This window comes from Mustela nivalis, assembly GCF_964662115.1.
Source record: "Mustela nivalis genome assembly, chromosome: 10".
Taxonomy (NCBI): Eukaryota; Metazoa; Chordata; class Mammalia; order Carnivora; family Mustelidae; genus Mustela; species Mustela nivalis.
The window spans coordinates 13,583,199-13,724,572 of record NC_139029.1 but is presented as its reverse complement, the minus strand read 5'-3'; the positions used below and the strand labels follow the sequence as shown (position 1 = coordinate 13,724,572).

Sequence of the window (141,374 nt, the reverse complement as noted above, 5' to 3'; positions counted from 1 at the left end):
TGACTTACCTGCCTAGGACGGGCTGTGCATGCCTGGATGGGGTAGGTGAGGGAGGCCCCACAGCAACTGGGTCCTCGGAAGAGCTGGGCTGATTGTACTCTGGAGCCTGGGGCAGATCTGGGCTGCCCCCAGTGGCAGAGGCTGTCGCCAGGACCTCTCCCTTACAACCTCCAGGGGAGGAGGTTTTGGAGGAGAGGGTGTTCCCTTGGGACCTGGAAGGACCCAGCCTGGATTTCCATCCCAGCCCCCTCCTTCCTCCTGCATGGCATCACCTTGGGTAAGTCACATCACCTCTCCAAGCTGCAGTTTTGCTTTTTTTCTTTCTGTAAAACAGTTGTGAGAATAGCACAGAGTTAAGTACAGGCACTCAAGTGGGAGCTTTCCTTTGACCTTAGTAGGTCAGTTAGTCAACAAATTAATGTTTGTTGGGCACCTACTAAGTGCTAGGAACTCTGCTAGGCATTGGGGATAACTGGGAACAAGGTCGACACAGGGCTGATCACCATGAAGCTTTCAGTCTAGCAGGGATGAGATTATTATACATAATTGCAAATTCTTAAGTCATTATAAATATGTGTAATGTGTTGCAAAAGAAAAGTTCTGCATGCCGTGGGAATGAGGATCAGGGAGCCTGACCCCGTCTGACATTCAAGCTGAGCTTCCTTTAGAGCTCAGTCACAAGGGAGACAAGAGGGAAGGGTTCCAGGCAGAAGGAGCAGCAGGTGCAAAGGCCCGGAAGGGAGGAGGTACGGGATGCATTCCAGGCTGTCCCGTGTGGAGGGGGGTGAGAGGGAATGGGGTATGAGATGAATTGGAGAGTGGGAAGGGCTGAGCACCTGGAGAAGATGAGTGCAAGTACGGCAAAGTAGAAAACCTGTTGGCCCTTTTGTGACAGAGGAGGTGGGCGTTTTCAGAGGGATGTCAATGTATCTGAACAGGAGAGCGGATTTTTTTTTCTTGCCTAACACTCTTATAACATCTAAAAATAAAATAGGCATGGAGAGGACATCTCGGTGATGGCATCGCCACACTGGATCTCAGATGTGGATAAGAGGGGAGGCCCGAGGGGACGCCCAAGCGGACCAGGAGGCTAAGCTAGCCCCGTGGCATCCGGGGGACGACTGAGGGTCAGGTCCCTGGGCTCTAGGATGCTGTCCCTGGAGGGTCTTTGCATTATGGGCTGACTCCCTGCCCATCTGTGATAGGAAGAGAGCTAGTCTTGACTGTGTCCCAGCTAGCCTGTGAAAAGCAACCGTGAACTCCTTGCCAGTAGGAGGTTTGCAGGTGCCATAGTCAAGGTTTGCCCCATTGCCCCCAGTCCTGAGCAACCACAAATCTACTTTCTCTCTATGTTTCTCTACTCTGGACATTTCATATCAATAGGTCTTATAGCATGTGGCCTTTTGTGGCTGGCTTCTTTCACTTAGTGTATGTTTTTCAGGGTTCATCTGTATTGTAGCAGGTGTCAGTCCTTTCTTCCCTTTCATAGCTGAATAATGTTCCATTGGATAGATAGACCACATTTTGTTTATCCACGAATCAAATGATGGACAGTTGGGTCCTTTCTACCTTTTAGCTCTTATGAATAATGCCTCCATGAATATTTATTTGTGTGCAAATTTTGTGTGTGGACCTAAGTTTTCATTTCTGTTGAGTGTATCATACGTAGGAATGGAATTGATGGGTCATAAGATAATTTGATGTTTAAACAGTTGAGAACGGCCAGACTCTCTGCTAGGGCCGCCGTACCATTTTGCATTCCAATTAGCAATGTGTGAAATTTCCAATTTTTCCACAGCCTTGTCAGCACTTGTCACTATCTGACTCTTTGATTATAGCCATTCCAGTGGGCGTAACATGGTAGCACATTGAAGTTTCAATTTGCATTTCCATGATGGCTAATACTGTTGATTATATTTTCAAGTGTTTTTGGACATTTGTATATCTTCTTTGGAGAAATGATTATTCAGATTCTTTGTCCATTTTTAATTATGATTGTTTGTTTTTTTGTTACTGAGTTGGACGAGTTCTTTAGATCATCTAAATACAAATCCCTCATCAGATTTATGATTTGTAAACACTTTTCTCGCATTTTGTGTGTTTTCTTTCCACTGTGTTGCTAGTATCCTTTGAAATACAAATTTTTAAAATTTAGATGAGCTCCAGTTTACCTGCTTTTTGTTGTTGTTGCTTATAGCTTCAGTATCACATCTGAGAATATATTGCTAAATCCAAGGTTTTATTTCACCATAAAGATTTCACCCTTTCTTCTAAGAGTTTTATTGTTTCAAATATTACATTTAGATCTTTGATCCATTTTGAGTTATTTTTTTGGCATGGTGGGAGGTAAGGGTCAGATTTCATTCTTATGCATGAGGCTATCCAGTTGTCCCTATGTTTGTTGATGGGATGGTTATTTTCCCATCGAATGGTCTTGGCACTCTTGTCAAAAATCAAGTAGCCGTAGGTTTTTGGGTTTATTTCTGAACTCTCAATTCCATTCTGTTGATCTGTATGTCTATCCTTATGTCAGTACCACACTGGTTTGATTACTGTAGCTTTGCAGTAAGTTTTGAAATTGGAAAGTATGATTCTTCCAACTCTATTCATTTTAAAGATAGCTTTGACTTTTTGAGGCCGCTTGCAATGATATGTGAATTTTAGGACCAATTCTTCCAATTCTATAAGAAATGCCATTGAGATTTTTATAAGCGTTGCACTGAGTCTGCAAATCAGTTTGGGAGATATCGCCATCTTAATAATATTAAATTTTTTTGAGAAAGAGAGAATGGGAGGGGGAGAGAGAGAGGTAGAGAAAGAATCTTTTTTTCTTTTTTAAAGATTTCACTTATTAATTTGACAGAGAGATACATAGGGAGAGAGGGAACACAAGTAGGGGGAGTGGGAGAGGGAGAAGCAGGGTTCCTATTGATCAGGGAGCCTGATGTGGGGCTCAATCCCAGGACCCTGGGATCATGACCCAAGCCAAAGTCAGACACCCAGGAACTGAGCCACCCAGGAGCCCTGAGAGAGAATCTTAAGCATAGAGCCTGATGAGGGGCTTGATCTCATGATCCTGAGGTCATGACGTGAGCTAAAGTCAAGAGTTGGATATTTAATCAACTGAGCCACCTGGGTGTCCCAATAATATTAATTTTTATGATCCATAAACATAGGATGTCTTGTGTTTAATTTGGGTCTTTAATTTTTTTCTCTTCTTTTAACGATTTTATTTATTTGAGAGATAGAGACAGAGCACGAGAGAGAGAGAGAGAGAGAGAGAGAGAGAGTAAGCAGGGGTGGGGTGGGGGGGAAGGCAGAGGGAGAGGAGCAGACTCCCTGCTGAGCAGAGAGACTGACACAGGGCTTGATCCTAGGATGTCAGGATCATGACCTGACCTGAAGGCTTAATCAACTGAACCACCCAAGTGCCCCTTTTCTTTTCTTTTTAAGCTTTTTTTAAAAAAGTTTTTATTTATTTAAATAATCTCTGCACCCAATGTGGGGTTTGACATGATCCAGGACCAAGAGTCACACATAAGGTGTTGTGGTTTTCAAAGTAGAAGTTTTGCACTGCTTTTGTCAAATTTATTCCTAAGTATTTGATTTTTTTTGATACTAGCTAAATGGAGCCATTTTCTTAATTTCATTTTCTTTGCAATTAGGTAAAAATACAATTGGTTTTTGTATATTGCTCTTATATCCTGCAACCTTGCTCAATTTGTTAGTTTTCAATGAGATGCTTAGAACTTTCTATATATATGATCATATCATTTGTAAATAGAGGAATTTTACTTTTCTTTCTTTTGTCTAAGTGCCCTGGCTAGCCCTCCAATACAATGTTGAATAGAAGAGGTGAGAGTGGATATCCTTGTCTTGTTCCCTATTAAATTTAATTAATTAATTAATTTGGGTGGTGTGGGGCAGAAGGAGAGAGAGAATCTTAATCAGACTCCACACTCAGTGTGGAGCCCAATGTCGGGCTTGATCTCATGACCCTGAGGTCATGACCTGAGCTGAAATCAAGACTCATACACAACCGGCTGAGCTACCCAGGTGCCCCTGTGTTGTTCCCAAATTCAGAAGAGCAATCCAGTATTTCACCATTAAGTATGATGTTAGTTGTGGATTTTTCAATGATGCCCTTCATCGAGTTGAAAGAGTTTCCTTCTATTCCTGGTTTGTTGAGTGTTTTTTTTTTTTAAATCATGAAAGGGTATTGGATTTTGTCAAATGTCTTTTCTGTGTTTATTGAGGTAATCATGTGACATTACAAAATCCCGTTTATATGGTGTATCACATTGATTGATTTTCAGATGTTAAACCAACCTTGCATTCCTGGGCTACATCCCACTGGGTCATGGTGCATAATTCTTTTCATATATTGCTGGATTAGGTTTGCTAGCTTTTATGGAGAATTTTGCATTTATATTCATAACAGATATTTGTGTGTAATCTTTTCTTGTGATGTCTTTTTCTGGTTTTGGTATGAGAGTAATAATGGGATTGTCTTTATTTCTCCTTCCTTTTTGAAAGATGGTTTTTCTGGGTTCTTGGTTGGCAGAATTTTTCTGTAAGCATTTTGAATATGTTTTGCTGCTGCTTTGTGGCCCCAGTGTTTCTGGTGAGAGGTCAGCTCTTAATTTTATTGAGTTCCCTTATAAGTGATAATTTTTCTCTTGCTATTTTGGAGATTTCCTTCTTATCTTTGGCTTTCAGCAGTTTTGCTGCTTTATGTTCATCCTTCTTGGAATTTTTTGAAGTTCTTAAATCTATAGATTAAAGTTTTTCATAATTTGGGACATTTTTAGTCATTATTTGATTTTTTTCCCTGCTCATTTCTTTATCTCTTCTCTTTTTGATGTTCCCATTATGCATGCGTTAGTGAGCTTAATAGGGTTCCCCACTTCCCCAAAGTTAATTTTCTTTTGTGCTTTTTTCTGTCTGTTCTTTGGCTTGCATAATCTCTACCAATCTATCTTCAAGTTTGCTAATTATTTCTTCTGCCAGTTCCAATCAACTGGTGAGCCCCTGTAGTGAAATTTTCATTTCAATTATTGTACTTTTCAGCTCCAGAATTTCCATTAAAACATAACTTCTGTCTCTTTTTTAATGTTCTGTATTTGATGAGACATTGTCATCATACCTTCTTTTACTTCTTTAAGCATGACTTTCTCTAGTTATTTGAAAATATTTATAATAGCTACTTAGAATTCTTTGTTAAATCTGACATCTGGTTACTCTCACAGGCAATTTGTTGCTTGCTTTTTTTCTTGTGTGTGGGCCAAAATTTCTCATTTCTATGCATAATTTGTAAATTTTTTTTGTTGGAAATTGAATGTCTTAAATAATATATGATAGCAATTCTGGTCTTCTCTGAGGATATAGTTTTTGAGATCGTTGCTTGAGATTTGTTCTGACCCTAAGAGGAATCTTCCTATCTGTCTCCTTCCCTGGTTCTCTCTAATACACTGATCAGTTTAGGATTTCACTTAAATGTCAAACGAACCCCTGGTCTCCTCTTAATTGTTTTTCACTGCAATATTTATTGGTTTTGAGAGTGTCCTTAAGCTTCAACTTCCCCAGCCTGTGTTGCAAATGAATTCAGCGCTTTTGAGACAAGTTTTGGACTTCTCTATTTATGGTTTCTCTCTCTCCATGGGCAAGGTATCTGAGTGAGGGCTCTGGAACTGGGTGTGGGGACAGTGGCACCTTCTCTCTGAGTGATGTTCTGCCTTTAGGAGATGGGTAGTTGATGGAGTGGGGGCTGGATGTGGCCTTTGGTCTTCTCAGTTTGCTTCTCCTGGCATGGAAACTCTGCCTTATGAATGAGCCAGTATGAAGGTGTTTGGGACCCCAGCATGCCATACACAAAGGAGAGCCTCCATCCCACTGTGGGTGTTGGAAAGAAGAAGGGAGCCCCCATCTTTCAGTTGTACTCACCTAGACTTAACATGTACAATACTAAGCTGAGGCAGGATGAGATATACTGATATCCTCCCCTTCCTGGGAAGATACTGCAGGCCTCCAACTGGGAACTGGTGGGGAGAGAGCCCTTGGCTATTGGCTCTGCCCATCTAGAGTGGAGTTTCCATAATGCTGATCTAAGAAGGAAGAGGGAGGAAGTGGATCATAGTTCAAATGCTGCAGACTCTTGCTGTTCTTATAGAGCTTTATTAGGTTTTCTTGAATGAATGTTTCTTCATTTGCTGTATGCCCTTAGGAACATTTCCACAGACTTTAAATGGTTGTTTTAAAATAATTTTCAGCAGTTTCACTGGGAAACAAATCTGCAGAGCTCCTCACATTGCCATGTCAGAAGTGGAACTCTAGCTATCTGGCTGTACACTAAGGAAGTTGAGGATTTGGCTCTCTTTGCTCCCTCCCCCATTACCTTGCTCTTTCCGTTCTACTAGCCTCCCAATAATGCAATGACTTTCCCCCTTTTCTGTGCAAGTTTTTGGCCAATAATGTGAGTCTCCTCTCAAGACATGTGCATGCATCCATTTCCTATCAGTTTCATCTCCCTGATAAGTCTTCCAGAGCCCCTAACCTTCTTCTTGTTGAGCTGGTTGCTTTCTGCACTTGGTGCACAGTTGTTATCCCAGGATCCTTTGCTACCAGCCAAATGGATTCCTCTGACTCTCTCTTGTGTTGGGTCTTTAGCTTCTTGTATTGCCTGTCTTCTTTTCTCTTGGTTTGTTCCTTTGTTTTAGGGGAACATATCTACCACTAGCCCCCGGAAAAAGATCCATGAGATGTTAATTTTTTGAGACTTGGCACATCTGAAAATGTCTTTATTCTATCCCCATCCTTGATTGGCTGTTAGTCTAGGTATAGAATTGCAGGTTGGAAATTATTTTCCTACAAAACATTTGAAGGTTTTGCTCTATTGGCTATTCCAGAAGAAGGAAGTTGTTCTCATTCCTTACTTTTTCAGTCTGGAATCTTAGTGAATCTTCTCTTAGGGTCCCAAGATAGTGACATTTCATGATGATGTACCTTGGTGTGGGTCTATTTTTATGTATTGTGCTGGGGCCTCTCTGAGTCCTTGAGATTTAGAAAGCTATCTTTTGGATCTGTGAAATCTTCTTAATCTATTTTATTGACAATTCCTGTCCCTCCTACACATTTTTCTATTCTTCCTAGAATTGTTATTATTTGAAGATGGAACTCCTGGACAAGTCTTCCAATTTTCTTTTATTTTCTCCCCCCCCCCTTTTTTTTCTTATCTGTCACTTTGGAAAAGCTGAACCTTATTTTCCAATTTTTTCCTTTTCCTTTTTTGCTGTTATATTTTTAATTTTTAAAAGCTTTTTTAAAATTTTGTGCTCTGTGTTTCTTAAAAAAAAATGAGAATCCTATTTTAATTTCACCTCTGCATGTCTTATGATACTAAGACATGTTTTTTTATGTTGGTGTTTTCTGTTTGTTTTATTTTTATCTTTCAGGTTGAAGGCATTCTTCTGATGTCTGGCAAACCTTTGTTATCTATGCATATTTATAAATAGTAAAGTAGGAGCTCATTGGAAGCTCTGTGTAGGTGGGTAGGTCTTGTGGGCTGTGGGTTTCTTCATAGGGTGATCTGTCAGAGCTATTTGGTTGGAAGACCTCCACTGTTGGTATTTCTAGGGTTTCTCGGGGTCTTTTCTTCTTGGTTCATCATGTTTCCCAGAAAAAGCTCTTCCCGTTGTCTGCCCAGAGGGTGTAAGTCTGGCTGCGGGTGTTCTGAGAGCAGAGTGATGGGAGGTGGTTAAGGTCTTGACATCCAGCTTCTTCACGGATTCTCCCTGTTGTCAGTGGAGGACCATCCTGGGCAGTGTGCCTGGTGTCCCCGAATCTACAGGTGTCTGTGGGCTGGGGTGATAACAGCTTCTTAATCAGCCTTTCAAAGAATCTTCTTTATTTAAATTGCTCTTTACTCCAACTTCCAGAGGTATCTGAAATGGTCAATCTCTGAGTCTTTGGAGGATGCCCCCCGCCCTGATTCCTTTTCCTCAATTGTCCATTTATTTTCTAGCTCTTAAACTTTTGTTGCTGTTGTTTCTTCCCCCATTTTTTCCCATCCTGTGGGCTCAAAACTTTCAAACGTTTAAAGAAGCCCTTTTACTATTGTTTTAGTACCTGAGAGGTGAGGGGAACCAAGGTGATTGTGTGTGTTCAACCTGCCCTCTTTATATGAACATCCTCATGTCTCACTGCCTTCCCCAACCCAGTACATGGGGGCTCCATACTTCCTGTGGCTGAGGTCAAAACTCTGCAGCCATCTTGGCTTCTCCCTTTTCCCTACAACTCACATCCAGGCTCTCAGCAAATCTCTTGAGCTCTGCTTCCCATGCATATCCAGAATTCACCGCCTCCACTGCTACCATCCAAAGCCAGACCACATTGACTCTCACCTGGGTGCTTGCAGGAACTTCCATGCTGGCCTCTTTCTGTCTTTGTGTTCCCTACTGTCAGTTAGCACAGTAGCCTGTTCTTGCCATATTCTGTCACTGTTCTTCCTGAAGCTCTCCTGAGTTACTCTTTCACCGTGCATAAGAGCCCAGATCCCAACAAAGGCCAACAGAAGCCTGTGTGATCAAGCCCTGCACACCTTCCAAGCCACACTGGCCACCTAGTCATCTCCCAACCTGCAAGCCTGCTCATGTTCTGGCTGTTATTTTCACCTGGAGCATTCTCTTTGCACATACCTGTGGGGCTCATACCCTTCTCGTCTTTCTTATTCCACTTCATCTTTCTCTGTAGCAACTCCCGAGGCTAGACATATTTAGTTATCCTATGGAAGCAGATGCTTCCATCCTCTACTGTGGATGGTTTTGAGGGAGGGATTTGGGCTCATTTTGTTCCCTGCTGTATCCCCAGCACCTAGGACAGTGCTTAGCATCTAGTAAGTGCTCAGCAAGTCTGTGTTGCCTGCATGCATTCATGAAGGAGTGAATGCTTGCTCAGTTCTGCCTCTGTTTCTGGGACTCACCTTGTTCCAGGCAAAGTTGTTAAGGAGCTCTGGGTCTATAGCTCTTCCATCCATCCATCCATCCATCCATCCATCCATCCATCCCTTTATCCATCCATGCATTATCATTGTCCTTGTGAGTGTTAATATTTTACAGGCAGAAAGTGGCAGAGGGTGTTTTGGCTCCAGCCTGGCTCCAAGAGCCTTGGCTCCTGGCCATGCTGTTCATAAGGCTGGAGGAATAAGACTAAAACCCAGTTTCTTGTCTTGGGGAAAGAAGTTGGAGTGGTGCCTACCCCTAGGTTGCCCATGCCCATAAACTTCTCCCTGCCTATTGTTCAGGCCCTTGTGGGAATCCTGCAAGATCCAGCTCCATTGATGTCCCTTCAAGGAAGCCCCCAGGACTGCCCAGGACAGAGGTAGCTGCTCCTTGCCTGCTTTGTCAGAGCTGGTTACACCTGCTGTCAGGGGGAGTGTCCGATTTCTTATAAATGGCTGCTACTCTCTGTCCACCCTCATCTGCAAGCTCTTCCAGGACAGACTGAGTCTTGCTCTGCTCAGTGTCCCATGAAGCTTGCAGCCTGGGGGGCGCAAAAGGAGCAGCTGAATGGAATGAAGGATGCGGACTAGGGGTGTGGTCAGAATGGGCACCTGGACAGGAAGTCAAGGTCTGCCCCTCACTAGCTGGGGAAGTTTCGCAACTGTCTGGACCTCAATCCTTTTTTTCCTACAGAATAGGGGGAAAAAGAGTTCCCAGTTCCACGAGGATTCAATGAGTTAATGAAATCACTTTGCAGGGCCTGGCATGGAGTAGGCGTGGGATAGAAATTGCTGTTCTTATGAGCCAAGCATCGCTGGCCCCCGCTCATTGGCTTTGCACATCCAACAGCAGATGCTTCCACCTGACTCCTTCCTGGTGCCCAGGGCAGCTTGGCTGAGTTCCTGGTCCCCCCTAGGTTGGCCCTTTGCCACTTAGGGATTGGCCCGTTTGCATGTGGTGCTGGCTTCTGAACAGCCTGGCCCTGGCACTTGGAGTCCTTACCTGCTGGCCATACTGGAGACAGTCATCACTGGGATAACTGGTGTGGCACCAAGGTGGGGGGCAGCAGAGGCAGACTGGAGCCTGGGGTGCCCATTGGACCGGAGCTGGTGCGGCAGCGAAGGCAGGCAGGGATGCTGGGGTGTGTGTGGAAGGGAAAGGAGGAGGGCGTCTTTGCTTATGTTGTGTTTTTAAAAAGCCAAAAAGAGTTTTTCTCTAATCAAGGCCTGCAGATTTCAAATACCAGTCTTCTCTGGCATGTTAGTCCGACTAAGCTAGGATCCCTAAATGTTGAGGGGGAGACCCTACAATTCCTTTCTTGAAGCCTTGAGATATGGGACTGGGGGCCAGGCACGGGCACTCTGACCGAATAGATGTTTCCATAGTCCTTCTCTCCTTTGATGCACTGAATTGTGAAAGGCCCGACTTCCCTTCAGGAAGATGTCAGGGTCAGGTCTGGTCAAGTTCGTACCCCTTTTGTGTCAGGCGCAATGTGTACTGTATCAGAATGATTATCAGTGTTCTTCTTCTTCTTCTTCTTCTTCTTTTTTTTTTTTTTAAAGATTTTATTTATTTATTTGACAGAGAGAGATCACATGCAGGCAGAGAGGCAGGCAGAGAGAGTGAGAGGGAAGCAGGCTTCCTGCTGAGCAGAGAGCCCGATGTGGGACTCGATCCCAGGACCCTGAGATCATGACCTGAGCCGAAGGCAGTGGCTTAACCACTGAGACACCAAGGCACCCATCAGTGTTCTCTTTAAATGAGCATTCACACCAGGCCTGACGTAGGTTCTACTACTCTGTCCTCTTTGGGATGAGGAAGTGGGTTTGGAGAGGGTAGGCGGCCCAGCTTGGTCCTGGTCTCACACCTCCCCGCTGGAGGCAGCAAGGCTGAGATCCGACCCCTCTGTGGCCTGCCCCCTTGTTTTTTCTGCCCTTTGCCATAGGGGGCAAAAACTTGGTTGAACCCCTGGCAGTAAAGTGTGCAGTGGGGGGCAGATGTATCACCAGGGAGGGTTGGAGCGACTACCCTCTGCCAGCTGCAGCATTCGTCAGGGACAGGACAGGAAAGGGTGATCTGGGGCTGACACTTGGGCTGATTGGGTTCAGGCTGGAGATCAACCAGGGACGCAGATGTCCTGGTGGGGACTCAAGCTGCCCAGGTTGTTCTCAGCCTCCTCTTTGGATGGAATAGATTGTGCTCTCCAAGGCGAGGGCTTCTCCAGCCTCTGTTGGAGCCTTTCCCACAGTGGGGAAGCACCCTTTGCAGGGGTGAATAACCCAGATTGTTAGGGAACCTCTCCTCCCCAGGCTTCCCTTCCTTGCTTGGCCCTCATTTCTCCCTGGGGGGTTCTGCAGAATTAAGGGGGGTCGGCCTGATGCCCCTCTCCATATTTGTTGAACAAATAATATAAAGATGCCAGTCTGGTCCTTGGGGAGTTTCATACGAGCTCAGATTTCCACCCCCTCCCCGAGTTTGCCCTGCTGTTAGCACCATACTTGACTGTGGTGTATTTTGTCAAAGTGAAGAGACCAATTTGGGTACATGATGATTCACCCAAACCCAGACTTCCTCAGGGCTTCACCCATTTTTCCACTGATGTCCTTTTCCTATTCCAGGAATGTGTGCAGTGTGCGGCTGGCCTGTGTCCTTCACGTCCTCCGGTCTGTGATACTCTCAGCCTTTCCTTGCTTTCTGTGACCTTGAAAGGGTTGAAGAGTAATGGCCAGGTCTCTTGGAAAACGCTGTTTCATTTGGGTTCGTCTGATGTTTTCTCATGATGAGACTGAGGTTATGGGGTTTGGGGAAGTGTACCACAGAGGCCAAGTGGCCTCCTCATCCCATCACATTGGGGGTGCACGGCATCACTGGTGACATGAACCTTGACCATCAGGTGAAGGTGACATTTGCCAGGGCTCCCCACTGTGAGGGGAAGGGGCTGACATTGAAGTGCCTGATGTGTACCGAACACGATCATGGGTGTTAGCTCATTTAATCCTCATGCCTCCCCAGGAGGGACACTTGCTTACCATGTCCATCTTAAGATGGAGAAAGGGAGACACTGAGGTAAAGTCATCTAGGCAAGGTTCCCCTTGATCCCAGCAACCTGACGAGAAAGCCCATGTTTTACCTACCCCTCAGCACGTCTCACCTGGTCTAGGTGTCTCCACTGGCTGCCTGCTGTGGGGATTCCTGCAATGGCCTCTTCTTGTTTCCCCTCTGAGTTCATCTCCTACCCCATATTCCTTGGCCACTCTGTTCCAGCCACACTGGCCTTTCCATTTCAGGAATATGCCAGGCACACTCCTACCCCAGGGCCTTTGCACATGCTTTTCTTTTGTTCAGAATGCTCTGTGTTACCCAGCTGGTTTGGCTGGCCTTTACTGAAATGTTGTCTTATTGGCGATGCCTTCCCTGGTCATATTTAATTTTTTTTTTGAGTTTTCATTTATTTATTTTTGTGGTGCAAAAAACTGGTTTTATTGAAACATGGGGACAGGACTCATGGGCAGAAAGAGCTGCCTTCCCTGGTCATATTTAAAGGCATCCCCCACCTCCCAGCACTCTGTAGCCTCCCCTTTAATGTTTCTATAGTATCTACTAGCATCTGGTCTTCTCTTTCTTTTACTTATCGATTGGTTGATTATCCGTCTCCCTCAACTAGAACATAAGTCCCATGAAGAGATGTTTTGGTCTATCTTGCTCATCGCTGTGTCTGCGGTGCCTGGAATAGTGCCTGGCCAAGAGGAGGTGCTCTGTGAACATCTGTACATGAACGCCCAAGCTTGCTGGCACCCAGGACTCCTCCATCATCTTATCCTTGATGAGAACGTCCGAAGAAAGAATCATGTTCCACGTGGGCAGAGTCTTCCTGCAGGCTGCCATTGATTCATGTACCAGGACCCCTTGAACTGGGTCTGTTTGAAGCAGACCAGACTGTTTCTGGTTCTACTTAACCATCCAGTCCCTCAGCCCTTACATGGGCAGCTTCTTCTGAAAAGAAAGGGGGTAGGTCTGATTTGTTTGCTCTTGTAAACAAAATATATTTAATGCTTTGCCTTGTACACACTAAGTGCCCAATAGTTGTTTGGGTTTGTTTTTTTTGTTGTTTTGTTTTTTCAACAAACATTGAAAAGAGCCAGCAGCAGTGACTCGGTCTCCTTTAAAGTGACGTATAAACTATCTTTTTCTCTTATGGTGCAATTCCCATAGACCTTTTCTAAGGGCAACATGGACAGGAGAGGGTAACCTTGGCCTTGGGAATCTGCATTTAACAAAGTTTCATACATACCTACACAGGCTTGGGTGATCACGAAGGGAAATAGCATCTGTTTCCAGATCAATATCCTAGTGCTCTGATTGGTCTGAAAGGAAACCAGGTGATATTCTCCGGGGCGAGCCGTAAAAATATTGTACAATGGGATGTATTTGTACACAAATAGTTTACTATGATCAGAGGCTCAGGGGAAGCTGGTGTGAGGCTATGAGCGGGGAGTGCAAATACAGAGAGGCCTCCCCTTGCTCTCAGAGGAAAACTGGAGCTCTAGCATCTTTGTTTGATGCCAACTGGAGGCCAGAGCTTTCCCCGGACAACTCTCCCTTCATCCTCGTACTGGCCATCCCTCCTCTTCTGCAGCCGAGGACATGGAGACACCTGGTGCCCAGGTAATGTGCCAGAGGCTGCAGAGCTGGTCAGGGCAAGAGTGGGGACAGGACCCCTGCCTGTCTGGCTTCTCTGGCTTCTCCCACCATCTCCCCACCTGCCTCGCCTTTGCGGCCCGCTGTCCTGTGCGATGGAGGTCATCCAGCCCCAAGCCAGTGGGATGGACTCGGTGACTTCTCAGACACTTCCCATGGGTCCTTCCTTCACCAGAGTCCCTTCCAGGTCTCTGACCCCTGCGCAAGGTGTGGGCGGCCCTGAGGAGGGGGATGGGGAGCCCTCTGCCCAGGCACCTGCTCTACAGGCAGGGGCGAGGGGGCCCGGGGAAGAGGGTGAGGAGAAGCTGTCAGCCTCCACTCTGGAAATAAAAAGCCTTTTAATTTCATCGTCTGCTCGTCTGGTGTTTCCTCTGTGAGGCTGTCTGTGCCAGGAGGCCCTTGGCCACAGGACGCATGTTTGACAAATCCAATAAAGCCTTTATTTGGCCGGCTGCTTGCTCCCCGGAGCTCCCCAGCCTGGGAGACGTTACCTCATTCATGCTTCTCACCTGTGGTGCGGGGCAGGGACCCCGAGCAGGCTCAAGGGAGAGGCGGAGGCCAGGGAGGTCCATGCTGCCCACAAGGGGTGACAGACGGTGCCTGGGGCCGTGTCCTGCGACCTGAGTGTTGGCCTCAGCCTGGCCACCAGTTCTCTGCTGGACAATGCCTGGACATGCTGGGCCTTAGTTTTTCTCCTATGAAGCAGCAGGATTAGACGAGGTCAATGGGTTTGATGTTTTTTTTTGAGCAGTGAAACCCACTTTCCCCAAATGGAATGGGCTATGGAGGTCTCACCTCGGTTGGCTCTGGCTCTTGGTCACTATTGCCCTGAACTTTTTCTCTTTTTTAAGATGGCGGGCTTGTTTCTGCCTCAGGACCTTTACACCGGCTTTTCTTTTCACGTGAATATCCTGCTCCTAGAATGATCTGTACATAGGTGGCCCTTGTCCATTCAGGAGTCCGCTTGGATGTCGCTTCCTCCGAGCACCTTCTCTGACCCGCCTGGTTAAGGACGCTCTGCCCTCCACCACCCTTTGTGGCCTCCCTCCTCCCACAGTCTTTGAAGCTCCTCCCCGCCCCCCAGTCGGATGCCACGGAACCCAGCTTGGAAACCACTAGGACTTATCTCTACGGCCCCTTGCAGCTCTGACAGTCCACAGCCAGCTCTGTCTGGCCCACTGCCAAGCAGGGCTGCGGCTTTAGAGAACCCTGGGGGGCATCTCCAGTCACCTCCAAGGAGGGGCCCTTAAACCAGTTTGCAGGTTTAGAGAGGTGCAAAGAGCTTTTGAGGAGGGAAAAGAGAAGAGAAGCAGAGGCCTGGGAGCTCGGCCTGGGCCTTCTCTAACAATAGCGAGCCAGCCGGCTTGGCAGAGGTCACGGCTTGGCAGAGGTCACGGCAGGAGTCGGGACTGTAAATGGGAGATGCGGAGGTGCAGATGCGATGCGAGATGCGGGGTGCGTCCAGGCCTCAGGGGGCCCAGCCGATGTGAGGTGTGCGGGTGGCGCTTTGGGCTCTGAGCAGGATGGTAGGATGGTCAGGCCCTTGGGAGAGAGCAGCAGAACGGAGAGGGGAGACGTGGAGGCTGGGAGGCAGGGAGAAGGGAAGGCTGAGAGCCTGTAGGGCCTGGGCTGTGGAGGAGGGGCGGAGTGAGGGGTGGGCTCAGGGAAGGGGAACGGAGGATGGAGATGACCAGCGGCAGTGAACAGTGTGGTTGGAGAGGAAGAGGGAACTGACTGAAATAGACAGGAGCTTCCAGCAGCTTGCAGAGAGGATGCTCTGGTTTACCCATCGCTCTGGGAGACTGTGTTGGCAGGTGGTCGGGGAGGGCTGGCTGTGGACTCCTCTCACCCACCCCCCAACCTCTCTCACCCTCCCCACTCCCACCCCAGGCCAGGAGGGAAAGGCTTCATAACTCAGCTGCCCCCCATCTCAGGCTGCCTGGGCCACCCTCCAGCTTGGTTCCTCCTGGAAGGGCCAGGGTTAATGTGCTGATGGACACCCAGGGGCCTTAGTGAGAGTAGGGGTGACTCCACATCGATTCATCCCCACTGTGGAGAACAGAGTACACCGTGGAAAGTGCTACGAGCACCGGGCTGGGGGAGCTGCCCTTGACCCTGAGGCCTGGCTGGCAGGTGCCCACACGTCTGGGGCAGGGTGCGCTTCCTGGGTATGAGGACAAGGTCAATTTTCTCAAACCCTAGGCTCATCCCTGGATCCTCTTCTTTCTCCAGCACGAGACCTGAGTGCTCCATAGTCCTTGAGGTTCAGACAGAAAACCTGCCCCTGGGAAGAATCGACTCAAGAGGGAGATGAGAATGGAAGGGTATGTCTGTCTAGGGGTGTGTTTTAGAGTTTGGTGGAGCTGCCTGCAGAGTGTGCCCTGACTGCCAGAAATGAGGGGGATTCTTTGGATAGTTAGAATGTGTTCTGGGCCGTGGGAAAAGTATTCTGGAATTTGAGGACAGATTTTGGAATTCTAGGCTTGTTCTGGAACTCTGGGCTCCAGTTCAGAATCTCAGGGATGGTTGAGAAGCCTACGGTGTATTCCGGAATTCCAAGGCAGATTTCTGAGTCCTGGGGGGCCCACTGGCGTCCTGGGCAAGTTCCTCATTATTCACCTGCTAGACCTGTCTTATCTGCTGCGATCTGCGGGGACACATGGTTGCAGGGAGGTGGTTGCTATGACGACCGCAACCGTGGGGTGTATCAACTCCTAGAATTTACTCTAAGCCTGTGACATTTTAGCTGGTGGAGAAGCGCAGTTAGCTCCCAAGAGTCTGATGAGCAGGGATTCCTGCCAACCCTTCCTGTGTGCCCCCCTTCCCCCCAACCTCAGATAACCTCCCACTAGGGCTCATGGATCTGGCTGCCCAACACTCCCTTGGGCAAATGAATATTCAAAGGCAGCCAAAAAGTGTATTCAAATCCTATAAACTTCCGCCTGCCTTGATCCATTTAAATGCATCAGTATCTTCTGTTTTGCCCCATTTATCTGCCAGGAAAACGAAGGGTGATTCCAGGAGCCCAGAATAAGTGCTTTTTCCCAAGTTGCTTTAACCTCCTAAGTGGGGTAAGAGAGGGCTGGGGCTGGGCTCCTCACTCCTCCCTCTCCTCACCCTCAGACAAAGTCTCACAGGGTCCTAAAATCCTGGAATGCATCTGCTGAAACTGGGGTCTAGGGAGGGGAGGTGATAGCAGGAAGGAGCAGAGGCTGGCTGAACCCTGTCTCCCCTCCCCGGGGCTGTCAGGCTCAGCCCCTGCAGCCAGCGCCCCTCACCCCCACCCTGAACTCTGTTTTTGTCTCCAGAATCACAGACTGTCATGTGTGGAAGACCTTTGAGAATCACCTGGGCTCTACAGATGGGGAAACTGAGGCCCAGAGACATTCCTTCAGATGGTGGCAGGAAAGGGACCTGAATTTCAGGCTTCCAGTTCCCAGCCCAGAGCTCTTGCTGTCATATTTACCTCTACCTCATATAATTCATTCATCTGTCTGTCTGTCCATCCCTCCCTCCATCCATCCTGCATCCATCCCTTCAGCCACTCAGAAAGATATTAAGTACCTGCTGAATGCCCTGTACCATCATGGGATGAACAAGACAGAAAGCTCATGGTTGGGTCAGCTGGTCCCTACCCCCCGCCCCCCGCCATCCATCTCCCCCTCAACCAAGCAGATGTTCTCCCATTGAGATCAACACATGTCTATCTCTGCCTCCACCCCGCAGTGCCAACACCCTAAGCTCCTAGTTTCTGCCTTTTTGCTCATCATGTCCCCCTGTCTGGAATGCCACGGTAACTCACAATTTATCCAAACCCTACTCCTCCTCGTCCATGAAAAACTCCCCCCATCCTCCACAAAGAATTTCCTTGCCACCAAGGCCATCGGAGCCCTCCTTTCTCCCATGACCTTTGGAGTAGGAACAGCACAGATGAGCCTCCATTTTCTGCTTTTTGATTTTGTCCTACAACGCTCCTGGGGAACAGACCCCACGTTATTTGATTGCTCATTGCGCCGTCAATAGATGACATTATTACATTTGGGCAGTGCCGTGATGCAAAGAAAATGCCACGGGATGTGGAGTCAGACAGGGGGTCAAGTCTTAGCTTTACAGATGAAATACTGTGTGGCCTGGAGCAGGTTGCTGAACCTCTCTGAACTGTAGAAGTGTGCAATGCAGTTCTACAAGCTGATGCCTTTGAATAAAGTGCTGAATAAACAGAAATCTTCCTCATTTCAGGATCTGTTTCCCTCTGTGCTGCTTGGGCTTGTAGGCTTGACTAATTATCAGTTGCTTGAGGCACAGATATCCCCCCTCCCCTATTCCTCACACCCCAGGAGGTGGGGAGGCTTCACTTCAGGGCAATTTCCCAAGAGGGGTCTTGCTAGGCAAGCTTTTCTTTTAACTCTCTTCTCTCCGAGTAAGACCCAAGGCAGTGGTAGGGATGGGTGGAATTCTTTTCTTCCTGGAAGACAGGCTTCCTGATTGGTTGAGGTGGGGGGGGGGGTCTGGACAGGTGTTTGAAGATTTCCCAAGAGGATGTGGCTTCCTCGGGGACAGTCTCCTGGCTGGGAAAACAGAAGCACTTGGTGGCTTGGCTCCCCCACTCTGGGTTCCTCATTTTCATCTTCACCAGGTTCTCTTCCCTGATGGTGGCTTTAACACTCTGGGTGTGGGGGGGACCTGTGGGAGGAGGCTTATGCCCTGAGCACCTGTTTCCCTCACCCCCCAATCCATCTGTGATTTCCAGAGCTAAGATTTGTTCGCATCACAGTGGTTCCAGGAGAAAAACTCAAAACCCATCTATGTAATACATATCAACCTCCACTGTGCAACTGCGTGTGCCTGCTGTCCGTGCAGGCCCTGGGGGTGCACACGAGAAGGCAGGTGTTCACAAGGGGATGGGCCATGCTGGACCTCGCATGGGCATGCCTCCCTGCAGGCGTGCAGCTGTTGTCTGCAACCCGAGCCTTTGTGCTTGGCTATCTTTCACACGCCTGGTGGGTGTCCCTTCAGGTCTACCTAAAGGGGTAGATATATACATGCACCGGCACACTGGTACACAGTGTGCACAGGCCTGCACACCCTCATGCGCCTATCTGTGTAAAAATGCAGACCTGTTTTGTGTCCGTGTGCTAGAGATAATCACAACAGCTGACAGTGAACACGCTAGGTGCCAGGTGCCGTGAATGGGGGGGGAGGGGGTGTAGACTCGCTGAGCCCTTCCAACACACACATATGTAGGTCTGTATTATTATCCCCATTTCACAGATGTGGAAACTGAGGCTCAGGGAGTTTCCATCCCTTGTCCAAGTTCCCATAGCTAGGAGGGACGGGCTGTGGGCCCAGGCTGTCTGCTCTGCGGTCCGTGCCTGGAACCACTGCACTAACGTGTTAATACAAGGTGCTGAGGAATGAAGTCAGACCTTTGCTTGGGCCTTTCTTTCCTTCCCTAGAGTGTGAAGGTGGGCTCCTGGTGAGTTGTGCATGCCTGCTCCAGGCTGCCCCCTTGGGAGCTGCCAGGGGTACTGCATTGTCTTCTGGGGGCCGCTCCGCTGTGGCTCCTGAGCCAGGCTCTCTGGGCAGACCACATTCCGCTGTGCTTTCTTTTCTCAGGTCTCCCAGGTCCCAAGTCCCAGCTGAGCCCCACCAGGCAGCACGAGGCAAACCAAGCTGCTCCTGCGGTCCTGGCTCTTCCCCCTTCCCCCCACAGTCGTGCAGTTCTTAGGGCCCCACCATACTCCTGTTCCTGCCCTCCTCTCCTCTTGTGGAGATGACTCTTGAGGACAGATGCTGTGACCGACCCTCCTGGACCAGTCTGATGGGGTTGCCCCCCAGCCCCCCCCCCCCCCACCGCAATGTTGAGCACCTGCAGTGTGGCTTGGGATCTCCCCGAGTCCTACTTCGGGCCCTGCTGCTTCTCCGCTGTGACCTCAGGCAAGTTTGTTAGCCTTTCTGAGCCTCAGCGTCCTCATCTGTGAAGGGAGAATAGTGACCCCTGCTGCAAGAGTTCATGGGAAGATTATTTGGGTCATACATGGGAAGGGCGGGAACTGCACCTGGCATTCGGCTACGCCGTCCCTGGGGCTGTGGCAATTGTCACCACCCCTGGGAGGGTAGGGAGCTCTCTAAAGGCAGGGACCATGACCTCTTCTGTCCCAGGGCCTGGCTTGGTCCCTGGTGCCTCCTTGATGTGGCTTGGCTGTGATTGGATGTCTGAGTGAGGGAGTCCGGTCCTTGCCCGGTGGGACCAGTTGTTCCCTTGTGTGGGATAAACCCACCTCTCTGTCTTAGGGGGGTGGGGTGAGGCCGCTAGCTCAGCGCCAGGGATGCAAAGTAGGACAGGCCTCCCTAGGGGGGTTGCCGTGGCAACAGGGAAAGTTCTGCTCAGAGGCAGCCGCACACAGGGTTGGCTGGGAGGGTTGCTTGCCTGGAGTAAGGAGACAGGCTACCAAAATGGCTTTTGGGCCTCAGCGACTCATCTGTAAAATGGGGGCTGAGCTTCTAGCTCATGATGAGGGTCAGAGGTAAGGGGTCGTGGATGCTGGATGCTGTTGGAACCTGCAGAGGGGCTGCCCAATCTTGGCTGCTTTACGACTGTCTTCCCTGGCAGCACGGAAGTGTCCCAAGGGGACGGACATTGTTTTATTCGCTGCTTACACCCCTGGCACCCAAAACAGTGCCTGACACATGGGAGCTGCTCATTAGTGGCTGCTAACCAAAGAACTAGATAAGAAGATGGGGACAGGTCAAGGTCCTGGCCCAACCCCGGAACATCTAGAATTCTACCAGGTCCTGATTCTGAGCTGTTAGAGACCAACATTAGAGACCTCCTCGACACCATCTCTGACCTACTGCAGACCCCCACGGACCCCTAAGGGTCACCTCACCCCCAAGTGGGAACTCTGAGCACAGGCAGGGGACTAGGGTCCCCCTGGCTTTGGGAGAATTGTCCCAGCCTGGGATTCTCAGAGTTGGCTGAGGACAGGAGTTTGGGGTGGCAGTGAGGGGTGCGGGGCATGGGAGGGAATCATGGTGGATATAAAGAATACAGGTTCCCAGGCCCCTGCCCAGCCCTACTCAATCCGACTCCGGGGTGTGGCCGGTGTTTCGGGGTGTGACAAGTCCCCCTGGGGCTTCTGGTGAGTGGCCAGGTGTGGGGACTTCTGCTCAGGACAGAGCCTCCTGTAGTTAGAGGGGCTTTGCGGGGTGTCCCCCGCCCATCCGGGATCTGGTGCTTCTTCTACCCTTGGGGAGCCTGAGGCCCAGAGAGGAGCATGAGTAGGCCCAGGCCCAGCTCCGGCAGTCCTTCGCCCTGTGACGTAGGCAGTCTGCCAGGGCTCTCTACTTGTACTTTTGTCAACACCCCTGGCGTCTACCCGGCCTGGCTGACTGAGCGCTGACTGCATGGCTTCCACCTGTGCCTCCTGGTCAAGACACAGAGCGGCCGGAGAGAAGCAGATGCTGAGACTGTATTGGCTCTCGTTTTGGGCTTCTTGGGCAAGTGCCCTAACCTTTCTGACCTGAGAAATGGGCATCCTGTGGCCTTGGCAGCTGGGCTGGCTTAAATCTCTGGTTAGGAGTTTGAACCTTGCAGCCGGGGTGCACAGATTTGAATCCCGACTCCGCGGAGGTGGACGGCTGTGGGACCCCCGCACGTGACTTCACCTCTCTGGGCCTTAGCATCCTCCTCTGTGCGAGGAGGGGGATGAATCCCAGCTTCCCAGAGGAATCCGTGGCGAGGATTCAGTGTGAGGGTGCCCCGAGAAGCACGAAGCAAGGAATGTTCTTTGAGAGAAAGGCAGAAAGGGGGCGACTCACGTGTACAGCCTGGTCCGCCCCAGCGAGCGAGAAAGGCCAGAGAACAGACCCGGGGCTTCGCCTGTATGGAAGGGCAGCCCGGAGCGGAGGCAGTAGAGGGGAGAGGTGTTTGTTTGAACACAGCCAGAGATGCTGAGAGGCCCCTGGTGTCTGTCCATTAGCTAGTTCCTGCTGAGCCGGAGGGAGCGGGAGGCTGGGGAAGTGTTGAGCTGCGCAGCTGTGCCGGCTCTCTCTGCTGAAAAGCAGTTTCTAACTCGTTGTCTTAATGTGTCCTCACCATAGCCCCGGTAATGCTTAGCCCAGGGATGGGGCTTGCTTCAGAGGGGCCATGAGAGCCCAGAGAGGTCAGCTGGCTTGGCCAAGGTCACGGGCAGCACGGCAGTGGCAGAGACAGGGAATGGGGAGGGTGACCGTGTTTCTGAAGGAGAGGACAGCCCTGGGGGTCATCACTCCCGGCTGCTGTCTTGCTCACTTGCTGTCGACCGCTGTGCTCTGGAGCTCCACGTCCGTGTTTGAGTCCTGGGTCTGCCACCAAATGGGTGCCTTGTCTCTTGTAAGCCTGGGTTCTTCCTCTGTCAGATCGGAGGAACAACGGGACCGACCCCACAGAGCTGTTTCGGGGAGTAGCCCAGTCTCGGCAGAGCGTGTGCCTGGCTCGCAGGGGCTCGCTCGCTTGTGCATAGCTCTGCTGCTCCCAGGTGAGATGTCACCTGTCTGGGTCTCAGTTTTTTCGTCTGCCAAATGGGCATTTATTTCGTGCCAGGCATTATGTGAGTCGGGACGTCGTTTAATCTGAACGGTAACCAAGGAGGCCAATTTCTTTTAGTCCCGTTTCTCAGATAAGGAAACCAAGATGCAGAGAAGTGAATTGATGTGTGGTAATTTGGCTGATGACCGAGATAATCCAACGCGAACGCAGACCTGAGATCCTAGAGCTCATGGCCCCTCAAAGTGTCCGCCTTAGGTTTCCCTCCGGGGAGTTCTTCAGGCTGATATGCTTGCCTGGGGCTGTGGAGTCTGGGGGCAAGAGCCTGCGTGGAGGCTGGAGCAGTAGGATGCAGCCCCGGTTTGGTACCCAGCCCCACACCCCCACTGCCAGGGACTGCCCTCTGCACTGAGCCTGGGTATGGGGCTTGGGTCCTCTCTGGGCCTTCCCACTCCCCGGAGCTGGGAGGAGGTTGGCAGGCCCCAGACCGTGGAGGGAAGGCCATCAGCTGGTGCTGAAGCCCGAGTGCTGGTAATGACCCGATTTTCACACGGAGGCACTCAGCCTCTCCCCACGCTAGAACCCGCTCCTGGAGCTCCCATTCTGGAATAAAGCGGCTGCAGATTGTATAACTCGGAACAGGTTATGTAAGGGTGTAGCAGGCCCTGGTGGGATTGGGGAAGGAGCAGTGCTCTCAGCCCTTGCTCCTGAACCCCCAGCTGAAGTCTGGGGGGGAAGGGTGCGGCAGGGGGGTGCGGGACCAGGCTCCTGCTCCCACAGCTGCTCAGCTGCCTGCCTGGGGCTGAGACCTCCCGCTGGGACCTGGCAGGGGAGGGCAAGGCCATGGTGTGGAGGGGGGCAGCACCCGTCAGGGCTGCGGGAAGCCTGGGTTGGATTCCCACTCTGTCATGAACTGGACAGATCCTTTCCCCTCTCCAGGCCTCAGTTTCCTTTTCTGGAACGCTGAGAAGGAGTGGCTTGGGGAAGCTCCAGGGGCCCTCACAGTTCCAAGGGTGCTACGTCCCTTTCACCTTGGGGGCAAGGCCCAGATTTCTAGGGTCTGGCGTTCCCGTGGTTGTCCATGGGGGCCGTCTCCCTCCGGGCCCTGACTTGCCTGTGTGTCTCTAGGGAGGGGCGCTCTACTCTCAGCCACCCGCCGGTGCCAGACGTGTCTGGACTTTTGGGGTGTTCCGGAGGTGGGCAAGAGAGCGGAAGCCGGGCATTCTGTCCCTTCTCTCTCTTTGGCCCCCTGACTGAGTCCTTGTAGAGAGCGGCCACAACACAGATGCAACAGTCACAATGAAGAGAGCTACCACCGCTCGGCCAGGCCTGGGCCTGGTTAGCTCTCCCGAGAGACCCGTGAAGTATGTACGCACTTTTATTACCACTGTTTTACAGATGGGGCTGAGGCTCCGAGGGGACAAGGGACCTACCCCAGCTCACACCGCCAGTCAGTGGCCACACCGGGAGTTAACTGCGGGTCCGTGAGACGTTCGAGCCCATGACCCTGTGAGTCTGCACCAAGCGGGCCTGCTTCTCTCGGGACACCAGAGAGCTGGGTATGGCCAGATGGCGTAAACAGCCCCGTTCTGTGGTCTAGGCTCTGAGGAATGTCCGTCCCCCTCACTAGCCACCCCCGGGCCTCTCTGGACTCCCCACCCCTCTTTGTTCCCTTTGTGCCACCCACGGTGGCCACCGCGGCATCTGTGAAGTGGGCAAGCGCAGGCTGCGTGGGCGGTCAGCACGGAGGGTGCGCGGGCACTTGTATTTTTAAACCCCGGCTCTGGCCAGCCTCCGAAGTCAATCGAGATGGGGCTGGGGGTGTGGTTTCCTCTGGGCACTGCGGACTCTCAGTGAGAGGGCTGGGGGGCATCACTGGCATCGGGAGGTACCCGGCTGGTAAGTGGGGGCTGTTCCCTGTCAGGGAGACAACCATGAGCGTTTACCAAGTGCTAGACTGGTCATTTTCATATGTTATTCTACTCAACCTTGTGACGACCCAGTTTTCGGATGAGGAAGTGGGAGGGTCAGAATGGTTACGTGGCATGTCCAAGGTCACTCAGCTGCTACGTGGCAGAACCTGGGTCTGTCTTCAGAACTCAGGTACTGAGCCAGTCTCAGAGGTCCCCCTGCCCCAGGAGGAAGGGTCAGGTTGCTGAAGGAAAGACAAATAGTGGGAGGAAGAGCATTGCAGAGAGGGATGGGGGTACATACAAGCCAGCGTTTTCAGCCCTCTTCTCTCACCTCTGTCCAGGCCTCTCTCCAGATGCCTTCTTGCCCACCCCTGCCTAACCCCCTCTCCACACCACTGCTGCCAGCACTGGTCTTCGGAAGACACAAACCTGATCTTCCCGCTCCCCAGCTGGAATGTTCATGGCTCTCCCCATCTCCAGGGAAAATAAAAATCGCCTCAGGTGGCATTCAAAGCCTTTTCCCTTTCATAAGCTGCCGCCTTCCCTCCTCTCCAGGGTCGCTCGACTCTGGCCACATGGTTTTCTGGACACGTTTTCTATTCCTCCCTCATGCCTTTGCTCCCTCAGACACTCACTCTATCCTCACACTTCGGTTCCTCCCTTGAAACCAGCCCAAAGTCACTTCTGTTGAAGCTTTCCATGCCTGTTCCTGGAGGAACAACAGTCCCTCTTGATGCTCCTATGGCCCTGAGAGTGGTTCTTGTCACCTAGTTTTGTGGTTAACTGTTCATGCAATGCTCTCCCCAACTCACACCACGTGAAGGTCCCTGGGAGAGTGGGGGAAAGAACTGTGTGAGCCACTCCGGTGTCCCCAGCCTCAAGGCTGAGCGGATGAATCAAGAGCAGATCAGGAAGCTACAGAGAATGGAAGATCAGAAAAAGTTCTTTCTGCATAGAGGCCACGTCTTGGGTTCTGGAATAACTTTGTCTGCCTCCCATTCACTAAGGATGGCTCAGCTCAGGTTGAGAGCTAATGTCCCAGCATTGGACAGACCTGGAATTGCAATGTATGGTCCTGGGTGAGTCACTGAACCTTTCTAAGCTTCTGTTTTTCATCTGTGAAATGGGCAAACAGTATGGTTCAATTGAGGATTCAGTATGATAGTGTCCAGGAAAGTTCTAGAGCAGAGCATAATCTGGAATAAGGTAGGTGCTACAGATCTCTTCTCTCTTCCTGCTATCATCACAACATCATCATCAGCACCTCCATCGTTACAACCAACATCACCATCACTTTGACCCCAACTCATCATCACCTTCATTCCAACATCATTACCACCACTGCCACCATCGTACTCATCACCATTGTCATCACCATCACCATCTTTACCATCATTCTTCAGATCTCTCTTTTTGCCCAGATACCTGCCCCTGTACTAGAGATTCTGCAAGTAGGAAGTGCCAGCCATGTGCCAAGAATTGAGCTAAGTGCCTTCCTTTCATCATTCCATTTAATTTCCACCCTGAAATAGAAACACAAGGAAAATCTCTTCCCTTCCATGGAGGATCTTCACGTGCACCACATGGGTTGCTACAATGATCCCCATTTTGCAGAGAGATAAGCTGAGGCTCAGAGAAGCAAAACAACTTGCCAGGATCATCCACAGCTAGTAAGCAGAAGAGTCTGGTTCAACTTTGGTCAGCTCTTTTAGCAACACCAAGCTGCTTGGGCTTCCAATGCACTTGCCCTCAGGGTTTTCCACATTTGCTTCCTGCTGCTAGTGCTCCCCGCAGAGGGTATTAATTTTCAGCTCTTTTTTGAGTTCCCCTGGCCCAGAGCAGAGAAACAGCTGCATTTACCACTGAGAGATTTACTCAAAATTTAAGAAAACAAAATTGGGCACAAGCAAAGATGCCAGGAAGCTGGGTGAAGATTTGCAGATTCAGAAGTCAAGGTCTCGGACTTGCTTGCTCACTCTGGACACGCATCATCATTACTCTGGACTTGTAGACCTTGTGGGGGGTCTTCCTTCCTGAGGATCCAGTGCAAAGGAGCCACTCCAGAGAAAATCTACCCTCACCCTGATCTCATTTCCACTCCCCTTCTCATCCTTGTCCTTTCTGGAGAAACGTAATTGACATCTCTGAAGTTGGAATAAAAATTCCCATGTTGGCTTTTTTTAGGGTGAGTCTGGTAAAATTCAAAGGAGAGAACTGTAGGTTCATTCATTCTTCAAATCTGTATTGAACACCAACCATGTACCACAGTGTGCTGGGTGTGAGGACCTGGCCATGACTCAAACACAGCCCCTGCCCCAGAGGAGCCCCTCCTGGATCACTGTCTCTAGTTGTAGCTGAGACTTTCTCACTGCCCTGCCATTGTTCTGTGAGGGCCCATGGGCAGGAACCCTTCTTCTATCCCACAGAAATGGGCACAGAAAGGCTAACAGAGGATGTTTGTAGAATGGAGCCAAACTGAACCTGGTGGGAATCAACCTCACCTTGTGATTCTGACCTGACTCTTCCTGTAGGTCCACCCAACGTCTCTGGGTGGAGGGACTCTCACTGGGGTTGGATTGGGGGAGGTCTAAGTGGGATGGGGGAGGGAGGCAAGGGGTTGAACATTTTGTATAAATGTGTAAATCCAAACTTCTGTGTGAGAACATGTAGGTCTTTTGTTTCTTCTGCTGACCCTGGTCAGGTGCCTGGAGTGAGTAAGAGGTTGGTTTATTATTCTATGCCTAACTGAGTACCTAGTACATAGTAGGTGCTCAATAATTAATTGTGGATTGGATGAATGAGTGTTTATCTGTATTATCTCACTTATTTCACTAGATGCTGCTGACTGGAGGCTCCTCATTGATGAAGAAACATTGGAGGGTTATTCCCCAGGGTCTTTGGGTAAGTGGCTTGTAGGAAACCCTCAAGGCAGTAGTGCATATGTGTTCATGCTTAGAGGGGTAGGCCAACTGAGAGAGTAGAGGAGCTCAGGGAGTCAACAGTTCATGTACTCATTGGCCCATCCATTCTCCTACCTATCCAGGGTTGGGGCCAGATATTTCAGGTTTTTAGGACCAGAGACATGGGCCCATCAGAGGTGAGGAGAGTGTTGGAATTTCATCCATTCATCCGTATACCCATCTACCCATCTATCCATATACCCACATACCCGTTCCTCCATTTACCCACCCATCTGTCCATCCACTCACCAACCCATCCATCTATCCACCATCTCTCCATTCATTCATCCATCCATCCATCCATCCATCCATCCATCCATCCATCCATCCATGAAGGGTTGGAGCCAGATTTTTCATTGCTGTTGAATGCCAGCTTAGGACTTTAGACTGAAACCAACTTTTGTGACAGCTGTCAAGGAGGGGAGGTTAATTTGCATGAATAGCCCAAGTGCATGCTAAAAGCTAATTAAGGCTTAAGCAGGGATAGTCTGCAGACTCTGGAGTAAGTGGGATCTAAGCATTTCAGGAGGAGACCTCTCCACAGCCTCATGCCGGTTTTAGAGAGAGATGGGAAGCAGATGGGACATAGAGACTCTCATGAGCAAAACACCTGGGGTATGTACTTACTGACCAGTTTATACTAACTCTAGAGTATAGGAAAGCAGATGGAATGATGTGAATTGGCTGTTCTTGAATGTTCTTAAAAGGGAGAGCAGCTAGTTAGGCTTTCTGGCATCCCTGTTGGGTTCAGGACTGGGGAACAAACACTTTTTGAATGGACAAATAATCTGGGTAGGGTTGACTTTCAAAAGCACCTGTCTTGGAGTAGAGACCACAAGTATCTCTTCAGGGTCAAAGCCAAGACTGGGCCTGTGAGAGTGGTCAGGCCTCTTGGAGGAACTGTCACCTTATACTTTCTCTCTGCCGCCATGTTCCCCTCTCCCCATACGTTGTGCTTGATTTCTGTCCACACTCAGCATCTGAGACACAGTAGATGCCAATAATGTTTACAGGATGAGTGAGCAGACAAATGTACCTATTAGTCAACAAATATTTGTTGAGTGCCTCCCGTGAGTCAGCCACTGTCCTAGGAGCTGGGGGCACAACCATAGACAGAACAGATGCCCCATCATCATGGATCTCAGTTTAACGATCAGAGGGTTTAAAAGACAGAGGTGAGTTGTTTGTCTTATAGGGTAGGTGCTGCCACTGTTTTGTTTCTTGAGTCTGTGCTGGGTCGTGCTTGTAGGGGCCAGTGGATGATGGTTGACTTGGAGCCTAGGCTCAGTGGTGTTTCTGGGGGGGGGGGGAGGCGAAGATAGGGCAGCACCTAACGAGGAATGCAGAGTGGTGGAAAATCCCAAGTGCTGTTTATTGAGCACTTGTTAAGTACCAGCCTATAAGGAGTCTCTGACGTCTCCGCCATAGGGGGTAGGCTCTTTTATTTGCTCTGCTTTCCAGAAGAGGACCTGAGACCCCTGAAGCTGCTGTGCCTCACCTAAGGCCGCATGGGGAGAGGGCGAGAGGTCAGGATTTGAATCCAGGACTGCTTGGTTCCCATGCCCAATTTCCTAACCACTTGACTTGACTGCCAGGGAGGAGGGAGGGCGTAGTGAGAGGGCTAGGCAGGAGAGTTCTGGAGAGGTAGTTTGGATGTTGTCTAGGCCCTAATCCCTCTTGTCCTTGACTGTGAGGCTGTCACAGGGGGACTTCAGGCAGACCTCCCAAGCCGGGCTCCTTGCTGCCTGCCCACAGAGAAGGCCATTCTGCAATGCAGATTGTGTCTGCCCAGAGCTAATATGGATCCTATACGTTTATACAAATCACTGAATACAAATTACAGATTGTTGTAATTTCTAAACACTGCCCTGTCACTTGGAGCTGCAGGGGGAGGCTCTGAACCGCAGCGGACACTGTCAACAGCTGTCAGCCCTGCTGGGCACGCTGCAGCTCTGGGAGGGTAGAGTAAGTTGGCGCTGTGGCTGCTCCCACCTCCATGGTGGCGGGAGGGAGGACCTGGTTCTGCAGCAACATCGTAGGTTGACCCGGGCCTGGCTTTTGGTCCCCATTTGCACGGATTCTCCCCACGCCTGGAGGCCCATGCAGAGTCAAGAGATGCTTTTTGTGATAAAGCAGTGTGCACAGGCAGCTCTCACTGAGCCCTTTCTGTAGCCCACACACTTCATTCTCACTACAGTACTGGAAAGTAGGTATAGATCATGCTATTTTATGAAGGTGGAAACAGGTTCAGAGAGATTAAGCAACTCTCTTGAGGTCATGATGCTCGTCATTGTTGGAGATGGTCACAAATCTAACTTCGATGGATTGAAACGTCTGGCTCCTCGCTGTGATGTGGCCTTGTCCTTGAGCTGCCTCCTCTCTCTGAGACCCCTCAAGGGGAGCTTACTCGGGGCAGCAGCCCACAGCAGTGGGCACAGAGAGGATGCACGGGGGGGCTAACTTACCGTGTGTGCAAAGGGCTTGGAGCCTGTGTCCATCTGTGGTCACATACGTGTCTTGTGTGAACATCCTCCAGATGTCCCATGTGCCTGTGTGCTCCAAGTGGTGGTGTGGCTTCCGTCCATGTTTGCATCCTCACGTGTATTTGCAGACGTGGGGCTGGGGGCTTTTGTGCCCTTGTCACAAGCGTCAACATAAATGTTGTGTTCACGCTACAACATGCACGAAATGGGTATCTAATTCTCATCAGGTGCTTGTTGTTCCAGGCACGAGCTGAAGTGCTTAACTGGTCTCACTAATTTTGTCCTCACAACAATGCAGCGAGGCAGGTGCTATTGTCCCCAAATCACAGATGAAGAAACTGAGGCACGGGGGGGGGGGTACCAAGTTGTCCAAACATGTCACGTGATTACAGAAACTGTGTTTATCCTTGAGGCTCTCCTCCCATTTTGGGTCTCCATGGCTTAGGTCTGGTTCCCTCTGTCTCCCAAACAGGAGGATTGGCCATGGGATCCACGTGTGGCAAATCAGAGCCACCATGATTGGTTCAAGTGGCTGAGCCAAGGGGCTCAGGTGACGGCACTTCTGTGTTCCTGGAAGCGTGGTCTGCAGGCGGCAGTGCCCATTCGTGGACCCAGCCCACACCTCCGGGCTCTCAGGTATCTGTTTTCCCAAGCCACCACCTGGGTGAGGGCTGGAGGTCCAGCTCCGCCATCATGAGCCACGGACCAGCTACAGAACTTTCGGTAGATCCATCTCGTCTGTGGAACGGCAGTAAGAGCAGTCCTGGCATTTCTGAGGACGAAGGGGTTTATACGTATGAAGTGGGGGTGCTTATGTGGCTTAGTCGTTAAGCATCTGCCTTTGGCTCAGGGCATGATCCCAGGGTTCTGGGATCGAGCCCCGCATTGGGCTCCCTGCTCAGCAGGAAGCCTGCTTCTCCCTCTCTCACTCCCGTGCTTGTGTTCCCTCTCTCGCTTTGTCTCCCTCTGTCAAATAAATAAATAAAATCATTAAAAAAAAAAATATATATATATATAATACCAAGTGTCTAGAGCCATCCCTGGCATGTGACCAGTGGCTGGAGGGCTCATTGCCACCCTGCCATTACTCAGGGACAGGCATGGGACCCAGTATCGCCCTGAGAGCTTTTGGGGGCGCCATCAGGAAATCTCTTCTGAGAGAGGAAGTTAGCCTGTGGCCGCTGCTGTGACCAGGCTCCTCCTCAGGGAAGAGCTTGCCTGAGAGGAAAAAGAAGAAGACAGGGGAGGGGAGTCCTTCGGGGATGTTGCCTGGTCCACACTTGAATTTACTGTGCTCTCGATTTCATACATTTAGTTTATTTAATACATTTTAATACATTTAGTTTTGCCTTTAACTGCTGTGAGCTGGGCTCCTGTCGCTTATGTGTGAAGGACTCCCGCCAAGTGCCTTCCCTAACCCAGACATTTTGTAAAGTGGCCACTGAAGTGAGCCCACGACTGGGCCGAGAGTTGGGGCAGTTCCTGAATTTCTGACCTCAGCCTGGCACCTCTTCTGGGCTGTCTCACGGCCACAGAGCGCCGCCGGGCCTCCTCGCCTGGCCTGCGTGGTGGCTGTCTCCGGCCGGCAGTCCTCAGGCAGCCCCGCGTGCTGAAGGCCCAGGGCGTTGCGAGGCCAGCGGCGCTTTTGCCTGAGTCCGAGCTCCACGTCACCCTCGTCCCACACCTGGGCCCTGAAGCCATGAGGGGGCTTTTTGATGAGGCCCCTTTTCCTTTCAGAGGTCAAGCAGATCTCTCCTCTGTGGATGCTGCAAGGCCCTAGGCCCCAAGCTGGGAGAGGGGCTGAGGTCAGAGACAGAGGGACCTGGTGGGCAGTGGCCGTGTCCCTCTCTTTCCTTCCTTATGTAAGGTATGTGCCGGTGCCGGCCAATCGGGGGCCATTTTCTGCCTTAGCTTCCCCAACGTGCAGTATTCTGGTTTCCTGCTTTTTCCTCAGCCCACTCAGGCTCTCTCTGTTTTCTGTCATCCCCCCTGGCTTTCTGTCCATCTCACCCAGGCCCCCCTCCCCCAACCCCTTCCCAGATCCCTTCAAGTCCTACCTTCTCATCGCCCCCACCTCCCTCGGCTTCCCCCCATGCCGTCTGACCACTCCTGGGTCCCGCGGCCTCCCCAGCTCACCCCCACTCACCCCCGGGTCCCTGTGACTTGGGCCCTTCCCTCTTCCCAGGCCTCTCCTGCGGTCTCCATCCTGTCTGGAGCTCCCTCTTCCTCTCCCTGCCTCAGGCAGCGCCCCACACCTGTCTCCCTCCTCCCTCCCTCTGCTCCAGGTGGCCCACTGCCAGTTGGGTACCAGTTGGGTTGCCATGGGAACCACTGAGCCGCTTAGAAAGCTGCCATAGATCTAATCACAGGCTGTGAGGTTTCAAGGAACAGCTCACTTTCTGGACGGAGGACGGGAGGACCCGCACCGACAGCTGATTAGGCTGATGCTCGGATGGGGCGAAGGGGGAGCCATGGAAGGTGTCAGCCCAGGCAGGGCCAGGTCTCAGTGGCCCCTTGGGGCAGGAGGCCAGACCCACCCAGCCCACAGTTTCCTGCCTCACTGGCGCTCTCAGACCTTCTAGGATTTTCCTGAAGAGATCAGTGAGGCTCCCTTTCTTCTCTCCCTCTTCCCCATCACTCACTTTCAGTCATTCACTCAGCACATTGCCCCCCACTTTAGGTCGTGTCCTCCCGAGGCCGTCCCGTGCAGTGGGAGAGACAGATCCTTATGCAGCGAGCTTCCCCGGGGAGGGGGAGGGCTATGTGCTGCTGGGGACAGTGAGGGGCAGGGGAAGATGTTTCACAGGGGATCCTAGAGCTGAGTGTCGAGGGACAGAAAGGCATCAGCTAGGCGGAAGCTGAGGACCCTTTTGGACCTGCAAGTTCTGTTTCTGAAGGTGGGCCCTGGGCTGTGTTTTGCAGGACACCAGAGTGAAGCCACGAGGAACCACTATGGACTCCAAAGGGTGCTCCCTTTGGAGCACAGACCCTTCTTACAGCTGTGCTAAGGATGGGTGGGCAGGGGACGACCCCACTCCTAGAAAAACAGCCCGAAGTTCCCAGCACCCAAGTCCCCCAGGGCTGACGGGAGGCCAGGAGTGGGGATTATCTGGGGGAAATGCTCCCACCTGCTAATGCCCCCACTCACTTGTGTGGCCCAAAGGCTTGCGTCAGAGTTTTATGGCCTTTATGGCCAGAAGGGCTGGCCAGCTTGGTCTGATCTCAGATGGCTCCCCCTGGTACCAGGCTTTTGGTTTCTCTCATCCAAGCCAGAGACTGTGTTTGCACATAATTTGCATACATTTGCATGTGGTGTCGGCAGGGCCCAGCATAACATGGGAAAAACACATTTTTCTCGCCAGGGTGATTGCAGCCTGGATTAGAGCCCAGGTGTGCAGAAACCAGGCCTATAAAATTCTTCCCTTCTTTGGCCCTCTTAGGCAGTCTTCCCCACACCTCCTCCCCATCCCCCCACTCTGGAGCTTGGACTCCCAAGTCAGCAGGTGGCAAGGGTGTCGCATTCAGGAAGCCTGGATTCTCCTGGTCCTGGCTCAGCTGTGTACTTGCTCTGTGACTTGAGAAGTCATTTTTCCTCTCATTGTCTCCACCTGACTTTGTAGAAGTCTAGGGTTTGCAGAAGGTCAGGGAGTAGAGGGTGTGCACCCGAAGAAGTAAGTCATTCATTTACGCATGCATTCATTCATTTGATTTTATTCATTGTGTGCTCACAATATACCAGTGCCCTCTGTTCTGGAATCAATAAAACCAGCCACGAGGCCTGCCTCTGGGGAGTCCCAGTGAGACTGGCATTAATCAAATGACCACACAAATCGATGTACAATTGCAACTGTGATAAATGCCCCATAGAGACGTGTGGTGCTTTGTGGGAACCCAGAATTAGTCTGAAAAGTCACAGAAGACTTCCTGGAGGAAGAGTCTTCCAACTGAGATGTTAGATATACGATGCTAGTTAGGTAAAGAGAGGCTAGAAGAGCCTTCCAGGAAGAAAAGAAAACATGTGCAAAGGCCCTGGGTGGGAAGGAGCAGAGCAAGTGTGCAGAAGGGAGAGGAAGGTGCGTTATCTGAGTGAGGGGGTGTAAGAATAGATAAGAAGGTGGGGCCAGCCAATTTGGGGTCTTTTTGACCCATTAGGGAAAATTGTCTTTAAAGCAGTGGTGCCAGGGAGTCTGGGTGGCTCAGTGGGTTAAGTCTCTGCCTTCGGCTCAGGTCATGATCTCAGGGTCCTGGGTTCGAGCCCTGCCTTGGGCTTGAATAAAGCAATGGTGCCAAAAAAAAAAAAAAAAAAAAAAAAAAGAAGCAGTGGTGCCTTTATTCCTTTTTTTTTTTTTTTAAATATTTATTTATTTATTTGATAGAGACACAGTAAGAGAGGGGATTCAAGCAGGGTGAGTGAGAGAGGGAGTAGCAAGCTTCCTACTGAGCAGGGAGCCTGATGCCAGACTCCATCCCAGGAACCCGGGATCATGACCTGAGCTGAAGCCAGTTGCTTAATGACTGAGGCACCCAGGTCCCCCCCTGGTGCCTTTATTCTAAGAGCAGTGGGAACCATCAAGCCAGGAAGTGACATAAGCAGGTTTGCATTTTGCAAGGCTGGACTGTGGTGTGATGAATGGGTGGCGTGAGCACAGGATCCCCAGGTTACCAGACAGGAGGGGCATATTGTCCTGAGAGAAGGCTAGGGCTTGGCTTAGGTCACAAGGATGGAGATGCAGAGGAGGGGAGGCTGTGAGACCTTGGGGCGGCAGCACAGGCTTGTGACAGTTGAGGAGGAGACCAGTAGGGGGAGGGATGCTGGCAATGACCTCTGGCTATCTGGACTGCTTTGGAGCCATGGACTGAAGTGGTAAACATGGGGCTGCAGGTGGGGAGCAGGCTTGGGGATGAAGAGCAGGAGCTGAGCGGGGGTCAGGTAGAGTGTGCATCACTTCTGAGGGATCTTCATGGCAGTTGGTAGAAGCATGTGGAGCTCCGGGAAGGGGTGGAGAGAGGTGTGGTGTCCTCCCAGGCCCCAGCCTCAGGTTAAGGGGATGCATCAAGGTTTCCTCTGCATCCAGCGCCTTCCAGAAGCAACCAGCCTCATCTGTCCTTAGTACTGCAGACTGATTTCTAATTCAAGGTAGACAGAACATTGGGGAATGTGATAAGTGTCTTCCCATGTTACCTGTGTTAAACCTGCGCCCTCCCTATATGGGGAAGGTATTTTCTGAACCCCAAACCAGCACCCACAGAGGATTTCCAGGATAGTTCTAGGAGGGCTGCACGTTCTGGAAGACATGTTGGATGCAGAAACTTTAGGATCTTGGGGATGTTTGATGATGTGTGGGGACAAGAGAACAGAATATTTGAAATCAGGACAATCAGAACATTGAGGCTCTGTACTTTCCATGCTCTCTAGGAATGGGGGAAACCAAAAGGGAAGGAAGTGGAGAGAAAGTAAAGATTTATTATTTAGGAACTACTGGATGTCAGCTCTTAGTCTAGTCTGCCTGCCTGCCCACCTGCCTTGCTTCCTCCTCCTTCTCTCCCTTCCTCCCTTCCTTTCTTCCTTCTTTCTTAATACTGTCCTGCTTCTTACAAAAGTGAGGTAGGTATAAATCAGCCCATTTTATAGGTGAGAAAACCGAGTCTCAGAAAAGTTGGAGCACCTGCCCCAAGTTGCACAGATAGCATGGGTTGGAGGTGGAATTCTAGCCCAGGCTTGTGCTCTTTCTACCACATGAGCTGTATTTGAAAGTGGAATTTTAATCGGTGCCCGAGAAGGATTTGGCTTTCTTAAGGACCAGGTGCCTGGAGGTCAAGAAGTCACTCCTGGCTCTTGTACTGCCCAGCAGGCCTGCAGAGCTCAGCACAGGCTGAGACTCCCAATAGTTCAGCTCTCAGTCCAGTGTCTGCATCAGACCCCTACCCCTCACTTAGCAATCTCAACTCCCCCTTCCCCTGTAGGAACTTTCCATCTAGCTCCTGGTTCTTCTCTTTGTCCCCTGAGAATGCCACATGTGTTCTCACCTGCATGTGTGGTTCCCTCTGTGGCTACTTCTAGAATGCCTTGATCTGCTCACACCCCGCCTGCCTTCTGCATCCCAGCTCTTGGCATACTCCTCCTCTTCCTTCATGGCCCATCTCAGGGGTCTCCTCTGAACCCCTGCCTGGTCCTCCAGGGAGCATTGGCCCCCTATCTCCTGGACCAGGAGGGTGCCCAAGAGTCCCAAGGCCAGGCTCCAATTCTGATTCCTCCACTTAGGAACTGTGTGACTTAGGGCAAATGACTTACCCTATGTGGCCATGGGGCTGCTCCTCTGTAAGGTGGGGATCCTAATGGTTCCACCTTCACAGGCTCATGGTAAGATTAATTAAATATGACAGAAGTAAAATGCTTTGTCCAGTGCCAGGCACATAGCGAGCCTTGTGTGAGTGATGGCCATTGTATCCGTTGGAGCCTGCTTTTTTGTGAGTATTTGTTTATTCATCTGTCTTTCTCCCAAGCTGGGAGCTCCTTGAGAACAGAGCCTTCTTTTATTTGAGTATTCCCAGTACATGCCACAGGCCTGATACAAGCTAGGTATTTAGTGCTTTTGTTGAATGAATGGACTGATGACAGCATCGCTATTCTATGTATTGTGCTTCCTTTCTCCATACCTAGATTTTCAGGGTAACAGCTGGGTTTCATACTCAGTGGTACCCCTTTGTAGAGCCCAGCCTGTACACAGCACACGGTAGATGCTCAACAAATGTCTGTGGTTTATTTCCATAGGTAGCCCTTTCCCAGACAAATGGAATTCGGCTCCCGACCCACCGGCGTCAGCCGCCCTCTAGGGTGTAATGGATACAGATTCCTTATTGCCCGTGTGTCTTGCCTTCCCTGCTGAGCACTGTGTTAAATGGCTGTTCGGTAGCTCAAGTGCGCAAATATTACTTTCAAAATTATTACATTCACCTTTTGTTGGCAGAACATGCCATATGAAACATCCCAACCTCTTACTGAGTGTGGGTGTGTACTTTCTGCTACGGCCTCCGTGGCAGTACCTAAGGCCAGAAGGACTTGTCGGGGTTTCAAGTGCCTTGCTTTGCCAAGTATTGTCTGGACTCAAAGGACCAGAGGGCGGTGATTCTGGACTAACCTGAGCTGACCTAGGCAGGGCTGTCATCACCATCACAGTATCATTATCTTTATCATCAGCACCACCATCAGCACCATTACTGTTTTCACCACTGCCAATGCCACTGCCACCACCACCAATATCACCATCAATATTATCACCATTGCCACCAACATCACCGCCACCACCATCACCACCGTCATCATCATCACCATCAACATTATCACCATTGCCACCAACATCACCACCACCACCACCACTACCACCATCACCAACATCATTACCAACATCACGACCACCATCACCACCACCACCACCACTATAATCACCTCCACCATCACCATTACCACCATCATCCTCACCACCGACATCACCAACATCATGACCACCATCACCACCATCACAAGCACCATCATTGCCACAACCATCATCACCACCACCATCACCACCACTATCACTACCATCACTACCACCATCATCACCACCACTACCACCATCCTTACCAACAACATCACCACCATCACCACCGTTACATCACTGTCGTCACCACTATCACTACCAGCATCATCACCATCACCACCATTATCACCATCACCACCAGCATCACCACCAATATCATCACCATCATCATCACAACTTTATCACTGTCAACACCACCACACCACCATCACCACCATCCTCACCACCATTATCACCATCATTACCATCTTACTACCATAATTAATACTATTAATTATTAACATTTTTGAGAGCTTTCTCTGTGGTGACATAGAGCTTAGCATCTTACATGCATAATTTTATTTAATTCTCAGAATGACCTCATAGGTATGTATATTGTTTAGTTTCTTCCTTCAGGTAAGAAAACCGAAGCTCAGAGAGGTTAAGCACACAGCCAGTAGGCTATGAAGCCATAAAAAATAAAAAAAAAACTCATCTAAGCAGACAATGAGTTTCCATTAGCACACATGGTATGGTGCCCCCCATTACCAGGGACACAAAAATGTGTGCGCTTCTTGACCGTGGGTGCCTTTACAGCCCTCTGAGGGAGATTAGATGCATATGTGTCTTAGGCAGACTGAGGGTGATGGGAAAGAAATGTTATGTGTGATTCAGACCCACACCTAGAGGCACTCTTATACCATATACATTTTGATAAAAGCTGACCTGGGCTTTTTGGTCACTTAAGAGACTTCTTGTCTTTATGACTGCCCCAGGAAGTCTCCAGGGAAGACTTGGCTCTTTCTAATTCCATGCCTTAAAGCCTTGGACCAATTCCTTTTGCTGTTTTAGATGTACCTGAACCCTGGGTTGGTTTCCAGCTGGAAGGGAGTCTAGCAGCCTCTCATGGATGGGGAAATGAAAACTCAGAGAGGGGAAGAAACTTCCTGAAGGCTCAGAGTATATTTCCTTTTTGTCAACTCCCTGACAGCACAGACATTCTGTGAGGACTGTATGGATTCTATGTTTATCAAGAATGAAAGGTGATGAAAGGCACCCACACTAAGACTGTCTTTCCTCATTGCTGGTTTATAGTAAATGGAGGAGGAAGGACCTCCAAGTCCCTTCCAAGGGGACCTCAAGACTGGCTGGTTGGGCCTGGAGTGGGGAACTGAGAGCTCTTTGTCCATCAGTCCTTCAGGGGTTTGTATGTCCCATGGCTGGCCAGGGAATTCTTCCCCTAGAGAAGGAAGGTTCCAGAGTACATGGTATGGTCTTTAGATCCCTCCATGAGAAAGATGACCAGCAGCATTTCAGTCTGGGCTTCTGGCCTAGAGTAGCAGACTGTCTGTCCCCTTTTCCTGAGAGGCTAGAGCAGCCCAGAGGCAGAGTTGGAGGGATTTAAAGATGTTTGGTCTGAGCAAAGATTATAACCCCCACTTTTGGCATTCTCTCAAGAGACTAGAGAAAGCCTTCAACTTGCCTTCTTATGATTTCTGGGTATAAGACAAATGTTCCTCTGACTGTGACTCATGCTTGATGTTGATTTCAGGGAAGAGGTGAAATGGTCTGGTTTGAGGGGGGCAACGCTTGATTCTTTGGTTTGCTCATACAACAGATTCTTGTACCTCCCATGAAGTGCCAGGCATTGTGCGGGACCAGTGGTGAGGACAAAGTAGAAGTGGTCCTTGCTCTTGTGGAGAAGACAGACATGACTCCAATAGTTTTACAAACAGAAACCTTATTACAAATACTTTAATCTCTACCCAGAAGAGATGGGGACGGTTAAGAGAAGTTATTAACAGGGAACTGGAATTGGTTTTAGGAGTCGAGGCTTCCTCGAAGAAGTAATGACCATTATTTTTCATACCAGGAAACTGAGGCATGGGAAGATTGAGTAGAATCTGATATATACAGCTGGTAAGTAGCGGTATGGAGATTTGAACCCAGGCCCTCTGGCTCTGTAATCCTGATTCTCAGCCATTTTACTCCCAATGTTTCTGGCAGATGAGAGAATTTAATGAGGCAGAGATGGGGTGTGCTTGGGGATAGGGGTGAGTTCCAGGCAGATGGAATAGAGCTGCATGGAAAATGCTGGGTGGTAGGAAGAATGCAGAGTGTTCAAGGAGCCAGATGAGGGCCAGTGCAGCTGGCATGAGTGGTCCAGTGGTAGATGGGCCGATTGCATGGGTCCTACGAGGAGCATTAGGGTTTAGGTCAGGATCCTGGCAGAATGAGCTCTACAGGGCAAGCACTCTGTCTGTTTCCACCCATGAGTACCCACTCTGAGCACACTGCCTGGCACGTGGTAGGAGGTGGTGAATGGCTAACTCAAGAGGGAGAGAACTCCCCTCTCTGCAGATCTCACCCTGGTTGGCTTCTTCAGTTCCCACTTTCTGTCAAAATCCCCAGCAATCTTATTAAAAATATAAATCCTGGGGCTGCAGCCCTGGAAAATTCACTTCAGTAATTCTTGGTTGAGTCTAGGGATCTCTATTTCCAATAAACTGCCCAGGTGGTCTGAACCGGCTGTCCCCTAGGGACTCCCGGAAGCCAATAGTTTGGTTTTCAATCAGCCACATGAAGGTGGGATGTTGCCCTACGACACTTGCTGGGGAACACACCTCACTGTCTCCCATCACAGGGTTTATCTACAGCCTTCTGGAGAGAAGCACTCTTGGTAGGAGGTCTTCTGATGGTGGGGCAGTCGGGGCAATTGTCTTCCTTTGGGAATACAGACATCGGTTCCTGGACTGAGCCTGACCACCTGAGACCCCTGGACTGGATCATTGTTGACCTCGAGTTTCATGTATTCCTAAAAGTCTGCCAGGAACCAGAAGAGAGAGAAGTTAGTCAACCAACCAACCAACCAACGAACTAGTCAATCTAGATGAGATAGGAAGAAGATGGTGGGATGGAGACAGGGAAGAATGTGAACTAGGAGAGGAGATGGAGAGAGATGGAGTATGGATGCAAAGGGAGAGGAGAAAGAGAAAATGGACAGAGACAGAGCGGGGAGAGAAGGCACCAGGGAGAGGGGAGATGAGGTAGTTCTGTGGGGACAGTCCTGAGCAGTGCCAGTTCCAAGAATCCCACAGTGGGGCACTAGCTTTCCCAGACATTCTTGGAGGGGCTCTGAGGGGTCACCAGGAGATGTGAACACAGCTTGCAGGTGTTGAGGGAGGTGATGGGAGATCTCTGAGCCCTCAGGGCCTTTGCATATGCTCTTCCCTCTGCACAATGTCTCTCCTGGTCTTTACATGACTGGCTCCTTCTTGCCATTCATCCACAATCACCTGTCTCAGGTAGCTTCCCAGTCATTTGCAATTCTGTGACCCAGTTTTATACTTTTTGGCACTCCACTCTTGGCAGCCCCAAACACGTACAGTCTATTGAAAGAGGGACCTTGTCATTCTTAGTCTTGAGTATTCTACTCTCATCCCTATGTCTTACTCGGTGCCCGGCATACATAGGCACTGTGTGCCTATTTGCTGAACAAAATCAATGAGTGAATGAACGAATGAATGAATGAAATGCAGCTAAAGCACTGGTGCTTAATTGGTGTTATTTCATGTAGGTTTTATGAATACTTACTTTCCCTGGTACTGGGGGGATATCACAGTCAGCCTCCTGCACATGAGGAAACCTAGGTTCTCAGAGGTGAGGTCCCATAGCTGGGACCCAGGCCAAGGACTCTGCCCCCAGAGTCCTCAGTCTTTCCATTTCCCCAGGTTGCCCTACCGTTTGCTGAGCTAAAAAGGAGTCCCAGGCAATGAGGAAGTAGGAGTTGCTATTTGCATTTAGAGGGAGGTGGTGGTTCAGGGTCAGTCACCGGCTCCTGGCTGGTGGTACTCAGCACTGCCACCCACAGGCCTTTGGTGGTAATGACCTCCCTACGAGTTCTGGTTCTCACCACCTGCAACCCTGTGATTTCAGGAGGCCCAGGGCAGGGCTGGGAGACTGCTGTGTTGTCCACCCACTGCCCCCAGCAGCTGGATCCTATAGAAGCCAGGGACAGATGCCCAGTGTGAATAAGGTGCTGGGGTGTCGGGGAGAGCGCTGTCGTCAGAACCGTTTGGGCTCGCTCACCAGCCAGACCTCTCCTGGAGAGATGGGAAAGGGGCCAGGGGAAAGGCCTGTCCTGATTTCTTCCTGGTGGTGCAGGGCAGCTTGAGGCCTCATGCTCACAGGACAGAGGCTCCTTGCCTTTGTGGGCAGCAGAGAAGTACCACGTGTGTCCTGAGCTTGCAGGGATGGGCCTTATGGGTCCCCTGTCGGGAGTGGCCTGCACCTCTGAGAACCATTGAAATGAGGCTTATCACGGTCAAGGAGCAAGGTGATGGCCTTTAGATCTACCCAGGTATGGATTCAAGTCCTAGCTTTGCCACTTACTGGTGGTGTGATGTTAGGCAAGTCATGCAACTCTCTGAGCCTCAGTTTCCTCTCTGTACAGGGAGAGCACTTAGCAAAGTGCCTGGTCACAGGAAATCAAGAGGCACCATCTTCTCAGCATCTGGCCACACCGTGACACTCTGACTTTGGCCCACTGTTGGCCTCTGGGCCCGCAGTCCTTGCCTTGCCCTCCCTTGTGCCCTGGACGAAGGCCTCATCCTTCTGCATGGGGAACACCTCCTCAGGGAAGCCTTCCCAGGTACCCCAGAGGGCTGGTTAGCCCTGGTTTCTCTGGCGGGAGCTCTGGAGTCTCTGGGGTGAGGGGGTTATGAAGGTCAGTGTGTGTGCCCTGAGGACCTAAGCTGTGTCTCTTTCATCCATGTCCCCAGTGCCCAGCACAGGACTCAGCACAGAGTGGGAGAGCAGAAGGGAGGACACTTGAACAAATAGATGGAGAAGAATTAAAAATAGGAATGAATTAATGAGGAGGAAAAGAAGGAGGGGGAAACACGAACACAGAAGGAGAGGAAGGGAGGAGGAAAGGACATGGGAAAGACGAGAGATGAGGGAGAGAGAAGGCAGATGGGGAAGATGGGTTTCAGGGCTGTGCCCCCAGGCCCCCACCCCCTGCTCAGCACTGACACCTCGGAGCCTGTCCCTTCTCCCTTGCCTGTCACTCCACAGAGAGCTTCCCTTGCTTCTGGCTCCCACGAAATATTCACGGTTCTCTTGCCTGCTCTGCTCCATCTCTCCCTGACTCTTAGGCGCCAGAAATGGTGGAATTATCAGAGGTAAAACATGTCTGTCACCAGGCCCGGTGAGTGGGGCTGCTGCCACCGGCTGATTCATCCAAAGATGCTCCTATCCCCCGGGGCAGGGCTTTAGGGTACACAGGCTGACTCAGGCCTGACTGTGTCTCCCCCAGAGGACTCAGGGAAGGTGACAAAGACTATGGAAAGGAGCAGCCCCTGGGGCTGGAGTGTCCTTGGCTGGGGTGGGGGGCTCAGAGTGCTGGAAGGGGCGTGGGAAGAGTGTGCACAGTGAGCTGGGCATCCTGGAGGAATCCTTTGGGCAACTCTTTGAGCATGATATGGGGCTACTGGGCTCTTGGCATGGGATTGTGCTTGGGGCAGGGGACAGACTCACCAAAAGGAGCTGGACCCGGGCTGAGAGAGCAGGAGAGAGTTACAACTGTAGGCTAAGGGACAGAGGCCAAGAATCTGAAAAGGGGCTGAGGACTGAGCCAGCCCAGGTGTATGATGATGGCCACAGGGAGTCCAGCTACTAGATGCTGTTTACTGGGTACCCACTCTGCCAGGCTGTGCTGGGTATTCTAGAGGCCCTTTCTTATCTTATCTTCAAACTAGACATCATCCCCATCCCTGTTCGAGGAAACCACAGCACAGACAGGTTAAGGAAATCATCAAGCCCATGAGGACAAAATGTCAGAGTCAAGATTCGAACCAAGGACTGTCAAACCCTGTTGCCTACCTGTCAAGGCTCACTTAAAAAAATGATGAATTAATCTTCCTAGAATATAATAATACATGCTAGCTGTAAAGATTTGGAAAGTAAGGTTCAAAAAAGAAGACAATTTATCCTGAGCCAAGGTTTTATTTTTTTTTCCTATGCTCTAAAAACAAAAACAAAACCAAAAAAAAACCATACAGCACAGACCACTTGGCAGCTTGTTTTTCCTACTTAGCATCAGAGCATAAGCAATTTCCTAGGTGAGAAATAAGTCCCAGTAACTATAATTGTTAATGATTGTCGCAGTATTCTGGTTGGGGACATGTGCCCCAACTTCCATGTAGCCACTCCTTCATAGCCAAAACACGGACTCCCAAGTTTTCCATGTTATAAGCAACATGGATGCACTTCTTTGAGCTCAAGCTTCCTCCTGACTTCAGGTGATTGCCTGAGCCTAGATCTCTGGAAGGGAAATGATTAGACCAAAGGAGGGGCTGCTTCCAGGGGCAGGTAGATGGGAAAGGGACTGGGGTTCCAGGCAGTCTGGCCCAGGGAGGGTGGTTTCTTTCCAAGGGAGGCCAACTCCTGAAGGAGGCTGGCTTCCTTTGGACTAAGGTGTTCCTGATTTCCGGCCGTGGGAGGGAGACCTAAAACAGAGGTTTTGCTGATACTCCTCTGACCGTTTCTCCATTCTCTCCGTGGAGCTGGTGGGTAGTTGTTTGGGTGGTTGCGGGGGGATCTTCATGTAGTCACTTAGCTCCTGGTGGCATCCAGCAATTCAGGGATTTGGGAGATCATCTCATCCAGCTCTCCCCACATTCACACAAGCATGTGTGTGTGTGACAGGTGGGGTCCCAGTAAGGACAGGTAACTTGGGGGTCCCTCTGCCTGATAGCAACTTCACCGTGGCCAGAGGTGAGCCCAGGCTGTTGTTCTTCCCATGATGCTAGATGTTTCTTATTTTGTGATTCCAGGCCATGTAATTCTACACCCTGAACCTAATGAATAAGAACCGCTGGTATCATGGTTACCATGGCAACATTAACCCAAATGTTTTCCCAGACGGGCTGGGAGTAGGGTTTGGGCTGGGAGAGACCTAAGGCTGGGTGGGGGCTGACCTGGATGGGGCCAGAGTCCACTGGTATCTCAGGCCTGTGGGATGACATCACCCTGATGCCTTCAAGGAAGCCCCAGGGCTGGGCCTGGAGCAGGGACTGTCACCAATGATGTTCCAGTTTGGTGTTGATGTTACCCATGGCAAGAGAAGCAGGACCCATGTTTCAATTCTTTTTTTAAAAAAACAGAATATGAGAAACACAGCTGAGTCCTAGAGCAGATGAGCCACAGAAGCAGGGAAGGGCCGCTGGAGAGAAACCGTGTCAGGCCCATTTGAAATTCCAGGGAGGGACAGGAGTGTTGGTGAGTGACAGGTGTCGGTTTGTCCTGGAGAAACAATGCAGAAAAGTGTCCTGAGAGAGAGAGCTAGACCCAGAATGGGGTTCCAGGGATGGAGGGGATCCCAAGACACAGTCCTGGGGATCCCAAGGCAGGCAGGACCAGCTCCAAATCCTGCCCCCCCCACCCCGTGTCCCCAGAGCCCTTATGCATGGCGGGAGGGGGACTCACCTGGGCTGAGGCTACAGAGAAGGGAGGTGCCCTCACGGAGGAGGATGGGGGTAAGTGAGGCCCTGAGAGGAAGGTAGGGCAGGGTCTGGGGACTGAGGGGAGGTGGTTCACAACTTCCCACCATCCCGAGTTCTTCCTCTGCTCCCCTCTTCCCTGCTCCCTGCTCTGTTCCCTCTTCCCCAGCCTATCCCCCACCCCCCCACACCCTTGCTTTCTTCCTTCTCTCTCCCCCTTCCTTCTTCTTCCCCTGCCCCTTTCTCTCCTCTCCTTCCGTTCTCTCCTGTCTCCTGTTCCACCACCAGGTGACTGGAAATGCAACAGTTCTCAGCCCCCTCCGAGAGCAAGGCCAACCTGAACTTTACACATACACACACAGACACACAAAAGTTTAACCATACAGGCTCTTCTTGCCTCCCAGTCATCACCCAGGCCTGCCACGGTTTGCTCAGGGAATGTAAACAGCAGTCCAAAACAAACAAATGTGGAAAGGAAAATCTATTGCTAAAATCCAAGGCTAAATAGACTTGCACGTGGGACAGCATTTCCCAGACTGTGGCCTGTGAACTCCAGGTCCTCAAGGTGGGAGCTGCGGTCCAGGGACGCAGCTAAAGTGCAGCCTCTGGAGCACACCAGCCATGTGACTGGGTAAGTATGTAATCCCATCTGTGCCTCAGTTTCTCTTTCTGCAAAAATGGTCATAGTAAGAGTATCTGCTTCATAGATTGTTGTGAAGTTAAGTGCCCTAAAATGGGAAGATCTTAGAATAGCTCCTGGCATGTGAGAAGGGCTATATATGTGGTGTGTGTATTTATAAAACCATTAGCTGTTCCTATAGGTGTTCCATGGAAGGACGTTTGAGAAACACTGAGTACCTCTTGCTCACCATCTTGGAAATAACACACAATAGTGCATTAGAGGGCCCAGAAGTCCTACAGCAGAGAGGCCGCCTTGACCTTGTTTACCTTTGTGATTCTCAAACTTGTTTTTTCTATCGTATTTCTCCTTCCTTCTTTGGAACCACGAAACACCTGTCCTTTGGAACACGCCCACTTTGGAGGGTCACAGTTTGAGAAACACTGGTTTGGGATTATTCACTGTTTGGAGATCATGATGAGTGAGGTCGAGGTAGAAAGCATTATCTGAGTCAACAAAAAGATCTAGGGCCAAACCTCAGCCTTATTCTGTCAGCCACAGAGCCCAGGCAATGATGCTGTCAGGCCCAGAGAGAGAAGGTGGCTTGCCCAAGGGAGAGACTCAAGACTAATGCACAGGACTCCCAGTCCAGGACTCTTCCACTTCCCTCTTGCTTCTCCCTCATTGCCAAGTAAAAGCAGGAAGTCCTTTACTGGGGTGGGGGGCAACCCTCATCTTTGAGACTGGTGTGAGTCTCCACCCTGCTCCACATTGACTTTTCATGTCCTGCAAAGCTTGGGTCACCGCGGCCATGAAGAGCATATGCTTTCCTCCCAACCACAAAGGAAGGGGTAAGAAGTTCCCACTCTTCTCTCCCCATGGAAAAGAGTAAGAGTAAAATTGCTTAACTCCCCACATGGGCATAGTGATTGCCACTTTTGCAAGCTCCTGTGCATGTGCCCCTGTCCCTGGTGCTGAACCGTGTCTGGCATTTGGGGTTGTGGTCTCTGGGCCCCAGACCCGGCTGGAAATACCGCTGCATCTCCTGGGGAGAGTCCACCAATACTGTGATTCCCAGGTCCTGCACCTTATTTGCTCCATCAGGATCTCCTGGGGCCAGGGGTCAGCCTCCTCATGTTTGGAAATCTTCCGAGGGGTGGTTGGGGACCCCACAGCCTTAGGGAGCATTTGTGTGTCCCAGCCCTAGTCTGCTTCTCCATGGATCAGTGTTTTTCAGTGATGTTATTTTCTGAAAGTAGTTTGTAATTTTGATACTCTCACAGAAAAAAAAATTTTTATATGTTTTCTATTAATGGGACAGATTTTATGGGTGGTTGGCTCTTCTATCTTGTTTACAGCATAGCCATTTTTTCCCACACTTGGAGCTTGAGGTGCATACTGCCTCCCGATTCCATATGAAGTCCACTCCATTCTTTCCTTCGGCCTGCAGGCCTGGCAGTTTAGGGTGCTAGAGCAGTTTTAATTATGTTTCTGTGTTCTCTGTCTCCACATTGCAATGCTCCAGGAATCAGTGAGATGTCTCTATTGTGGTATTTTCTCTTTTAGATGCTTCTCTTTCCTTCTGGGACCCTGAGGACGGTCCTTAGTAGAGAAATGGTTGCATTAGACATTCTACCAAGAAAGATGCCAGCAGGATGGGGCGAGACAGCTTCCCCAGCCTCTAACGACCCCCACGGGCTCTAATGCTGTGGGGAGGGTGGATCTGACCCTTTAAGCCCTCATTACTTCTTATCTAACTTCCAGATGCCAGAGAAGCTGGCTTTGAGGCTGTGAGGAGGTATAGAGTAGTGATCACAATTAAAGGCTCAGAGTCAGACTTGGGTTCAAAGTCTGGTTCTGCTTTTGCTAGCCATGTGATCTTGGACAAGTTGCTTTCACTCCCTGGGCCTCAGTTGCTGAATGTGTGAAATGAGGACAGCTCTAACCATGCCTTAGCAGGGTTGGTGTAGAGATATGGGAGAAAATGGACATCAAGGTGTCATCCTTTAAGTAACCTCAAGTTATTCTAATCATACAAATGAATCTACCCAGATGATGGCAGCAAACTTAAGGAGGACATTTGCATGTTAATGTGATATTCTTCGTGGACTGCACACTTCCACTTCTCTCCCCTTCCCCTGGAAATTGAGTTCTAAGCATGATGTTTTGGGGCATCTGGTGGCTCAGTGGGTTAAAGCCTCTGCCTTCAGCTCAGGTCATGGTCCCAGGGTCCTGGGATTGAGTCCCGCATCGGACTCTCTGCTCAGCGGGAACCTTCCCCCCAACCTCTGCCTGCCTCTCTGCCTGCCTCTCTGCCTGCCTTTGATCTATGTCTGTCAAGTAAATAAATAAAATCTTAAAAAAAAAAAGAAAGTAGATGTTTGGGTTGTGGAAGGGTAGAGTTGTGTGTCCGGTCAGGGTATTGGTCACTGATCCTCTCTAAAGCATCTTCTTGAGCTAACTCTAAAGGGAAGTCCAGTCCAGAGGAAGAAAGGAAGCTGTCCCGGGGGTTGGAGAAGGTCACTGAGATTTCCCAGGCCGTGGGTGTTGAAGCCTTGGGCCACTGTGGGCCTAGAGCAGCTCAGGTCTTAGGGTTGGGTGGAGGGGAGAGAATCCAGAGTCACAAACTGGGGGCCCCTTTACCTCATTTGCATAGATGAGAACATGGAGGCCCAAGGGCATCCAACGACTTGCTCAGGGCCACAGGGTTAGTTGGCAGCAGAACCAATGGAAAGAAACTGATGTCCTTTTCATTGTACCACATGATCTCCTGGGCAGGTGCAGAGTCCAGCCACTGCTTCTGTCTAGAGTAAAAACGACTAGAGTCCTGGGGACCTGGGTTAGTTTCTGGGAGGGTGAATTGGACTGGTTCTGTGTGGCCTCAGGGAGAAGGAGCAGAGCTTACATGCTGGGAATATAGACTTTGGCATCAGAGAGACTGAAATGTGAACCCAGACTCTGCTCTTCTCCATTGCTCTGAGCTTGACCTCTGTGAGGGTCCATTTCTTCATCTGGGCGGTGGGACTAATAGGACCCCCTATGTTAGTAGTGCTGTGAGCCAATAAATCAGTCCGTGGCAATGCATGTGATGGTGCACTTTACTCCTTTTCCAAATGGTACTTTAGTTCTCTGTTTGTGCATATGCTAAGATGTTCAATGAGAGCACAGAGGTTATGGTACGGGCAGAAGTAGCTGAAATTGTATATGTGGATATCCAATGATGGAAGGAGCTGTCTCATCGTCGCAGGTGAGCAAGCCCCTGGTGGGAATGCCACTGAGAGGACTCAGGCACCTGCTGGAGAAACGAACCACTGCCTCTGATGTTCTGGGAAGCCCACTCTCCCCCTTCTCCATTCCCTGGCTCCTGCTCACCAGGGACCTCTGTTTTCCAAAGCAGCAAGCAGCCTGCATGGTAATTACTTTTGGACTTATTAAGCATAATTATCCCCTAATCGCATACAACCAGTAATTACTGTGGCTGTTACTAGGGGCCTGCCCATGCAGCACCACCCGCGGCCCCAGGGTCCAACACCCAGCTGGGGCTGGAGGGGGTGCTGGTGCTCCCTGCCCTAGGGTTGGGGGGGGCTGACCTGAGATGGGACTGCTGCACCCCCACCAGGTGCTCCTCCAGCCTGGACACCGGCTGGCGAAGAATGGCTCACACATGACAGTCCCAGGGCCACTCCAGCTCTAGTCCAGCTACACGCTCCCCATCCGGTTAATGCTTGCCCGAGCAGCCCTATATCTGCCTGGGCTGTTCCCTCCTCTTTTATTCTGTCATTCCTCTTCCTTGCCTCCAACCAACCATCCGCTCCTCTTCCCTTCCTTCAATTATTTTTGAGACTTTTTTATGCTCCTACCCTATTCTAGGTACTAAAGATACAGCGGTGTTGTGGCGGTGGGAGGGCGGTTGGACAAAAGCCATGCTTTCTTGGAACTCAGTGTCCATTTGGGAGAGAGAGAGATAAAGAATAAATGGGTAAGTTATGCTCTTAGAAGAGGTTGAGCACTGTGAAGAAATAGAAGGCAGACTGATAGGCAGGATGTAGAGGAGGGAGAGGTTAGAGAAATTCATAGTTCTAATGGGACCGCCAGAGTTGGCTAATGGGGAATGGTACACTTGAACAAAGACTTGAAGGAGGTGATGGGTTAACCTCTGATGGTATGTGGGGAGAGAATGTTCCAGGAAGAGGCAGCAGCGAGTGTGAGTGTGAGCAAGTGGGGGGTGGGGGAGGTAGGGGATCAGCACTGGGAGGGAGCCGGGGAGGGAAGGTTGCTGAGGTCTGGTGAGCCATTTAAGGCTGGCAGTGTTCCTCTGAATGAAACATCTGAGCAGAGGAGTGGCCTTATCTGACTCGGGTTTTTGTGTGGCTACTCTGTCCACAGAGAGAGAGAGAGAGAGAGACCATGGGGGCAGGGTTGGGGAGAGCCCCGGGGGGCGGGGCAGTTGCAACAATCAGATGGTGGGGGCTTGGCCAGGGAGCAGGGAAGAGTGGAAGAATTCCAGAAATATTTTCAAGGTGGAGAGGACAAGATTCCCTCATAGGCGGGGAGAGAGGTATCCAGGATGACACCCAGGTTTTTGGATTCAGCAGCTGGAAGGAGGGAGTTGCCACTTAGCAAATGGGAAAGCCAAGGGTGACTCAGGTTTCTGAGGAGGGCAGGTGCTCCCTTGTGTTAAGGTCTTGGCCATGGGAGAGGGGTGCTAGTCTGGGGTTCAGAGGAGACAAGTATGGCTGGGGCGGTGCCCGTGGAAGCCCCCTCCCCCACCTGTGCACGGATGACATTTAAAACATCTAGATTAAATGCACTCTTCTAGTGAGTAAGTGGGGACAGATAGGAAGAGGCCTGTGTCTGAGCCTGGGGTCCCCCAGGATTAAGAGACTAGGGAGGTAAGGAGGAGAATCCAAGGAAGGAAGCCAGCCGGTCAGCAGGAGGGAGGGAGCTCTCCCCTCTCTATCCTGGGGCACCAGATTCTTTTTCCTCTCCTCTCCGTCCACACTCCCCTCTTGGGGTTTATCCCTGTCCCTCCCTGCCCCCACGCTCACTTTCTCTCTCCCCAGGGCTTTTTGTGTCTCCCTCCTCTTCTCTCTCCCTTGGCCTCCCTTCCTGAGCTTCGGCTTCCACCCCTCCCTGCTCAGCGCCGCAGGGTCTGAGGCCCTGGGGTGCGGGGATCTCCTGCAGCCGAGGTTCCAGCCAATCTCCCGAGGTCTTGGAAGCCGCTTGTGGGCCAAAAGGCGCGCCTCCTGCCCGCCTAATGCGTTCCAATATTTATTTACATGCGGGTCAGACTACTATTTATTAAGGTGTCGCTTTCAGCTGTGCGTGGGCTAATCGTTCTTAATGTGCCCCGTCCCGGTTCCCACGGCGACGTCTTCCTGGCCGCAGAGTCGGCGCCGCTTGGAGAGGGGAAACTGAGGCCGGAACGCGCTGGCGGGGGTGGGGGGGGAGGGAGGGTGCCGGGAGTGCTGCTGACCGCTGGGTGCGGGCGCGGAGAGAGGCCAGCGCGCAGAGGGTGCTGGGAGTGCGCAGTCGGGAGGTGGGGAGGCGGGAGCGCGGGTCCGGGGTCGCGAAGCTCTCGCCTGGAGCGGGATGCCAGTCTTGGAGCGGGTGGGGAACTATGAGCACAAGGAACTCAGCTTCCCCGAGCAGGGAAGACGGGGGTGCTGGGGGGTGGGTGTCTTCGAGCAGGTGGGGGATCCCGAGAGCGGGAGGCCGGGCAGGGGGACTCAGGTGGAGGTCTAGGAAAGATTGGGGATCTCAGGGGGGAGGGGCGGGGCAGGGGACCCAGATGGGGGTGTCTTGGAGCGGGTGGTGGGGGAGGACCCCGAGCGCAAGGCCTGGTGGAAGTGAGTTTTGGACTCCGGACGCTTGGGCCTCCGCGCGGCTCGCCTGGCCGTGGGCGGACAGACGGACGACCGCGGGGCCCCGGGAGGGGGCCGTCGCCTCCCCCAACCCCAGCGCGTAGGCTGGGGCTTCGCCTCGCCCGATTCTCCCGACGTCAGCAGCAGCCGCCGGAGCCGGAGGGAGCGGTTTAATTGGAAGGATTTTGGGTTAAGGACAGATGTGGCTTCGCCGGGTTTGGAGGCAGGGCGCGCGGGGGCGGGAGGGTGGCTGGACGGAGTGGGGAGGGGGGCGGGGAAAATAGACCAAGAGACACCCCGGCTGGGCGCCCCTGGAGAGAGGAGACAAAGGCAGTTGTGGGCGACAGTTGGGAGCGAGAAGCAGATAAAGAGGGACCTCGGCAAATACAGCTGGGGAAGAACAGAGGCGGCGTGGAGGCTGCAGGAGACAGCCGGGAGAGGGCGCTGGCGAGCTGGTTTCTGCCCGCGGGCTGCCTCCCTGGCCTGGGAGCACCCACCTCTCCGTATTAGCGCAGCCCTTCCCAGGCGGCCGTCCTCCTCGCGGGAGGGGCTAGCCTGGGGACACTGATTCATTTTATTACTGGTGATGTCGGTACAGTGTCTGCCCACTCCCAGGCCTTGTTGGTGTTACCCTGAACGTTCTCTCCTGGTTGGGAATTGCAGCTTGAGAAAACCCAGGGAGGGGCGCCTGGGTGGCTCAGTGGGTTAAGCCTCCGCCTTCAGCCCAGGTCGTGATCTCACATCGGGCTGGAATGGAGCCCACATCGGGCTGTCTGCTCAGCAGGGAGCCTGCTTTCCCCCCACCTCTGCCTGACTTGCTGCCTGCTTGTTATCTTTCTCTCTCTCTGTCAAATAAATAAATAAAATCTTTAAGAAAAACAAAAAGCAACCAGGGAATTGAGCCCAGCCCCCCAGCTCCCCAGGCATCCCCGCCCCAGAGCCCTCAGTAAAAACTGACCTCAGGCTGGCAGCTTAGCAGCCCTGTCGGTCCCCCTCTGAGCTGCATGGGGCCAAGCACATTTCTTCCTTTGAACAGCGCTGAGGGGGGTGGGGGATGGTGACAGGCCAACGCTGGATGGAGTAGCCCAGAAGCTTGTGTTTTCCACCACTCAGGGCCAAACACTCCCTGATAGTGGTTGTAATTTCATCAAGCCTCTGGTCTTGAGGGACAGTGTTGTGGTGGCTGTGGAACTTTCTGGAATGGTATCCGGTGGATCCGTGGGATCGGTGGTGCTCTGCAGGTTCCCCAGACTCCCAGAGCTCATGTCTCCACCCGTGGACCAGCTGTGGCCATGCATGCCGGGGCCTTGTGGCCCAAGGGAAGAGTCCTTGTCTTCAGGAGAGTGGATACAACCTCATGGGCATCCCCACCTATGGATGTTCTGGAATGTTCTGAAGTCTGGAACCAAGATGGGAAAATCACTGCCTGGAAGTTATCCACCCTCATTTGCCAGATGGGGCACCTGAGACCCAGAGTCTGTGTCCTGGAAAGACCTGGGCCTTCACGGCAGGGCAGCTGGGGGAGAGGGTAGGTGAGCTGTGGAAGGTACCTGTCCCCTTTTCCTTATTTCAGCATCAGGGCGGCTGGGTTTTTATCACAAAGTGGGGAGGGTGGCAACGTTCATTTTCTGTGTGCCCAGCCTTCTGCTCCCCCTAGAGCACCTAGTGCTCTCTCCTGCCCTAGGACTTGACTCTGCCGCTTCAGGGTCTAGCTTGTGAGAACGTCCTTACCCACACACCTGTGTCCCCAGGAGCCTTTCTGAAGACCTTCTCTTAGAGTAGCCATAATGTAGGCTCTTGAGACCCAACAAGGGTAGGCCTGGGGGAACCTGAGTGGTCCAGGCCACATCCCTCCTTGGGACTCAATATCTCCATCTGTATTATGGGGCAAAGTGGGCATTTGGAGGATTCTGAGCACCCGTTCAAGCCCTGACAGCTCAAGACTGGCCACAGTAGGAGAAGCAGCTGGGACCTGGGTCACATGGGCCAGGGCCATCTGCTGCTTCGCTTCCTTGGGGCCGGAGTGGCGGGGGTGATGGGGACAAACAGCAGAGAAGAGGCAAAGCTCTGTGGACGTGTTATGCAGGAGGAGGACTTGTTACCCATTCCAGTCCTGTGCCTGGAGACTCCTGGTCCTCTGCTGCCTTCTGGGGAGGGATGGGAAGTATGCAGCTGTGCTTGCCTTCTGGGGGGTGGGGTGGAGAGGAGGGGACTTAGGGGGCAAGAGGGACAGCGAGCCTGTGGTCCCAGCAGCTGAGCTCAGTAGCGCAGGAGAACAGGAAAAACTTGTAGCAAATGCTCCCTGCTCCTGCATGGCCCAGCATCCAGGAGATGTGGGGTGAGGGAACCAGTGGGGCAGTGAGAACTGGCCCTCAGGTTGCCGGACGTGGGTTTGGATCCTACCCCACCAGTTTCTGGCTGGGGGACCTTGAGCAGATTAATGAGTATCTGTGACCTGGAGTGTTCTCACTGGAAACACCAAAAGGGTACTTCATAGAGTTGTGAGGAGCCCATGAGAGACATTGCTGGAACGATCTTAGAATATGGCTGACATTTAGGACTCCCCAATTTAAAACTTCTGATCCTTTTTATTAAAGAGAGGAGACTGGCTCACCCTCTAAGCGAGCACTTCAGCTTATATGTATGGAGCATCTACAAGCCCAGTATCTGCTCTCAGATTGCTTGTAGTCTGATGGGGAGACACACAACCCTGAAATACCACACCTGGAAAGTGCTGGTAACAGCTGTAACCTGGAGTACAAAGGAGTGTGGGAGAGGTCCAGCCGGCCCTGAGGGTACAGGTCAAGGAAGACTTCCTGGAGGAGGTGGGCTGCCCACTGGGCTCTTGATAAATGTCCAACTTGGTGGAGAAAACATGGCAAGGACATGAACGTCTTGCTTGGGGGACACTTGGAATCCAGTCTCTGCTCCTCTGTCATCTGTCCAAAGGTCATCTCTGTCTACCCTCGGAGAGCATCCTCCCCTCCTTGACGCTCCATTTCTCCTGATATTGCTTTATTTTTCTGCCTTGCCACTTTTTGCCTTAATGTACATTTCCTTGATTTTGTGTTTCTTGTCTGTCTCTCTCCATTAGACCATCAGCCCTATGAGTGCAGCCTTGTGGGTGCACTTGTGCCCCCCACCCCTCAAATTCCTATGTTGAACTCTGAACCCCTAGTACTCAGAAGGTGATCATATTCGGAAATACGATCTTTCCAGAGGTAATAAAATTAAAACGAGGTCGTTGTGGTGGGCCCTGATGCAATATGACTGGGGTCCTTGGATAAAGGGTGAATTTGGAGACAGTTGCGTCCCAGAGCAAAGGCCATGTGAAAACTGGGGTTGGCTGCCACAAGCCACGAAAGCCCCAGCAGCTGGGAGAGAGGCATGAACCAGACCCGTTCCCCGCAGTGCTCAGAAGGAACCAGCCCTGCCCACACCTTGATCTTGGACTTCTAGCCTCCAAAACAAGAGACGTGACATTTCCCGATTTGTGGTCCTTTACTGTGCAGCCAGCCCTAGCCTGTCGCCCAGGGGAAGGCTGTTGTGTTATTGCGTGACCCAGTCACTAGGGGGCACCAGCCACAGTTCTCGAATAGACTGCCCTTGTTTTTGACATGCGGTGATGAGGGACAGACACATCCTGGGTTGCAGCCCGTATGGAATGGGGGGAACCTGCAGCATCTGGGCCGGTGTGTGGTGCAAACAGGGGGTTTGCTGTCTTCAATCCTTCTCGAGGCTCGCCTGCCTGCTTTCTATTCTTTCCCGGAGTGGCGATCTTTCCTCTGATCCAACCCATCTTTCTCCCTCCCGGTGGAAAGCTCAGGGGACTTGGGAGCATCACAGATGTCCCCGTGGGGGCATGGGGGAACGCTGTCTTCAGACTGTTACTGTCTGCCCACAGAGTCCTGAGACAGGTGTCCCCAGAACTGTGCAAGAGTTGCCTCAGAGAGCACAGTCTGATGGAGGAGACAGACCCTATTTGGAAAACCCGTGGTCAGATGGAGGAGATAAGGTCTGTGCCCCTGAGGAGCCTCCGATCTGATGAGGGCTACATAGTCCTGCCCTGGGAGAGACCAGCAGGTATGGTGGGGAGCTCCCAGTCTGATGGGGGAGACAGAACACACAAACATTTACACTAGTAAATATCCCATAGGAAGCTGCTGCCTGGAGGCGGCCTGGGAAGGCTTCCTGAAGGAGGTGGGCTCTCACTGAGTCTGGAGAAGGAGGGGTACTCATAGGGTGACCAGGAGGAGGAGTGGGCAGAGCAGGGAAGGCCCAAGTGGTCACCTCCTTTCCAGTTCCAGGGGAGCGAGCCCAGTGCCTGGACTCACGGGTGAGTACGTGGCCGGCACAGCCTTTCAGTGGGCTTCCTAGCCATCACGAATCACCCATTTTTAGCAGGGAAAAAAGGCTGTTGACAGGGGACAGGAATAGCTTCTGAAGCCTCCCTTCATCCCTGCCGCGGCGCTCCTCTTTCCCCAAATGTCTCTGCAGGCCCAGACCTGGAAGGCAGTGCACGCCCACAGCGCCCTCTGCCGGAAGGCATCAGAACGGCACCGCAGGCTCTGGGCGCCGAGGCCTTTGTGCAAACAGTCCCAGTTCTGGCTCTCTGGAAGCCCCATTCAGAAGCCAGGAATGAAGGATAGGCAGGAACTGGTTCAGTGCCTGGGATGGTCCATATATGCATCCTGAAAGATCTTGGAGCTTAAGAGGAGTGTAGGGGGTGGTCGGTTCTACTTGGAGTGGCTAAGGGAGCCATCATAGACAACTCCCCTTGCCCATTCCAGATCTTACTGGAGAGCAGGAGCTCTGAGTATCCAGGACCCACCTACCCCCAGGCCAGAAGAGGACCTCCTCCCAACAGATGACCTATGTCTCATTATATCAAAGCGGATGTGTCCCTCTCTTTCTCCAACCCTGGATCTGGAGTGGCTAGACTTCATGTGGGTAGTCTGGATGCTTCCAGAAGGGCTTCACCATTGGGAGACTCTAAGTGAGGCTCAGATGAGAAGGAGGGTAGTTGCTGCTGGATGGCAGAACAAGAGAGCTTGGCAGAGCTAGGCTAGGACTCAACATACTGTTTTCTCCCCATTTTGGACAAGGAAGCTCAGGTTCCCAGGAGGCCAGCAGTGCCTTGGAGGGAACTGGTAACCACAGGATAGAAGACCCAGGAGACCCAAGACCTGACCCACTGGGCTCCCTTCATTCTCTCCTTCCGCAGAGTTCCTGGAGAGAATCCAAGGGTCGAGGGTCTGCTTTCCTGAGTATGTATTTCATAGCACAAGGGGCTAGGAGATCCTTATTGCCACCCCACCAGGACACACACACACACACACACACACACACACACACACACGGTGGTTTTTACAGAATGCACAACTGGAGAAGAAAACAAAGCAGCAGGTTTCTTATAAAGATGGAGGTTGTGCCTGTTCATAGGTCAGTGAGGTGTTAAAGGAGTTTTCGGTCTCCCAGCAGCCTAGAGCTGCGGTGGGAGGTCAGAGAAAAGGCTTGTCTAGCTCAGCAAAGGCCCATTACCTAGCTGAGAGTCATCCACGAGGGCCAGGCCAGTATGCAGTATTTCTGTTGGCCTCGTCAGTTGCAGCCTGTTGGAGCCTCAAACGGTTGCTATTAGGGCAGTTTGCACATCAGAGCGATGATTTGGGTCTATTGCGAATTCCTATTTTAGTTGCCTGTTCTCCCTGAAGGCTGCAGAGGGATGACCCACAGTGTGATGAAATAAGGTAAGATGCTAAAGGATTTCCAAATGACTTAGGTTTGCTTCTGGGGGCAGTTTGTGTGGGTTTTAAGACAAAATGACAGCTGGTGATGATTTTCAAATAAATATATTTTGTGACCACTAATTGCTTTGGAGGGAAATCTGAAATGTGGGAGGCAGCCGTGCAGAGCTGTGGTGACAGGTGCTGTCTGGGTGCAGGCGTGCCCCCACAGCTCGTTCAGGTCCGGGAGCTCCTGGACTGGACACCTGCCTGTACCTGTACTTCTCTGACTGGTGGTTTTCTCTACTGCAGAAGTGAGCCCGGCCGGGACGCCGGTGGTGGGCCGGAAGTGCTAAGGAGTGAATGGCATTTCTTGGGAGAGACCCACAACCAGTGGCGGAGTGGAGCTGGAACACACTGGAGATGTGTGTCTACTCTCGTTTCCAGAGGGATCAAAGTCCACACTCACAGCCGTAACCTTCCCTTTACTGGTGTCCTTTGTGTTGCCCTTTTACTTCACTTGCCTTAGGGTGTTTCTGGGGATCACACAAATACATTCTCTGCACTGAATCCTTATCTCAAGCTCTGCTTCTGGGGGAACCACCATGACCAGCTTGTTCTGATTTTCCTGGGATTGTTCCAATTTTAAAAAGTCAAAGTCCCATATCCCAAGACTGTCCCGCACCTCAGCACCAGACAGACAGGGATGATGGGTCACCAGAGGGGGGAGTCCCAAACCAAGACAGATGTGAGCACACTGAGCAAGGCAAACAGACCACTGAACCACTAGTTTGAAAGCCAAGTAGACACAAGTATCATTTTGTCAAAATGAGAACAAAAGAGCAGACACAAGTATCATGTTGTCATATCAGTTTCATTAGTTGTTACGAGCTAAAAACACTTCTAAGAGAACAGTAGCCACCAATGACAAATAAGCCATTCCTTTGAAACCAGACATGGTCATACAGCCCCTGGGTGTGGTTTGCTAATTGTTGGTGGATAGAAGACAGCTGCCATCCAGGACTCCCGCAGGGTCCATGGGACTGGCCACTGGAAAAAGGCAGCGGGTATTCTAAGAACAGCAAGTGTCACAGGCACTGGAGGGACATTATAGGTGAGCAGGCAAGGGAACAGGGCAGCATGTTGTAGGCACTTAAGGCTCCGAGGGGGACAAGCACCGGCCATGCCGCTTGAGCCAAAGCCACCAGGACAAATAGTGAAACTATACTGGGTGTGTCGCTACGTTCGACTGCATGGAGCCAAGGTGCTTTGCCATGGGAAGCAGCTGTAAGCTCAAGGCAGCTGGCCACAAGCCAAGGTTTGCAGCATGAACAGGAGGAATCCCACTTTGTCAGGTGATCTGGGAGGCAGTTTGGAGGTCAACTTCAACGGGGGGGGGGGGGGTGGTGGTGGTAAACACGCAGGTCAGGGAGCTCCATGGTAGGGAGTGCTAGGGAGCCTGGCTGGGAGATGCTGCCAAGGTCCTGACTTTAGGGACCTGTCTCTGCAGAACAGATGTTCCAGCTGTGAAATACCACATATATCCCCTGCCCTGCTTATTTTTATATGACGCTGGGGGACATGCTCCCGTTGAGGGATGCACCCATGGTGGTGGTGGTGGGGGGGTTGATCTCCCTCGTCCCTGCTAGATTGGTGGAAAAAAAACCTTGCAAATACCATGGCAGTGAACACACAGCCCATTCCTGGGGTAGAAAAGCCCTTATCTCTCCCTTTGCAGGAAGGATGCAGAAGCATTTGTGTCTGGGGACCACTTGGGAGAGGTTCCAAGATGCACATAGTGAAAAGCAGCCTTTGTACCCTACACGAGCAGGTCCTTGTGTGGTGGGTTCTGGCAGAGCCGGTGAACAGTGGAGGCTGCACACAGATCCAGGGAGACTCCTTTCCTCATTTCCTTTCAGTGGGGGTCCCTGCCAAGGGAGAGAGGAGGTTCCCCTCCTAGCGAGCAGGTGCACCTCCCTCCAACCCACAGCAGGTAGTTTGAGAACTCGAGACTCTCTATTCCTTCGGTCACAGCAGCAGAGGACAGAGGACATCGTTTGTTCTGTCCGCGGGCAGGGGACAGATGGAGAAAACGCTTATTTTCAAATCCAGGGCAAATCTGCCTAAGGGTGGGGTCCAGTTTCCCGGGATCTGGAGATGATCTCAGCAGAGGGGGGGGGGCCCAGAGGGATGATGCTGCCCTGTGTGTGGCGGGAGGTTGGCCCCTTGGGACACTTTGTGGCAGACTCTCCCCCCTACCCCAAACCCCGGGACAAGGAAGCCTACCGCAGGTGCTCTGGCCAGGGTCCCACGCTGCTGCTGGGAACCACTCTATCACACCACCCGTGTCCGAAAGCTCAGGGGCTGGCCTCTAGTGCCAGGGATGCCCGGACAGCTCAGTCTGAAGCCACCCTGACATATGGCAGGTTCAAAGGTTGGGGAAGCAGCAGGCGAAGACATGCCCTCCCCGGCATGCCAGGGAGGGGGTTAATGGTGCGTGGAGCAAACTCGCTTCTGATGCTTCTCACCAAGCTCGGAAAGGACAGGAACCCCCAGCCGATGTGGTGCTCACTCTGCTGCCCCGGGACGCCTGGCATGCAGGAGGCTCTCAAAAAAGGCTCTTTGAATGTCAGCGCCTGAAGATCCCTCAGGGAGATCTAGACCAGCGTTTTCCCAGCTGAATAACCCTGGGGAGAGCAGCCTTCTGAATCACCTCATGGGAGACTGACAATACACATTTACATATTCATGACTCCGAGTCTGTCTTGACCTAAAGAAATCTGTTTTCCTTGGGTTTCCCCAACATATTTGCCTGCCTGACCGTTTCTCATGAATTGCTAATTCACATATCAACCAAAGAATAGTGTTGGAAATGCTGATTGAATAAGCCTCTTCATTCTACAGAAGATGAAACCGGGCCCAGAGAAAGCAAGCAACTTGCCAGAAGCCACACAGCATACTGATGGGAGTTCGGACAAGCACTGAGATTTCCCAGCTCTCCTCAGTGTTCTTGCCCCTGGAGGCCCGCCTCTGTTGGAGGGGACCACTGGGCAGGAAGGATGCAGATCAGGGTACTCATTCATTCAGGCAGGGCATAAACGTTTCCTTGCATCACCTAGAAAGCAAGGGCTAGTTGAACAAAAAATCCAGATTAATCCAAGTTAATCCCAATTGCCGGAGCAATGTGTCCCTCTTTGATAATTTCTGGAATCACCTTAGCTTCAATGCCTGCGCTAATTACCTAAGGTTATTTTTTCCTTAAGCCTTTTTCTCTTTGATCTCAGCAGGACCGGTGTGGAGAAAACCCCTCCTGGGAAACTTCATAGCACAGGGGGAGGGTAGAGAAGGGCCCCCAACCCACAGGACACCATATCCTATCCAGGCTGCCTCTTCTCTACGCCTGAAGGGAATTCTGTTGGAGCCCCTCTCCACCTCTGCCCCTGAGAAAGAATGGTCATTTCTCAAGGCTTCGTGAGGCTGGGACGTGTGCCAGAGCCCACAGCACCCCCCACAGGTCACTTTGCTCTGTGGGGACCTCCAGATCTCCCTGGAGAGGGACTGGCTTTGTGCCAGGGCCCTGGAGCCCGAAGGGACCACTTGGTGAAGCGATGTTAAGGCCTTGGAGAGGGCATGTGAGGGTTCAGCCTGGGGTCCCAGACAGCTCGGCTTCCAGAGGAGTCTTCAGGGCAGAGGTGACTGGGCCCCCAGGGTGTCCGAGGCTGCGCCCATCACCCAGGGTCCAGGTGAGCTTGAGGGGGGGAGGAAGTTCCCGGGCGGTGTCTGCTGGACCATTCAAGTGTCCTTCATTTCTTTGAATAAAGCCCCTTCCCAGCTAAAGCTGCTTGTCCCAAACGCACAGCCAGGCTCTGTCTGGTTCTCTGTTGCAAAGAGGGCCCCCGGGATCCCAAAATAGAGCTGACGCAGGGCCCCCTCGTGCCCCTCAGCACCGGCGGAGTTCGCCTTGCACAATTCCTGAAACTGTGCAAATTATTTAAGTTGTCGCCTGGTTTCTCCACCGGCTTCTGTGACCATGTCTATTCTGTTCGGACTATTTAAGCACAGACTGAAGCTTGGTTTTAATACCTCAGCGGCAGGTGTCCCTCCTGGGCCTCCCTACCTCCTCCTCTTAGACTGGAGGTCACCGACCGTCTGCCAACTGACGTACACTAGGGCTTCCAAGCCCCGGGAAAAGGCCCCCGAGTGACTCTTTGTAGCACGTTGGGAAGGGGGATTCTCCCGTGGGTTTGTGAGTGGGATTTCAGGGTGCTGGACCGTCACCACGGACACAAGGCAGTGGGCAGCGGTGGTCTCCCGTGCTTGGACGTGAGCTTGCAGGTCTGGTTATTGGCAGTCTTTGGGTTCACTCATCCACCCTTTTATTGGGGGGGGGTGTTGCCCATGGGACCCTCTTCCAGAGAAAACTGGGGTTTAAGCTGTATTTTCTCTCTCCCCACCCCACAGCTGCCTGGGCATTCTTTGGAGCTTCTAGAGATCTCGTCCAACCTCCCTTACCTCATGCACTTATTTTACAGGTGGGGAAACTGAGGCCCAGACAGGGGATAGGAGCTGGCTTACAATCGCACAGCTAGGTGGTAGCAAAGTTGGGATTGAACTCAGGCCTCCTGACTGCCAGTCCAGGGCTCTTTCTAGCAATCAGTATATTAGCTACAGCTGCAAAAGCTCCCCCCCTGCCAGGCCCGCACCGTCCCCTCCCTCTCCGCTCTTCCCACCCCTACTACACGTAATTCGGGTTATAGCAAAGCATGTTGAATTCCAGGTTCTCGTCCCAGTGCCGCAGGAGCACAAACAGCTGGCGGGCCGCTGCCTTGAGGGTGCCCCGTGTGCGGCCCTCGGGTACCTCCTGCTGCTCCAGCCATGAGTTCGCTTTGGCGGCCACCAGCTCCCACTCCACAAAGTAGGAGGCCGAGCTGTGCTCCAGCCACGCCAGCGCCACCACGGTGGCCCACAGCTTCCCCGTGTGTTCTACTATAGCCCAGGGCTCCCAGCCTGGCTTGCCCTCTGCCAGGGGCTCCGGGGAGAAGCTGTCGCAGGAGGGGAGCCGCACGGAGGGGCTGGTGCACCCCTGGGGACTCGGGGTCTTAGACTCTGGCTGGCGGGCGGTGAGGGACACTCGGTGACAGGTGAAGGGTGAGGTCCACTTGAGCTTCTCCATGGGGATGTGGACGGCCTCGCAGAAGGCTTGGTTGAGCAGGAAGGCTCCGGAGGCCAGCTGCAGAGACACCTGTGTGTGGGGCAGCCCCTCAGTGGGCCTCAAACTTTTTAGACTGTGGAGCACCAGGCCGTGCAAAAGCCTGGGTCCACACAGCCCGCCCATTCATCCCCCCAGATGCCCCTCCCACCTTGGAGATCTGCAGGGTACTCCAGCCAACCGAGCATCTCCGAGCATCTCCGAGCTTACCCCATGGGCACCTCAGGCTGGTCAGGCCCAACCCAAGCTCTTTACTCCACACCTGCCTCTTGTCCTGTGTAGGGGGGCCCTGCTCTGGCTTTGGGGTCATCCATTGCCGTTCGGCAGACTCAGGGCAGCTCACCTCCCTGACCCTCCCTCCACACTGATCAGTTTCCAAGTACCAACGGGTATACTTTCTACTCTGCTCAGCAACCCGACAGCTGCCTCCACTCCCCTCCCCTGCCCGCCCGCTTCTCCTCTTTCCTGCCTTGGAGGGGTTCTAGTAAGGCACAAACCATGGAGCTCTTTGGAAGCCATCAGCTCAGTGACTTCAAGTTTCTCTTAGAATCCGCGATTTCCAGAGCACTGGCTCATCCTCTCCCTGCCCCCAGCCCCCAGTGCTCTGGTCACCAAGCTCTCTCCTCCCCACACTGCCGGCCACGACTCCTCACCCTCTGGTCTCGCTCGGTCTGACCACTGCCTGGAGTCTGTGTCCCTCCGCAGCCACCACACCTCAACGCACCAAACCCGACCTCTGAGTTCACAGCACCCAAGCATCAGGAATGTCTGGTTCCTTGTCCGTGCCCCCACTAGACACTGAGAGCCATGAGCTCAGGGACTCTGTGCATCCAGTTCAGGGTCGTCTCCCAGGGTCTAGCATCATGCCAGGCTCCACAAACACTTAAGCACAAAGCTCTGTGGCCCAGGTGCCTTGGAAATTCAATGTGACACTATGCCTCGGGCGTATAGGGACTCGGACTGTGTGGGGCAGCTCACACCATGGCCCCTCCCCCAGCACCCTCTGATCCCCAAGCCTCACTGGGCCTCCCATGCGGTGGGGCCAGGCCCCCTTGCTCTTCAATGCAGAGGACCCCCCCCTCCACCAGCTTTCCTGCTCCAGACTTGGGCTTCTCACCCTGCCACAGCATGCCGGGCTGTCTACAGCGTCACTTGCTAAACACAGTGTGTGTTCCTGCGGTGTTAATTTTACTTGCTTGTGAGCTATTTCAAGGCTTATTTTTATGTATTGGAAAATAAACACACATAGATGGTGGAGTAGAACGCAAAATTCCTGTGAATTTTTAAAGCCAAGAGAGCAGATTGCAAAGAATATTCGTGATGCTGGCGCTGGCTTCTAGCAGCACTCTTAGGCCCCCCGGTTCTTGCCCGGCTGCCTACTTGGGGGGGAAGGTCTCAGTCTTCTTCCCTTTGGGAAGGGGGACAGGTGGGCAGGAGGCTCCCAGGAAGGCCCCTCAGGGAGTGTTAGAGGCTGAGGTCTGGGGTCTGGGGCACTCACCAGTGGGATGTAGTCGAAACTCTGGGTCCCTGGGCTTGACTCTGGAGCCTTGGTCAGCGGTTTGTTCAGGAAGCCCTTGGCTGCCCGAGTCAGCAGCCTGGACTTGCTCAGACTCAGCCTGTGTGGGCGGAAGCGGGGAAGAGTGGCCAGAGCTGTCCCCTGGTGTCCCCGGTCATTCCACCCCACCCAGTGCCCGCTCAGCTGCCCCCAAAAGTCAGGGCCAGAAGGGACATGAAAGATGGCTTCCTCCAACTTCCTCATTTGGTAGCTGGGGAAACTGAGGCCCAGGGAGGGGAGCTTGTGCTTCCTGAGTCACTCAGTGAGTTAGCGGCAGCCTAGATGACGAATAGGTGAGGGTTCTTTCTGGGGCCCTCTTCCAAGAGCATGCTCTCGTTCAGCCCAGTGGCCAGAGCAGCTTAGGCTAGCTCTCCCGGGGGATTTGCACCTGCACAGAGACCACAGCGGTGGAGGCGGGGGGGCTTCCACAGTGTGAAGACCAGAAGGCGGTGTATCTGGGTAAGGGGGCCTTCTCAATACCCTTCAGATTGTTCATTTTTGTCTAAATGTCAGGTTGGACCTGCTTTCCGCCTTCCAAGCAGGAACGGCCCTGGGGAAGCAGGTGGTGGCACAGCCTACCTCGAGGGGAGACCCCACGTACCTGGATCCAAAGAGAGAGTCTGAGGTCTTGAAGGAAGAAAGGGTATTGGTGGCCAGACTGCGCAGGGGACCTGGAGAGCCATAGAACGACAGTTGGGGCATGACAGACGACCCTGTCCACAGGCTTCCTGCCCTGGAGTGGGGGGGAACGGAGGCCCAGAGAGGAGCAGGGGCCTGCCTCCATCCCTGGGGGATCCGAGCTAACCGTTAGACTACAGGATTGCTTTTGGTCCAGGTGGTGTGGGGAAGGATGAAATACGTATGTCCACGTGTAAGAAATAGGCCTCTGAGTTTCCATGGCCAGTGGCTGTTGGTGTCTTCTGGAAGGTTACCCGTGGGGGACAGTGATGGCTTCACATCAGCCCCTCCCCCATCCCTGAGAGGGGGACATTGAGTTTCCTTCCCTGGCACATTGTGGAGGCTTCTGAGCAGGGTTAGGTGGTAGAATGGTCTCTCAGCTGGGAATCGGGAAGTCCGATTCCAGGCCTGGTGTTGTTACTAACTTGCTGTGTGACCTTGGACAAGTCCCTTGACTTCTCTGAGTCTTAGTTTCCACATCTTTAGATTGAGGGTACTCCTCTATTAATCTCACGCAGGGGTGTTTTGAGGAATAAATGAACCACTGAGGACTTTGTTGAGCTAAGACACTCTCTTGGCCAGTGGGTCAGTCACTGTCCCTACCTTAACTAAGGACAGAGTCAGCTGACCACCTACTCACCTTCGGAAGCAATGTACTTCTCGCGGCCCGGGGACGTGGTCTCACCAAAGGGTGCAGTGGGGCTTTCTTCCTCATCTACAACAGATGATGAAGCCAGTGAGGCCTGAGCTCCTCTGGCCCTCCCTCTCTCACTTATCCCCCCAAGGAGAGTGAAGGTCCAAATCCACACTATGTGTGGGGTGGGCTGGCAGAGCCTGCTTGCGTGCACCTTTGTCTTCCAGAGATAACACCCCTGGTCTACCCTAAGAGTCCCACGCTTGCTCGCTCTCTCTCTCTCTCAAAATAAATAAATAAATTTATTAATTTAAAGAAAAGAAGGGATTTGTGATTTTGAGGGAAGCCATGGGCCACCAAGAACTAAGCTATGGAGAAATGAAAAGGTAAACAGAAACTTCCTCTGGACGCGAAGCCCAGCTTGCCTCAGGACTTACAGCTGCCCCCACCCCTTCCACCGCCACTGCAGCCCCATCCCCAGTTTGGGAGGCCCTGAGGGACCAAAGAGCTGGCAGAGCTTTTTAATTCTGGAGTTACACATTCTTCTACCCCTCACACACTGTTCCTTTTTCACCCCATCAATGTCTGTGAGAACTTTCGAGTTCCTCAGGTAAAAACTTAGTACGATCTGGGTGTCTGGCCTCGTGGCCAGGTGGGACTTCTGATGTACTTCCCATGCACAGGAGGAGGCCGAGATCCTCACTGAATGTGAGAGGGCGTGAAGGAAGCAGGGGTTAGGACCTGTGCAGCAGTTAGGCTGTCTTTGGAGGGACCAAAAGACATGCATGCATTCAGGACACAGAGAGTTAAAACTATTCCTGTGAATGAGTGCCAGGTCACAAAAGGGTCAACTCATGGACACTTAAGGACCTGACAAAATCAGGCAAAGGCAGAAAGGAAGCTTTGGGAATCCTGAAAGCAGCAGATGGTGGGACCCAGGCAGATGAAGCTGCTTCTCTGTTCCTCGCTTCCCCCCTTGCTTATTAGGTTTCCTGGCCTTTGGTGCCTGAGAGGACTCAAGAGATTGCAGCTGAGAACAGCCCCGGGGCTGGGCCGACTTTGAAAGGGGGGGCGGGGGGATGGTGCGGGCACGTGGGCTCCCGGCAGCTCTCTCAGCAAAGCTGTGTTAATGGTGATGGTGGCACACTGAGTCTTGTCTGGGAGGCCTGGCCTCACCTGGGCTCTGCAAGGGGACCCAGAGCGCAGACTCAGAGCCTGGCTTCTGGGAGCCTTGGACACCAGGGTGCCTCCCAGGCTTAGGCATAGAACACACATGAGGCAGCTCTTACTTAGGTTCTGGAATTTGCCATCTCCTGCTGCCGAGTCTTCCCCGAGCAGGGTCTGCGACCGTCCGAAGCCAGCAGCCAGGCCTCTCCTCTGTCGGGTCAGGACCTGAGAGTTGACCATCCGCCATGCGGCACCTTCACAAGGATAAGGAGAGGGGGTCAGTTGGGGACAACTGTGTTCGTCTTTGCCTTTCCCCCGTGAACTTTGGAGCCAGAATGACCTGGGTTTGAACTTCAGTCCCATCTCTTAGTAGCTGGGGGGGGGGGGTGCTAGCCCCTCTGTGCCTCAGTTTCCTCATCTGGAAAAGGAGGATAATAACCTTGCCAGGTGCGTGCTATTGCCAAGACGATGCTCAGGAAGCAGTAATGTTTTCTAGTTAGTTAAAAGGCTGGTTTTCTTAGAACATCCCATTTTTCATTCTCTCCTAATTTGTGGTCTCAGAGACCAAGGTTCCCCTTCCCCTCCCACAGGGCAAGCCCCTGGAGTCACAGGGCCTCAAACACCACGTGGATAAAGAGAAATGAAGCTATAGCACCCTTAAGTGAGTTTTTGGGAGCTCCACTCTTGGAGAACAAAAGTCTGTAAACTAACTATTCCTTAAAAAAAATGGGGAGTTTGGGGCGCCTTGGTGGCTCAGTGGATTAAGCCTCTGCCTTCGGCTCAAGTCATGATCTCAGGGTCCTGGGATCAAGCCCCGTATCGGGCTCTCTGCTCAGTGGGGAGCCTGCTTCCCCCTCTCTCTCTGCTTGCCTCTCTGCCTACTTGTGATCTCTCTCTCTGTCAAATAAATAAATAAAATCTTTAAAAAAAATAAAAAATAAAATAAATGAGGAGTTCTACGGGGAGGTAAGTTTGGAAGAAGCTGCAAACTAGAGTCCCTTCTCTGAGCCTCGTGATGTATGTTAACATACTAAAGGCTCTGACAAGTTCTGCAATCAAGAAAACTGTTGAACTTTATTTAATCCAGTGCTTCCTAAATGTATTTCCTAAACTGGGACTTCCTAGTTTGCGCAGAATGGCCGTGCTCAAGACATGCACTTAGGGTCCTGGTTTCGTGAACTACACTTTGGGAAGTACTGATCCAGGTCTTAGGGGGCTGTGGGACTTAGGTTAAGACATGGACCAGCTCTCTGAACCTTCCAGGCTGTGTGTGCTACAGACGCTAGGGGGATGGTCTGAGACGGGCAGGGAGGGAGAGAATGTCATTTGGGTTGACAAAGCCCAGTGAATGAAAATATGCCTAGTGCAGCAACAGTCTGGGCCGCTGGCCAGAGCCCGAAATGAGAGCAACCCAAGGAGGGAACAGGTCATCGATGGTTTTGGTGCCATAGATAAAAAGCAGCAGGAGAGGAGGGAGACGGGAACAAGGAGAAGCACATTTTGTTTTTAAACATTCTTTCAGGAGATCTGCTAAAAAAAAACAAAAAAGAAAGAAAAAGAAAGGGAAAAAAAGGAGCTGCAGAGGGTAGGAAAATGTAATTCAGGAAAGAAAAAGTACATATAGTTTATGTACCTATGAAAAGTATCTCACCAAAAAAAAAAAAAAAAAAAAAAAACCTAAAAAAATCCCCAGAGAGAGATTCTTCCCTTGCCTAGGAGCCTGGCAGCATTTAGAAAGACAAGCAGCGCACAGTGTTGGTGCAAAGCCGACCCCCTGAACAACCTTTGTAGTCAGGTCACTTTGAAAAACTTTAAAACTCATCCCAGTTTTAAACAGGCAGGACTTTTGATCTGCAATCTTACTTCAGAGAGTTAATTAGCCCCAAGGAGATAACCTGACAGGGGCATAAAGATGTTCTTTGGGGGCGCCTGAGTGGGTTAAGCCTCTGCCTTTGGCTTGGGTCATGATCTCAGGGTCCTGGGATCAGCCCCGTATTGGGCTCTCTGCTCAGCAGGGAGCCTGCTCCTCCCCCCCTCCGCCCCACCGCCCCTCTCTGCCTGCCTCTGCCTACTTGTGATCTCTGTCTGTCAAATAAATAAAATCTTAAAAAAAAAAGATGTTCTTTGCACCATAATTTACAATAATCAAGAGGGGAGTAAAATGAAGGTCTAGTATCTGGGGGGCTCATGGAAAAGGTTCTGATAAACGTTAAGTGGTAATTGAGAGGATCAGGAGGGAGTACAGACTCTGCAGCCAGGCCACGGGATTCCAAGCCTAGCTTTGCCTCTCAGTGCTGTGTGACCTTGGGCAGGGAGCTTAGCTCCCTCTGCTTCTATCTTCTCACCTGTAAAATAGGGGTAATAATAGCATCTACTTTGCAGAGCTGTGTTGAGGATTAAGACATTCGATGTAGATAAAGTGCTTTGGAATCCTGTCTAATTGATGAACATAGAAAACCCTGTAGCTATTGAAGTGGTGATAGACATTCACCTTCGTGGAAAGATTTTTTTCCACACCCACATTTGGTAGAACACAGCACCTATCAGTATAATCCAACTCAGGAAAAATTATCTGTCTTTTGACTTCATAGAGAGAAGTCTGGAAAGATGGTCACGCCAAGGAGGTAAGGAGGTACTCATTTCTGGATGACTGTCAAGTCCAGGCATTTTTATTTATTTTATGTCTTTCTGTATTTTAGAATTTTCTATGGAGAGCGCACACATTGTCCCAATTGGAAGAATACAGTCAAGTCCTATTCCTTTGGTGGGAAAAAGGGAGTGGGGGTGGTTTCGTTGTCCTTTGCAGAATAGTGGGTAGGGGTTCACGTACCCACCACCCTGTGGTGACTGAACCATTGGCCAGGGGCCTTTTTGCTTCTGGGCCATTCTTTGTACCCCTCTCTGCGGGTCTGCGCTCCTTTGTGTCCCAGTTCCCCTCTGCCAGCCAAGGGGGGCTGCTTGGCCCTCAGAAGAGCCCATCTGCCTTACCAGAGTTGGGGTACCCCACCACGGTGGGCAGGTACCGGCTCTTGCTCACGTCCACAGGCATGAAGACTGTATACTTGCTGATGACGTTGCAGGCTTTGCTGGTGTGCACAGCGTTCGCCTGATAACGGCGGCTGGACCCTGCGGAGGGAGAGGCTGGGGGTCAGTGTGTGGACCCAGAAAGTCCCAGCTGACCCAGGAATTCTGGAAGCTAAAAGAAGGACTAGACCAGTGGTCTCTGTCTTTGGGATTCCAGAAGCCCTTCAAATCAAAGGGTTTGTGCACTTGCCAGTTAAGAACATTAACCCCCGCCCCCAAGATTATTAACCTCCATCATCATTTCATAAAATGAGGACATTTTAATGTAAAAGAGCTAAGACATCTAGGACAAAAAGATAGTTACACCCCTTAAATAACTTGAGTGTTATTTAAAAAAAAAATCCTCTAGGGGTACCTGGTGGCTCAGTCAGTGGCCTGAGTGTGCCACCCTCAATCTTGGGGTTGTGAGTTCGAGCCCCAGGTTGGGTGTAGAAATTACTTAAAAATAAAAGCTAAAAGCAAAAAAGCAAAACCCCCAAACCCTCTCTGTCACCCGTATTGTCTATTTTAATTTTGCAGCTATCCGATAAAAACTATGCTGCAGGATTTCACAGGTCCCCTGGCAGGGTGGGGACCACTGGTCTGGCCCATTGGGACAATCTTGTAGAGAAGATTGAAAACCAGAGAGGGATAGCAGAAAACACAGGGTCACACAGCGAGTTAGTAATGGCCCTGGGATCAGAACTCTCAGAATGCTCTGACCTCCAAACCCAAGTTCTTCCCACAAAACAGGTGAGCAGTCTCCAGAGGGTTGTGTGTTCTCTGTATCTATACCCATCTATTCTCAGTGTGCACCATCGTGATCCCAGGAATCACGGTCTTAGGAAATTTTGCCCCAATTCCTGAACTCCGTTAGTTCCCCGCCATCCCTGTTACAGGATTTCTTGGAACCCTGTATTTCTTAATAGGACAATCAGGCCAAATGCAATCAATTAATTATGCGCGCAATTATTTGATTCATGTTGGCTTCCCCGCTAGTGCGTGCGTTAAGGATTGGAATTGTGGTGGTCACTGCACTGTTCAGCCTCGAGCCTGGCCCCGAAATGATCCAAAATCAATAAATGGCGTTGAGGAATGAGTGAGCTGACCAACTAGGTCTAGTGGGTTCTGTAATAAGGTGTGGTCCCAGGGGAGCAGGTCAGGGGCGATCCGGCTGGCCCCGTTGTTCTGTCTCTGGAGGCCTACGGGGGGCGCTGCAAGGAGACGCCCTGGGAAGTGAGAAGGAATGGGTACTGCAGCAGCCGGGGAAAAGGAAAGAGAGGAGAGGACAGGACAGATCAACGGATCACCAGATCTCCAGATCCCCGGATCACCGGAAGGGATGGGAGGGGTGAAGGAACCCAGGGCTAGCCGGGAGGCATCTGGGGGCTGGGTGACCGGGCGGGGCGAGGGGTGGCGGTGATCAAGGAAGGGATGGAACCCTAGGCTCAGTGTGTGTGTGTGTGTGTGTGGTGGGGGGCAGGGGAGGTGGAGGTTGGGGCTGGTTGTGCTGGGACCGTGGGGAGTCACCGGGAGGCAATGGTGCGTGGTGGGCGGGCGGTGGAGAGGGGGGGCGAAGAGATGGAGCACTAGACAGTGGCGGGCTGTGGGAAGAAGGAAGTTGCTGAAGCCTGGGGAGGAGAGCAGATCACCCTTGGGTGGGCCAGGAGGAGGGTGGGGCCTTCCGCGGGACCTTATGGAGGGGGTAGGGCCCGGGGTGGGGAGGAGGAGAGAGGATCACGGTGGGGGCTGTAAGATGGGGCGTTGGGCGGGGCTGCGAGGAGGGGGCGGGGCCCTGAAGTGGGGAGGGGTATGGGGCGGGGCTTCGAGGAGGGGCTCCCGGAGGCGGTCAGGAGCCCGCTGGCAGCGGAGCTCACCTGGCTCGATCTCGCCTTCGCGCTGCGCCAGCTGCTCGAAGTCGCGGATGATGGCGCGGGCCGCCAGGTGGTGGAAGGTCTCGCTCCACAGGTCGGCGTCGTGTGCCCCTCCCCGCTCCGGGCCGGGGGGCCCCAGCTCAAAGGTCACTTCCCACTGCAAACGTTGACTGTCCCGCAAGCCCTTGACCACGGCCTTGCCCAGCACCGGGCCTGGAGTGGGGGGCCTGCCCGAATTGATCCGCTCCTCGGACTCTGAAGGGGGCTCCCAGTCCGAGGACGTCTCAGTCTCGAAGGCGGAAGGGTGATGGGATGGTTCTGCGGGCAGAGGGACAACCAAGCGGTGCTCTGAGCTGGGGCACAGAGGGTCAACCCTCAGGGACGTCATTCCTCCCCAGGGCGCAGACATCGCGAAGCAAGTACAGTCTTCTTCCCCCTACCCTCCACCTCGAGGAACACACGACTTCTTCCCTAGGGCAGCTGGATGGTATGGACCTGTCCCCAACATGGGGCAGACCCACCTCCAGGAATCCAGTACCCGAGGTGGCCAGATAGGGTGGGGTGGGGACACTTGGGCAGTGAAGAGTGCAGCCACAGGGACATCTGGGAGCCTCACAGCCAACCCAAGGGCCAGGTTGGTCCAGGAAGATCAGGATTTGTGAGGTTCTCTGGCATAGACGGGCCTTTCCACCCCCCTCCCCGCCAAGGGCACAGACAAAGGCGTTTGCCCTCAGTCCTATCATATGAAGCTGGGCTACAGTCAAGAATTCGTCCCTGTCCCCGATCAGGTCCTAAACCCTGTAGGCACTTACCCAGGTCCCCAGGGCTACGTCTGTCTGAGGCAAGCTTCAGGCTAGACCCAAGATCTTGCTCTTTCATGGGGCTCCAGGTCTGGGTCTCCTGGCTGGAGGGCAGGCTGGGTTGGCAGCCTTGGGGCAGCAGAGAGGGCCTTCGGGCCCCTGGGCCCCGGAGTTTGGGGCCCTGGCTCAGGTCCAGACCACTGTTCAGCAAGGGCTAGGAGTGCAAGAGGGAGGGGTGGAAGCTGAGATCCTGGTGGCTGCCCCTTCCCTCCACCCCTAGCCACAGCTCTTTCTCAGGGCACCCCAGGTCCTATAGTACTGCAGGCCACATAACCTACTCTCCACTACCCATGAGAACCATCAACACAGATAATCCCAAAGCATGGATACAGCCCAAACCATGGAAAACTGTGAAAAATCACATACCAGGGATAATATTCTAAACCCACTCTTTTTTTTTCCATAAAGTTTAAAACTTTGTGTGTGTGTTGGAAGGAGGCTAAAATTATCAGCCTTTTCCTTATGTCTTCTCATATGTCATGCTTAAAAGGTCTTTCCCACTCAAAAAAAAATTCTAGAATTTTTATGATTTATTTTTGTTTGCTTAAATCTTTGACTCACATGAAATTTATTTTAGTGTAAAGAAATAGGAACAAACCTTTTCCTTGGTTTTCTCAGTAGTACAGATCTCAACACCACTTCTTAAATATGGTTCATTCATTAAGTTTCTAAGGTTTATCAATCTCCCACCTGTATCCTGTCAAAGCTCACATGTACATTGGTTTTATTTCTGGACCTTCTCTTCTGTATTGTGGATTTAATCTGTCTGTTCTTGTGCTGGTACAAAAAACGCCAAAAGGCCTGGGATAAACTGGGAAATATAGCTGCAACACGCATGACAAAGATCATTTTCAAGAAAAAGGTCTTATAAATCACTGGGGCAGGGAGGCAGAGGGAGACTATGGATTCAGGGTATCTATAGGCAATACACGGAAAAAGTATCCAATAAACCCATGAAAAAAATGCTCTGCCTCATGAACATTGCTCTAAAATAAAATAAGTTATATGATTTTTTTCCATCTTCCAGATTGGCAGATATTTAAACATTTGATGACGCCTACTGTGGCCAACTGGGAGACAGGGTTTCTCTTGTGGACCGTTGATGGGAGTATGAACTTGAGGCACACCTGTGGGAGGACACGTTAGCTGTGTGCTGTCTAGCAACATTAAATATGCACAAGCTCTTTTGACCCAATGATTCCATTTTTAGAGGTTCTGTGGAAATGCACAGGAAGTGAATATCTATGTGCATGTTTGTAGATTCGTTGCAGCATTGTTTGTAAAAGTGAATCTTTGGACATTCTCAAAATGCACATCTAATGGGGGTGACAAATGAGTTATGGAAGATACATGCAATGGAATGCCACACAACAAACACTGAAATGAAAGAGTCAGATTTCTTCATACCAGGGTGGGAAGATGTCCAAGATCAAACATATCTTAAAAAAGTAAATTGCAACCGTTCTGTATTTTGACTGTGGAGATAGTTACAGAACTATGCGTATGTCAAAACTCACAGAACTGTTCACCAAAAAGAGGAATTTTACTGAATACCAAAGAGAGAGAGAGAGAGAGAGAATTAAAAAGACATTAAAAGAGTAAATTAAAGATTTGCGTTTGGATTTTGGAGATATCCAATGATAATTGGATATAATTGGAGATTTGCAATGGGATTATGCAAAACACATATGTGTGTTTTGTGTGTGTGTGTGTGTGTGTGTGTGTGTGTAGTATTTTTGGAAGGAAACATTGAAAATCAGAGGGTTTGGGCACAGGGAAGGGATAATTTTTTTACTTTATACCTGCCTGAACTGTTTGAGGGTTTTCATTGCAAACTCTGAGTAAGTAATACATACTTACTTACATAATTAAAGAATATTAAATTAATTAAAAATGAATTTTGTGCCTCCGGGAGCACATATGTTTGGTAGGGGGAAGGGGGTGGGGCAGGGGCAAAAGGCACTTGCAGGGTGAAACAGAAAAAGTGCCTCTCAGGTTTTTAGGTCAACAGTTAATCATGGAGGTTTTCTCATCTCTATTAGGTATTTACTGGGAAGAGGATTGTGTCTCTCCATTAGATAGGGGCTCCTTAGGGCAAGGGCTGGGCTCCTCCTTCCTGTCTCCTCTGGGCCTGAGGTCCTAGAGATGGTACAAGGGTGTGGGAGAAGAAAGGGACTGGTCACTGGTTGGATGGCCTTGGTAGGAGCTGGTATTCAGCCAGATCCTGGGTTCCAAGGGGTACTTAATCCCTGTCTCCCATCAGAGGCTGGGATTCCCCTCACCCCTGCCCTACCATCATCAACACACTGAGAAACAGACGCTGCTACAGTTTCCATAGCAACGGATTAGTCTAAGATTCAGCCTTTCACCCAGCCAGAGGCTTCAGGGAGGGTGTATGTGTGTGCTCATGTGTGTGTGCGTGTGCTGGCATGTGTGTGTGCGTGTACAGGGGAGAATTAGATTGGAGAAGAAGCTGAGCAAGGATGGGCCAGGAGCAAGCAGTAAAGAACAGATGCTAAACTGCCCAGACCTCTCACCAAGGAGAGTTGCATTTAAAGGACACCTAGTGTATACCAGGGGCTGCACCAGGCATTTCCTCTCCTATCAGCCATTGCCTGCAAGTCTTCCACTTAGAGTCAATGCCTGCTGATGGCAGTTAGCTCAATCCGCTGTACAAACGACTCTCCCCATTTCCTAGATGGAAAAGTTGGGGCTCAGAGAGGGTAAGCAACATGTGTTTGAGGAGCAGAGTCCACCTGACTCCAAGGTCAGCGTCTTCTAGCTGCATCAAGTGATTCCTGGTTAAGCACAGAGAAGGGCTCGCAGGGACAAGGTGGCAATATCTCTCCCCTTGGGAACTAGAGGAGCTTATGGAAAGGCAGGGAGGAATGGCGATGGTGGGTGGAAGGGGGAGAGCGAAGGGCTGCTTTTATTGGACCGTCACTTACAATGACAAAGCTACATGAAACCCATTCTTAAGAAAGTGGATAAAGTATGCAGATAATAACAAACACCAATTTGGTTTAGGGCTGTGTTTCTCCATCTGGTGGTTTTACCCTCTTCCCTAGGGACATTTGGTAATGAGTGCAGACTGGTTTGGTTATCATGGATGAAGGTGGTATTCAGCTGATCGAAGCCAGGGATGCTGTCAAACATTCTGCAAGACATAGCCCCTTCGAATGAGTGTCAATGGGGCTGCTCCTGGCCAGCTGGGAAGTACTGTGTGTGGAGAATGGGTGATGTCACTGAATACTGGATACCATTATTATAAAGAGGCTCAAGCGGATCAAGATCCAGAAAAATGAGGAAGAAGACACTCATTTTGCAGTATAAATAGTGGACCTTGTGGCTGAAGCAGGAGACAGCTCTCTCCCCAGCTATGGTCTCCCCAACTCCAACCCGCCCTGCTCAGGTACCTGCAGATCAATCTGCCACCAAGGGTCATCTGTGATGCTCTGGTTGGTGAGGTCCTGCAGCTTGGCTTTCCGAAGTGGGTATCTCTTGGCAGGCACTGTGGGGTCGCTTGCTGTGGGAGCCCTTGGGGAGGGCTTGTGGTGGGTGATCTGGTTGGTGCTGTATGCCCGCCGTCGCTGGGAGAAGTCTAGAGCTGGGTAGGGTGGTGACAAGGGGAGCCAGCAGGGTGGGGAAGAGTGGAGAAAGAGAGAGAGGCCTGCATGCTCCTTTCCTGCTTGGAAAATTCTTGCATTACCCACTGTCTGCCTGATGAAATATTTGTAGATGTCTCACCAACCCTGGCATTCAAAGCCTTACGTAAACTGGGGTCCTAATCCATCTACCCAGCTACTGTCCTTTCTGCTCCTTTTTCAGTGTACCCTGTGCTTCAAATGTAAGAGATGAGTAATCAATTGCGATATGTTTTCTAGGTGTCACATTTCTACATCTTTGCTCAGCCAGTTTCTGCGGCCTGGAATCTCCTCTCCCTTCCCACGTCTAAGAAGCAGTGCCCTCATTATGTCTCTGTTGATATCGTCTAACAATGTGTCTTTTCTTGGGACCTCCCACAGCTTATTAAACTTCACTCTGGTCCCTGTCACTCTGCTTCTATCAATATTAGAGCCAATTGTATCTCTTCCCCTAGGCAGAGAACTTCTGAAAGACAAGAATTCATGTTTGCATCATCTTTGTTTCCCATGCTGTGTTTGGTACTTAGCCTTAGTAGGTGATCAACAAATGCCCTATGAATGGAAATTAACACCATAAAGAGTGCAAACAGCTCTAGACCTGTCTGTACCTTCCTTCTTGCTGGGTTTCATGAGCTTAGCCAAGTTGCTTAACACGCCCAAGACTCAGTTTCATCATCTGTAAAATTGGTGAACTAGGACCCATCTTCACAGGTGCTAACTATTCAGTGAGATGGGTTCTATAAAGTGCTCAGCACAGAGTAAGTGCTCAGTAAAATGTAGCAATCATGGCCTCCCTGGGAAAAGGAGTGAAGACAAGGAGCAGCAGACTAACCAGGATTAGTGGTGGCATCTCCAGTGGTTGGCTGGGCATCTTTGGGTTGTCTGAGGTTGAAGTGTGACCCCATGCTCTTGGCAGAGTTTCTGGCGTCTGGGCTGGGCCCCTCATCCTGGGATTGGTAGAAGACAGAGCTACTGGACCCCTGGGAGTGAAGCATGCTGTATCGTCTCCTCTTGTCCTGGAAGGAGGCAGAGAAAAGAGGGCTGGGAGTAGATGTCAGAAAGAGCATTTGAAGGGGAGGTAGGGGTAGGACAGGAGGTGGGAGACATTCTATCTTTGAGGATCTGGAATAACAGGAAAGTTTTTTCTTGCTTGAGTCATTTGGGCAGACTTCCATTTAAGAGATGGTGAATGGAACTGACTCTTCATAACATTTATATTGTTTATATTTTTAATTATCTTCTTTATTTAAAAGAATTTTTAGTGTATTCTAAATGCCACTGCTGTCTCCAAGTAGGTAACCAAAATTAACAAAATGAACCATCTGTTCCTTCCCTTCCATTCTCCATGATATAAACACACATATATATAAAACATAAGGGCTTTGGGGGTAATTTTTATTTTACAAGAAGTGGATTATATTGCCTGCATTTATCAGTATCTTGGATTTTGCACTTAAAACATTTTGGAAGTCCTGTATATCAGCCATTCTTTTAAACCTTTGACTGTACAATATTCAACCACTCCTTATTTTTAAACCTTTGCTTTGGGATCCATTGTTTTTGCACCATAAAAAATTGCTACAGTGAATCCTTTGACATAAATCCATTGCATCACTTTTATTTCTAGGTGTTAGTTTCTTAGGACAGATTTCTGGGCTGAAAAGTTATGTATTTCTAATTTCATTAGTTATTTCTAGATTGCTTTCCAAAGGAGGGAAAGTCATACTTAAACCACAATAGGCAAGGATACCCTTCCCCAAGAGCTGTGTGGTATAAGGAGAAAACTTGGCCAGTTTTATGGGTAAGGAAAGGAGAAGGCTTTTATTTGATGGTTCCTTCCAGTGGTAGAGTCTGTTGACGATCGGATGCCTCCCAGACCTCCAAGAAGGGTCTAGATTGTTCAAAGACTGACCAACATTCTCTTTAGCATCTTCTCCCTGCTTTTGAACTCCCCGCTCTCCATAACACATTAACCATTACCCCGACCGTGATTCTTAGGAGAGTGTATAACATTCTAAAAGCTGGAAATATCACACACCCATTCTCACTTCTCTTGCAAGATTGAAAACACCTTTAATACAGAGCCCACCCTGGGGAGGGGGTGCCCAGTTGAGATGGCCGTGTGCCATCCCGTTCGCCATATTCCTCATCACCCCTCTTGCCTCTCTATGGACTCCGTGATAACGGCTATCCTTCATGGTGTTTTCTACTTTTATTTTTAGAAGTTCATTTTATTCATTTTATACCTGCCAGTCCCTTTAGGCAATGAGTTGGTGACTCCTGCTTGAAAATGAGGCAAGATGACAAATCCTTCAAGCAGAAGTGGAGAGACTCGCTAAAGAGGAGGGATGGGGGAACTTCAGGCAATCCCCCACATGAATTCCACCTTCCTTTGAGAAGTTCCTCACTTTTATCTCACTTCTGTCACCACATACAAGAGAATGATTCGTGTGAGTAAAACACAAACTCATCTGAGGAGACGTGACCTGAATAGAGCTTTTAGGGAAAGAAACCTAAGTGCGGTTGTTCTGAACGGAGTTGTTTGTCAAAAATCAATTTGGGGAGATTATGTCAAATGTGGGGACCTGGGCCTTATGCTCAAAGACTTTTATTCAGTAGACCTGGGTTGGAGCTTGGGTTCCGCATCTTTTTTTTTTTTTTTTTGGTAAGTATTTTTTAAATGAAATTAAAATGTATTTAAATTCAATTAACATATAGCATTAGTTTCAGAGGCAGAGTTCAGAAACCCTGCATTTTACTTTATCTTTTAAAAAAATTTATGTATTTATTTGAGAGAGAGAGTGAGTGAGAGAGCAAGCTGGGGGTGGGATAGGAAGGGAAGAGAGAATCCTGAGGCAGACTTCCTGCTTATTATAGAGCGCCTTGTGGGATTCAGTCTCGGGACACTGAGATTAAAAGCTGAGCTAAAATCAGGAGGTGGCCACTTACCCAACAGAACCAGCCAGGCACCCCTTGGGCTCTGCATTTTAGACATGTTCTCCCAATTTTTCTGCTACAGGGGATCTTAAGAACCACGTGTTGTGAGGATAACATTGACCCAAGCAGTGCCATCCTGACTGCGTGCCTACAGTCAGGCAACCAAACCCCACAACTGTAAGCCTAGACCCAATTACTTTCTAGAGGCTACCAATAGCCTTTCCAGCTAAGGGTGGCTTTGTGGGCATGGTACCGGAGCCCCACTGTTACGGAATGTCTAAGATACTTACAGATCTGGGATGGGAGATGTATAAGGAGGCATCACACACAATGCCATATCCCACCAGCCGCTCTCCGGGGAAGAGGGAGCTGGTGCTCACAGGTGAGATCAGGACCTCGGTGGTCTCAGGGAAGACCCACTCCACAGTTACATCACTCAGGACTGGGGCCATGGCCTTCTTCAGAGATTTGATCATCTGTTGGGCAGGGTCAGAACACAGGTTGTTGAGCAAGGACGTGCACAGAGGAAGAGTACAAAGACCATAGGGATATGAGCATGAAGGGGTGTGAGCAGAGAAGACGACACACTAGGTCTTGTCCAGCAGTGAATATGCCTCTAGCTTTTTAGACTACTAGAATGTCAGAGTTGGAGCAGATCTTTTTTCTCTAAGCTTAGCATTTTATAAGGAGGAGATCTAAGACCTAAAGAAAGGTTGTGACTAGCGTGGGACCCACAGAAAATTTGTGTCAGAGCATGGGACTGGAGAGTGATCTTGAGCAAATTAATTTGCCTTGCTGGGCCTCTGTTTCCTTTTCTGGTAAAGTGAGTAATTTTCAACTCTCAGTGTAGTTGGAAGAATTAGCTGAGATACTGGATTTGAAGTCGCTACCTCATGATAGGTGTTCAATAAATGACAGCTGTGGTTAAGCATCACCTAGGCTGATTTCTTCAGATATACTGCAAAGTTGGGGGAAAATGATTTGGGAATTGTGAGAGCCATAAGGGTGCACTCCCACATCTCCTTGAGGAAGACTATGATCTTTTGCTGCAAGGAATGCAGTTAGGTGATAGTCTCCAGATGCAATGCCCCAGCATTCAAGCCAAGACCACACCTCCCTGTGGAAACCCTTCCACAATGACTGAGCTGCCCAGGTATTGGTGCAGGCATTTCAGCCTGATTTGACTGCCTAAAGGGTAATCTTTGCTCCCGAGGTCCCTGTTGGGTTGGCTGAGACCTTGCCAGACTTGCAGTGTGAAGCTCTCCCTGCTCAGTCCTGCTTCCCTCCTTGCCTTTCACAGGTATGCATGGGTATTACAGGCTGAAGAATTCTCCTTCCTGCTTCTTCCTCTTTTTTCTTTCACAGATATTATCCCCCAGTGAACTTCTTGTAGTTATGAACTTCTTAAATCCTGCTCTGTCTGTGGTTCTCTGGTTCCTGGAGGATCTGGACTGACCCAAGGATTTTCAAAGAGTTGGGTTATTTGTGCCAACTGTGCAGAAAATGGAGACAAGACTATAATTTCCTTGATTTCTGGGTCCTTTAAATGCTTCTGAGCCACCATTTGTCATCATCAGGAATGTGGCCAGAAATGACCCCAAACACAACTCCATAACCACAGACGCAGTGACTCGGAAGCCCCAGTCCTGCCCATCCGGTGGCTGGAGCATGTGATCCAGTGGCTGGAGACCTGTGGGCATAGTGTCCTCTACTGACTCCAGTACGGTGATCCTGGGGACTATCTACTCTGTGGCCTCTACCTCTCTGATTGTCACTGGGGTGTATAATGGCCTAGTGGGGAGCTCAGACTTGGGTGAAATGAAATCCCAACCAATGAGTTGCTATATGGCCAGTCTGGGCTTCTGAGGTACTGGCACCAGAACACAGTGAGCTCCTTTTGCCTACCTTGGGTTGGAGCCGTTCCCCCTCCACCAGAAACTCAGCACTGCCCTTGGATACAGTTGCCAGCCCTCTCACCAGTCTGTGGCAGACGTTGGGTCCAATTCCAAAGCTATAGCACCTGGGAGAAGGGAAAGAAAGAGGAGGCTACTTCCCATCCTCTGTGTCCTCTTTGTCCCTTTTGTGGGGAAAGGGACCAAGCATGAGTGAGGAGAGCAATCTCAGAGCTGATCCTAGCATCAGGCAGAGGCTGAAGAATAAGGCAGAGAGCCATCAGTAGGCACCAACATTCACAATAGCCCATTAAATCTCACCCCAGGACAGAGTCAAAGGAGCAGGAAGGACATCGTCCCCCCTAGGCTGCCCTTTGGGAGCTATACGCAGAGGTGAGGTGCTATCGCATCCCATCTGAACTCTTGAGGGAAAGAGGCAAACTTTGAAGTCAGTTACACCAGCCTCTCTGGAAACAAAGCACCGTAGGAACTGGAATTCTCTCCTTTCCTTCTGGCATCCTCCATAATGCCCCAGTTCTGGCACCCCCCCAGCCCAGGACAGCCCAGGATAACCAAGGCCTAGACCTTCAGGCTGTGCCCACCTGGTGGAGAAGGCATGGTTTCGCAGCAGTTCTAGCACCTTGCCGGTGTTGTTGACAGCACCATCGGTGATCAGGAAGAGAAGCCGTGGGTGGCCTCGGCGCACTGGCTGACGGATGATCCACTTGAGCGGGGAAAGAATGTTGGTGCCCCCCATGTCAGCACGCATTCTCTGGATGTTATCACAGGCCATGGCCACGCTCTCCTGCAGGGAAGGGCCATGGAGAGGGAAGATAGTCCTCAGGATCACCGTATGACACCGAAACTATAAGTCCTTGGAGGATGAGTACTTTGTTTCCCTAGATCTTAGCCGAGTCTCATTGAATTGACTCGTTCCCGATTTCATCTCTGTCCCATGCACAGGAAGAAGGATAGCCACTCATTAGGTGTGATTCTGCCCAATAGCAACCCCTACGAATGCCCTAAGTGCTGTTGTCCATGGTTTGTTAACTTACTACTGTCCTTTCTTTGTTCCTCATTAAAAATATAAATACCCGTGGAAAAGGTAGAATGACAAGCCCTGACTGCTTAGCACAAATGAGGTGTCCTTTTCTGATGAGCGAGGCAGGTGGTCTGTAATGGTAAGACCATTACACTAGAAATCTTAAGACTCAAATTCTAGCCCTGCCTGTGGTGCTAAATCCCTAGATTTAGCACCCAATGTTGGCTTCAGATTCCCTTCTTCCTGGATCAGCATTGCGGAACCCAACTGCCCAAGGACTCCTGGCACTAGACGGATATCAGATGTTCTGCTCCTGAGTCATGAAGATGCTCTTCCAACATCTATGCTTGGGTTAATGGCATATATCAAAAGTCTTGAAATGGATATTTACCTTCTGAGCCAATAAGACCAAGGAGTTATCCCAAGGGAATCATTAAGGATGGGTGTGGAGTCTTCGCTACAAAGATGACTGAATAGAAAAATATGGAAACAACTAGCAAGCTCAAGTAGGGATTTAGTTCAATACATCTCAATTTATCTGTGTAGTGAAATACTAGGCAGCCATTGAAGTTATTGTGTAGATTAATATTACTTAGATAGAAATATGCTTATGATAGACTGTTGTGTTGGAAGGTTACAGAATGGTATGGCAGATCTAATACTGTCTTTATTAAAAATGCATGTAAACACACAGAATAAAGTCTGGAAGGATTTATACGGAGCTCTTAATGGTGGTCTTTCCTTTTTTTTCCTGATGTGATCATGGGAGACCTTTTAATTTTTCTTTTTGATTATCTGGTTTTAAAAATTGGGGGATAATAAATATATATTATTCTAGTATTTTAAAAACCTCTGAAGTTATTTTTCATGGAAACATGTTCTTCCTTTCTCCCTCCCTTCCCTTACATTCTTTCTTCCTGTTCCTAGACCTGGACAGGATAGGCTCCAGTTTTGAATGTGCTGCTAGGGCCTCCATCCTCTTGTTCTAAATTGTCATTGGAGCCTTGTGAGTTCTATTCTTAGCCCCCCTCCCCACCTACTCACTCCATAACCCCTTACCATTCACTCCTTTAGCTCAAACTTGCGTGAGTGTCTCGTTCTCTTGAAATAGAAGCAGGATATATCCCCTCTCTACCCCTTCCCTCTGCCCTCTCTCCGAGCACACCCATAATTTTCCCCCCAATGGTCCTTATTATAAAGAGGAGGGATGTCAGAAGATGAGATGTCAGCTAATGGCCTACCCAGAGAGAACCTCTTGAGTTCTCTGCCGTGGGCATCACTGAGTTTCTACAAGGCAAGGGGTGGGGTGACAGCTGAGGCAGTCCTCAGTGTTACCCACGCTTTCTTTTTCTTCTTTCCCTCTGCTCCTCACCACCCACCCATTCTGGACCAAGCCCTGCCCTTGCCTTACCTCACTGTAGGTCTGACTGGACGGGAAGAGAGTCTTAAATGTGGATCCAAACCCAATGACATTGAAGAGACAGGCTGGCATGAGGCTCTTAAGAGCTACCAGCATGGCATCCTGGCAGACAAGAAAGGGATTTTCAGAGTTTGGGAAGGAGCTACTGGTATTGCCACCACCCAGCAGCTAGAAGCAGCCTCCGCATGGGCTTTCCCCCCTCTGCCCATACCCAACAGTGCCTTTGCCCTCAGATCAAGAAATTTGCTGACAGCAACCCGAGGCTGGACCAAAGCCATCATCATAAAACTTCTCATCCATGTGGCAAGTCTGACTTCTCAAAGCCCTTCTATGATGCTTGCCAGTTCCATTTCACCTCCTGCGGACCCTGCGAGGTAGGGAGAGCAGGGAGCACCCGCTTCCTTCTGCAAAAACGAAATCGACATCCAAGGGGGGCACGTGGCTGGGTCCGGGGCACACCGTGGATGGAACAGGCTTTCGTCCAGGCCCTTCTGCATCCGACGTGCCCTACCTATGGCTAACGCTCCAGTTAACAAGTCTCTCAGGGGCAGTCGCTCCAGCTCGTATTTGTTAAACACCTGGGAGACCGTTTACATGCTTTACTTCATGTCATTCTCACTGTGAGCCTTGAGGAAGGCACAATGTCATCCCCATTTTATACAAGAGGAAACTGAGCCACAGAGAGGTGGGATGACTCATTCGTGCACATTTTGAGAGTAGCAGAGCCAGCGCTCTAATGCGGGTCGCTGTGCCTCCAGAGTCTGGGAACATTACAGGGTGCTAACCGGCTTAACTCCGCACCACTAAGAGCCCTAGCTAAAGTCTGTTGAAATAAATAATCACAAAGAGGAAAGGTGGGGGAGATTGCAGGAGGGATGAAGATGATGATGGTGGTGGTGACGATGACACCCACAGAGCCCAACAATAAATATCAAGCTGTTACTCTGTGCCAAGCCCCGTGTTAAGCACTTTCCATTAATTATCTCCTTTCACCTCTGTAACATGTATTACAGCACAGTGAAGAAGAATATACATTTTGAAGTTAGACATCCGTGGTTTTAAATCTCACTTATACCATTACTAACTTGACCTTGGACTTGTTAGGTCACTCCTTGGAGCCTCAGCTTGGCACCTAGTAAACCTTCAGTAAATGGTTATGATCACCAACCCCATGAGAAACATTAATAGCAACACCTTTGTTCTACAGAAAAGGAAACTAAATCTCAGAGAGTTAAGAAGTTGCACTGGATCACAAAACCGAAGAACAGAACAGCTTTTAAAACATAGCTCCAGGCGGGCACCTGGGTGACTCAGTGGGTTAAGCCTCTGCCTTTGGCTCAGGGTCCTGGGATCAAGCCCCTCATTGGGCTTTCTGCTCAGCAGGGAGTCTGCTTCCTCCTCCCTCTGCCTGCCTCTCTGCCTACTTGTAATCTCTCTCTCTCTCTCTCTCATTAAATTAAAGGAAAAAAAACTTTAAAAAAACAAACAGGCAAACAGAAAACAGCTCTGAAATCATCATTCACGTTGGCTCTCTGCCATGACACAGAGATCGGGAAGGGTGGTGGGGACTCTCCCTCATCCCAAGTAGTTTATTGATGGTACCCCAGGGACCTCAGCATGGCTTCCGAGAGACAAACTATTTGTGTTCCAGAATCTAGAAGGAAGCAGCGACAACTGGATCTTGGCCACTTCCATAGCATATAGCCTTGCAGGCTGCATAGACCTGCAGCCCCTCTCCCATCCCCCTCTGTAAACATCAAACATTAACATCCATGTTTCCTCATCTCTTTTTTTTGCCCGTGTCAATACATTTTGTTTCTCTACAAAAGAGGTCAATATCTGCTTATTTTTTCATTAGCCACTAATGTATATTCCTGCTAGCGAGAGACTGCTGATACATACAGATTGTCTCCGCTCACACCTATTAGAATTTTGAAAGCCATGTTTTTGGCAGCCAGTGGCAGCAGGAGAATGAGACCAGCTGCAGGAGATTAAATTGGCTGAACTTTCCCCCTTGATGTGGCTGTTCAGATTTCTGTTCTCTCCTATTTCCCTAAGCCTAGTTTCCCCAGCACCCCCCTTTTTTAAAAAGATTTTATTTATTTACTTGACAGACAGAGATCACAAGTAGGCAGAGAGGCAGGCAGGCAGAGAGAGAGGAGGAGGAAGCAGGCTCCCCGCTGAGCTGAGAGCCCTATCCCAGGACCCTGGGATCATGACCTGAGCCAAAGGCAGAGGCTTTAACCCACTGAGCCACCCAGGCAACCCTAAGCCTAGTTTTTCCTTAGTCTACCTGATGGCCACAATTAATGACCCAAGCAACACATCTATGGCCTCATTGCCAGTGGGGAAAGGAATGTGTGTCCTAGGTAATTTCTGCACCTTTCTTTAAAAGGGGGCATGTGTAGCAGAATGCGTTGTGCCAGAGCAAAGCCATTCCTGAAGGGATGACCTTGAGCTCAGTGAGCTGAACTGGACAAGAGAGCAGGGGAGACTCCAAAAGGGAAAGGGACAGAGAGGAGAGTCAGAGGAAGTTATTGTCTGAAAATTCTGGGAGGTAAAGTTGGAAAGGTCTTTAGTTTAGGAAATGGATTTCCATTCATAAACTAACTCCATTTAACTGGCAGTAACAGCCTGGAACCCAGAGATGACAAGGATAAAGAGAATGAGTCCAGGCTCAGCATGAGAAAAAAAATGCCATGGTCAACTATTGATGTCTGTCTGGCCTTCGGAGAGGAGAACAAAAGGACATGTGACATATGTTTGCCCTCCCTGAATTAATCCCTCCTTCTCATTCTACAGAAAGGATCACTGAATCCCAAAGTTGAGAATCAACTTGTCCAAAGCCACATAGCAAATCAGTGGCAGAATGATTCCTAAACCCAGACATTGCTCTTTCTAGTAAGCCATGTGGTAGATGACATAATCAGAGAAGAGAGGTTTTCTCCGTAGAGAAGTATTGTCATTCCCCATCAGCAGGGTAAGGAAAATGAGCACTGATCCAAGATAGGGCAAACTTTGATTTCCTCATTAGCCCTATGATGCTGGGGAAAACAGGCTCTTGGGGACCTGGAGTGTGTCTCAGCAGGACTATGGACAGCTCCCCAGTCTCATTCTTGTCTTTGAAGGATGACAGAGGGCCAGTCTAGCATCTCAGTGTCAGGAGGCTTCAAACGGGGAACTTTGGTCTCATACATGGTTGCTCAGTCGTACTTCAAGACTAAACCCAGTCATAGCAAGCCCGAGGAGATGGCGGATATCACAGATCCCACACATCCCCTTCCTTCCTTGCCAGTCCTGTTGCCCTGGAAACAAGAGTTTGCTCCAGGGACAAAGTAAAGGGATGAAATTTCAGGTGATGGCAGACCCTTCTCTTGTTCCCGCATCCTTCATTTCCTTGAACGATGCGCCTTTACCCAGTTTAATAAACAGCGACTGGGGGCTTTTTATGCATAAGTACAGAGCCAGACTCCATAGGGAGAGAGAGATGAAAAAGATCTGGCCCTTTCCCTTAATGAGTTCATAACTCCAGAGGAGGAGACACACATCTACACAACCAAACACGCAAAGAAGAGCTAGATAATGCCATAATCAAGGCAAATAATCTTCTGAGGGAGATGAAGCACTTGGGAGTACACGGAGAGGAAGGTTTAGTCCTCTTCTGAACTTCAGTGCAATGAGGCCATGGTCCCAGCTATGGCTGGTTAGCAGGGCTGCCCTTGCACTCGACTGTGAACTCCTGGAGGGCAGGAACTATGTTTACAACCTGCTGTCTTTCCAGTTGGCCAACCACAGTGCTTGAGGAAAAAAAAAAACCGAACCAAATATTTTCTACTGGATTATACACACTCCTCAAGGCCATGTGCAATGGATCTCTGATGTCAAGTGGCAGGAATTCGACAGACAAGAGTTTGATCTTAGACCACACCAGCTGTGTGACCTTGGGGAGGTTACTGAAACTTTCAGGATTGGCTTTCTCATGTGGAAAACGGTGACAATAGGGCCAACCTCGAAGGATTACTGTCTAGATTAAACATCAAGCTGTGCAATAAATACCTAGGGTCGTATCTGATACATAGTAAGCTTCAGCAAATGTTGGTTCCTTCCCCTCTTTTCTGGGCCCCTCTCTTCCCAGGACCTGCTGAGGTGTTTCAGTCAAAGCATGCACTCAACAGAGGTTTGGGGGGGTGCCAAGGAGAGGTCTAGATGACTTTCTCTCTTGGACAATAGTTCTACTTCCGTTCATACACTTCAAAGTTTTATTTTGGGAACAGTTGAGTTTGGGTGTCTCTGGTTAAGTTGTTCCATGTAGTCATTGAGAAAAAGTAGTTCAGGTGTGGAAGGAGGGCTGCTTGGAGCACAAGAGCACTGAGGAAGCTGGTGTGGGGGAGCACAGCTGATTTAGTCTGGAACCCTAAGTCCCCGGGGGTAAGGGTTCTCTTATAGTACCTTGACACGGTGGATGTTGGTTCCACTCATGCTGCCGCTCCTGTCAATGAGGAAGATAAACTCCCCATGGGTCTTTCTCAGGTTCGGCTGGACTGACTGAAGGTCAGGGCAGAAGTTGAGCATGATGACGGAGTGGTGGGGAATGTCCTTGTGGAGGCGTTTCCGGATGATTTCTGTCTGGAGGAGAAAGGAAAGCTCTCTCACTTGGACATCTCAGGGGTCCAGAGCCACTCTTGGGGGCCCACTCTTGGGGGTCCCCCCACTACTCACCAAGCTTTGTCAAGACCCCAATCATGCTCTGTAGAGAGAGCCTCAGGTTGACTGCACCTGGCTCTTCTGTGTGCTAGACTTTCCCAGTTGTGTGGACTTTGGAGGTGGAAAGACCAGGGTTTAAATCCCAGCTCTCACCATCCAGCTGTGTGATCTTGGGCAAGTCCCTCCTCTGGGTCTGTTTCTTCGTTTATAAAATGGGGCACATGACATCTCCCTTCTCAGGGAGGTTAGAAGATGACCCTGAGCAGGAAGTCCCTGCACAGGTGCAGGCTGGAAAGCATCTTTCTATCTTTTGCTCTCAGTGTCTAAGCTGCTGGCCTGCTGGGGCTGAATGCTGCTTCCAGACGTACCCATGCTCATTTCTTCACGCTGCCCCACTCTTTCCCTCTCCACCCCGACTTCCTTTCTCTGTCTCTGTCTGACTGTGCCTGGGTACTAGCTTCTCCGCGTCTGTTTCTCTCTTTTTATGGGAGTCCCTTCCTCAACTCAATCGATGATATCATCACACATGTAGGTGTTCAAACCCAAGACCTAGGGGTTGTCCTTGGTTCCTCTCTGTCCCCACCCCATACATCCACCGTTCAGCAAAGGACTGTTAGTTCTGCAGCTAAGATGCATTCTGAACGTGTCTTCTGCTCTGTCTCCACTGCCACCACCCCAGTGCGGGACAGTACAATCTCTTGTCTGGGGCCCGAGTGTCCTCTTTCTGCCACTTTTATCTCCCTACAGTCCATCTTTTTTTTTTTTTTTTTTAAATTTCATTTATTTAAGAGAGAGGAGGGGGAGAGAAAGGGAGAGCATGAGCAGGGAGAGGGGCAGAGGCAGAGGGACAAGCAGGTTCTCTGCTGAGCAGGCAGCCAGAGGTAGAGATGGATCCCAGGACACAAGATCATGACTTGAGCTGAAGTCAGATGCTTAACTGACTGAACCCCCCAGATGTCCTTTCCTGGGGTCCCTTCCACATAGAGCAGGGAGCGTGATCATCCTTGTCATCCCATTGTTTAAACAATAGCTTCCCCTCATACTTTGGATCATGGGTATGAGGCCCCCTAATGCCTGACCCCTGGCTACCTGTCCACCCCATCTTTGCCCACTCTGCTCGCGACATTTCAACAACTCCGACCACCTGTTTTCCCAAACATGTCACCATTGTCCTGCTTCTGGATCTGTGCATGGCTTCCCGTTCCTCACCACTCACCAGGTCTCATTCTCAGACAGACTTTCTCTAAACCCCGGGCTTAGAGCACCCACACTTATCACTCGTTAGTGTATCATCCTGCTTTGTTTCCTTCATGGACCCCAGTCCTCTGCACACTCATCTTGCTCATTCATTTACTTCTTGTCTGTGCTAGAATGCAAGCTTCATGAGAAAAAGGACATGTCATTTTTAGTGTTGTCTCCCCAGTGCCTAGAACAGAGACTGACATCTATGGGGGACCTAGTATTTGTTGAATGAATAAACGAGAGGCTGAATCTATATGGGTCTTTTTATCTGCCACTGACCTCTGTGTGCATCTCTGGGGTTCCCGCCCCCTCGCCTAGTCTCTCTGTTGTCTCTACCTGTCTCTGCTTCTATCTGCATCTCTGTCTCTTGTACATGGTATCTTCCTCTTTGTCACTTGCCCCCTCTTCCTGATTGCTGTTCATGCTCTGGATGCCTGCCTCCTTCCTTGGTGAGGGGTTATGCTCTCCCTCCCACGTGGAGCTCTCTTGCCAAAGGCCACTGCCCAGCTGGGCTTTCTGGAAGACAGAGCCCAAGGCAGCAACAGCCCCATCTGCCTGTGCAAGAAGCCTCTTCTAGGGAACATGATTTTTGCCTCTCAGAGAAGTGGCGTGGGGGCCCGGCTTGGAATTCTCCAGTGTCTTCTCCAGCTGCCCTTATCCAATTACAACAAACTCATCACTTCTTAGCAGCTTTGAGTGATCACTATCCGTCCTGGAGCTCATGGGAATACAGGGTATTTGTATAACCAACCCAAGCTGGCAAATTCTCATTTGCCTCAGCTGTCTCAGAGCGAACCGAGAAGTGCTGGCAGGTAGGGGAGCCAGCCCCAGTCCTGAGAGCCCCAATGACCCCACCCGCTGCTCACAGGCTATAGTTCTCAAAGCCCAGGGACACCCCCGCTCTGGCCCCAGCCTCTTCCCCCAGTTGACTCATCTGGGTGAGAGGGTCCCTCTGCGAAGGCAGGTGTTTCCCTAAACATGGGATGATATAGTACATGAGCTACTGACCCTTTATCTCTGCCATCCCTCCTATGCCCCACCAGGCCCCTCTGGTGGGATATCTAACAAGGGGGAAGACACGAGCAGGAAGCCATCTACACATTCCCATACGTCCTCCCCCCAAACCCCAAGATCCTCTGCCACTCAGGGAGGGGCTCTTAAATCCAGCAAAGCTGCACCCCCCCCAGATGGACTCTAAGTCCTTAGCCTCATGTCGTCGAAGCCACCTCCCGAGGGAATAGTCTTCCCTCTCCTCCCAGCTTACCCATTCTTTTCGGGTGCTAACCCTCATGTTCTCATTTAAAAAGGGGAGACTAGAGAAAGAAGTATGACATCGCTCTTAAACCTGCCTTGGTCTTCAGGGCCCATTTTGAGGTGCAGGGCCATGGGCCACGAGCAGGGAAGACTGCTGGTAGAGCTTACAGCTGGGGTCCCGGCCTCCGACCAGCCTTCCCCAACGCCCCCACCCCCGTCCTGCTCTGCTGAAGCCTCCTTGTACTGGCACTTCATGCTGGAGGGGGCGGGCCGAGAAAGGGTCTTCATCAGGCTTTCTCCGCTCTGCCTTTATTCTTTATGTCATAGTAGCAAGGATCTCAGAGACAGGATGAGCAAGAGACCCATTTAGCAGGGAGGGAAAGGGAAGACCAGAGGTAAAGATGGGGCTGGGAGGGCACCTGCCTATAGGGTCCTGGGAGCCACTTGGGGTGGATTAACCTGGAGAAGACCAAGGTTGTTTCTGCCACCAGCCTAGAAACGCCACCGGGCTTAGGCCCCTTGGTGGCACCAGGAACAAGTGGCCTGGCAGGAAGCGGGAGGACAGGGTAGCTGCCGCATTTGGATGTCCGCCTTCCTAGAGGTGCCCCAGCCCACGGAGGGAAGCATGGACGAGGATCTGCCACCAGCTCGCCGTGAGAATGACCAGGCAAGCCACCCCCTTCCCCTGCTCAGTATCCTCATTGGGGCAGTGATGACCCAGTTCCCAGTGTCACCCCACTTTTGCCACACGGACGCAGCCCCAGCCACCCTCACCTGTCTCTCTGCCCTGCTGTCCTTCTTCATTCCTTTAATGAACTCCGTTCTTCCTTTCAAGTGCTGCTCAAACTCTCCCAGGGTCATGTCCCCTTTCTCCATCAGGACGTGTGGCATGTGGGGCTCTGCAGAGATGAGATCAACGCTTGGCGGTTGTCCGAATACGAGGGCAATACCAGGGACCTTGGTTTAAGAACAGGATCTGGGGAGGAATCCCGATTGGAAGAGGGAAATAGAATTCCTGACTGCCTGGAGCCGTGTGGGGCCATGGGCAGACTACTGAGCTGGCAGGTAGGAGAGCCTCGTGGTCTCGGATAACTCACTGACCCTCTCTGGGCCTCAGTTGGCCCATCTGTACAATGGGAGACAGACCGGGCTCTGATCTTTTCAGATCCTGACATCTTAGGAATCCTTAAAGAGACAGAACAGTTCCTCCCTGAGTGTTCAGAGCTGGGAGGGTCCCCTTGAGCTTAGGATTTCAAAGGTCATCTGCTCAGCTACCCTGGAGGCAAAGTTCCCTAATAGGTGAATGAGACCTTGGGGCCTCTGGAGCTAGAATCTGGGCACTCAGTTCTGCCAGCTGGACTCATTTTCCAGGAGTCACTTCATTGGTCTTCTCTTTCTGCCATATGCTCCTGCGCTCTCCCTGGTCTGGCCCACCGGACGAAGGGCCATCACTGTGTCTGCTCCCCACAGGCTCAGCATCTCTTTCCTCCCATAGGCCACCCCCACCCCCAGCCCAGGGCCCGCCTGGTGCCCCCTACCGCTGGGATGGATGAGGATCTCCACGGGCCGGTCGAAGGTGTGCCTGTTGGCCAACGTGATAATGATGCTCTTGGCCGATCGTGCAGACGGGGCGGCGTCGGCTCGAATCTCGTGGGTGGGACTCTCTACCCCTGGGTGGCACAGAAAGGTGGCAGAGGCTCAGCAGTCTTGGGAGAAATAGGGGCTCCGTGGGGGAACACGGAGACCCAGGTCAGAGATGAGGGACCCCCGACCTGCTGTAACCGCGGACAGGCCTCCTCAATTCCCCCATTGGCAAAACGGGGACTTAGATGGATGGTGTCGATGGCCTTTCCTGCCCCAACCTCAGGACCCACTGGGGTCAAAGTGTTGCTTCCTCTTGGGGCACATAAAGAAAAAGCTCAACGGTCGATCACTGGGCACCCTGTAAATGCCTTTTGTCTTGGACCATCGTGCTGCTCTGGGAGAGCCCTCATTGACAAGAAACTGTGTCCTTGTATCCCTTTAAATCCTTGAGTGGGTTGGGGAGGGGAGCCATCAGAACAATGGTCCCCAACTCTGGCTCTGGCTGCATGTTAGAATCGCCCAGGAGCTCTGAAATATTCCAGTGTCCTGCACACACCTCTGACCACTGTCTTCAGGAGCCCTGTGGTGGTGGCGGAGGGGGGGGTGTCTGGGCGGCAGGATTTGAAAGCTCCCCAGGTGATTCAACATGCAAGGTAAGAAGCAGGGAACACTGGGGGGCTGTGGCCTCTAGGGGAGGACCAAGGATGTCCATGCCCCCATGGACATCGCCTCATGGGAGCCACTGCAGTGGGCATGGGGGACAGCCTTGAAACCTGCCTGGGGCGGGGCTCATCTTAGGGCCAGATGTCAGGAGGCAGGAAGTGGGGGGTCTGTAAGGCTCCGTGAGCTTCAGGATGTCTTCCATCTGGACAGGACTGCTTCCCTGCCCTCCTCTTCCTCTCTATCCCTGGCAGGTTTCGGTCTGAAGCTCCCCCTACTCTGGGGCCTCGGGTCTCCTTTCCAGTCCCAGTCCAGGTCTGGGCAGCTGTGTCTCACCTGCGAGCAGGCACGGCCCACGGATCTCCAGCTGGAAGTTGAACTCATATTCCATGGGGTTGGACACGTCGGTATCCAGGAGAGTCGCCAGGCACAGTTTGCTCCAGGAGTCCAGGGAACGGGTGCCAAAGCAATGCTTGTCTTTCCTGGGAGAGGGGAGGAGAGAGGAAGAGGAGGAGGCAGCAGGGGCCCAGGGGAAAGACAGAAGAAGATGGTGAGCCCCAGCAGCCCTGATACCCCCGTAGCCTATCTCTCCAGGGGGCTGATCTGCTCCCCGCCCCCGACCCTACACCCTTACTCCTCCTCCTCAAGGCCTGCCTCTAGGGAGAGGGGGCACTCAGACATAAGGCGCAGCTACCTACAGTGGTGAGCCAGACGCCAGGCCTGGTGCCCCTCAGCAGCGGCGCACATCGTTCTCACCAGTGCCCCTAGAAGAGGGATCAGGGTCCCCATCTCCCCATTTCCCACATGGGAAAATAGAGGCTCCACAAGGTGCAGCGGTTAGCCTAAGTTCCTACACGTAGGACTGAGCAGAGAGTGCGTTCTTGCTGGTCAGTCTGGCTACACGGTGAAGAGGTTAACACCACATCACCCTGCTTCTTGGCTCCCTGCCCTATTCTGTGAGCTGGGAGTGCCTGCACGAGCTGCTTCTCCAAGCCTCAGTTTCTCATCCATGAAATGGGGATGATAATGAGGCGCCTTGAATGAGAGCTCAGGGAAGCGTCCCTGGCTGAAGCCTCAAGTTTCTGGCCTCTCTTTCTGGGACCCTGATCCATCCCCCACCTGCAGGGCCACACCCCCTAAGCTCTTTGCTCTGTCTGCTTAATACTTGACAGAAAGGTCTCCTGGTGATGTCCCAGGGTTGGGGCCGGGGAGGGGGGCACGAGGTTGTGTGTTTTCAATGGAAGAGAGCACACTGTGTGCTGAATCACATTCTATCACTTCCTTCGTCTCGCTCACTGCTGTGTTTCTGAGCTCCTTCTCTGTGGCCGTCTGCAAACCAGCCTTTGCCGGGATAGGGCATTTCTTAGGAGCATCTTATCTCCTACTTATTTCTTCCTGCCTCCCTGTCCCAACAGATAACACTGCCCAGAAGATCCTTATCTGGGTCCCTTTTTTGGACTTTGGAAAGAATTTCTCCGGGGCTCTTGGGTCAAAGGCTTGTGTGCTGCTGTCTTTATACCTGCTGGCCTTGGCAGCAAGCCTTCTGTGTTTGAGAGGCAGGGCCTACCAGAGCTGGGGACATTCAAAACCTTGGTGGGACCAGGAACACGAGGCCTGGGAGGCCCTGAGAAGCTTATTCCTGCCCCTCCCGGCTGGCAGAGTGAAACAGATGCTCTTGGGAGAAGCCGGCATCAAATCCCCATGAACCTTGAAGTTGCTCAGACAGAGTGACGCAAATAAAAACAAGAATAATAGGTAATGGGGCGCCTGGGTGGCTCAGTCATTAAGCATCTGCCTTCAGCTCAGGTCACGATCCCAGGGTTCTGGGATCCCGCATTGGGCTCCCTGCTCAGCGAGAAGCCTGCTTCTCCCTCTCCCACTCCCCCTGTTTATGTTCTAGCTCTAGCTGTCTCTCTCTGTCAAATAAATAAACGAAATCTTAAAAAAAAAGAAAGAAAGAAAAATAGGTAATACCAAATGCTAGAGGAGGAGGAGAGGAGACTCTTCCTTCTACTGGTGGAAGTGGAAACTTTTCAGCCTAGAAAGCAGTCTGGCAATACACAGTGTGTCTTTGGTGTTTCTGGTCTGATGTTGGCTTGTGCTGCCAGCTTCTCTGCTATGCCAACGGGTGTTCTCACCCTAGGCTTCAAGATCCTATAATCGGACTCACCATCATCCCTCTGACTTCTTTTGTATTCTCAAGCTGCTATAGCCATATTAGCCTTCTTGTGCCTCCTCTAACACACCATACCTATTACTGCCTCAGGGCATTTGCACTTACCACTTGTTCTGCCCTCTGCCCAAAATGTTCTTCCTCCAGCATATTTCCAGCCTCCTTTTCTTCAGATCAGGCTTCACATGTTGCCTAAGCCATCTATTTGAGCTAAAATAGCAACTAACCCCACTCTACTCTAACCTCCATGCTATGAAGCATTTAGCATCATAGAACTCACCTAACATATTACATGTTGTGAGGTTATTTCTTTATTGTCTGTCCCCATGTCCCTCCTGCCCCCATCAGAATGCTGGCCCCATGAGAGCAGGGACCTTGTCTTTCTAGTTTACTGCTATATTCCCAGCACCCAGAACCGTGCCTGGCACACAGTAGGTGCTTAATTAATGCCCAGGTCATGACCGAGGAGTGCCCTCCAGGCTGAGTTCATGTGGGAAGCTGCTATAACCCTCCCGCCAACCCCAGCTTGGCTTGAGGCCAGCATTTTAATGGTGGCCTCCAGAACTTTGTTGACACTGTCTTCTGTGTCCCTGGCAGTCCCCAGAACCTCACGAGGATGTGTATGAAACTTCTAGATACACCTGGCTCACCGTCCCAGTTTTCAGCTTGGCTCTCACTCACCCTCATTAGGGGTGGGGGAGTTAGGTAATGTCACTGGCCATTAATTGTGAAGGTTATTTTTCTGCCAAAGCGATGCAAAGACCCTCTGGAATAGATTTTTAAAATTCACATGTGAATGACAAAATACAAGACACCTCCAAAGACATCTGAATGCAGCTGGTAAGGAGGGCGTCCTCTCCCTGCATGGGACACGCTCCCCCTCCTGAGTCCTCAGGTGGGGGAAAAGGGACCCAATTTCAGCAGCAGGGGCTCTAGGCTGCAGCCCAGAGAGAAACTGTCCTGCCCTGGGTCTGTAGTATTCCCAGCCCCACCTTGCTGAAACCCCTTGTACTGGCTTTTCGTGGCTTTGGGAGAGATCTGAAGCTGGTCAGGGCCACAGGGCGTCCTGTGTGTCTATAGCCCCATCTTCTGTCACCCTGCTTCAGTTTCTCTCTGGAGTCCTGTCCTTGCTACCTCAGGGCCTTTGCCCCTGCTGTCCTTCTCTGTCAGAACATTCTTGTCTGTGCCCACCTCCCTGTCATGGCTCAGCTCCCAGCTGAAATATGACTCCCCAGAGAAGTCTAGTTGCCCCCCAGCATGGGTCCCTTTTTTTATATCATCAGCCCAATGAACTTCTCCTTCATTGCACTTTTCACATCATTAGTTATACATGCAAGCACAGAAACAATTACCCCCCTATCAGTAGTGTTCTCTGTTGGATAATGATCTCTGCCACCCAGTTCCACATAGGAAGGAGCCACCATGGCTTGGTGCCCTCTGTATCCCTAATGCTCAGCTTGGTGTCTCATACCTAGTCGGTGCTCAGAAAATACCTCTCATGTGCATTATAAAATAAAGCCTGGATATTCTCATCCCAAGCTGCCCAAATACCAGAGTTTCTGGCCAATAGCGACAGGGTGGCATTTCAGGGAGATTCTTAAGTGTTCTAAAGTGAGCCGAAGGGAGTAATTATTTGGATGGTGGTCACTTTAGCACTGAGCCTCGTCTTCTTCTGCCTACGTCTCCCACCCCTCACTCTCTTGCCTTCATCCAACTGACTCCATGTGGCCACCCAAGATTCTACCCCTGGTCCAGGCTGAGGCTCCTTACCCTTGGGTCTGTTGGGTGGAGGGGCCGATGCTCTCCGTGCAGAACTGAGGCACAGTGGGGGCGCAGACAGCAGGCAGCAGGACCCGCACAGCCCCGCTGGGCAGTGTTGGGAGCTCCGAGGAGGTGCTGACAAAGACGGTGACATTCTCCATAGGGGCAATGGTCCCCAGGTTGACCACAAACAGAATCCGCTCCAAATCCTCATCCAAAGCCAGCTTCCCTGGTGTGCAGGAAGGAGGGATGGCGGACATCGCCTCCTGCAGAGCGTTCCCTGAGTGACAGGCCTGGAGTCAGCAGTTCTGCATATGTTATCTCTGGTTTCCTGTAACTGTGGTAGGTTTGCGAGCCCCTTTTGCTGATGGGAAAACTGAGGCTTCGGGGCGGGGGGTGCGACCTACCCAAGTTATTCAGTGAATAACTTACTCGTTGAACCAGGATCTGAACTCACAGGGGTCTGAGGCCAGGCCCCGTGTACTTTCTGCTGGGAGTAGGGGGCTGGGACCCACGAAACCCCGACAGAAGTCATGTCCCCATCCCCGGACTCTGCTTCCTCTCACAGAATCACATTTGAGCACCCTCCCAGCTTTGAGGCAAGTGCGTTTGTTCATTTCTCTCCTGTTGTCCGAGAGGCCCATTTCCTCACCCTCACTTAGCTGGCATCGCTCAGCCACCAAGCCCTCCATGGAAACTTCCCTGGTCCCCACCTGGCCGTTCTCTCCCTCCTCCGACATCATCCACACCCCTTCCTCCAGAGCCACTCCCACCTCCCACCTCCTGTTGTGGTTACCCTCCAGCCTGTCCTTGCTCTCTTCCCGGAACAACCTGAAGGCAACTTGGTATCTTACACATGCTACTTGCTCATTAAAATATTCTCGAACGTCTTAACGATCAGGCGAACTAACCCCATTCGATCACAGATCCAATGGTAAGAATCTCTAACATCTAAATTCAAATCCTGCCTGTCACTAACGTGCTGTGTGAACTTAGGCCGGTCACTCACCCTCTCTGTGCCTGGGTACCTTCAACAGCGGGCCCAGTAGCCCTGGTATCAGAGACTGTCATCTCTGCAAGGCTCTGTTGAGCTTTGGGTGGACACAATTACTAGTTCAATTTTACAGATGAAGCTTAATTTTTTATTTAAGCTCATACCATTTGCAAAAGATAGGCTGGGGAGTCAAGCCCCGGTGTGATTCATTCCACAGCCTCCGAGCTGAACGGACTTGTTACCTGTAGAGATAGAGGCCACAACTCATGGGGTTGTTGCCTTTGATCTTCATGATGCTTTGGGGGTGAGAGCAAAAGAGAATGAGGTTCAGAGAAGTTAAATGATTGGCCTGAGATCACACAGCATTCCTGACTCCCCGTTTAGTGCTCTCTCTACCTTGTCCCACTGCTGTCCCTTCAGTCTGCTCGAGACCCTAACCAGGCCCGGGACCTCTGCCACCGCCCTTCTCCTCACCTGTGACAGAGGTGGCTCGGACCCGGGTGCCCTCAAAATGGGAGTTATCCAACTTGGCTTTGTCCTTGATCTGTACGGTCACGACCCGGTCGGCAATGACCGCCTCAAAGCCGATCACCGTGGTGTATTCATCCAGTGGGTACACGAAGAGGCCTGCAGGGGAAGGGCCGGTATCATGGGGGGCTCCAGCGGCACCCCGCACACTCCACCCCTGGGAGGGAAGCCAAGCCTTTGAGCTGCCAGATTGATGGACGGGACTCACTGCCACTTAAAAGACCCCAGACCCCTGGCTGGGGTCATGGCTCTGGGGCAGTTCATGTAAGTGCACCAGAGGCCCTGTGGGAGCAGTGGGGGCGGGGCTGGCAAAGGGACAGCTGGTCGTCTGTCCCGGCCGGCTCTCACTGTGCAGGCGTTTGAGACCCATGTGGCCAGGGTGTCTGAGTTTTCAAGAGACAAGAGAAATCTGGGTTTTTATGTGACTTGTTTTGCTTGCCAAGGAGCTGGGGCATCAGAGGAGACAGATGAAGGCTCTAACCCAGTCCCTGCCTCCCCTCCTGGCCTGGTGACCTTGCATAAGACATGGGGCTTCTTGAAGCCTTACATCCCCATCTGTACAATGAGGCCAAGAGAGCCAAATTCACGGTATTGTTGTGGAACTGGAAAAAGTAGTCACTGTGATTTAGCCACGTGCCCTGTGTTTTTATACATTAGTGCTTCTCAGAGTCTAAGAGCCCACGAGTCACCTGGGGTCGGGGGCGGGGGCAGGTCTTGTTAAAATACAGATTCTGATTCAGCAGTTCTGGGCAAATCCTGAGACTCTGCATTTCCACTCAGCTCCTGAGTGATGCCAATGGCTTTAGGACCACTCTCGAGGGATCAAGACAGTACCTCATTTGAAGTGCCCACGAACCCTGGGGCAGCACAATGCCTGGTCCATGGCGAGCCGTCCCTAGTCCTTGGGTCCCATCCCTCTGGGCCTCAGCAACCTCCTCTACACTGATGGAGACACTGGTTCTCCCTGCACGTGGAAAGTTCAAGGACCTTCCCCACATTGGCCAGTCCTTTGGTCTCCTGGGCCCCTAGCAAGTTCCATTTTAAGTTGCCCCCTGGAGATTTTCCCAAACAGACAGCCAGGGTGATCTGTCCTGCCCAGAAGTTTTCTGAGGAAAAGTCAGTTTCCCTACCGTTTCCTTTGGGGACCGAGATGGTTGGGAAAGAGGGTGGTACCCCAAGACATGAAACCTGGGGGTTAGGAAGTCCTCATTGCTTAGATTGAGGAGGAATCCTGGCTGCAACAAGGCTTTCCGCAGCCCCTCCCAGCCAGCCTTTCCGTGACCCCCTTCCTTAAGTGGGGAGACAGGCGATGGGTTGACAGACTTCTACTGGCCAGCTTCCCATTCTCTCTCAAGTGCCCCGCACGGATGATTCACAGTCTCACGCTGCTTTTCATTCTGCGGGGTCCTTCCTTGCGCGTTACCTCATCGGCTCCTCCTGTAAACCCCTGCATCCAGATAGGCAGAGAAGCATCCCTATCTGGATAAGGACAGTGGCTTCCCCAAGGTCACAGGGACAAAGAGCGGGAGCTGCTACTTCTTTGTGGAGTTTGATGCCTCTTCTATTGGGAGGCTTCCTGAGAACGTGGGGGGACGGGCCCTTTGAGGAAGGTGGGATGGCGATAGTCCTGGGACAGCCAGCTAGGGCCGAGCGCAAATCCTGACCTGCTGTGTTACTGGCTTTGAGGCCCGAGGGGCGGAACTGCCATTCCCATTTCACAGATGAGCAAACTGAGAGTCAGAGAATGAACATAACTCGTCCTGTGGATGGGCTAGTATTTGTCAAGGTGAGGATTACATACGGTGCACGGGGGCCCTAGGGAAGCCGCATCAGGGGTCCTCACCCTGGAAGGGCTGGGCTTCCAGGTTACCATAGGTGAGAGAGGCAGTCAGACCCAGAGCGTAACCACTGACGAAGGAGGTGACGTCAGAGGCGGTGAGGGGCAGGGCTGCCCCTGTGATCTGGTTCAGCAGACCTGGCATCCCGCTGGCTACTCAGCCTTTAGGGCCTGTAAGAGACAGGAAGGGCGGAAGTGGGGAGAGGTGCCCCCATCCCTCCCCAGCCCAGGCCTCCCCTTCCGTCCCCACAGGCGGCCAGCCTTCTCCCAGTTGTCCCCACCGCCTTCGTGGGAGTCACTCCTGCTTGCTCTCCACCATCCCTGAGAGAAGTGGGAATTCTGTTTTTGTCTATTTCACAGCAGAGAAACTGAGGCCTGAAGACGGGGGACCTGTTTGGGTTCACTCAGCGGGAGGGAACAGAGTCAGGGCCAGAGCCCAAGCAGGTTCACGGCCAACCTGGAATTCTCCCCAGGGGACAGTGTTCCTAGAGCTCTGGATGGGAGTCCAGGGACTCGGGCCCGGACCCCGTCCCTCTGTCAGTCCCTTAATCCCTGAGCTGTGGTTGCTTCCTCAGCAGAATGAGGGAACGGGGCTAGCTCACCACATCCCCCTTTCTCTGAAGGCATCTAGAATAATCTACCCACCATGTCAGCACAGGTTGTGAGGGGAGTGAGGGTACCCCCAAAAGATACTCAAGTGAAAGGAGCCACCTGATTCCTCCACGTGTGCAGGTCAAAACGCTGGGAGTCATCCCTGGCTCCTCTTTTTCACCCCTCCCCCCATACCCAGTCCACAGCTAAAGCTCGTCATTCATGTCTGCAAACGCCGGGGCACCCGTCCGTTCCCCACCACAGGCATGATCGTCTCAGCCGCCACCATGTCTATCTGGACGGAGGTTCCCAATCGGCCTCTTAGAGCTACCGTCCCTCGCACTCCCATCCATTCTCTCAGCGGCCAGGCCCCCAGAGAACACAGCCACGGGGGAGTCTCCATCCCCTGCTGCTTGCTCCTGGGGTAGAGACCCAAACCTGGAAGTACCTGTGAAGTCCGGCCCGGCTGGCTTTCCCTGCGGGTCTCCGCATCCTCACACAGCCCTCGTGGCTCTCCCAGCTTCCAGTTCATTCCTCAAACACGTCCTGTGATCTCCCGCCTTTGTCCCGCCATTCACCCCCTAAAGGCTCACCCCTCGACCTACTTTCAAACTAGTGACTCGTAACCTCTTTGTTGTCCTTCAGTGTCAACCGAGGGTCACCCTGGTGGAAGCCACACCACCCTCCCCCCTGCTGGGCCCAGCGTCCTCTCCCTGCACAGCCCTGGGAGCTCCTCCGTCCCTTTGTAAGGATGCTGTGTGTCGTGCGAGATTATTTTGCTGCTGTCTGTCATCCCGTTTGCAGCCTGCGCTCCTGGAGAGGTGAGCTGGGTCTCTCCGCACTCCCTGTCCTATCCTCGGTGCTGATTAAATGAATATGGGAATGGATGACTGGACTTCTCAAGGCAGGGATGTGTCCACTCTCTCTTGGGGTCCCGAGACCCTCCCTGGGTCATCATTGTGCTTGAAGGGTGCACTGGGAATGGGAAGCAAAGTCAAAGGGTGGGACAATACAAATTTGAGGTCAGATTTGTTCCAAGTCCCCCCACCCCGGTCCCCTCCCCCCTCCCCCCACCCCGTGGAGCTGAGCTGGGCCAAGCTTCTGCTGCTTTTGTTTGCAAGACTGTTCAATGTGTGCTTATTACTCTGCCTTTACTCAAAGAAGGGAACTCATCCCCTTCAGGTCCTCCTCATGCCCCTGATAGGATCCTCTGGTGCTCCCACGCCCTCTGTCTGGCAGCAATGTCTTTTTAATTATGTTCTCCCTTGGGGCTCCGGCCCAGACAGCTCTCAGCCCTGCCTTATCTGGGCAGGCTGACTGACAGCAGGAGGCCGATAAGGAGCTAGGAGGGGGCCATTGTATCCCCAGCTGTCTTCTCTCAGGAGCGTTCTGTCCTGGTGCTGGCCCAGCAAAGCCCGTCTTCTCCCAGGGGACAGAACAAGATGGCGGAGTTCATTTCCTCGGCCACGCCTGCTGCCACACACCCTCCCCACCAACCCCTCCTCCTCAGCCTGGGTCCCCCCTGGTCGGAATGCTGACCAAGGAATGCAGCTTCAGGGAACCAGTGCCCAGCTGTGTGGGGAACTAGGCCTTTAGCTTCAGTCCATCCCAGGATGGAGTCCATCCCAGGAAGATGCCCCTGGGGCACCTTCCCACACTGTCCCTGGGGCCCATGCCTAGAGCACCTTGCCCAGGAGGTGGGGGGAGGTGTGGGCTCACCTGGGAAGTGGGGCTTACCTGAATGAAGTTGGTAACCCAGGAGCAGACTCACTCAGAATCGACCTTTTAACAGTATCAATACCTTTCCTTCTTGGGAAGAGGGAACTTGAAATTCTTTGGGGCCTAAACAATGCACATTTTTTTCCCAATTCATCCACACGGATAAAGATTTACTAGATTCTAAGCCCTGAATTAACCAGTGGGGGTAGGAAGGTAAGACGCAACTTGACCTCAAGAACCTTACAACCAATCTAGCGGCAGAGGCAGGGAAGTAGGGGGAGGCGTAGTAACGATAGCTGGAATCTATGGAACATGGAATGTGCTGGAAGGAAGCACTATTTCTCTTAATCCTCACAAGCACTTTCTAAGGCCCACTCTTGTTTTGCAGACGAGGACACTGAGGCCCAGAGACAGATGTGTTTGGTTTTGCACACGAGTCTGCGGGGTGGTGCGGAAGAACGGGGGTACAATGGGTGCTTGTGTGAGGGGTTTTCCCCTGAAGCAGCCCCCTGCCAGCCCTGTGGGAGGTAGAACCCAGAGCTCATGGGACCGGGATCCTCTCTCCAACCATCCAAACCTGGGGCTCAAGGGGCCACCGGGGCTTAGGAAACACTCCGGTTGTAGGAGGTTCCCGGGGTGACTCTTGAAACCAAGACAGTCCTTGATGGTCTAGAACCTGTAAATCTCCAGCACTCCCTGCCCTTCGGGAAGGCCTCTCTGGAGCCAGACAAGCCCAGATGTGAGTCCTGGTTCATAGCGACTGCTATGAACCCCACGTGGGGGCGTGTTAGTACCCGCATGTGAGCTCCCTCGTCAGCAAGACTGGGTGAGCAGAAGGGCCACTGACTGCCACCTCACCAGCACCGTGAAGATCACAGTGAATAATGTATAGAAAGTACCCAGTACGGTGCCTGGCACATACTAGGCGCTCAATATTTACGCAGTGAAATGAACGAATGAATGAATGAATGATAACACCAGGCCAGCAGTTCCCGGGTTCCTCATTCACCCGGCTGGGAGAGAGATGTCCTCTGACCACCAGGCCCAGGCGACTCTTCAGGGAAGAAGCTGATGTTAAATCCATTAGGCTTCCATCTCATTTTTATGTCAAGGCCTCAAATACACCATCACTGGCAACACAGGGTCCCAGCTTCTTCTACCTTCTGTCCACAGGGGACGCCATGATTCTGTGTTCCTGGGCCAGACTCTGGCCACCCGCCCCGCCTCGAGCCCCATTGTGCCTTTTGTGACCACCACACTGGAGCCACCGGACACCCTGTATCCTGGGCCTCTCCTGGGGTTCCCTCTGAGTCCTTGTCCAAGGACCTGCTTCCCCTGCAGCCTTAGACAGGAAGGGCTGCTGACTCCTTGTCACCCCTGAGTCAGGAGTTGGGACAGATGCTTGGTCTCAGCTGTGGCTCCAAGATCACCACTTTTAATCTGCTCATAAAACCCATTCTCCATGGTGGGAATTAGGGGGAGGGAGAGGGCTGATGCCCTTTGGCTAGGCACCCCCCACCATTGCTTGTCATTCCCAAGGTTTTGGTTACACCCTCCTCATAGCAAACACTTGGCCTCTGACTCCTGTCTTCCTCCGCTCCCCAAGCCCTGCCATGAACCTAGTAACTTCATAGTGATGGTGTGTCCAACTCCGTGCGCTTTTATCCCTTGCCCCCGCCCCTCCAAAATCTTTGCTCCCACTCCAGCTCAGCTTGCCACTTCCACTCCCATGCCGTGAGCTTGGGACGCCACCCCTGAGCGCTCCATCTCTGAAACCGCTCTCTCGGTCACATAGGTCGCTCTAAAAATCACAACTCCCAGCACTCTGAGCCCTCTTTCCTTGATTTCTCCTACACACTTGTCACCGTCTGGCGTGCTGTGTATGCTGGTTTGACGTGTCTCCCCAGCTCTCCAGAGCGTCATCCCCAACGAGGGCACGGGGACGGCTTCAGTTCCTCCACTGCTTAACCCCGCTACCAAGAGAATAACGCCTGGCTCTAGTAGATGCTCAATAAATACTTGTGTTTGAATGAATGAAACATCACTCCACAGTGAAGCGAGCACTCGGGCTTCATCTATAAAGTCTGGCAACAGCCCTCCAGGATAGATACTCCTAGCATCCCTGTTTTATAGATAAACACACCAAGCTCAGGGAGGTGAGGTAGACGGTCCAAGGTCCCACAGCTAGTAGGTAGTAGGTAACAGGGCTGGGAGCTGGACCCAAGCAGAAGGACCGCAGAGCCCGAGTGCTCGCTTCACTGTGCGGCTATGCAGCCTCCTGCTTAACCTGCCCCCCCAGCTGTGCCGTTTCCGCCCAGGCGCTCTCTTGACATCCTCCTCTTCTCTCCATTTCCACCACTGCTGCTTCCCTACTCTGTCCTGGACCATCGCCACCATCTCTGCCCTGGTCCCTCACCTTCCAGGCTGCATCCCTTCCAGTTCACTCTGTCAGTTCAGGCATGTGTGCACACGTACGCATGCGCACACACACACATACCCCCCTGACACACACACACACACACACACCGCGACACGCACAGTCTCCCTTTACCCTGAGCGTCATGGCTCCTCATTGCTTTTCTCTGTCGGAACAGGTTAAACCTTCAGCATGGCATTCTGGGCTCATCCCCATTGGGTCCCCATCTCTGTCCTGTGTCACCTCCTGCCTCGTTCTGCATGGTCACTTTGTTCCAGACACCCTGACCTTGTCACGGTGCCCCGGACGGGGCTCTTTCTCACTCTTGGGGTTTTCCCTGAAAAGATGGTTTCCTCCTTCTCCGCCTTTCAAAGACCTGTTCAGCCTTCAAGGCCCGGTTTCACAGCCACCTTCTCTCTGAAGCCTCCCTCCCCGTGCGGTCCCCAACGCCCCAGTCTATCAGGCACGCCCTCCTCCGGGGCTTCCACAGCCTCTGAGCACCTGTCTGTCACAGCTGTCATCCGAAGCACAGTAACTTCTAATTAGGGATGCTTGGCGACCCCAGGCGCTGCAAGAATGTAAGTTCCCCTCCTGTGCCTGGGTCCCAGAACCCCGCATGGGGCTCAGTTCAGAGGAGGAACTCTAATGGGGCGCCTACTAGGCTGTAGTGCTTTACAGGCATTCCTAGTGCTCACACCCACCTTCCCTTTATGGGTGGGGGAAATGAGATGCCAGGGATGTCTGGAAGTGTGCTGGCGAGTGGTCGGGCTCGGTGGGATAGGAAGCAGCCTGCCCCCAGCCAGCACCTGCCCTTCCCCTTCTCCAGCTCCTTCCCAGTCCATGCCAAGCCCAGGAGAGGCTGGCGAAGGAGGGAGGATGAAGAGGAGGGAGCACCAGGAGCCTGGGGAGCCTGAGCTGCAGGACATGAGGCCTCCCCTGGCAGGGATGCTCTCGAGCTGCTGCTCTGATTCTGAGCACATGAGCTCACCCAGCTCCTGCATACAACCTCCCCCCCACCCCCGGGAGCCGACCCCAGACAGTGCCTCTGGGCAGGCTGTGGTCTGGGCCCCAGTTATTCTGGGATAGCCTGGGGTGCAGGGCTCTAGGCTGAGAACAGAACTCACCGAGCCCGACCACTCGCCAGCACACTTCCAGACATCCCTGGCAGCTCATTTCCCCCACCCATAAAGGGAAGGTGGGTGTGAGCACTAGGAATGCTTGTAAAGCACTACAGCCTGGTAGGCGCCCCATTAGAGTTCCTGGGCCAACAGGAACCCACAGAGGGCTTGGTTTAGATGCAATGTGGGACCATGCCCAGGGAAAGGAGCCGGGAGAAGAGAGAGTGGGAGCCCTGCTTGTCCTCTGTCCTCACAACAGGCTGGGGAACGCATGCATCAGGGTCCTGGGTTCAAGGAGAGGGCCCTCCTGCCTGCTTGCCAGAAGGGGATTGGAGAGGGGGGAAACTTGCTAGTGGCTGGCAGCCAGGCCCCAGGATCTGGAGCACTGCCTGGGTGAGAGTCTTAGACGGCCACTTCCTGGTGGCTTCTCAGCTGGGCTCTGCCACCTCCATATTGTGTGACCTTGAGCAAGTTACTTAACCTCTTTGTGCCTTTCGCAGCTGTAAAATGGGACCACGATAGTGCCCACCTCCTTAGAAGCATAAAGGACAGAATGCCTGCACGTGAGTGGACAGAAAGTTAGTGGGTTCTGGATGGGTCTGGAGGCTTCTCTTCCATGTCTTTTCCAGTAGACCCTCCCTGTAGGGACCCCCTCTTCCTGGGCTGGAGGAGCTTGCACAGGGACCAAGTCCGCATAGCTGGGATCCCTGGGATCCCTGGGAAGCTGAGAAGGTCCCCACCCAAGAGCCCACCTCAGGAAAGCCTCTGATTCGGGTCTTGCTGCTGAAATGAGCCCTGTCCCCTCTCCCCTCCCGTTCCAGTTTGTCCCAGAGACATCACGGCAGCCTTCCTTCACCTGGGAAGCCATTATGGACACCTGTCCCCTCCCCCCTGGCCAGATGCCCCCAGACTGTGTCCAAGGGGCTGGGCCTCCCCAGCTCAGTGGTCTTGGCCAGGCCCGGGCCAGACATATATACTGTGAGCCCACCAAGCAATTCAGGCCTTGCCCCCTGCCCACTCACCTTGGGCTGGGGGTCCTCATCCTTTTCCTTGTCACTGAGCTGTTTAGAAAGTCCATGCTTTCATGCACCACTGGGAACCTGGGCTCCAAGGACGACCCCCCCACACAGAGCAGCACCAGTGCTCCCTGCAAGTTTGGGGCAGAGTCAATGGGTTCTCAGGCCTGGCCGATTGTCCCAAGCTTCTAGAATTCTGAGGTTCTCACATTCTGGTTCCTTCTCTCCACCTCCCCACCGCGTTGGGCCCACATCGATGCTTCCGAACCACCCCCAGCCCTGCCCCATCTACCCCACGCTCCAACCTGTCACGACCACTTGCTTTTCCTTTAAACAAGCCCGATTTTCCTGTTCCCACATCTCTTCTGGTGTTACTGACTCTGCCAGGAAGGCCATCCCCGCCCCAACCCTGCCCTCCCGGGAGCACTCACCCGTACTTTCGGGCCCAGCTCAAATGCCACCCCACCTCCGTGAACTTGCCAGCCACTCTCTCATCGGCCATGTGTTGTCCACTCAGTGCACACGGATGGGGGGCCGCCCATGTACCAGAACTCGCCGGGGTCCCAGAAGCGAGCACAATGGACAAGAACTCTGCTCCCGAGGCCCTGGGTCCTGTCCCCTTGTGTCCCATCAGCTCCCAGCGCTCGAGGCCAGGACCATCATCCCTCACTGTCTGGCCCATAGTCGGGGCTCACCGATGACCCAAATGGATGCTGGCAGGTGCTCCGTTTGTCCCAGTGATTGAACGAGTGAGGGAATGAATGAGTAAATGAACAGGACGGACGGTCTTGTGGGTGGGGACAGGCCTCGGCTATGGGTTCTTTTAAAGCAGCTAACAGTGCGAGAAATCTCTTGATTTCAGCCCAAAGCCTGTAGAAGTCCATCCCAGGGACAGACGTAGTCGTCTTCTGGGTAGGGGATCGGGGGATAATCAGGCCAGAAATGCCCAGGCCGCTCAGTGCTTGGTGCGCTGGCACTGCCGAGAGAGACCTGGAGTCTGGCCAGTCCGGATGTCCGCTCTGCCAGCCTGGCGGGTGGCTGAGGCCCAAGCCACCCATGGCGGCAGAAGTTTCCAGTTAAGAAGCCTGCTATAAGAGGAAGAAGAGGCACAACCACACACCAAAAAGTACGCGTCCTCCAAGCCCTCCAAGAGGGCTGTCAGGTTTCTGAAGACAGTCTCTGTTGTCCACCATCGAGAAGGTGGTGTGAGTCTTCACGGGCGGTGCTGGCTGCCAGGTGCACAGATGCTTGTTTCCCGGGGACCCTGTGAGGGCCCGGCGTTGGGGTCTCTGCCCACGGAGAATCATTCAGAAATGAGCTACCCCCTCGCTGGGAAAATTGCACTCCATGGACACAAACGCAGTTTGTGCCCATCTTTCTGGGGCCACAGGTACAAGGTGAACCCCCTGCGCGGAGCCACCAGCGTCCCTGCAGCCCCAGGAAAGGCACTAAATGGTCGCCTGTGGTTTCAGCCTTGTCCATGCCTCCCTGGCACTGAGGAGTTCCCTGGAGGACGGCCCCCAGGGAAGGGCTGTTTTAGAATCCACCCCTCCGCCCCCTCTCCGCAGTCCTTTGCCTTCTAGAACTGATCTCTTGCACAGGGGGGCTCCTAGGAAATTGACGTGACACCCTTGAACCGTGCCTTCCTCAAACGCATGGGAGGGATGCAGTGACAAGACTAGGGAGCGAGCTGCTGCTTCGGGACACCAACTGCCTTTGCTCTTTCTTGCCAATTTTCTCGAAGCAACTTCTTTGAAACTCAGTTTCGCCCTCTGTGTAAGGAGCACGCAGAGGGGGAGCCTAGCCCCCCAGGTTCTTGCAAGGATTGCAAGTGAGACACTGAGTCTAGAGGGCTTGCTCACATGTTGGCAGGACTTTCACTTCCTTTCCTGTCTGGGAGTTCTTCCTGGTCTTGCTCTCCTGCCAACTCAGGCTGCATCTGGGCACCTGTGTTTCTGGCATTTCCCCATGGTGGTCGTGGCCACCCATGGCCCCCAGACCTGCCATCCAGCCGCCCCAGGGAACCCCTCTCCTATAGCACCCAGCCTGGGTATAGGAGAAGCGTGGGTTCATTGTCTTAACTCCCTGTGAGGTCCCAGGTCGGTTTGTGCCACACTGTGAGGTGACGCCCCCGTACATGCTGTTCCCTCGGATGGCACAGACAGGCTGCGTGGGACAGTGCAAGGGCGCTGGACAAAGAGACAAATTTCCCAGGCCCTAGGGCCAGCTCTGCCGACCGCTCTGTGTGGGCTGCTGCCGGGGACCCTGCTGTCACACGTTCTGGCCGGGCCCATGACTTGGTCCTGCACTCAGGGCGCCTGGTGGGACGCAGATCGGGCAGGGTGCTGGCTTAGCGTCTGTCCTTGCCCACCCCATCCCCAGCGGAAGAGACCCAAACTGTCTCATTCCTTGTTATGTTCCCCAGCACACAGGGAGTGGCTTAAAGAGCTCTTTAAAAGTACTAACAGCCAAGGGTGCCTGGGGTTAAGCATCCGACTCTTGATTTTGGATCAGGTCATGATCTCAGGGTGACGAGTTCGAGCCGTGCGTCAAGCTCCATGCTCAACTTGGAGTCTGCTTGAGAGTCTCTCCTAACATTCTCCCCACTCGCTCTCTCTAAAAATCAATAAATACATGAAATATAAAATAAATAAAAAAATAAAAGTAATACCAGCCAATGCATGTTAAGCAAGGAGTATCTGCTAGGCCTTAGCCCCAGGAACTCTCAGGATAGCCCTGTGAAGAGGAGGCAGATCTGTTATCCCCATTTTGCTGATGAAGAAACTGAGTCCAAGAGAGTTTACATCTCTTACTCAAGGTGATACCCTCCTAAGTAATGGAGCTAGAATTTAGACTCTGGCTTCAGAGATTGTCTGTTAACCACAAGGTCCCTTTGTACTTAATACCGTGACCTGGTGAAGGTCACCTCCCAACACTGACCCAGTCTTGGCATCTTTATCTAACATGAAGAGAGGGGCCTGGAGAATTTAATCTTCTCTCTTCTCTCTTCTCTCCCAAGCTGAAAGTCCAGAGTCCACCCAGAAGAAATCGAGTGCTCCCAACTGCTCTAAGGGAACAGATGTGCATGGGCTCCCCATCTTTTTTTTTTTTTTTTAAGATTATTTATTTGAGAGAGAGAGAGCACGAGCATGGGGAGGGGCAGAGGGAGAGGTAGAATCCCCAGCAGACTCTTGGCTGAATGCAGAGCCTGAATAGGGGCTCGATCCCAAGACCCTAAGATCACGACATGAGCCAAAATCAAGAGTCAGATGCTTACTTGACTGAACCACCCAGGTGCCCTGTATGGGTTCCCCAATTTAAGGTTCCTATTTAAGGGGGCCCATGTGTGACTTTTAGGCTCCATTCAGAGGCGTCACTGTTTCTGCAGTTCCCCAGGGGATTAACTCACTTAAGCCCCCGACCCCTCAAAGGCCTTATGATGCAGATCCTCTTCACTTTATAGCAGAGGAAACCAAGGCCCAGAGAGGTTAAAGAAAGAAGGTCACACAGCAAGCTGGTGGTACAGTTAGGGTTTGAAACCCAGCGGTCCGGCTCTAGAATGTAATCTGTTAACTGGGTCCTTCTGCTGCCTCCTTGTCAGATCCAGGTGCCAAGAGCCTGGCCGGGCACCCGGGAGCTGCTTGCTCTTATTCAGAGGGGCCATCCTGGCATCAGCTGGGACAAAAGCCCCAGGTTCCACAGCGCACTGGCTCCCAGCCTTGGACATTCCTTCCCCAGGCTTCCAGCAGCAGGGATGGCTCTACATCCCGTCCTCTTCCTACCCAGCGGCATATTTGCAGCAACTCCTGCTGGGAAATCGGCTGAGCCAAAAGGCAAACAGAACATTGTGGACACATAGACCGGCATCCAAATGGGTCTCAGGGGGTCCCAGTGCAGGAGAAACTCAGAAGAGCTTTGCAGGCTCCCTTTTCCCAGGAGGACTCCAGCTGCTGGGGAGCGGCTGAAGGTTAGCAGGGAAACTAGGGAAGGCGTGGAAGGAGCTGGGTCCAGGAGACAGAGTCCCCACTGCCAACCAGGCTTAAGAAGATAGGATTCAGAGGCTCCCGACACTTAAACTGTCACCGACTCGGCACTGCGCTAAGTGGTTTATGTGGATTAGCACATGGATTCCTCATGAGCTTACAGCGCTTCTTTTTTCATTCGTTCTTCTTCTTCTTCTTCTTCTTCTTCTTCTTCTTCTTCTTCTTCTTCTTCTTCTTCTTCTTTTTTTTTTTTCTACAGATGATCTGGGTGCACATAAGAGAGGTTAAGAAACTGGCCCAAGGTTACAAAGCTAGTCCGTGGGAGGTGTGGGGCTAGAAGTCCGGCAGTCTCCTTCTGGGGCCCCTGCGACTGTCCTTGAGCCATTGTAGAAGCCATGACAATAGCCCCCATGCCCCCCATGCTCAGAAGCAAGATAAAAGCCTTCTCTTAGAATTCAAGATACAAAGTGGGGTGGTCCGCAACAGAGACTGGAAGACAACCAGCTGGGGAGGAGAAGGCGGAGAGAGGAAGCCAGGAGCAGGGTGCCTCTGGCCAGCCAGCCTGAGGGTCCAGAGCTCAGGCTCCAGAGTCCCAACAGTTAGGTTGGAAGCCGGACTCTGACTGGTACCTCTGAGTGACCAGGGCAAGTCAACTTCACTTCTCTGAGCCTCAGTTTTCTGATCTGTAAAATGGACACAGTAGCAGGCCTGCTTTGGGCATCGTCCTGACGTGGTGGAACAATCGGTGCCCGGCCCAGAGTCGGGGCTGACCGCATCTGTACAGGCGTGTACAGCTCAGCTGAGGTGGTCAGCGGCGACCCAGAGCTGTGCGAACAACAGAGGGTTGGCTTTCGAAGATAAACGGGCAGCTCTGGCCTGTGTGGGGGAAGATGGGTGGAGGGGCAAAGCTGGTCGAGGTCAGAACCCCCGACAGGCTCTTGAGGAACCTTTTAAAAAAAAACTTCAAGATTCAAAGAATTGAAAATGATGGAATTTAAAGTAGTGAGGGGGTTCTAGTCTCTGACCAACTGACCCTACCACCTCGACCACGGTGCCATGAAAGTATGAATAACGAGCGTCCTTGCCTCATATGGAGCGATTTATAACAAAATATCTGTGAATTAACCAGAGCTCGGTGACTTGGGGCAAAATAACGATTATTTTAACCGTTTTGAGGATCAGGAACTGAGGCTCAGTGGGGGAGGGACCCAGAAGAATTGGAGCTCCTACAGCAGAGCGGTCTCCGTGCTATGGGCTGAAGGCCCGTGTCTCCGCGAATTCCTACGTGTCCGCACTGGTCCCCACCATGATGGTATTTGGAGATGGCCTTTGGGAGGCAATCAGATGTAGCTAAAATCATGAGGGTAGAACCCCAACATGGGCTTATATGAAGAGAACATGAAGCCAGAGCTCTCCCTCTCTCCACCCTGTAAGGACACAGCAAGAAGGTGCCCAGCACCTGCAAACCAGGAAGAGGACTGTCACCAGGAAGCGCACCACGCCTGCGCCCTGATCTCAGACTTCTGGCTCGCAGAACTGTGAAAGGCAAATTGCTGACTACCCATTCTAGGGTATTCTTAGGACAGCAGGCCAAGACACTAAGACACTATGAAGACTCTCCAGTGGCCTTGTTAAGGCTGGGCTTGAGGATGACTGGAGAGGACTCCGCTGACCACAAGGCATTCGGCAGCTGGGATTGGGGGCCAAGATGCCTGATGAGAAGGTAACCATCAGCAAGGTAAACCTTCCTCTTCCCCCCATTTTCTATTTGCATCACCATAAAGACTATGATGTTTCTGTCTTGAAGAAGCCCACATGCGATCTTCACTCTGCTCGGCAGACCTTTCCAATTCTCCTCCTCTGGGCACTTGTAGGCTGTCCCCTGGAGGGTATGGCTGTGTGTTTTGCTTTGGCCAATGAACTGAGAGGAAGTGAGTGTCACTTCTAGGAGAAAGCTTTCCAAGCTGGTGGGTAGTTAGCTGTGTCATGTTCCCTGCCACTGTGATCGTGGGGACACGTGTCCATAAGGAGCCTCTGTTATCCTGGATCTAAGAGTGACTGTGTTATGTGACAACATGCATGGCCCACTTTGGGTGTGTGGCAGGAGCAAGAAGGAAAAGGTTGCTGCTTTTTCCTGCAGCACAATCTGATCTAACTTGGCTAGTAGAACTATTTGGGTGTCTGAGCACAGATGATGGTCCAGGGACAGAAACCACAATATTAGGAAGGGAGTAATAGCTGGGGAAGGGAGCTTGGCCAGTGGGTCCACTAGAATACAAATCGTACAACCTTCACAAGATTTCAGTTCTGTTCTGTGATCCTTCACCACTGTGAGTTTGGCTGTTGACACAGCCCCAAACCCAAAGACAGCCTCATGGGTGTCGGTGTTAGTGATGGCCGGGGATGGATACTGGCATTGAGCAAGGAAAGATGTTCAGTCGGGAAGTACTTAAGTCATCAGTATGAATGAAGTGGTCATTCAGAGTGGTCTGGCATTAAGTGGTCATTGAGTGGTCAGTCAGAATGAAGAACATTCATTAATGTTCTTCTGTTAGGATGACTTTCTTTAAACCTACAAACCACATCTGTGGGGTCTCAGATAATGATTACTGGGACCACTGGATGGGATCTGAACAAAGAACAGCGAAGATACGTTTCCAACCTGATGGACCCACCCCCTGACCTCCAACTACTCTCACCTACGGCTCCTTTCTAGGCTGTCCTGGGAGCATCCACTCCAGCTGTCTGTCCTGACCCTGGGTCCTTCCCTGTCTCCAGAATGGCACCTATGGAAGGAACTGCCTCGTGTCCTGGGCCCAGCAGTGTGACCCCTGGTGTGGATCTAAGAAGAGGGAGAAGACCTTTGTACTGGGATCGCCTGGAATTTAGGAACATTCACAGTGCAAAATCCAGCACAGAGTTTCATACTGAGGACCGGAATACTCCCAGATCCCAGTGACTATTCAAGGGGTGAAGTTTAAATGCTTGGGTTTGTCAGTTTGTCGTCCTGGGGTCGCCACCTGTCCAGTGCTTCCTTGCTTCAGGATTGCCAGTAGTTTGGGCTGAAGCCTGACTCCTTCATGTCAAACTCCGCCTCCCTGATGGTCACCCGTCTCTCCACTTCTGCTGCCTGATCCCATAGTTCTCCTTTCCCCTTAACTCTGTGCTCCTGGCAAAGCAGTACGTATGTTTCTCCCTAGAACCCCGTGAGCCCCCAGATCCATGTCCTTTTTCATATGCTTCCCTCCACCAAGAGACCATTGTCTCATCTACCAGTTTCTAAGCCTCCTTGTCCTCTGGGTCCTTTCAGGTCCCGCCTCGTCCTTGAAGACTTTCCTGATCCCTTTATCTGGTATGAGGCTCCATCCCCCAAACCCCCTAAGCCATATCCTGCCATAACCATCCCCCTCCGTGATGGTTCTAACATCTCCAAGAGGACGGCAAGGAGACCTCCTTATTCCTCTTCTCTCCCGGCACCAGGCCCATAACATGTGCTCCGGAACATCCCTTGCTTCGTTTCCAGTGCCATGGCTCTGTCATTTGCTAGATGACCTCAAACCTAGTGCTTGGAGATCTCCAAGACTCAGTTTCATCAGCTGTAATGTAGGGATTAAATAAAATACCAGGGGTAAGGTCCCTGGCAAGGGGACAGTGCGGGGCAGGGAAGACACGAGGTACTGGTCCCTCTCTCTGGCTGCACCTTCTGTCTCTTTTGCAGATTCATCCCCCTGTGAGGCAAGTGACTGGGCATGGAGACACACATTCCTCCAGGGCCCCCCTCAGGCCTTCTCTGCTGTCCCAAAGCAGTGGACCCCGGCCCCGCTGCAATGTACGAACAGCCAACTCCTCTAAGTGTGTCTCCCCAGCCTGGACCCATCCCTTTGCCTCAGGTCCAGAGAAACGGCATTGCCTCCTCCGCTTGGCTCAAGGAGACGTCACGTGCCCGTCTCCTGGGCACTATTTTACATAATCTTGGCTAGTTGATTAGTGTTGGTCTCCCTCCTGGAGACTGCAAACTCCTTGAGGACAGGGCCCCAGGACTCAGTACAGAACCTGGCATAAAGTGGCCATCCCCTACCCAGATGATTGGTGTGCTTTCCCCTCGTCCCACCCTACCTTGCCTGTCCATTCAGACTGGCCTATCTGATGCCCATGGACAAAGCCCTCTTGCCCCTCCCCACCTGTAGGCACGCCTCCAGTCTGTATGAACCCTCCCCTGCCCCTCTCTGTCCCTTCATACTGCCACATCCCCTCTGGTTGCTGCCTCCAAGTCCCCACTCCAATACCACCTTCTCCAGGAAGCTTTCTTAGCCCCACGCTGAGCCCGTGATCCCAACCCCTTCTCCCAGAAGGCTTCCTGTGTCAACCATGCTGCTGGGTGAGCCCCCACCTCCCCCCAGAGCACCATCTAGGGTTTTCACAATGGAGTCCCCAGTGGTCACATTTTCTTTAAGGAGGTTAAAAGGCATAAGAAGATGTGTTCATCCCTGCTGACCTAGGACCACACTTTGCTCCTTGAGCCCACTGGGCAGTTCCCAATGCCCACAGGGAAGTCTGTTTTGGGTTTATGGTGACCCTCTACTTGGCATTGCCAGACTGGGAGCACTAGGGAGGCCATGAGAAATCTAGGCTAGCTTGGCCTTTGATTACCCTGGCCATGTAGGTGGAGGGACTCAGCCAGGAGGTGTTCAAAGAGACTCACTCACCCAGCAGAAAAGATAGCTTGAACACTAAGGTCAGGGTCCTGAAGGAGCGGCTGACCTAGAGCCTCTGGCCGGGATTATTTCACTGTCCCCAGTCCTCCAGGGCTGCCTCCTTTCCCTGTGGAGCCGGCCTCCTGCAGAACCATAGTCAGCATCATTTGCTGGTGAAGGAGAAGCCAGGGGTTCCGTGCAGGTGTCCACTCAGAGCGAGGTATGGTGAGGGACACCCATAGGCACAGAAATTCTCCTTCTTTCTTTCCTCTGGCTCAGGACAACTTTACTAACAGACTGCTCCACCGCCCAGCAAAACAATAGTCAATGGCTGGGATCTCTACTGAGAGCTTAGTCTGGCTTGGATTTGAAGTTGGTCCTTGCACTATTTTCTGCAAGGCCACAGACACCTAGTTACCCGCCCTTCTGGCTGGGAACCTTGGGTTGTCTCACATCTGAAAAGCGGTGGGGTGTGCAGTCCACCCATCAGAACACAGAGCCCGTCTCACCTCGGGCCCTGGATGGCCAGCTGCGGGAGGGCCGGATGGAAATGAGCAGCCTTCCTGGAGGGCGATGCTAACCGAAGTCGGGTGAGGCCTCAGGGACCCTGCCCAGAAACCTCTGGGCGAGGTTTAATCCACAATCATCTGTGCACGTGCATGTGTGCACATGAGCCACACACACATACGCCCCGTGCTCTTAAAACCCCGCAGGCACTGTGCATCCCACAGAAGTGCCACAAGTGCCCTGAGACACATGAACACACTTATACATGCGACGTGCCCCCCGTTACAACTCATGGAGCTCACTCCGTATGTATCCCTACCCTCCAGGGACACACTCCTGCACACACATACTCCATACGCTTCTCAACTCACATCCTATATACCACATACACATGTGCTCAGCCCCCTCCAAGCCCAGCTGACCAAGGGAGCGCCCTTCACCCTGGGCAAGACGGCAGGAGTTCATGGAGTGCCCTCTGAGCCCGGTTCCCGGGGACCTGCCCAGGTTCGGACAAATGAACCCGGGGATTGAGCTTTTATGCCAGCAGAGGAGAGGAAGAATGCTCTGCTTCCTCTAAAGACTTCTAGAAAGAAAGAAAAAGAAAAAAAAAGCAAAGGAAAGGAAAGAAAGAAGAAAGAAAGAAAGAAAGCTAAAAAAGAAGAAAGAAAGAGTAGGAGCAGAGACGCAGGAAAGTGCCTGTTGCTCGCGGAGGGAGTAGAGAAGGGGAAGCTTCTGGCCTCCACCCAGTGGCCAAACCTCCACCAAGCCTCCCTCCACTGCGGTTGCCCTTGCGCTGGTGCCCTGTGGAGGGAGCGGAGGGAGCATCGCGTCGGAGGGAACTGTTGGGGCTGCGGGAGATGTAATGACAGCGACAGGGCTCCAGCATGGCTTGACATGTTAGCAGACACCACTGCTGCACTCCGGACCAAGTCCCCCGCGCCTGCCGCCTGCCACCTTCCACCGCCCACAGCCCACGTCCCACCGCTGGAGGACCCTTCTCAGTCCTGGAGCCCTGCTTACCTGGCAGGAGGTGGGGGACATGTGCCGCACTCGGCCGGTGGCTAGGGGGACACTCCCACGCCGGGCACCTGGACCGCAGCCCGTAGGAGCCAGGCAGCCAGGGATGGAGAGCCCGCAGACTTCCTGGTAGCCCCAGGGCTCCGGAGGACAAGACACGAGGTGATGGGGACCCAATGATGGTGGAAACAGGTGGCTGGGATGGGGGGTAGGAGGGAGGCAGAGACAGAGAAGAGAGACACAGAGAGAAGGCGATCAGAATCACACACAGAAAAGAAGAGAGAAATAGAGAGCTCCAGAGAGAGGGAGAGAGAGGGAAGGAGTGGGGAGAGAGAGAGAGAGAGAGAGAGGGAGAGAGTGGATGAGAGAGAGGGAGGGGGAAGGGGGGAGGGAGGGAGGAGGATGCCAGCAGCAACATGTGGTAGTAGTAATTCTCACTTCTCGTGCTGGAACATCCTGAATCCCATCACCTCTGACCCCCTCCCCAGAGCAAACACACACCGTGCACAACCCGATGTCTGTCGGCACACAGGCGCTAGTAGAGCCCCCCACCGAAGTCGGCCCGTTGACACTCCCGTGCACGCCCCCCTCCACGCACACACTCAGGACAGCCCAGCAGCCGGCCCCTCTTCCCCCAGCAAGCTGGACCAGCCCTGACCTGCCCCAGAAGCAACACGTGCCTGCGCAAAATACTCCCTTTGTCCACAGCCCCCGAGGCTGCCTCCCCAGACACAGACTTGCTGGAGGGGGTGCCCAAGCCCAGTGCCCAGCGCCCTGGCCGCGGGCATGATGGATGCCCACATGGCCACGGCGGGTTAGGTGGCCTGCAGGAAGCAGAGCCATCGGTTTTGTCAGAGCGTAACCATGACAATCACCCTATGCGCACAGCGCGGGTGCTGCTCCCTCCTCCCCCGTTCCTCCTCCTCCTCTCGACCACTGGAGGAAGCAGGAGGCCACTTAGCAGCCTCTGCTAATTCCTGCTGGGGCTGATGGGAAGGGCCTGGCCAGTGATAACAGGCTTGTGGGTGGCCCCTCCTTGAGGGGACAGGGGCACTTCCAGTCCTGCAGCCCTATGCTGGGCCTGCCATGGCCCCAGGACCCCTCTCCCTGGGACTGGAGCAGAGCTGGCTCCCCCTGTGTCTCCTTGTCCTCCAGCAAGTCCTGGCTGTGGCTTTATCACAAAGTGCCCCCCTCACCCCCTGGGGCTATGATGCTGCCAAGCAGGTGGCTCTACTTACTTTGGCCATGTCTATCTAGCCCTAGAGCCCCCAGCCCTCGCCTCTTGCCCTGGGTCATGCCAAAGTCACAAGAGAAATTGCTAGGCTTTTTGGTGAAGCTCCAGGAGGCATCAAACTAGAGGTCTGGCCTCTGGGGTACGAAGTTGGACCACACAGAGAACCAGAGGCTTATCGTATCAAGGACAAAGAGATCTGGAGGCTAGAGGTCTGCCAGGAGTGTCTGTGAAACCTAACTTGGAGTCTAGAGTTCAGGAGCCCCTGGATGAGAAGGTGAATGTGCAGGGAGAACAGAACCAGCCAGCAACCCTTTCCCTGTGCTTCTCATTTAGTCCTTCTAAAACCCTGAGAAGAGGGGCTTCATCCCAGTGTGAGAGGGGACATGACTCACCCAAGGACACATTCTAGGAGGGGAAGGAATGGACTCAGACTCTGCCGAGTGGGGACTTCCCATGACACACTCATGTGCCACACACTATGTGCTACACACAGCACGAAGGGCCTGGAAGAAGGGCATGCTCACTTGCTCTGTGCCACACACGGGGTGGTGGAGGCTGTATTCTTCTTCATGTCAAAAATAAGCCCGGAGAGGTGAAGTAACTTGCCCAAGGCCACACAGTAAGTGGGAGAACCAAAATTCAAATCCAGGTCTGTCTGACTCCGTCTCTCCACCCTGCCTCCTTCACCACCTATCAGGTGACATCCAGAGCCTTTTCTGGACCCTCTGTCTCAGGAGGGCGGAGTCTGAGGGTGGGCTGGGGATAGTGGGCAGATGCCCTGGGGCAAGGAAGGGGTGAAAGAAGCAGAGAGGTCACGTGGGATCCAAGACACGAGATCTGAGTTGGAAGCTTGAGAATGGATGGTTCCACCATTAGAGAGTCACATCTTAGGGTTCCCTGGGGACTAACATTCCCCCAGACCTTCATTCAGCACTGCAGCTATCAGCCAGCTGACCGGGAGGCCCCAGCAAGAGAATCTTGGAGATTAGTTTAGAGGGAGAGAGGGAGGGACTTGGGAGGGTCCTGCTGGGCAGGGGGAATGGAGGCGTGGAGAGGGACGAGATCCAGCCTGAGCAAAACTTCAGCATAGATTAGAGATACGAGGCAGGATTCACTGCAGCGCCGTCGCTCACCCACAGTGAGCCAGGCTTTGGGTTCCGTGCTGGAGAAGGTGCTGAGGAGCGAGACACAGAGGCCAGGAACCGGCCCCAGTAGGAAGAGGCACAAGGGTTCCCAACCAACCTTCCTTCCACTTGGCGGTCCCCTGAACACTTACCCCCAGACTCTGTCTTCTCGAATGCTCGAATGCTCGGGATCCCCCAGGAAGCAGGTGAATCTGCCCTGCTCTTGGAAGGGTGGGGGGTGGAGTCCGAGAAGGGGGTGGGACTGGCACCTGGAGTCCTCCTGAGCCACTTTCTTCTGCAGGTAGCATGCTGGGGCTTAAGGGGCACAGCCGTTTGGAATCCCCAGCCTTCCCCAGAGCCCAATTCTAAACTCCGATGAAGTTCAAGATTTCTGCCCCACCCCAGCCCACCTCGTTCAGGCCACTTCCAGAATCATCCTTTCTACTCAGCCACTCCACGCCTGGAGATTGCATTAGAGGACCCCAGTTCTCTGGGATTCAAGGTCGGCCTGGGGGAGGGGCGATGAGGCCATCAGGAGAAACACAGGGGGCGGGAGACTGAGCCCAGGTCTGGGTGGGGAGAGAAGCCTGCTAGCTTGTAGGAGTTTTCCAGAGCTGCCTCTGCTCGAAGCCCTGAGATTTCCTTACCAACTGTCTCAGGTTCCCAGGGCCCCGGGGATAAATGGCCCCCAAGTGAGGGGGCTCTCTTGCATAGTTCTGGAGGCTAGACATCTAAAATCAAGTGTCTGCAGGGCCTTGCTCCCTCTGAAGGTTTAGAGGAGAAGCCTTTCCTGCTGTCTACACCCTGGGGTCTCCCGGTGATCCTCCGCCGTCCAGCCTTCCTCTGCATTGCGTGGCTGGATCCTGCCTCTGTGTCACGCAGCCTCATACAGGTGTGTCTCCCTATCTCGGTGTGTCTGTCTCCAAACTCCCTTCTCCTTTCCCTTCTACAAGCTCCTGGCGCTGATCAGGACCCATCCCCGTCTCCACCTGACTACACCTGCAAAGACCCCATCCAAAGATGGTCATGTTCACACACCGGGGGTTAGGACTTGAGCATATCTTTTCCTGGGACACAATTCAACCTGCAAAAGGCATTCGGAAGGTAATAAAGATGTGGGGCTGGTACATGACTCCACATGGCCAGTTCTCTGGACTTCTAGAAATTCAGAGAGGAGAGGAAAGCATGCGTCGGTATAAAAAGGTGGTTGAGTGTGGACTTGGGCATTGGACTGCCTGGCTTCAAGCCCTGACTCTCTTACTCCTTGGCTGTGCTCCCTTGGGGAAATCACTTAACCTGTCTGTGCCTCAGTGTGTCTCCTCTGTAAAATGGGGATACTCCAAGTGTTATTATGATAATTATATCGGTTCTCATTTGCAAAACATTTAAGAAAGTATGGCACTTAGTTAGCATCCCATGAGTCTTAAAGTAAGCATTAAGTGTTCCCTAGAGCAGTGTTACTGTTTTATAGGTGTGAACACTCAGACCCAGAAAGGGGAGATGACATATCCTAAGATCACCTCGTTAGGTCAGCTAGGGTATAGGGTTCCCCTCAGGGGAGATTGAGTCTCTTTCCCATTTCTTGTGCAGTTGGAGAAATCAGGTGGATGGTCCACAGGGGCAGCAAGAGAGGAGGAGGGGGTATAGAGGGGAAGAGGGGACCCCAGTGAGGACAGAAGCAGCAGGTTCCTCCTGTCCCCAGACACACACCTCTTTTCCCACCCAGCCCTCTGTTTGCAGAATTGGAAGCAATCGTGCAACTGTTTCTGCCCACACAGAGGAAAACAAGCCTCCGGAATGTGTAATCAACACAGTCTGGGTGAGAAGGGAAAGCAAGTCCTCCAGCAACACAGCTTGGGGGCCTAGGGCAGGGCTGGCAGGCAGATCGGGAGGGTCCAGCTGGGGTAATGGGCAGTGGGTGGGCTCTTTCACCGGAAGCCCCTGGGCATGGTAACCAGGCTGCACGCATAGAGTGTGGGAGACAGCCCCCGTCTCAGGCTTAATTCCTGTGGCTACATGGCTTGGGGTGCAAAAGGGACCAGGTCCCAGCTTTGGAGGCAGTGGACTGCCATGGGGGACACTCTTGGCAACAAACTCATGACCTCCTTCCCTTTCTTTGCCTTCCGTTCCAGCCCCTCCTCTGCTGCCGGAAATAGTGAAATCCTCCCAGATCATCAGTGCTCCTATATCCATGTGTTCCTCTGTGCCCCGTGATTTGGCTGCAAGGGGGCTAGAGCCCCCGCCCCTTCACCTTGACATCTGCCCTATGACAACCAATGGGATGTTGGAGGCTATGACGTAACCAAAGGCTTGCAAAGTGCTCACCTGATTGGGCTTGCTCTCGCTGGCCTCTGCAGCCGTTGCCCTGAGAAGAACAAGCCTAGAGTGGTGTGCTGGGGCCAGGAGGAGGGGGAGGGGGAGGCATACATGGAGCAGGATCAAACCGCCCCAGTCTAGCCCAGCTGAGATCAGCCTACTCCTAGCTGATCTAGAATAAATGATTGTTGTTGTAAATCACTGGGAGTGGAGTGGTTTGGTTAGCAGCATTTTCTGGCAATAGAGAAGTGATAAGCCACCTTTTGCAGATTTGGGCTTCCTGATGTCTTCTGAGCACCCGCCTCCTTTCCACCCCCTGCCTCAGTTCCAGCCTCCTAATGGCTTCCTATCCCCACACTGTAGCCAGTTCTCTGGCTGGTCCCTACTTACTATCCCGTTCTCAGCCCAGCCTAAACCTTTAAAATGTCCCTCCACGGCTTTCGGTAGAAAGTCCCCTTCTTAGCTTAGCATTTAAGGCCCTTTATGATACTGCCACGCCCTCTCTCTGGCCCTGCTCTTGCCCAGTCCCCCAAATAGACCCTTCCCCCAGCCATGTAGAACTACTTGTGGTTCCTCACATACTGGGTTGTTTCGAACTTCTGGGGTTGAACCGACCTACCGTTAATTGCTTTGTTGCTCAAAGATGACCTTCCCTGTTTCTGTTTAGCTATCTTTCACTTGTCCAGCTAAGGTGAAGCCCCAGCTCCTTGAGGAAGCTGACTGTCCCTGCTAGATCAGCTGACCAAGGAGCTATATAGTAGCCTGTGCTCAGTGCACAGCCCAGCATACAGTAGGTGCTCAACTAATACCACGTTGGATGAATAAGTGAACGAGGGTGTGGACTAATGAGTCTCTCTCATAGGCAGTCCCATGCTAACATCCCTGCTGATCCTGGGGCACGTGGGCTTCACAAATATCTGTTGAATAAGTGAATGCATGAACATGACTGCGTCCCTTCAGAGAGTGAAGGCAAACCCCTCCTCTCCTCCCCAGGGAAGGTGGCAGTGGTGTGTGTGTGTGGCGGGGATTGGCATTGGGCATAGTGGGATGAAGGTGGGAGGGGCCTTGAGGGACACGGGGAGCTGTCTGCTCTGAGTTCAGGCGAGAGAAGTTGCATTGTGTGCAGAGAGCTCAAAACCATCAGATAGACTAATCAGTCTGTTTTATCACCGGGCAGCGCTAAGTTAGAACGATGTCAATGATCCAGTCATCTTCCCTACTGGGCAGACCACTCCTGCCACCTCTGCCTTGAAGTCTTGCTGTGGGGAGGACCTCTTGTCTCTGATGCTTGCCACCCTCATGAGAGTCTGCACTACACCCCGCTCAGGACATCCTTGGAGAGAAAGGGCAGCTCAGTCTCTAGGGAGAGGGACACTGGCAACCTCAGTGAGCCCAGTCTGGGTTACAAACGCTTGTAGCTCAGATTACATGCTGGGAGTTACTGGGAAGGCCATGGGGCACATGGCTGAAAGGGGGTAAAGGCAGGATTTGCACCAAGGTCTGTGTGCATCCAGAGCTTATCATCTCCACTCTTTCCAGGTCCTGTCTCCAGCTGACCCTCAAGTTCTCTCCCCCTCTCCTGCCCATGGCTGGCACCCTTGGGCTTTGGCTGAAGATAGAACCAGTCAACCCAGAGGTTGCCCTCATCACCTTTGACAGCATGAGCTTCGGGAAAGAAGTCAGCCCTGGCCTTGGCTACCAGTCTTCCCCCAGCCACTCGGTACTCACCTACATGATGATATCTGACACTGGTCTCCTGGGGATTGAACCCCTGAGTTGGAAGACAGGCCATGAGCCTGGTCCTATCACTCCTATTTGCAGGGACCACTTCCCTTTCAGAATCTTGATTCTCTTATCTCCAGAGTGGCGACGGTAATTCCTGTCTCCCCCTGATGAATGGCAACCCCGTCCATCCCACTGTGCAGCCCTCCACTGGACATTCTCTCTGGTTCTGATGCCACCACTGTGCCAAATCTCCCTCAGCCCCCTCCAGGGTGACTGCCATAGCCTCCAGGCCCTTGCTCCCCTTAGGCCCCTCCGGTCAGTTCTCCATGCAGCTGCTAGAGTGAACCCTGCAGAGCATCCGACCCTGTTTAAGTCTGCAAACACTTCCCGTTACTCTCAGGATAAAGACATAATTCCTCTGTACCTCGGCCAACAAGGACCACCCACAGATCTGGTCTTTGATGACTTTCCCATTTCGTTTCCACTCTGCACCCTCCAAAGGCACTGTATGCCCTGCCAGGCCCCCCTGGTCTCCAAGCTACCTTCTGACTCAGAGCAGTTCCCATTCTCCGGAACGTTCTTCCCTCCTCTCTTAATGAACACCTCTACTTCATCAGATGTCAGCTCAAGGATCACTTCCTCGTGGGATTTTTGAGGCCAAATTCCCCAGGTCAGTCTCCTTGCCCTGAGCACCAGTCCTTTGTAGACTTTATGACGCTTATCAAGACAGCACTGAACATCTTACCATGGGATCACATGGTGCATGTCTTTCTCCCCTATGGCAAAGATGCCTCCAGGAAGGCTAATATCTCATCTTCTTTGGCAACTGTATACACTACACCCAGCGCGGTGCCTGGCACAGGGCAGGCACTCAGTAAATATTTTCTGAACGACCGAATAAATGAAATGGAATAAAACCCTTCAGGTAGAGCCCTTGATCAAAAATATAAATCCTGGGTACCCATTTGGAATTATTATTATATCCACTTTACAGATGAGGGAATGGACGATCACAAGAGTGAAGGGACTTACCCAATTCTCCTGGCTTAGTGGCACAGCCAGGGCCAGAACTCAGACGTGGCTGGTGGCACCCGGAGGGGCTGGGTCCCTGTGTGCTGAGCTGAAGTGTGCTCTGCTTCCACTTCCAGGGTGTGTCACCTGCACCCTGCCGCCTCTCCAGAACCTGGGATGCCTGGGGTTTGCAGATGGCAGCTGGCAGAGGTCAGTGCTGGCAGGAGACAGCTGCTCTGCCATCAGGTACCTGTTTCTTATTCATGCTCTGTTATCCTACATGGTGACTCGGTACAAACAAACAGGCAGCGGCAGCTCCTGGCTTCAAAGCCGTCCCGGAGGCGGGAACACAGACACCCTGGCCAGGGGTCGAGGATGGCTCAGCGCTGCAGGGACAGGCGAGCGCCTGGACAGACGTGGGCGGCTCGGAACAGGTGGCAGTTCAGCAGTGATGGGAAGGAGGCAAGGAGGCATCGCTCACGGGACAGAGAAGGGCCGAATCTCTGAAGCTATCAATCTCGGACTGCGCTCTTCGGCTTTTGAAAACCGTAGACGCATCACAGAGAAGGAAGGAAGGAGAACAAAGGAGCATATATCGCTTCAAGTGTGGGCTGGAGCCCTCCTTACATTTCTTGTCCTCTCGTCTCTTTGTGCTTTTTCCTGGGAGAAGAGGAGAGAATGCATTTCAAGTCCCTACAAATCTGCAGGCCAGCCTGGGACACTCTGTGCATGGAGGACCTATAATGAGCCTGGCACCGTGCCAGGTTCTTTTGCATGTACGCACGTGCACACACACGTACACACACTGTTTCGCATAATTCTCAACACAGCTCTGGGAAGCCTTTTCTGTTGTTGTTTGGTCTGTTTCAGTTCAACAACTATTTGAGTGTCTCCTCTGCCAGCCTCGGGGCCACAGTTGTGAGCAGGGACACTGCCCCTGCCATCGTGATTCTTACGTTCTGCAGTCATGAGAACATTCAAGGTTGGAGAAAAGTCTCAGAGGGGACAGTTTGAGCGACGTGGCACAGAGCCACTAGGGTGAGGGGTCTGATGTCGGATCCGGAAGTCAGGGGAGGCTTCTCTGAGGAGGTGACATCTGAGCGGAAGCCGGTGAGGAGGGATCCAGCTGCTCAGAAATGGGGTGGGGGAGGAGCAGAGGTGCAGCAGGTGCAAAGCATGGGAGGGGTGCCAGGGGCTCCAGGAAGAGAAGGGGAGCAGGCTAGCTGGAGCAATGTAAAAGTGGGGGAGGGCCAGTGGGGTGACAGGAGCAGTGCCTGTCCCTGCGGAGCAAGAATTTTACTCTGAGAGCAATGAAAACCCATGGAGATGATAAAGTGGGAGAAATAGGTCTTTGTTTACATTTGATGGGGTCATCCTAGCCACTGTATAGGGAATGGATTCGAGGGGGGTGAGCTGGGAGAAGGCCAAGGGGGAAGCTATCATGGAAATAGAAGTAACAGAGGGCGGTGGGGGAGATGGTGGTGACAGCAGTGGTGGCTTGGGTGGGGGGCGGTACCGGAAAGAGAAGAACCAAGGGCACTTCCTAGGTTATGGGCTTGTGCAGTGAGATGGGTGCCCTTCACAGAGGTGGGGAAGGTGGGGAGGACCTGGTCGGAGGCAGCATGGGTAGGAATCTAGAAATTTATGTTGAACATAATGAGTTTATGGCAAATCAGGTATCTGGGGAGAGTTCATAGTTGGATATATGAGTTTGGAGCTCAGAGGACACTAAGCAGAAGACGACACTTGGGAGTCGTTAAGCTTGAGATGGTATTTAGCCCCGCATAGCAGGACCCTCTGTGGGCTGGGAGTTGGCTGAACTGTCGTCAGTCCCATGACAGCGGCCACCACGCCATCATCGTCACTGCCCTATGACTCCAGCATCTACAACCCAACGCATAGAGAGCATTTGTTAAGTCATTATAGAAGAAGGAAAAACGAAGATGCAAAGAAATCCAAGGTCATAATCTCTTTCTTCAAGGAGCTTATGTTACTCAGGGCGCCCCGGAAGCCAAGGCAGCGTGATGTGCATAGAACAATAGCCACACAGTTTGGAATGTGGGACGATTGCGAAGAGCCAAGGATGACATTTACCTTACCCTCTGAGTCTGCTTTCATGTGTGGTCCGAAGGAAAAGGCTAAGCACAACTTGTAAGGAAGATGGATAATGAGCTGGAGAACGATATTTCCACGCCCTTTGGACGTATGTGTTCTATGTTCATACTGGATACATGTTTACCAGGTTGCTGCACCATTTGCCTTTGCTTTTCTGTAGGCTGTTGGAGGTGTCTTTGCTTCTGTGTTCCTCTATGGCATTCTGCCCCTTTCCTTTGGAGACATCCTCAGGGTCCTCCCCCCAACATCCACCCCCCCCCCCCAAAAAAACCCAGCAGGCTTTGCAAGGGCAGGGGGCTTTCTCTGATTTGCTTTTGAAACTCCAGAGGCTGCCTGGGCCCAGGGCCTGCAAGAGTTAATGAACAGCCAGTGTTCACAATAGATAACAGAAGCTCGATGGGCTTATTGAATAAATGAATCTTTAGCTATTTACTGAAGCAAATTCTCTAAGGATGTCTCTTAGGTAAGTAAGTCTTTTAACCTCTCTGGGCCCCAGTGTCTCCCAAACACAGCCTAGAAAGGAGCTGCTGTGCCTGGTTTCTTGCTTGCTTGGCCAAGATGAACTCACATGTATTCATCCGGGTGGCGTGGTGCTCCTGGCTGAGCTGAAGTCAACGCAGCCCACTGATGTTGCTGCCAGCTCCGCTTGGGGCAGGGAGACTGAGTGCAGGAAGACTTGGGGGCCAGCACCCCGGGCCAGAGGGGGAGAGGTGTGTAAAGTGTGGCCTGGAACACTTCCTGGTTGAAACGAAGAGTATTGTTGGTTTTATGATACAAAATAATCGCGCTATCTATCTGTGGTTAGTCCATCCCCGGGCAGAACAGATTCTCTCTTCCAGATATTTCTGAAGTTCATCCCTCTGCCCCTAGCGCCTCCGCCCACCATCCCCAGACTCTGCAGCGGCCTCCTATGTCTCTGCTTCCCTCTTGCTTCGCCCTGCAAAGTGACCTTTAAAAACATAAATTAAATCACCTCCCTGCCCTGCTTAAAGCACTTTGGGAATTACATCACGCTCAAAATCCGAAATCCTTACCTTGGTCTTGGATGACCCCCGCCCAGGGCCCAGTTTCCCACTTCGACCTGTGTTCCAGATACTTCCCCTCCTCTTAGTTCCTCAAGTTCAGCCCCCAGGGCCTCCCTGGGGCCCGGCTCCCTCCCCCAGGGAGTATCCAGCCCCTCACTTTTGGCAGAATCCCCTTAAAGTCTTACTAGAATTTTCACCTCCTCAGGGAGGTCCTCCCTGACTACTGATGCAAAGATACAACCTCTTCTTAGTTTATCTTAAACAAATGGCATCCTGTTTGTCTCCTTAGTAGCTCTTCCCACAACCTGAAATTTCTCTGTTAATTTGTGCTTTGTCATCTCCCCCCTTCACCAACCCCCCGGACCACAAGCTCCTCAGAGGATGAATACCATGTCCCATCTGTTCCCCAGGGCAGCTCCAGTGCTGAACACAGGACTTGGCACACAGCAGATGCTCAATAAACAGCTGTTCCACGAACGAGTCCTTCCTGTTCTGCATGGACCCCCAGCATGGCTCCCGCACTGTGATGACAGACTCACCTGCCACGCTCCTGGTAAAAACAGCTATGATTTCATGTGTACTGTCCATGTTCCAAGAACTTCCTACTTGTCAACAGATCTGGCCTTCACAAAAGTCCTGCAAAGTAAGTTTTTATTATTATTTATTATTATATTATTATTCATTACAATCCCTAGATTGTAAAGGAGGACACTGGACTCAGAGGTAAAGGGAATTAGAAGGCACAGCCAAGATTTGGCATCATGCCCATTCCCCCCAACCCCCACATGGGAGCTTTCTATGACCTCCTTCATCGTGATTCCCCATCCTCACCAAGGAAACTCATCCCCGTGGGGATAGTCACTGTCGACATGCAGACAGGCCCATGGCTAGGACCGATGGGTCTGTGGTTCCCCTGGGCTCTCAGAGGCAATGGAGTGCAAGGATGCATTCCCAGCAAGGTTCAAGCTGATTTTTCTCCTTCAAAGATTTTGTCCCTATAAGGCTGGACCCCAGACTCTGTTGCCAGAGAGGGGAGAAGCCTGATCTGGCATGTCCAGGAGAAGTCTGGGCCTTCCCAGGAGCTAGGCCGTTGCCATGGCATCCTCCTGAGCTCCTCTGAGGCTGGGCACAGCCGGCGTGGTCCAGATAAGTATCAGATCATGCCAGGCTGGTGGCAACGTTGCCAAGGGGATGCCAGCCTTTGAGATGCTCCAGTGCTGTGAATACTGATGAGGAGACACAGGGAAGCAGGGACAGAGCTTCAGAAGGACATCTCCCTCCCAGGGACTGCTTCTCTGCTCCTGAAAAATCCCTGCCTGTTGATGCCTTCCCAAGTGCCTAGCACCATGCCTGGCCGATGACAGACAGTCATTTGCTCAAGTTGTTCATTGAGCACTCCTACGTGCCAAGCCCTGGGGATGCAGGGAGAGAGTGCAAACACACACAGGACTGACCCTTGTAAAGATTATATTTTAGTGGAAGAGGGAGCTACTAATTAAAGGGACAGATGTCACCAAGAGAGCTCTATGGAGCTTGCCTGACACGGGGAATTTGGCTAATCAGGGAGGTTGGAAGCCTACTTGAGTTGAGATCCAAATGCATGGGTGTTCATTAGAGGAGGGGGAGGAGGAGGAAGGGCAGAGGCAGAGGGAACAGCGTGTGCAAGGCCTGGTGGTGCAGATGGACAAAAGAGGATGAGGGCCAGACCTGGTGGAGTCTTGCAGACCGTGCTGAGGAATCTGCCTTTAATCTCAAGGGCAGTAGGAAGCCATCAGAAAGCTTTAAAGCAGGGGCTGATGCAGATGAGATCTGATTTGAAACTGTCAGGGGAGTTCCGGGTGAAGATTTGGAGGGCAGGCCCGGAGTGGCTATGGAGAGATCCGAGGTGATAGGAAAGGTGCTCCATCGGTATTCTAAAACTATATTCCAAATCCATTTCCCATCTCCCTTCCCCACAGCCACCACCTCCTTTCTTCTCTTTCACAGGCATATCAGGCCCCTAACTGGGCTCCTGGCCTCTGCTGTTGCCCACCTGTTGCCCACTTCATCATGGCTGGCAGAAGGCCCATTCAGAACTCCAAGCTCAATCAACGCTTTCTCCAAGGACCTCATGGTGGTTCTCCATCTCTCTTCCTTTGGGCTGAAATTTGGGGCTCTCATCATAGGTCAGATAGCGCTCTCTCTCTGAGCAGGGCTCGGATGGCGGTGTCATTGTCCGTCCCCCACCCCCAAGGGTCACTGCAACCAGGAAAGGAAAGACTCAAGAAGCAATGTAACTAAAGAAAGGTAAACTTCTTATTCCCCCTGTATCTGCTCCTGGCCCCAGGTCCCTCTGTCTCAGCAGTGATATTATTATTGGGTGTTTGTATGTTATAAACACTGATACATTTCATTAATGGTACGTATAACTATTGTTATGTTATTACCTATGTATGTTATGTTATGCATACACAACACTAACATATTTACTATGCACATATATATGTCAGGCTCTATGCAAACAGCTTAGCTAGTATTAGCTCCATAAAAAGTTTGCAAGAGATGTCCACTATCACCACTGCTATTCAACCTAGTACTAGAAGTCCTAGCCTCAGCTATCAGACAACAAAAAGAAATAAAAGGCATCTGAATCAGCAAAGAAGAAGTCAAACTCTCACTCTTTACAGATGATATGATACTTTATGTGGAAAACCCAGAAAGCTCCACTCCAAAACTGCTAGATTTCATACAGTAATTCAGTAAAGTTTCAGGATATAAAATCAATGCACAGAAATCAGTTGCATTTCTATACACTAACAACAAGATAGAAGAAAGAGAAATTAAGGAGTTGATCCCATTTATAATTGCACCCAAACCCACAAGATACCTAGGGATAAACCTAACCAAAGAGGCAAAGAATCTGTACTCAGAAAACTATAAAGTACTCATGAAAGAAATTGAGGAAGACACAAAGAAATGGAGAAAGACATTCCATGCTCATGGATTGGAAGAACAAATATTATAAAAATGTCTGTGCTACCGAAAGCAATGTATGCATTTAATGCAATCCCTATCAAAATACCAAAACTTTTTTTCAAAGAAATGTAACAAATAATCCTAAAATTTATATTGTACCAGAAAAGACCCCGAATAGCCAGAAGGATGTTGAAAAAGAAAGCCAACGTTGGTGACATCACCATTCTAGGCTTCGAGCTCTATTATAAAGCTGTAATCATCAAGACAGTATGGTATTGGCACAAAACAGACACAAAGATCAATGAAACAGAATAGAGAGCTCAGAAATTGACCCTCAACTCTATGGTCAACTAATCTTCAACAAAGCAAGAAACAATGTCCAGTGGAGAAAAGATAGTCTCGGGGTGCCTGGGTGGCTCATTGGGTTGAGGCCTCTGCCTTTGGCTCGGGTTGTGATCCCAGGGTCCTGGGATCTAGTCCCGTGTCGGGCTGTCTGTTCAGCGGGGAGCCTGCTTCCCTTCCTCTCTCTCTGCCTGCCTCTCTGCCTACTTGTGATTTCTGTCTGTCAAATGAATAAATAAAATCTTAAAAAAAAAAAGACAAGTCTCTTCGACAAATGGTGTTGGGAAAATTGGACAGCCACATGCAGAAGAATGAAACTGGACCATTTCCTTACACCACACACAAAAATAGACTCAAAATGGACGAAAGACCTCAATGTGAGACAGGAATCTATCAAAATCCTTGAGGAGAACACAGGCAGCAACCACTTCCACCTCAGCTGCAGTAACTTCTTCCTAGAAACTTCGCCAAAGACAAGGGAAGCAAGGACAAAAGTGAACTATTGGGATTTCATCAAGATCAAAAGCATTTGCACAGCAAAGGAAACAGTGAACAAAGCCAAAAGACAACTGACAGAATGGGAGAAGATATTTTCAAATGATGTATCAGATAAAGGGCTAGTATCCAAAATCTATAAAGAACTTATTAAACTCAACATCCAAAGAACAAATAATCCAATTAAGAAATGGGCAGAAGACACGAACAGGCATTTCTGCAAAGAAGACATCCAGATGGCCAACAGACACATGAAAAAGTGCTCCACGTCACTCGGTATCAGGGAAATACAAATCAAAACCACAATGAGATACCACCTCACACCGGTCAGAATGGCTAAAATTAACAAGTCAAGAAATGACAGATGTTGGCGAAGATGTGGAGAAAGGGGAACCCTTCTACACTGTTGGTGGGAATGCAAGCTGGTGCAGCCACTCTGGGAAACAGCATGGAGGTTCCTCAAAAAGTTGAAAATAGAGCTACCCTACAACCCAGCAATCGCACTACTGGGTATTTACCCTACAGATACAAATGTAGTGATCCAAAGGGGCACCTGCACCCCAATGTTTATAGCAGCAATGTCCACAATAGCCAAACTATAGAAAGAACCTAGATGTCCATCAACAGATGAATTGATAAAGAAGATGTGGCATATATATATACAATGGAATACTATGCAGCCATCAAAAGAAATAAAATCTTGCCATTTGCAGCGACATGGATGGAACTAGAGGATATTATGCTTAGTGAAATAAGTCAATCAGAGAAAGACAATTATCATATGATCTCCCTGATATGAGGAAGTTGAGAGGCAGGGCAGAGGTTTGGGGGGTAGGGAAGAAAAAAATGAAACAAGATGGGATCAGGAGGGAGACAAACCATAAGAGACTCTTAATCTCACAAACAAACTGAGGGTTGCTGGAGGGTGGCATGTAGGGATAGGGTGGGTGGGTTATGGACATTGGGGAGGGTATGTGATATGGTGAGGGCTGTGAAATGTGTAAGCCTGACAATTCACAGACATGTACACCTGGGGCAAATAAATACATTACATGTTAATAAAAATAATTTTTAAAAATTTGTAAGAAGCCTGCAAGGGAGATGCCATTATGCCCTTGCTATAGAGAGGAAACAGAGCCAAGCCCTCACCATCAACAGGAGAGGCTGGATGGGGCTGGCCCCCAAGCCCACAGTCCCTTCCTCTATGAAATATGCCTTGTACATGGGTAAGGAATGGTTTGCTCTGGGTCTCAAGGGCCCTAAGGATTCAATTACTTTCATGGTCTTCACAGTTTTTCCCAGAGCCTGAGCCCCACTGCTCCCCGAGGCCAGGGTCTTCACATGCTTCTGGACTTGTCTGGCAGAAAGGAAGCAATTTTCAGTTCAGCTCACTGCACTTCATAGATTCAGCCATCCATCCAAGAAACATTTATGAGCACCTACTGCATGCCATACCCTACTATGTTTGGAAACTATACGGATCAAAAAGGCACAGCCCTTCAAGAACCCACAGGCCAGTGCTGTTCTCTACCTACCCAAGTGATTGGTGACAATGCAGAGACCAGTTATAAAATCTGATTTCTGGATTCGGGTGACTTATCAAAGGTCAACAGCCTGAAAGCTTGTCCAGAAAGTCCTTATTTTTCCAGCTCTGGTAAGGGCTGGGGAGATGCCGCTGATCTATGGGAAAAGAAATCAGCCCAGTGGTTGCTTGTCCCTCACGAGCCTCCACAATCAGGTAACATCTTGCAAAGTCGGTGCCGTGTCATCACGGTTGGATTTCCCCTAACCCAGGCAGCTTGCTGGGATCTTTCTAGAGCAGATTGTCTTGGCTTCCCTGCCAGCACAGGAGGCATCTCTCAACATCTCGCCCTTCCTGCTGACACTTCCGCCAGTGGGGTGACTCTAAGGCAGGCTCTACCTTCCTGAAGAAGCTACTCTAACAGCTGGTGTGTATTCTGTGCCTTCTGTAGACCAGGCTGAGTCGTCACTCCCCAATGATCCTGAAATGAAATGGATGGGGGACCATCCCCACTTTATAGCTGAAAACACTGGGCCTCTGGAAGGAGGGCACCTCACTTAAGATCAGCCAGCTGGCCAGGGGAGTGGTTGGTGGGAGCCCTGGTGCCCCCGATGCAAACCTGCATTGATTGTTATGTACCAAGCTGTTTCATCACTGGGCAGCCCTTTCTCTGGGGGTAAGCACTGGACAAAACTGTGATGTCTCCTAAGTGTCTGATGCCTTTTTGTGGGGATTAAGGAGGTCTGAGGGCCTCGGGGATACCACCAGACAGAGTGCTCAGCCAATACGAAGGTAGCGTCTAAACGTTTGAAATCTGGAATCCCTTTGCCTAGGTAAGATGGTAGTTGGATTTCCAGACTGGCCCTCAAAATCCCCTAAATACTCTGAGGATTAGTAGTAGTGTTTCAATGACACTTAACGGCCACTTAGAACCTTGTTGATGCAAGAAATGCGTTCCAAGATTTCACTCATGATACCAGCAATATATCTCTTCTCTTTGAAGCTTCCTTCAAAGCTTCCTACTGTCAAGCCCCTCCGAAAGGGGAAGCATGGGGGCTTAACTCCTTTATAAGGCAGAGACCCCTTTGGGCACAGGCAGACACTCCTGTCTAAGATAGTGCCTGACACACAGTGGGTTCTCTGTCGACTTTTGGTCCCCCCCCCAAAAAAAAAGAAAGAAGGAAAAAAGAAAATGGGGGAGGTTGGTGTGGGGAGGATGGCAGGCAGGAGGGAAAGCACAAAGCCAGGAAGGAAAGATGATGTACAGACCGGAAGCAAGAGCTTTGCGCAGGTGTCTGAGCGGCTACGAGCAGATGCTGCAGGTAAACCAGCCAGACGGGCCAGTACTATATTTGGCCTCCACCTACACACTTTTGCTTCCGGCTGGCTGGCCTGTCTCAAAGATAAAGAGCTCTTTCGCAGGCAGGGAAGGCTGGAGGCCCTCCGTGGGGACAGAGACATGGCTGCACAGCAGCCACAGCCCCACTGGGTCCTGGCTGCCCATGGAGGGCTGTGGGGGCGGCTGCTGTGCTCACAAGAGACTTTTTCCCATTCTGGGTGTCCCTTTGCCCTTTCCTGATGGAAGCGACTTTGTCTGGCAGACAGGCATCACTGGGTGTTGCCATGGTGAAGGCTATGATGTCACCAGGGAGTAAATCAAATCACAAGTCTCACAGTTGAGCCCGTTCTGTGTTGGGAAGGTCATTAGAAACAGAAGAACGGAGGCAGGGGAGGCACGGGGTGGGTCTGTGCTGAGACCCTCTCCCACCCTGCAACGCCCTCACCTCCCTTTGTCTCCTGAGATGAGGCTCATTTGTGTATTCATTTATGCAAATATTTCTTTTAGCACCTATTGTATGCAAGGCATCAAGCTAGGTGCTGGGGATAGAGTTTGGGATAAGAAGACAATGTGGTCCCTGGTATGGTTGCTCACCTCACTGTCTAGTGGGGGAGATGGACACACAAGAAAGCACACAGTAACATATCACCTTGTGGATGATGCTAGAAAGGAAAGTGCTGGAAGTGTATTAGTCTCCTTGGGCTGCCATAACAAAATTCCATAGATTGGGTGGGTTAAACAACAAAAATTTATATCATCACCGTTCTAGAGGCTAGATATCCAAGATAACCAACCAGCAAGGTTGGTTTCTTCTGACGGCTTTCCTTGGCTTGTAGATGGCCACCTGCTCCCCGTGTCCTCCCATGGTCTTACCTCTGTGTGTATGTCCTACTTAGCAAACTCAACACCCAAAGAACAAATAATCCAATCAAGAAATGGGCAGAGGACATGAACAGACATTTCTGTAAAGAAGACATCCAGATGGCCAACAGACACATGAAAAAGTGCTCCATATCACTCGGCATCAGGGAAATACAAATCAAAACCACAATGAGATATCACCTCACACCAGTCAGAATGGCTAAAATCAACAAGTCAGGAAATGACAGATGCTGGCGAGGATGTGGAGAAAGGGGAACCCTCCTACATTGTTGGTGGGAATGCAAGCTGGTGCAGCCACTCTGGAAAACAGCATGGAGGTTCCTCAGAATGTTGAAAATAGAACTGCCCTATGACCCAGCAATTGCACTATTGGGTATTTACCCTAAAGATACAAACGTAGTGATCCAAAGGGGCACGTGCACCCGAATGTTTATAGCAGCAATGTCCACAATAGCCAAACTATGGAAAGAACCTAGATGTCCATCAACAGATGAATGGATCAAGAAGATGTGGTATATATACACAATGGAATACTATGCAGCCATCAAAAGAAATGAAATCTTGCCATTTGCGACAACATGGATGGAACTAGAGCGAATCATGCTTAGCGAAATAAGTCAAGCAGAGAAAGACAACTATCATATGATCTCCCTGATATGAGGAAGTGGTGATGCAACATGGAGGCTTAAGTGGGTAGGAGAAGAATCAATGATACAATTTGCTCTTCTTATAAGAACAGCAATCATTGGATAGGGCCCACCCCCCTAATGACCTCATTTTAACTCTGTCACCCTCTCTGCAAATAGAGTCCCATTGTGAGGTGCTGGGGGTTGGGACTTCAGTACCTGAATCTCAGCCCATCACAGGAAGTTAGAAAATCTGTAAGAGGGGATCTGAGGTTGCAGGGTAGAAGAGGGGCAAGGTAGATCTCCCTAAAGAAATGGCATTTCCATAGGGACTTGGAGAACTGGAAGGTTTCTAGGACGGCAGGTGGGGGAAGACAGGGATGAGCTTCCAGGTGCAGGAAACAGAGGTGGAAAGGCCAAGAGCATGGGCCTCCTGCATGACTCAGTCAGTTAAGCCTCAGACTCTTGATTTCAGCTCAGGTCATGAACTCATGGGTCCTGAGACGGAGCCCTGCATAGGGCTCTAGGCTCAGCAAGGATTCTGCTTGAAAGATCCTCTCCCTCTCCCTCTCCCTGCCCTGTGTACTCTCTATCTCTCTCAAATCAGTAAGTAAATCTTAAAAAAGAAAAGAAAAGAAGCCAAGAGTGAGCAAGTGTTCTGGTGAGTTCAAGGAGTTAGAAGACCAGTGCGGCTGGAGCAGCTTGAGTCGGGGTGGATGGTGTGGGAGGGAGGAAGGTGCCAGATCACACAGCACCTTGCAGACAACAGGAGGAACCTGGACTTTATCCTATGAGTGGTGGGAAGCCACCAATGGTTTCAAACAGAGGAGCAACTTGATTAGAATATTCTTTTAGAAGATATCTCTTCCAGTGTTTTGGGGAGGTGTCTATTATAGAGGTTATCATAGTAGCCCAGGTGTGGTAACATATTATTTGCCTTCAGTTCTTCCTCCCTTCCTGGCTCTTGGCTGGCTTCCCTTTTATGGGAGGAATAATATTTTTCTGCCTCATCTTTGGGCTTAACTGCATAGCTTTGCTTTAATAGACGATGAGTGGGTGTAACACAAGCAGGGGCTTTTACCTGCAAGATGTGGCTTACACTCATGCATCTGCTACCTGCCATGAGAACCTGTCCAGGGTAGGTGCTGGTCCATGGAGAAAGAGGAGACCAATACAGAAGACCAGAACCTGACCTATAGCCTGAGCAAGTACTGTCCCAAATGACTCATAAACCTATCATCAAGAAATGTGAGTGCTGGGACGCCGGGGTGGCTCAGTGGGTTAAGCCTCTGCCTTCAGTGTGGATCATGATCCCAGGGTCCTGGGACCTGGCCCAGCATTAGGCTCTCTGCTCAGTGAGGAGCCTGCTTCTCCCTTTCTCTTTGCCTGCCTCTCTGCCTACTTGTGATCTCTCTCTCTCTCTCTCTCTCTCTGTGTCAAATAAATAAATACAATCTTTTTAAAAAAAAGAAATGTGAATGTTTGTTGTGACCAGCCACTGACATGGGGGGTGTTTGTTATACAGCATTATCATAGCAATAGCTGGCTAATATACTGAGCTGGAGAGGAGGTTGGCTTGAATTAGGGTAATGACAATGGGATGGAGAGAAGTGGGCAGATTCAAGATATATTTTGCAGTTGTCAACATACAGGTGGCAATTAGGTCCTGGGATTGATCCACCAGGAAGAGAGTGCAGAATGATGAAAGGGAGTAGGGATAATTCTTGAGATTTCCCACCAACAAATGAGTAGTTCATGAGTCTGCTGGGGCTGCCATAGCAGAACACCCCAGACTGGGTCGTTTAAGCCACAGAAATGTATTTTCTCACAGTTCTGGAAGCTGGAAGACCAAGATCAAGGTCTCTGCAGGGCTGGTTTCTGGTGAGACCTCTCTTCCTGGCTTGCTGATGGCTGCCTGCCAGCAGTGTCCTCACATGGCTTTTCCTTTGGTAAGGACACCAGTCCTATTAAATTCAGGCCCCACCCTTACGATTTGACCTTAATGATCTCCTTGAAGGCCCTATCTCCAAACATAGTCACAATGGGGATTAGGGCTTCAACATTCTCATTTGATGGGGCACAATTCAACCTATAACAGGTAACACCCCATAAGTGCCAGGCACTGGGTGCAAAACCAAAGCTGCAAGGCTTCTGATGCTTTAGATGGGAAAGTCACACAGCCTCACATCCAGCCAGGCAGAGGGCCGGCTCAGATTCAAGGGGACAGCAGAAATAGATTCTTGCTGGGAGGAGTGGCAAAGCCAGTATCAGTGGAAGGGCACGCAGGAGGGAGGGATCGTGTGCCCAACTTTGGAAGCGAGCCTCACAGAGGGAGGCTTCAAAGATGAGTGAGGAGGAAACCTCTGAGTTGCCCCTGGTCCTCTGGTCACCACCAAGGGACTTGACAGTCATCTGGAAGCAGAGCCCCTTGGAGGCCAAGACGCTCCCAGAAGAGTTTCCTGTCCCCCTTCCTTATGTCTAGCTAGGTGTTTGAGAACATCTGTACTGAAATCCTCCTCATTTGACAGCACTGATAGGGACCTAACATTGCCCGGAGTGCTCAAATGATGGACCCCTCAGCATCCTCTAAAGCCCACATGGCAGAGGACATCAGATGCCCGAGGTTTGCCTCCTTTTTAGGATCGTGAAGCTCTGGTGTTGCTTCTGCACCCCCCCCCCTTCTTCACCATGGGCAGGATTTGTGCGGCTGTCAACCAAGACACCTGCCCATCCCCTGGCCTAGAGGTGAACACAGAACTCAGGATGCTTCTGGAGCTCAAGTCTAAGGAGCAGCCGCATGAAGACAGTGGCGGGGTAACCATGACTCACCAGGCCCTGGCTTACGCTTTAGCTCCTGCTGCCTGAATCCTTGCTCTCTTAGTCTTTTTGAGGTCTGATTTATTTTGTTTTGTTTCAATTTTTCTTTTGACCTGTAAGCTTCCCCAAATCTTCCCAATAAATTTATTTTTTGCTGAAGTGAGCCCGTATGGATTTCTGTTCCATGCAGTCAAAGGTCCCTAACCTCGGTGTTGGCTGCAGAGATCTGCCACGGTGGCAAAAAGAAGCTTTGGCTCAGAGAGGGGAGTTGTGTAAAGGGACGTCCAATGGTCCTGTAGGGAGGGGGAGTTTGATGCTGCTTGGAAGCATTGCTTGACTTTTTCTCTTGCAATATCTTGATTACATTGGGGTAAGACAGCTTGATCTGTATTTCTTGTCTGTCCATTCTGGGTTGCCTCAGAGGCCGCTGGCATAGGAAGAAAGGTTCTGGACCCTGTATGAGGGCATCCAATGCTGGAGGGAAACAGAGATGTGAGCAAAGGGAGAACCACTGGTGGTCCTCTCAATGGTCACTCTGGCAGAGCAGTGGGCCCAAAGCCACTGCCGGGGACTCAGGGAGGTTGGTTAAGAGGGAATTGTTGGTTAAGGGGATTGTTCTTCAGGGCAGTGGGGAGGGGGCGCATCAGTAACCAGGGGTCCCAGATCCCCCGTTTGTTGGCTGTGTGACCTTGGGACAATTCCCTCATCAGTCAAATTGAGAGAAGCAATAACCCTACCACCTAGAGGTTGGTGGGGGGGATTCATTACGTGCATACCAGTCAGAGTTTTCTGAATCCATACCCAGAGTTTTATGGCTACATCACTCACTGGCGGAGCATTACATAATTTCATTTACTACACAAATAGGCACACTTTACTTTAATGGTGTGTGTTCACTTCCATGGACATCAACATGAATAATGAGCATCCCATGACTGCAATTTTGTGGATATTATTCTTCAGGAAGAGGCCACGTTAAAAGTTAATCATTTTAAAGAAAAGGATTAAGCACATGACAGGACCGGTTGGTAAAAGGATGTGGCAATTAACTCTGGGCACGGTGCTCACCGAGGATGCATATGGCTGGTGAGAGGGAGTGGGGCAACAGGAGGCATGGCCTGGCTGGACCTGGGTCTGCTGAGGTCAGAGATCGGAAATCACTGTGGAATATTCTGTCTCCGGCGATGGTGACAGGATGTCCAAAGCCCTCAATGAACAGGGCCTTCTGGGCCAGACTTCTACCCGCCTCCCCACACCATAAGGGTGGTGTCTGCTGTGCCTCAGGAAGACCAACTCTCTCTCATCCTCCACCCCCAGGGCGAGGTGTGCTGCGGCTTCGGGGCCAGAGGAAGGTAGCCTCCATCCGTTCTTCTTGTGCCTCTGAGCTGACTCCCTCTCTCAGAGGGCATAGACAGGACCCGTGGGCTTTGAGAGCCGTGAAGGATGGGTTCCCATCCTGGTTCTGCCATTCCCTGGCTCTGAGGGGTTGGTAAGTCTCCTTTGGATCTCAGCCTCAGCTCTCTTATCTGTGAAGTGGGGGGCAATAAAAGTTTTTGGAAAATCTGGACCCTGCTTAATTCCACAGAAAACTTGGTATGGTGGCTGACGGGGAGCAGAATGGTCTGGTGAGCTTCCGCAGCTGCTGAAGGGACACGGTGGGGCACCCTGGGAGGTCACCTGGCACAGGGCCCTAAAAATATGCGTCTCCTTGCCCTGCTAATACAAGGTCTCAGTTTGTCCATCTGTGGAAGGGAGGGGCTGCGAGAAGGCCAGGTGGCACCCTCTCCACCCTTCCTCTCTGCTCAAGCCCACCCTCTTTTTTTTTCAAATTAATTTATTTACTTTGAAAAACAGTATTCATTATTTTTTCACCACACCCAGTGCTCCATGCAATCCATGCCCTCTATAATACCCACCACCTGGTACCTCAACCTCCCACACCCCCGCCACTTCAAACCCCTCAGATTGTATTTCAGAGTCCATAGTCTCTCGTGATTCACCTCCCCTTCCAATTTCCCCCAACTCCCTTCTCCTCTCTAACACCCCTTGTCCTCCATGATATTTGTTATGCTCCACAAATAAGTGAAACCATATGATAGTTGACTCTCTCTGCTCAAGCCCACCCTCTTCTCTGTGTTAGGCTTTGTTCTGCTATGAACAAAACTGGGAAGCAGGATTGGTTGTGTGTCTTCCCTTCCCTGCTCACCCCTGTCCATCTCAGGGCAGGGGGGCTAGAGTCAGAGACACTGGTCTTAGACCCTCAACTCAGCCACAAACCAGCCTGAAGACCTCATCTAAGTTCCTTCATCTCTATAGGCCTCCATTTTCTCGTCTACAAAAGGAGAATAAAAATTACGACTCGTATTCCTCATCAATAAGATGCGGGATGAGAAAGGTGCCAGAGGGTTCCCAGCATATAGCAAGTCCTGTCCCTTCCCTTCCTGGCAGAAACACAGTATATCATGTTCCAAAATTATATCCTACAACCTCGCTTGACCCTCCGTGACAATTCCAGGTCCTCCTCTCCCTCTCTCTATCCCTTGCTCTCACTCTCGCTCTCGCTCTCGCTCGCTCTGGCCTCTCTCTTGCTTCCCTCCCTCTCCCCACTGCTGTGGATCCTCCTGGAGATGAAGGGGGACAGGAAACCACTGTGTCTCTGTGTCCACGGCTCTTGGATGGCAGTGGAACTGGGGCAAGGGGCAGCTGGCTCAGGGACAGCAGCCTGGGTGGAAGGCCTTGGCATGGCCAGTGAATGTAATTAGTACTGATGAGGCCCAGGAACCCCTCTCCATACGCGCTTGTGAACCCGGCCATTGCGCTCCTGTCAAGGAACACTGATGAGCAATGTTTGAGCTGGGTAGTGCCCCCCACCGTGGGTGAGCAGGAAAAAACAGGGGAGCGTCATAGATAGGATCGGCAATCGCTGTCACTTCCTGAGTGCTGAGCTTGGTTATTCGAAGAGCTTTGTGTGCATTACTTTCTTGAATCTTGATCTTTGCTATTTAAGAGCTTATGCTAATATCCACAAAGATTGTCACCACCATGATCCAACTCTAGGCACAGTGTTGAGCACCACACACGTTCTCAGTCATCCCCCACACCCCCAGAAACCCTATGAGGCTCATACTATTATATTCCTGTCTTACAGGTGAGGGAACTGAGGCTCAAATAAGTTCCTGGTGCTAAAACAGAGCGTCTCACACTTCAGGGTACATATAAAACCGCTGATGAT

At 51.6% G+C, this 141,374-nt stretch overlaps 1 protein-coding gene and 2 long non-coding RNA genes across 6 annotated transcripts; 2 read left to right on the top strand and 1 right to left on the bottom strand.

Annotated features, from left to right (window-relative positions):
• The first annotated feature begins 49,133 nt into the window (after positions 1-49,133).
• LOC309841506 lies at positions 49,134-57,411 on the top strand. 2 transcript variants are annotated; one of them, XR_014299153.1, is made up of 2 exons: positions 49,134-49,233; positions 57,154-57,411. It is a non-coding gene; the product is annotated as an uncharacterized lncRNA (long non-coding RNA). The 2 variants fall into 2 exon arrangements; XR_014299154.1 differs by lacking the exon at positions 49,134-49,233 and adding an exon at positions 56,810-56,865.
• Positions 57,412-57,696: 285 nt separating this feature from the next.
• On the bottom strand, positions 57,697-116,702 carry VWA5B1 (von Willebrand factor A domain containing 5B1). 3 transcript variants are annotated; one of them, XM_082684456.1, is made up of 22 exons: positions 116,618-116,702; positions 99,560-99,724; positions 97,663-97,815; positions 96,204-96,474; positions 92,597-92,742; positions 91,555-91,686; positions 90,791-90,915; positions 87,266-87,442; positions 82,808-82,918; positions 80,957-81,159; positions 80,368-80,482; positions 78,753-78,938; positions 76,358-76,541; positions 75,298-75,488; positions 71,834-72,035; positions 71,025-71,339; positions 69,073-69,210; positions 66,207-66,338; positions 64,924-64,998; positions 64,207-64,276; positions 63,549-63,666; positions 57,697-62,083 (listed from the first exon to the last, which is right to left on the bottom strand). In XM_082684456.1, the coding sequence occupies exons 2-22, from the start codon at positions 99,696-99,698 to the stop codon at positions 61,577-61,579; spliced, it is 3,690 nt and encodes a 1,229-aa protein (XP_082540582.1). In that variant the 5' UTR covers positions 99,699-99,724; positions 116,618-116,702; the 3' UTR covers positions 57,697-61,576. The 3 variants fall into 3 exon arrangements, with proteins under 3 accessions (XP_082540582.1, XP_082540581.1, XP_082540583.1); XM_082684455.1 differs by lacking the exon at positions 116,618-116,702 and adding an exon at positions 106,420-106,557; XM_082684457.1 differs by lacking the exon at positions 116,618-116,702 and adding an exon at positions 106,420-106,557 and having other exon boundaries at positions 96,204-96,423.
• A 3,154-nt stretch (positions 116,703-119,856) lies between these two features.
• On the top strand, positions 119,857-121,486 carry LOC309841509. The gene is made up of 3 exons (XR_014299157.1): positions 119,857-120,076; positions 120,699-120,791; positions 121,105-121,486. It is a non-coding gene; the product is annotated as an uncharacterized lncRNA (long non-coding RNA).
• The last annotated feature ends 19,888 nt before the right edge of the window (positions 121,487-141,374 follow it).

Coding starts and splice junctions, on each gene's coding strand:
- VWA5B1 (XM_082684456.1), bottom strand. CDS start 99,698: ATGCCAGGTCTGCTGAACCAGATCACAGGGGCAGCCCTGCCCCTCACC. Junction 80,483..80,956: donor AACCATGCCTTCTCCACCAG/GTGGGCACAGCC, acceptor CCCTTCTCCCAG/GTGCTATAGCTTTGGAATTG. Junction 63,667..64,206: donor GACTCTCTCTTTGGATCCAG/GTACGTGGGGTC, acceptor CCGCCCACACAG/GCTGAGTCTGAGCAAGTCCA.